The sequence below is a fragment of the Giraffa tippelskirchi genome, chromosome 1 (assembly GCF_054371585.1).
Source record: "Giraffa tippelskirchi isolate mGirTip1 chromosome 1, T2T-mGirTip1v1.2.pri, whole genome shotgun sequence".
Taxonomy (NCBI): Eukaryota; Metazoa; Chordata; class Mammalia; order Artiodactyla; family Giraffidae; genus Giraffa; species Giraffa tippelskirchi.
This window is the reverse complement of record NC_137275.1, coordinates 58021524-58165702: the sequence shown is the minus strand read 5'-3', so window position 1 is coordinate 58165702 and position 144179 is coordinate 58021524.

Here is a 144179-nt window from a genome sequence, read left to right as displayed (position 1 = left end):
ATCCATCCTAAAGGAGATCAATCCTGGGTGTTCATTGTAAGGACTGATGTTGAAGCTGAGACTCCAATACTTTGGCCACCTCATGCGAAGAGTTGACTCATTGGAAAAGACCTTGATTCTGGGTAGGATTGGGGGCAGGAGGAGAAGGAGACAACAGAGGATGAGATGGTTGGATGGCATCACTGACTCAATGGACATGGGTTTGGGTAGACTCGGAGTTGGTGATGGACAGAGAGGCCTGGCGTGCTGCAATTCATGGGGTCGCAAAGAGTCGGACACGACTGAGCGACTGAACTGAACTGACATATATATATATAAATTATGGAATTTTTTTCTAACTAAAAAATACATATTGGGTTCACGAAAAAGTTTGTTCAGATTTTTTTATAGGATGTTATGGAAAAACCCAAATGAACTTTCTGGCCAACCCAATATAACTACTTTTCTATCCTCCATATATCTATTCATCTATATTTGTCTAGACTGCATTTTGAACAAGTCTATATGGACATATTTTTGGTTTGTTTTTTTTTTGTCTCATTTTCTTAGGTAAATAACCAAAAGTAGAATTTGTGGATTTTATGTTAAAAATACATAGATAGATAGATAGATAGATAGATAGATAGCTGTTTTCTAGTTGGGAAACCCTTGTCTACCTCAAGGTCATAAACCTTATATATCTTTAAAAGAATTTTCATAGGTTTAGCACACATATACAGATTTAACATCCATTTTAATTTAATTCTGTGTATGGGGGAGGGGTTCAGGTAAGGGTCCATTTTTGTTTTTCCATATGAATACACAGTTGTTCAAGCACCTTTGCATCACTATTGATGATCAATGGAGCACCCATGTGTAGATCTATTTCTGGATCCTCTACCCTGTTTCATATATCTATTTTTATGTCAATAGCACACTGTTTTGATTAATGTAGCAAATAAATCTTCAAGTCAGATAGTGAGTCAAATGAGTTTTTCAAAACTCATTTGTTTGCATATCTAGTTACTTCTCAGTTTCATATACACTTTGTAATCATCCTATCAATTTCTATCAATATGCCTATATTTTGATTGGAATTACACTGATGTGGGGCTTTCCAGGTGGTGCAGTGGTAAAGGATATGCCTGCCAACACAGTAGAAGCAAGAGATTCAGGTTCCATCCCTGGATTGAGAAGATTCCCCTGGAGTAGGAAATGGCAACCCACTTTAGTATTCTTGGCTGGAAAGTTCCACAGATAGAGGAGTCTGTGAAGCTACAGTCCATGGGGTCTCAAAGAGTTAGATACAGCTGAGCATTCATGCAGGCACACTGATGCAATAAATCAATTTTAGAAGAACTAACGTCTTAAAAATATTGTCCTTAAATATGAACAAAATACATATCTTCAATTATTTTCCTGCTTCAGTATCTGTCAGCAAAATTTTGTAGTTTTTTACATAGAGATCTTGCTGGTGGCTCAGAAGGTAAAGCATCTGCCTACAATGGGGGAGACCCGGGTTTGATACCTGGGTTGGGAAGATTCCCTGGAGAAGGAAATGGCAACCCACTCTAGTACTCTTGCCTGGAAAATCCCACAGACAGAGGAGCCTAGTAGTCTACAGTCCATGGGGTCGCAAAGAGTCGGACATGATTAAGTGATTTCACTTTCTTTTCTTTCACTTTCTTTCTTGCACATATCTTACTAAATATATACCTAGTTTTGGATGGGGACTTCCCTGGTGGTTTAGACAGTAAAGAATCCGCCTGCAATGCAGGAGACTCAGGTTCAATCCCTGAGATGGGAAAACCCCTAGTGAAGGGAATGGGTAGCCACTCTAGCATTCTTGCCTGGAAAATTCCATGGACAGAGGAGCCTGGCAGGCTATAATCCACTGGGTGGCAAAGAGTTGCATACGACTGAGTGACTAACACTTTCACTTTAGTTTTGGATAATATTGTATGATAGTTTTGTCAACTCAGTGAGTCTTTAGTATCCAGTTGTTCAAACATAAAAATACTGATATTTTGTAGATATGATTAATATCTATAACCAGTTGACCTTCTAAAGGAAACTATCCTGTATAATCTGGGTGGATCTGATCCAATCAGTTCAAAGGGCTTAAAAACAGCCAATTGTTTCTTTGTAAGCTGCAACATAAGCTCCTGCCTGAGAGTTTCCAGTGTGCTCCTATAAATTTTGGACTTGTTTAGCCAGCTCTGCAATCAGTAAATCAATTCCCTCTCTGTCTCTGTCTCAGACTCTCGCTCCTAGCTCTGTTTCTCTTATAGAACTGTGATTGATTCATATTATAAATCCTATTTTAAATTTACTCAAGTTACCTATTAATCAATAAATCTATAAGCTTTTCTTATATTTTCTTTGGGATATACTATATATCATATCATACATATGATGATACAGCTTTCAAATACAGATAGTTTTAGTTCTCTTTTTTTTTCTGTTTTGACACATTCTACACTCTTCCTGTCATATTAAATATCTGAGGATCTTGAGTGAGTCTTACCAAAAGATTGGAATGGGAATCCTCATACTTGCTTAAGATTTGATAACTTCCAGGGAAACATTTGGTCAGTCGTTTTAACCTACCCAATTACTCAGTCTGAAACTTTCCTCAATTTCACCTGTTTATCATGCAATCAAGTGGAGTGCCATTTATACCCAGTTGAACATACAATTTTGTCCACATTTTCTACAGTGATTCCTATGATTCCATCAAATCCCATTAATTAGCATGTGAAGCCCTTACCTTTCCTCTTCCAGAAAGCCATGACTCTACCAGTATTCATCTTCATCACCAAAAGTCAGGAATTATGAATTTTTTGAAATCTTACCCCACATCCCTGCTAGCAAGTCAGCCTGCCCTAGTTTCATGGAAGACATCTGAGTCAATGGACTTTACTACTCACAATATTAGCAGTAATAAAGATATCAGATTTCTGCTGGTTCTGTTAAAAGAATAAATGATTCATTCAATGACAGCTGTTAAAGAACAGTAAGGAAGAATTTAGACCACCATGGCAGGTACACTTCACTTCAATGGGGTTTTGCAATGGAGCAAGCTTAGCCTTAAATACAAATACAACAAAGTAAGTGGGAATTTATAGTTGGGAAGCAGTGAGTGGTCAGTGGATAGAAAATTGAGAGGAAACATCAGAGGTAAGGAAGGATTCTGGCTAAATCTATATAACAGGATTATTACTGAGGGCAGACCAGGGTGAGGACAGACATCACCTAAGGGATTATGGAGGATAAGGTACCTGATCAAATATGAGAGTGATCAGATATCAAGGGTGGGGGATTTTAGCTAGACTAAATAAATAAATATGCTAGGATTCTTGCTAAACCGGAGAAGATAGAAATAAACACAGAAGTCCAAAAGTCAGGACTCAGTTGAGGAGAAAGTTTAGAAGAACTTAACTAGAATTTGGTCAAGGAGAAAAAATTTTGTCATTTCCTTATGCACCATACATTACCCACAGGAAAACATGAAAAACACTAGGTGACATCTACATACACAAGAAGTTGCATTACAGAAGAACAAATGTTGAGGTTAGGGCATGTGATCTTTTATAATAGGAGTTAGCATGTCTATCCTTTAGAGGAAGATGCTATTTTTATGATAACTGAAGAGTAAGTAAACCTACTTTTTGCTCCAAAGGGAAGCACTGTCTATTTTCTAAAGCTATTTGTTGTACAAACATTTCAGAAAAGATATAACAAAAGGCAGACAGTATTTTGGTTTGTAAGAGATGCAAACGTGTGAGAGACTCATGAAGAATTCTCAATATAAAATTGCATAAATATTAATAACGTAAAATTTAAAATCTGAAACAGGTATAATAGAGACTATCAATTAAATGTTATACCTAAAATAACATTAATATAATAACATTTATTCAGAAATACATATTGATTAACTACCATGTGCTAAGCATTGCTACAAATGCTTCCGTTGAAATTTATATTTAATAAATAATCAGCACTCCCTTTAGATTCATATAAAAGGACAAGGTACTTTAGACGTCCTCACATATCACAAACACAATTATAAATAAATAAAGAACAAATGTGTGACTTTTTACTTGGAATCTGAAGCTAAACTCTGGTACAGGAAATACTTGTAACCTTACAAAGCCACTCTCATCATTAATATTCATTAGACTTTAGTGAAAAGACTCTTCATAGCTCTTACCTTATCTTGTGTCATCAAGTGAAAGGGTGACTGTTCTAAAATCTATGAAGCTGTCTGTATTATTTTGTTGTTAACCTGGAAGATGTGGTACAGAGGTCAACCAGTGGATCAGGGATTGGATATGTTGAGATGAGGCTTGTTGAGTTTTGATAATGCCTTACATTGCCTTCAGAAAATCATTGCATACAACTTTACTACTGAAATCAATAGCAATAGCCCAATTTGTAAGCTAACTGAATATATGAAAATATGAACTAATGAAAATAAGAACTGATGAAAATATGTGTCCCTATCTAGTTGCCTTCCGAATTTTCGTCTGTACCTTCTCACTCTAACCTCTAAGGAATTTTAGATTTTAAGTGTAATGGCTGTAAATTTAAACGTGAAAACCTAATCTGAGGAGATACTTAGTAGAGGAGTAACAAAACTTCTGTATTATGTGTGTTATGCCTATGTCTGTTTGCTTTCCACATCTTTAAATTCATCAGGACAAACATGGATGGCAGCCTGGGCTTCAGAATATGTTCCATGTAGATAGGATAGCTGATTTCTCCAAGGGTTAGCTCACACCAAAATAACTAAAAGCCAGAAGAAAATGCTCAGAAGAAAGGTAACAAAAGTAATATGCATTCCATCTGAAGCAGAAGTACTGAAACCAATAGACTCAAATTTAAAACAAGTAACATCAGTACACCTAAATAAAAACATTAGCAAAATAAGATAACAATGAAGAATATCAAGGGGAATCAAATAGAGATATTCCATGTAGATTACACAGTGTTAGCGATTAGTATTTTATAGTGGTTTAAATGGACATTTCAACAAATCAACCTTAAGAGAATGAAAACGTGCAATTCAGTACTACTAGTATTCTATATGTCATTCTCATAGTTTGTCATAAACTATCACATAAAAGATGATAGATAGATATAAATAGATGGAGACAGAAATATATGAAACATTGTAGGGTGGGTACAACTGGAAAATAAATGAGTGGTTTAAAAGATTAGATCATAGCACTTTTTGAGAATAATAGCTGAAAAGAATAAAGCAATAGAAAATACAGAAAAAGCATGTTGAGGAGACATGTACTTATGCCCAGATGACCCAATAAAAGAAAATAATCTTTGAAAATGAGATAAAATATTTGAAATAATAATAAAAACAACCTCCTAAGAATAAAAGATGGAAAATTTCAAATAAAAATGACTCAAAATGTAAAAAACATGATAAAATTTATAATATTAAAGTAAAATAAATAGAAGATCGTTTTTAAAAGAACAAAATCAGATTTATCTTAAACTTGTTGATAGCACATCAAGATGTAATAAGATGAGTTAATATTTATAAATCACTCAGAAACTTGAGTATAGAATATTGTATGTAGCAAATATTTAATTTTTATAATGTACAAAATATTACCATGCATAATTATCCTCAAAATAATTTTTAGGAAACAATTGGCCTTGACACAAAACAAATTGAGCTCCTTCTATAAACATGAAAAGCAAGGATTATCAATTATCTTACTAAAACTTACTTTAAAACTAATAATAAACAATAGCTAAATTTAAAAATACAGAAAGATAAATAATAAATGTAATAAATAATAAAACAGAATAATGTAGACAATATATACTAAATGGGGGAGTGAGAAACTGAAGCCACATGAAAGAATTCTAAGTTTTTCTTTTCTCTTTACTATCTGTCTTACGTAAAGACTTTGTTTTATTTTACATATTTCTTAATGGAAAGTATTAAACACATTATTATCTTATTATGTATTAAATGCACAATTGTTTTTTTTTTTCCCTATTTATTTCTACTGGAGGGGAAAACAAAAACAAAAACAAAAACTTAGTGCTTTTTCTACTCTTCTTCCATAAACAAACCAAGACAAAGAACTCCAGGAATACTTTCTCTGTAGCTATTCTCTTTCCTGAAACCATTCTCAAACTGTATGCCATATTCACAGGTACCTGGAGAAATGGTCAACTGACCACAGATTAGTTTAATACTATGGAGGCAGAGAGTGAATATGGATTCAGAAAACATTCTACCAAGTGTCCCTCTGGCCACTTCTCAACTGCCTGACTTAAGGACCATTTTTTAACTCCTTGACCTTAGATATATCTATCTTTAAAACAGCAGTCAAAATAATTTTTCAGCATGTCTTCCAGAGAACCTGTAATAATATGTGATTCTAGTCTGCTGTATGAACTGAAAAGACAGATAAAGATATGTTACTAATCAAAGATATATGTCCTAATAACACTATCAGTTTCACTAGCACAATATTCATTAAAGCAAGTTTCTTTATGTATTGAATGCATCTTACTAAGAGACTAAGCACTTATTATTATTACTATTATTATTATTATTATTATTTTTACTCCAAAAATGTCATTCCTGGAAATATCCATTCTTCTAAAGAATCTGAGGTTAGTTCTAGATTCCTTAGGAAATGGCACTATTTAAATTTAGGTCTATTTTTTAATCACCCCCTGAAAAAATATGCATCACTGGGTAAAATTTAGAAAGACTATATATAGGGAAATATTTAAGAAAGAACAGAAAAACAAAAAAAGAAACAGAAATGAAGAAAATAATTAATTGGATGTTTCACTGTTGTTACTGTACGCAACCAATTAGCTTTCACTGATTTTGTAAAAAGTTCATTTTTGTCCCTTTTGCAAATGAGACATTGCATTTTTCTATTTACTTCACAGGATCTCTGATGTTTGTTCATTCTCAGCTGACCTAGTTTTAAATAAGCAGTGAAACAACTGCAAAATATCCCCATCTTGTTTCACCTTGAGGAAACAAAGTCACATATGAAACAGAATTTACCATTATTGATCTTCCTTAGTTTGAAATTAAGGTATCATATACAAACCTATTACTATTCTTTACCCTACCACTCCTTTGTGAGGAAGATGTATGATTTGATGCCACATAAAGAAAGGGTAAATGTATTTGTGTTTATGTTTCAGAAACATATACAAAACTTCAGATGCAGTAATTATACACCTGTGGAACTCAATGGATGACTTAACACCAATTTCCGAAGTTCAGCTCAGCTGGTAAAGGATCTGCCTGCAATGCAAGAGACTCCAGTTTGATTCCTGGGTCAGGATGATCTCCTGAAGAAGGGACAGAGAAGAGATAGGCTACCCACTCCAGTATTCTTGGGTTTCCCTTATTGCTCAGATGGTAAAGGATTTGCTTGCAATACAGGAGACCTGAGTTCTATCCTTGGGTTGGGAAGATCTCCTGGAGAATGGAATGGCAACCCACTCCAGTATTCTTGCCTGAAGAATTCCATGGACAGAGGAGCCTGGTGGGTAACACTCAACGGGTCCCAAAGAATTGAACACAGAAGGTAACTTGGTTTCACCTTAAAATCTATGGAGACAATTTGTAGAAGAGCAGTATTTGTTAAATTTCGGTTAGTTATTGAGTTGTTTTTGTTTGCTGCTTTTTCTCCCAGATAACATAACTAAAAATGAATGAGGCATAAAAGGCAGCTAAAATCAAATTACATACTTAAGGTTCATGTCATTGCATAAAACAGGCAGAAGTTAATTGAACGCTTAGTAAATATTTACTACTATTATTTTAAAAATTATTCACTGATTTACTCATTCACTTAACATTTACCATGTACATATTTCATGGCAATCATTGTCCTGGGTTCTAAGAGGTCAAACAATAAGACATGGCAAACTTTGCCCTCTTCTCCCCAAATCTACATTTTGAACTCAATAAATTTGATGCATATAATTATATTAAATGTATATATATATGTGTGTGTGTGTATATAATTATATTAAATGTAAATATATATGTGTGTGTGTGTGTGTGTGTAATACAGCAAAATATGTCTATGTGCATGTGTATATATAACATATATGGACATACATATATGTGTTCTGACAAAATATATTAAAAATTTTAAATAATGATTTAATAAATGACTCAATGGAAAATCTGAAAGAATTATGAGTGGTTTAGAAAGATTTTTAGGAAGGAGAATCAGAAAGATATTGAATTGAAATTTAAATAAATAATAGGCATTCCCACCCATGCACTCAAGCAACTAATGGAGTAAGAAATTTCTGATAGAGAAGACAACAAATGCATTGACATGAAGAGTTCAACATAATCATCTAATAAATTGTCACCAATGTGGCAAGGGATAAAAACAAAAGATCCTTTTTATTTTGCAATGGAATTGAGATTTCAGCCTTTAAGCAATTGTAAACTAATGAAGATTATTGACTGGGGATAGTTTTACTATGATTAGCTTTCCCTGTAGAGAGTGATAATTTTGGAAACATTATAAAGGATAAATTGGAAATGGGAAAAGTGATTAAGAAGGATGTAATTTTGAATAGATGAAGTGATAAATGACAAATTCTTAAATAGACAAATAGCATTTAGAAAGAAAAAAAATGAATGGTAGGAACATTATTATAAGATGCTTAAATGAGATCTTTAAGGGAGTTAAGAGAGAGAAATCTAAGATAATACTAGTTTGTTGACATGAGTTCCAAAAGAAAAATGAGTATGCCTCCACTGTTCAAAAGTTATTGAGTGTAAGATGAATGCTTTCACCAGGAAAAGAACTAGGGAATAGTCAATCTTGCACATTTAGAGATGCTATTAAAGTTAAAGTTCATGTGAAATACCCATTTGAACGGATAAATGGATGTATGAATCTGGTACTTATTAGGGATCTTGGCTAGAGATACAAAACTGGAAGTCATCATCATTGCTACACTAATTCTCTTGAGTAGTGAAAGCAAGTTAATAATTCCTAAAATATTACTACAAGAGTTCTGAGAGTAGGAAAAATTTTTATTCAAACAGTATTTCAAAAAGAAAAGGAAATGGTTTTCACCAATCATTTGCTATGGAAATAACAGATTACTGCCGTGAAATACTAAGCTTGCTTCATATAGCTTCTTTGTTTCAGAATAAAACATATAATCTTTCAGTTTTCTTGAGAATTCATAGTGCACATGTCAGTTTTTCTCTTTGTTTCAAACTTCAAATACACTCATATAGATTATTTTCTCTAAAATAATAAAATTTTATCTATTAAATTTCTATATTTTTATATAATACAACAATAATTAGAAGTCATAATACAATACTGTAAATGAAAAATCATATACAAGATATATAAAAATGTAAAGAGGTTACTGGAGATAACGTCACAAGGTCAATTCATTTAGTCTGTTTGTGAGGAACTAACCAGTACTTCATGTTGACATAAGAGAAGACAAAAGTGGGTTTGCCCTATTCACTTCTAGTTAAATTTTACCTTGTCTATGAAAAACCTTTAGACAATCAGTTTAAGATCTTACTAAGACTCAGGAAAAATGAATTTTGCCCTCAATTATGAGATTATGTATGACACTAAAAAAAAAAAAATCAGACAGAACTTCTCTATGAGAATATTAAACTACATGATGCAAAGATCTACTTATGTGTGGAAGATGGTCACTCATCTATGCAAGCTGTAGTAGTAAGTTTAAAGGAATGCATTTAATTAGATATTTGAATCCAACAAAGATAGAAAACTTTATAAAGAAATCACTCTCCTTATGTCAGTTTTCTTGCATCATTAAATTCAAGATCATACACCCCATTACTCAAGCCGGAAATCTGAGTATCATTCTTTCCCCTTCATCTCCTTCATTCCTACATCTAATCACTAAGACTGATAAATTTTTACTTCTTTAAAACAGGATAATCATTCATGTGAATGTCTATCCTTACTGCTGCTACTTTATATTAGGCAAACACTCTTTCTTGTCTGAACTGATACAACAACTTTTTGTATTCTCATCTTCCACCAGTTCATACTCCACCCTATAGCAAGGTTATATTTTTAAATTTGTAGACATAATTATGTCTGTTTTTTTGTCTAAGACCCTCAAATAATTTCCTATCACAGTCACAATAATGTCCAAATTCCTAAAAACTATTTTTAGGTGTTTCCTTATGACTTGACTCTTTTATTTTGCTCAACATTCTGTGCTTTGTGATCCAACTTAATGGGCCTTCACATATGGGTACATCCTTACTTGCCTTGTTACTCACTCAGTCGTGTCCAAGTCTTTGTGAACCCATGCACTGTAGCCTGCCAGGCCCCTCTGTCCATGGGATTTCCCAGGCAAGAATACTGGAGTGGGTTGCCATTTCCTTCTCCAGGGGATCATCCTGACCCAGGGACTGAACCTGAGTCTCCTGCATTGCAGGCATATTCTTTACCATCTGAGCCACGAGGAAAGATTCTTACTTGCCTTATTTCTTCACTTTTCTTCCCCATCACTTTTTCCTTGTTAATCACTGAGATCTCTCCTTCAGTGACCTTCTCTAAATTCCCAAACCTCACCAAGGTGCCCTTCCTAGAAGTCCCATGGTACCCGTGTTTCTGATCAACAAACTTATCACATTGTGCTACCAAGACTGATAACTTGCTTATCTTCATATTAGAATATCAACAACTTTAGAAGAGAAAACATCTCTGCTTTCTACTTCTTAATTACCCCCAGTTGAGGGCCCAATTGCTGCTTAAATGGAGGTAGGAAGTGTTTCAAACTCATTTTTATGTAATCAACCATACAACAATGATAAAAATGAGATTAGTGGAGTCTAACAAGTAATGATTATTCAGTTATCTTTTGCATTGATACTATATGAAATGTTTGTTAGCCTAAAAGTTAGTTCAATTCAGATTAGAACACAGCTACAGAAAATGTGAAAATGATGTTCAGTAGCTTGTTTATACGGAGAAGGAAATGGCAACCCACTCCAGTACTCTTGCCGGGAAACTCCCATGGATGGAGGAGCCTGGTAGGCTGCAGTCCATGGGGTCGCTAAGGGTCGGACATGACTGAGCGACTTCACTTTCACTTGTCACTTTCATGCATTGGAGAAGGAAATGGCAACCCACTCCAGTGTTCTTGCCTGGAGAATCCCAGGGACGGGGGAGCCTGGTGGGCTACCGTCTATGGGGTCGCACAGAGTCGGACACGACTGAAGCGACTTCGCAGCAGCAGCAGCAGCAGCAGCAGCTTGTTTATAAACGCTTTATGTTATATAATTTTAGAAATTTAATATTCAAAATATTAACTAATATGTGAAGTCAGTATAAAATGTATGTTCATAGTATACCTGTAGTAAACATTTGTCTTTTTTTATCTACCTCTCCCTCATTTAGTATTTTGCAAACACATTATAGTATTTATTCTTAGTGCATACAAATTATATTATTATCATCATATGGCATCTCTCTCTAGCAGACTACCCTGGACTCCCTATGGAATGGTAGCTGGGTTCCATGAAAACAGAAGCAGAGGTATTTTTACTCTTAATATCTAAGAGTGGAATTTTCACAACTTTAGTTCTTTTGCAATCTATAGGTCAAAGCAAGTCATGAGGCCAGTCTACATTCAAAGGGAAGAAAATGGACTCCACTTCTTGATGGAAAGAGGAGCATCTAGGTACCAAAAGAGAAAGAATTGTCATTGGCTATCTTCGGACATATTTTCCATGGCACTTAATAAATTATGCATCTACATGCATGTGGTATGTGGGCTTGTATATATTAAACATGATTGAGCAGAGTTATACACTATTCATAGGTATGAGATGTAGATATGAGAAAATTAGGTACTTATGTTATCCTCATGAACTAAAAATCCAGTGGAAGACAGTTTATAATACAAAAAGAAATAAAAAAGAATCAAATAAATGTTAAGGGGATATAATTATGGAAGACAAAATAGAGAACTTGCACTTGAAAAGCTGATCAAGAAAAACCTTTAGGGAGATACAATATTTGAGAAGCAATTTGTTTAAGATAATAAAAGCCTCTATTTTTGCAACATGATGAGTTGAAATGTATTGGGTTTATAGTCAACATAACCTCAGGAAGAAGTGGGAAAACTGATCTGGGCTTGATTATCTGGCTTAGCTGCTGTTGAAGGCAATAAGAAATCAATTAGTAGTAAAAGGTACTGCCATCCCATGGCATATAGTTATGAAACGGCAAAATAAATCATTGCTAATGGACACTAAAATGAAATGTCCATTAACAGCAAAACTCTGAGGAACAAGTGTCTGTTGTCATTGTTTTCATAAAAAACAAAGAATACCAGTAATTCAAAGACTACAGGTCAGAGTGGCTACTTCTAAAAGATAAACACACTTTTAAAAATATTGTGGTCTGAGGCTTTGAGACATTTTGTATCTGTGCTAAAAGAGTCTAGCTCTTGCAGCTATAGAGATGATTAACCAACATCCAAATGCATCATTTTTTCCTACCGATGGATGAATGTCATCAGTTGAACTCACAGTCTTAACCAGATGTTTAATGTAACAAGACATACACTGTTGAAGAATGGGAAATAGTCTTAAAGTCTTAAAATCAGAATCATTATTGGAGCGATTCTGAAGACTGCATAGCCACACTGCAACTCATCCTCTTATCCCTTAAACATAGTCATTTATTATCTAGTTGATCAGACTGTTTCCACCTTTCTAGAAAATCCTTTAAAAAGTATGCTTAAGCATCCATCCAAGAGACTGATTTAATTGGTTTGGGTGCGGCCTTGTCATCAATAATATTTACAAGGTCCCCAGGTAATTATAATGTGAAGCCAAGGTTGGGATTTACTGACTCAGACAGACTTTTCTGTTTGTTGTTGTTTTTGTTTCCATTAATGAGCAAATTGGAACAACTGGGAATGGTTTTAATTTTTTGCTTGGTTGTTGACTGAAACCTAGATTCACTTATGTCACCAAGTAAATCAAATTGAGATGCAAAACATTCCTGGATATTAGTAAAGGAAAGACTCCAAAGAGTATGGGAATGACAATGCAGTAGTGATTTTAACACTTATGACATGACCAAGCACTCCTCAAACAAGTAACAACTTTTTGCAAGTCACTACATTTCCTCTTTGAAAAATGGAATATTAACAGTGCTTTTCTTATAGTATTATTATGAGAAATAAATAATATCATTAAAGAGTTGAGACAATTTCCTGGTACATATTTAGTTATATATAACTGTTAGCAATAATCATGCTAGTACTCATAGTGATAATGATGACAAATTACAAGAGGGAAAGTGAACTATCTTTTGTGAAGATCCCAATAAATATATATGGAGGGATGTAACAGCTTTGAGAAGTATTTTAGGCCAGGGATTTCAATGGATATGAAAGAAAATCCTTAGGTGTTAAAAGGAAAATAATAGCACTTACTTGCTAGAGGTATGGTTTGAACAATTACGTAAGAGGCAGTTGACACAGTAGAGTAAACTAAAATTATGATTCACAACGATTTTTGGTTTGAGGCATTTACTCTTGTAGCCAGTTAGAATAAAATACAAGGACAGTCTAACAAGGTCCTATTTATTTGTTATGAAAACAAACAAAAATCAGGTAGGGAAATTAGACATGGCTTTGAGCCACTGTTGTAGAGAACCAGCCTTCTTACCCTGTGCACAGATCCAATCTCAACCAGTTTACTGGGACCAAATAATTTGAATGATGATAATTTATGGTTATTTAGGGCTTCCCAGGTGGCTCAGTGGTAAAATATTCACTTGCCAAAGCAGGAGACACAGGTACAATCCCTGGGTTGGAAAGATCCCCTGAAGAAGGAAATGGCAATCCACTCCAGTATTCTTGCCGGGGAAATCCCCATGGATAGAGGAGGCTGGCGGGCTACAGTCAATGGGGTTGCAAAAGAGTTGGACACGACTTGGTGACTAAACAATGACAATTATTTACCAGTTCCACTGTAAACTATGGATGGAAAATCCTCCAATCTCTCCTGAAAATTGACATTGATTTCTGGGGATCCAAAGGCTTTTACCTGCTACTTTCCACTGGTTAAACTGAGGAATTATGGCAATTAGGATTAATAGAATGCCAACTAATGTTTTTTTAATGGTCTCTGAGTACATATTTGAAATGGTTATCTCCAGCAAATAGAAGTTTTATCCTAATTTCTGATTCCTTCAAAAGGCCATGTTTGTAAAAAAGGGAACAAGAGGAAGATTGCCAATTAGTTGATTAAAATTGGTGGTGGGGAGAAGTGCATGAAAATTAGTTCTTTTGCATTTCACAAAGGATGAGAATATTTATCTATCTGAATGATTACAAAAGATTTCCAATAAAATGGAACAAAATGACCTTTTTATGGATGTGAGTTAGCCTTCTTCCACAGCTATCTCATTTTTGCTCAATGAAGTTAATAACTATGTGATTATAAAGATACAAGTGGACATTTTGTAAGAGATGGAAGCCATACACTTCCTTACATCAGGTAAAACTGGTTACCATCTTCAAAGGTACCTAATTCTCCGTCAGTGACCAAAGAGGAGCTAGCAATGCAATGATATATTTCTCTACAAGAGGCAGACTGATCACTTTAGACTTTTACATCATAAAGAGACTTTTTCATATCAATTTGTCATGTGTTGAGTAATTTTTATGTTACCATGATATCAGTACCATTGAAAATAAAAGTAACTATAACATAAGAATTAAAGCAATAGCTTATGCCTATGGAATGTACTGTTCTTTTCATTCATCCAGTGAGGTTAACTCATGAAAAAGATGGTATATTCTATTTAAGGTTTCTGGTAAGTTTTTGATACTGTCCTACAGGATGTTCTGGGCAAATTGGTGATATTTTCCCCACATCTCAAATACCTGAGTATGTAATACAAGGGATGGAAATGTATTAAATAGTTAATACATTACATGCGTGCATACTCAGTTGTTCAGTCCTGTCGAACTCTTGGCAACCCCATGGACTGTAACCCTCCAGGTTCATCTGTCCATGGGATTCTCCAGGCAAGAATACTGGAGTGGGCTATCATTACCTTTCTCTGGAGGATCTTCCCAACCCAGGGATTGAACCTGAGATTTCTACACATGTCTTCTGCATTGCATGCAGGAGCCACCAGGGAAGCCTAATATACTACATGATTTTCTCTAAGGATCCTTTTTCAAAATTATTTTTTCCTATGCCAGTACCCAAGCATGCTATTGACTTAAATGTTTTAGCAAGGAAGGAAGGAATGTTTCCAACAAGAGTTGATACTATTCCTACTAATTTGGAAGGGAGGAGGAAATGGCAACCCACTCCATGATTTTTGCCTAGAAAGTTTCATGGACAGAGGAGCCTGATGGGCTACAGTCCATGGGGTCACAAAGAGGTGGGCACAACTAAGTGGTTGAGCACACACAGAACCACCCAGGTCTTTCAGGCTTCTTGTCTCTTATATATACATAAGACAAAAAAAAACAGGTGGGGGTGAGGTGGTTTAGTGTCTCAGAGGACTGAGTCTGATTGAACTCAGGGATAGGGAATGACTAAAACAGCAACAGAAAGCAGCATGAATAGAACAGAAGGAATCTCTTAGGTCTTTCATATTCTGCTAATGAGTAGTGTAAAAGGTTATGGGAAGTCTCTTCATCCACATACTAACACAGGGTCTCAGTATCTCAGGAATGAAAGTTTGTGTCACTACCCTAGGGAAATAACTCTGCCACACAGTTGCTACTTGAAAACAAAAGATTGTAGAAAGGTTTAAGAGGTTCAGCATGACAAAGAAATGCTGTGATCAAAATGAGAAATGATAACTCTTCCACACTCAGCTACAACTTCCATTTAGTTTCATGTACATATTTACATGGAGCTTCCCTGATGGCTCAAACGATAGAGAATTTGCTTGCAGTGCAGGAGACCTGGATTCAATCTCTGGGTTGGGAAGATCCCCTGGACAAAGGAATGGCTACCCACTCCAGTATTCTTGCTTGTGGAATTCCATGGACAGAGGTGATTTCTTCTGGATTGAGTACTTTTATGACTACATATTCTTCATTGGTTTATCAGCTATAACACATCATTGTACTGCTTTATTGCTGCTGCTGCTGCTAAGTCGCTTCAGTCGTGTCCGACTCTGGGCCACCCCATAGACGGCAGCCCACCAGGCTCCCCCGTCCCTGGGATTCTCCAGGCAAGAACACTGGAGTGGGTTGCCATTTCCTTCTCCAATGCATGAAAGTGAAAAGTGAAAGTGAAGTTGCTCAGTTGTGTCCAACTCTTAGCGACCCCATGGACTGCAGCCTACCAGGCTCCTCCGTCCATGGGATTTTCCAGGCAAGAGTACTAGAGTGGGTTGCCAGTGCCTTCTCCAGTACTGCTTTATTACTTGCATTAAAATTTATGTTATTCACCTTTGATTTAGTTATCTTAGTCTTTCATCAATGGTAGTTTAGTACTTCATGTAAAGCATAAGAACCTTTATCTCATGTAAATTTTGATACTTTAACTTGGTTTTTAAGTTTTGTTAGATGAGTTAATAGTGTATTTCCATTGTCTTTCTCTGGGTCTTTGTGCTATTTTTTGCTACTGTTGCTATATATATATATATATATATATATATAAATGATTATATATATATTTATATGTAAATGCATATCATTTATAATGATATGCATTATAAATATATATATTTATATATAAATTCATATCATTTGTAATGATATGCATTATAAATCTCATGTCATCAATTGTATATTTAAAATATATGATATTTGAAAGGAATTGAAATAATAAGAAAAACATCATATTTACTTATATAGTACTATCTCTGGTGCTCTTCATTTCTTTTTGTAGACCCAGACATCATCTTTTATCATTTTCTTTCTGCTTATAGAATTGCATTGAACATTTCTTGTAGTGTGGTATTACAGTTGATAAATTCTTTCAGTTTTTTATGTCTGAATAAGTCTCTGTCTAATTTTTAAAAGATACATTCTTTGATATAGAATTCTGAGTTGGCACACTTTAAAAACCTTGATCCACTGCACTAAAATAATTTAAACTTGCTCAAAGAGAGGTCTGACTTTTGCCCTCATCTCCCAGTAGGTGATAATCTCTAGGCTCCTGGAATATCCTCCCTGATAAAAGTGTCTTTTTTTTAATAACTTGGGGGTTTGGGGCCATGCCAAAAGTCTAACAATGTGATTTATGGTGGAGATTTTGGTTCACATTGTCAGCCTTCACTGCTGGAAGGGCTGAGACTGAAATAAGTTCTTTGGGCAGTTAACACTGTTTACATGACCAAATATCAATGAAGCATCTGAGCACCAAGGTGCTGGAAACTTGTCTACTTGGGAGTAGTCTTCCGATTTTCATATATTCCTCCCAGGAAAATTAATGCTTTCCAAAAATCCACCAGGAAAAGACAATTGAAATTTCCATGTGTAGAACATCCCTGGACTTGGCCCCACACTTTTATTCCTTAGCTGATATTAATCTGTTTCTTCTTGCTGTAATAGTTACTATGAATATAATAGCTTTCAGTGAGTTCTGTGAGTCTTCTAGCAAATTATCAAAATTGAGTGTCTTCAGGGTCCAACACTTACAATTGTTAACAGAAAAGAGGGCTGTATTGTAGAATATTTCCAAATTCCACAACTGTCTGCTGTTTGCATTGTTACTGATAAAAATTTGTTGTCATTCCTATTTTTTATCCTTTGTACGTCATATGACATTTCCCTTTGGTTGCTTTTAAGATCTTCTTTCTTTTGCTAGTTGTAAGCAATCTGATTATGTATATTTAATCTATATTTCTAGTGCTTGGGGTTAATTACCTTCCTTTACATGTGAGTTTATAGTTTCAAAAAATTTGGATTATTTTCAGCCATTTTTGTGAAATACATTTTTTCTTCTCCCACCTTCAAGAATCCTAATCGCATATATTAGACCACTTAGAGTTCTCTCACAAATAACTGATGCTCTGCTGATTTTTTAAACATATTTTCTTCTCTCTGTATTTTGGCTAGTTTATATTGTTATCTATTCAAATTTCTTGCTCTTTTCTCACGAAATGTCTAATCTGTTGTTAATCATATTTTGTATATTTTTTACCTCAGACATGACAGTTTCCACCTCTAAAAATTTCACTTCATTTCACTTTTATATGCTCCTAGTCTCTACTTCATTTGATCATTTTTCCCTTGAGCTTTGAGAACATATAAAATACACTTATGTAACTGTTTCGGTGTCCTTATTAATTAATTCAATCATCTCTTTCACTTCTGGATCAGTTTTGTTTGGGTTTTTTTCCTCCATCCTACAGGTTGTAATTTCTACTTTCTTAGATAACTAATGATTTCAGTGCCAGACATTGTATTTTACCTTTATTTAGGCACAGTATCTTTGTTTTTATATGACAGCCTTGAGTTTTTGCTCTAGGATTTAGCTAGCTACTTGGAAGTAGCTTGATTCTGTCACTTCTTGTTTTTAAGCCTTGTTAGGTGAGATAAGAATCGTGTTTAAGGTAGGATAATTTTATCCAAATCTAGAGGCAAAACAATTTTGAATAGCTTGCTGGATGCCCCATGATTTATAAGGATTTCTGCTATGGTTGGTTATAACAGGAAATAATCCAGCTCCTTTATAATATGAGGAGCAGCACTGCTGATCAGCATCCCCCTGAAGACTCAAACGACACCCTGTGGGAATGTTCAGAGCTTCTCTCTGTGTAGCTTCTCTCTTTCCTTCAGTGATTTACTCTGTAAATCCTAACAGTCACATTCTCCCAAACATTAAGCTTCATCTCCTCAACTCCAGAAGGTTATTCCTAGGCTTCTTGCCCTATGCCACATCCTGGAAATCCTTTCCAAGCAGAAAACTGAAAAAACACAGTGCTCACCTCATTTTATTCCAGTCTCTCAGGGACAAGTGTCTTTTGTTGCTTAATTTCCAATATCTTGATGAAAATGGATTTAATGTATCTTGTGGGTTTTTTTTTAGCTTTTGGAGACGGGAAGGTATCCCCATTATTTCATTTTGAACAGAAACAAATGTCCCTACCATTTAGCATCTACTTTGCATACAACTTGTACATATTTTAATGATGTGTTAGCAATAAGTTGAATAGTTTATCCAAAATTATAGCACTAAAGAGAGGCTATGAGGTTTCAAACCCAAGCTATCTGACTCACATCTAAATTTTCCATGTTTCGTTTTCCAAAGAAAGTGAAAGTCACTCAGTCATGTCTGACTCTTTGTGACCCCATGGACTATAGAGTCCATGGAATTCTCCAAGCCAGAATACTGGAGTGGGCAGCCGTTCCCTTCTCCAGGGGATCTTCTCAACTCAAGGATTGAATGCAAAACGTGGAAAACTTTGTTTTCCAAGACCACATAATAAATTTCAGAAACTCTATTAAAATAAAAATTGTTGACAAATACCATGGTGTACTTTCCTCCAGATAACATCCTATTTGCATTCTAACTTTACCAGCTTTTAAAATGACACTTTAACATAAAGATGTAATTCTGATGAAATGTTCCCCATACTAAAGACACAATGCTCATTCAGCATTAAAGTTATTAGTCCAGTTACTACAATTACCACAGTGTAATAGTCTTTACTGGAAGTCAGTAAAATTATATATGGAGAAGGAAATGGCAACCCACACTGTCGGGAGCCGCGTTAGGCATTACTGACCAAATGGAGGCACGGCCCCAACCCCCTCTCCTCATCCCTCAGGCACGGTCCCGGGATGAAGGAGTTAGGTCTTGTGATTCTGACTTGTCCTTTCCTTCCTTCGGTTGAGTTGGCTGGAAAGAATGTTAAGGTGATTATTGTTCTTGCGAGGAGCATGAAAAAGCACAAAGCCTTCTGCAGTTATGCCCAGGAAATAATCCATAAAGTTAACTATTGACATTTGTTCAAGGATCTTTACAAAGAATGTTCCAGGATGAGCACCTAGGCGGCAGCTTGAGGCCATGGGAAAGATTGTTATCTGAGACCTGCTTGTGAGGGAAATGTTTATGGCAAAAGAAGTTTGCTGAGTTTAGGGTTTAGGAATAATTAAAAATTGTTAGAAGCTAAAAGTTTAAGGAATGTTGTAGTGTTGGCATATTTTATTATAGCTTATAGAGACTAGGAATTTTAGAGATACTAATAGCTAGAAGCCTTTTTAGGAGATAATGAGCTTAGGATACTAGGGGCTAGCAGGATTTAGAAAGATAAAAAATAAACTGAGGAATGTGGTATGCAGCCCAGAGACAAACATGAGTTACAATGTAATCACAAGGACACTTAAGAGGGAACTCTGAAGGACAATGATTTATGGAGACAGTAAATCTGGGTGAGGGGAAACTGAAGATGTTAAACCTCTGACCTAATGCTTTTGTAAAAGTATAAAAGAAAATCTGATGCTTAAAATAAACATGCAGTCCCACACCTTGAGTCAGAGGCTGCATGATTCTCCGCTGACACTGCTCATCCCTTCAGGCCGATTCCCTGGCTGCTGGAGCTGGACTCCGGCACCACACCAGTATTCTTGCCTGGAGAATCCCATGGACAGAGGAGCCTGACAGGCTATAGTCCATGGGGTTGCAAGAGTCGGACACGACTTAGCGACTAAACATAAATTAATAACTGGGCCATTCTATCAAACGCTTACCAGTTTTTCTGTCTGGTAGAAGAAACCTAGTAGCCAGGCTTGCAAACAAATATTTGGTAAGCAGTGCATTTCCACTAATGCAACTGATAATTATACTTCTTTCACATAGCTGTAATTGAATAAATCTAATTGCTTCTTCTGCTTAACTTTAATGCTAGGTTTCAAACTGTAGCATGGACAGGAGAGCAACATCAGAGGAATTACTCTAGTGTTGCTTTCCTTCCTATACAGTGGTTTGAACTTAGGCAATAAAGTTAAATGGAAAAGGCTCTATACTCAATTTTCAATTATAGCAAAGGCAGGGAGCCACAATTATCCTTTTCATTACCGTGATGCTCTTCACTGCTGCCTGAGCAAAACCTCTTTACTGTTGTTGTTTGCTGCTGCTGTGACTCTCAAAGTGAAGAGCACTTGAAATCAAAGGTTAAAAGTAAGGGACCAAATTAAAGTGAGATGACATGTGCAAATTCAAAAATTACATGAAAAAGAAGAAATGGTAAGGAAAAATACATTAAGTGCTGGACTTTCAGAAATTCTATGGATTAGGGCAGAGACGGAGAAGCTTAAAAAGATTTCATTAATCTTTGTTTCAAATTCCAGCTGTAAGAATATTGAAACTTAGCTATTTAATATTTAGAAATCTTCAAATAAGGATTATTTGTCTACATCAATTAGAATATTTTATCATTTTTTTATAAATACTAATATTTGTAACATTATGATGTTTGCAAACATTTCTCGAGGAATTAATTCCAAGATCCTTTAGTTTGTTACTAGGCTTTTTCTTCAGTCAATTGTTTCACTGTCCAGTTCCATATATTTACAATGAATTATTTTCCTTTTTAGTCACATATCACATCAACCTCTTTCTTTTAATTGTTGTCTAAGTATTTCATAACATCACTCTGGCATTTAAAAATTACCAATACTATCTGTGAATCACACTTGTAAGTAACCACAGAGAAACACAAATTTTAATAATAAAATGATAAAACTATTATTATCCCTCCTAGCATCTCTGTCTATGGGGATTCTTTAGGCAGGAATACTGGAGTGGGCTGCCATTCCCTTCTCCAGGGGATCTTCATGACTCAGGGATGGAACCAGGTCTCCATCATTGCAGGCAGATTCTTTACCATCTGAGCCACCAGGGAAGAACTGGATTCTGGGCAGATACCAATTGTTATGCACTTTAATAAGAAGTTCAGGGATAAGTTTGTCTATTTTCATCTCGATTTAAATTAATATTTTACTTTCATTTTTATAAATAATGTAATGAAGGATTTGTTTTACATGAAAATAGCAATATGAGATACTTGGCTAACCTCAATAATTTCTATGAAAAATAACAAATTATTTATATTAATTAATCATTTCAGATTACACAATTTACTGTTTAATATTATTTAAATATAAACATTAGTATCCAGTTGGTATTATTTTATACTACTCATTCAGTTATTTAAATGATAAAAACACACAAATACCACATCTGAAGACCAAAAGTTCATATAATAACATTTTTAGGCAAAAACTTGGGCTATATTATGTGAAAGTTGCTCAGTCATGTCCAATTCTTTGCAACCCCATGGACTGTACAGTCCATGGAATTCTCCAGGCCAGAATCTATGGGGATTCTTTAGGCAGGAATACTGGAGTGGGTTGACATTCCCTTTTCCAGGGGATCTTCTAAACCCAGAGACTGAACTCAGGTCTCCCACACTATAGGCAGATTCTTCACCAGCTGAGTCAAACTTGGGAAATCTGCATTAAGAAAATTTCCTTATTACAAATAGATGGTATATATGCATGCTAAGTCACTTCAGTTGTGTCTGATTATTTGTGACCCCATGGACTATAGCCTGCCAGGTTCCCCTGTCCACGGGATTCTCCAGGCAAGAATAGTGGAGTTGGTTGCCATGATTTCTCCAGGGGATCTTCCTGACCCAGGGATCGAAACTGCATCTCTCATGTCTCCAGCATTGGCAGCATTGGTTCTTTATCACTGGCGCTATGTTGGAAGCCCTAGATGATATGGGCTGTCATCTATTGTTCACTGAACCTAAAAATGATGGTTCTCATATATTTCAAAGTGTTTATAAATATAATGTGGCAAACTGTTTTACTAAAGATAGATGTAAGAATATTTCTTATCCCACATGTTCTTTTGCAATGTCACCCGGCCACTCATTCAACAAGAGATGGAGTCTATATTTCTTTGAATCTAAGTAGGCCCGTTGACTGCCCTGGCCAAATGAATGCAATAGAAACAAATTCATAGAAGTGCCAGGCTCTTTGAATCTAAGTAGGCCCATTGACTGCCCTGGCCAAATGAATACAATGGAAATAAATTCATGGAAGTGCGAGGAGTAGCCCTTCGTAGCCTGAGAAATCCTGCTTCTAACCCTTTATGCCTGGAGCTGCCATATGCAAAGTCCAGGGTCTCCTAACCAGAGAAGCCACACTGGATTACATTCTCTGAATGACTCAATCCCCAGCTGCTATGTTACCTGCAGATGTCTGGGAGTTCCCAAAAGAAAATCACACAGAAGAAATTAGAAAGTACACAGAATCCTGAGAGATAAAAATAAACTATTTTTAAAAAGCTTATTTGAGAGGTGGTTCTGGTGTGCAATGGTAGTTAACAGAAATGGTTCATTTTTTAAATAATATCTAAAATAATGCCTATACATAGTAACAGTATTAAAAATAAACAATAACACATTGCATTTCTTACAGGTTTTTGACATTTCATAGCATGTTTATTCATAGTATGCTATATATATATACATATATATATATAGCATATTTATAAAAACATTATTAAATGTTTCTTCTGCTACTTCTGAATATTCAGAAGTCTACTTTAGAATATGTGAGCCAACTGATTTGCATGAAAGCTGTCTTCTAGTTTTCAAAAGACTAAACTGTTAAAATCCATAGCATTGTGAGAAACAAAGGAAATATAAGACAAAATAGGGCAATTTTCAAGTATGTTTTATATGCATTTTAAAGCAATATTGATTTTCCATTTTTTATTAGGCCTATATAATGATGAAGAATTAATTCATAAAAAAACATGTTATTGTAGTATCAAGGTTAACCCCAAAATATTTGTTTTAGTCACTAAGTTGTGTCCAACTCTTTGTGACCTCATGGACTGTAGCCCACCAGGCTCCTCTGTCCATGAGATTTCCCAGGCAAGAATACTGGAGTGGCTTGTCATTTCCTTCTCCAGGGGATCTTCCCCACCCAGCGATTGAACCTGGGTCTCCTGCATTGCAGGAGGATTCTTCTAGGGATTAAACCTGGGTTTCCTGCATTACAGGTGGATTCTTTACCAACTGATCCACGAGAGATTTGATAATTACTAAACCTTATTTTTTTAAGCAGTTGCACAATGCAAAATTATATGGTTATAAGTCCATAACTATTCAACAATATTTAAAACCAGTTCTCATAAAATGATGGCCAATTTTCTAAAATAATGATTGTTGAGATACCTGCTGACAAATCCCCATAAAAATCCTAAAGAGTTTAGAACAGACATTTATTAATTATCAATAGTTGCTTTAAAATTCAACTTCCTAACTTAAAGGTTTACACATTAAGTATGTAAAATCTCATAGTTTCTGTGATTCAGGAATTCATGGGCAATTTAGCTGAGAAGTTCTGTCTCAGAGTTTCTCATAAAAAGTTAGTCACTTAGTTTTGTCCGACTCTTTGTGACCCCGTGGACTCTAGCCCACCAGACTCCTCTGTCCATGGAATTCTCCAGGCAAAAATACTGGAGTGGGTTGCCATTTCCTTCTCCAGGGATCTTCCCAACTCAGGGATCGAATACAGGTCTTCCGCATTGCAGGTGGACTCTTTACCAACTGAGCCACCGGGAAGCCTAAAGTTGTCGTTAAATTGTCAGCAGGAAGATAAACAAAATGGAGGCTGGAGGATTTGTCTCCAAGATGACTCACCGACATGTCTGGCAAGTTTGTGCTGGTAAGATTTTCAGTTTTGTTCCATATGAGTCTCCTAAGAGTTTTTTGAGTGTCCTCAGGGTGGTGGGCTGACAGAGTAAAGAATCAGGAAAGAGAACAAGAGTAGCATCCTTTTATATCCTGACCTTGAAAACCACTCACTGCCATTTCTGCTATCTTTTTATTTAGAGGGTCACCTTCAAAGATAATTGAAGCAGTATGCTTGACACATATCTGAGAATGAGAAATGGAAGAAGGAACAAATTTAAAATGACTGTAGAATTTTTATGGAATATTTGGCTCTAAAGAGGCAGTTTCAAAATTCAAGTAATGTCCAATGTGATATTAATTAAATAAAATATAAGGATTCATTAAGAAAGCATATTGCGCTTTTTTATATAAACAAGGACTGGCACTACTGATAGTCATGTTTATTTAGCCAGTTGATTTCTCTATATTTTAACTGTTTGTATGCTTAATCACTTAGTCGTGTTTGAAGTGTGGTCATGTAGACCCTCCAAATCTGTTCTTCTTATATAAATTATCTTTTTGGCTCAATTTTCAGACATTTTTTAAATCAGCTTCTCAGTCAGACACACACACACACACACACACACACACCTGTTGTCTTTGGTCAAATTTACATTGAATGTACAAATCAATATGCAGAAAATGCTATCTTTACAATACCAAACAGAGTTTAACCATTTTCTTATGATAGGTGATGTACTGTGCTTAGTCACTCATTCTTGTCCAAGTCTTTGTGACCCCATGGACTGTATCCCTCCAGGCTCCTCTGTCCATGGGGATTCTCCAGGCAAGAATACTGGAGTGGGTAATCATTTCCTTCTCCAGGAATCAAACCCAGGTCTCCCACATTGCAGGTGAATTCTTTACCGGCTGAGCCACCAGGGAAGCCCAATATTTTAACTAAATACAGTTTATTATTGTCTAATTGAAAAGTAAACAGTTTCTTAATTAAGCATAAACCTTAAAATTTTTTTATTTTTTTTATTAATTAGTTTATTTTCTATTTTTTAACTTTACAATATTGTATTTGTTTTGCCATACATTGACATGAATCCATTTTTGATACAAGTTATTTAAACGGGTTGGGCTAAAGCATTTGTAGAGAAGTCAGGCTGTGAAAAACCTAGGCTTGGTAAATTTGCTAACTTTTGATTTCAGGTTTTATCATTTACAAACTGTTTGGCTTTGGAAAGGAGCTTAACTTCTTGAAATCCTAGTTTACTTAGCTGTATACTGGGGATAAACATAGACCTTATTCCATGATGTTGCTGTGAGACTTAAAAAGAGTGTAGATATATAGTAAGAAATCAATCAATAAATGTAGATTATTATAATTATTAAGAAATATAAGTACCCTTGGAGAAGGTTATCTCATTATTTTGATTTAATTACTTTGATTTAAGAGAGTGAAATAACTTCCAATGCAGGCTTATTCTCTTTAAGTGAAGCAACATATTCAGTTAAAGAAAGACAAACAAAGAGAAGAAAATCACACTTTCGCTTCAATTTTCAAGGTTTCTACATTCAATTTTCCAGTGCTTTATCTGATCATCAGAAATCCACTTAACTGACCTACATTGCAGAGATGATTTTGTAATTATGAAGAAAATCACAAGTAATGGATTGGAAAACATACCTCTTATGGATACTTAGTGATTACCTTCACTGTTTTCTTAAATCCTAAGCAGTTGAGCATCCCCATAAGACCTATTAATAAGTACTCATCACACTTTGTAAGTGTCCCCATGGTGAACTCAAGACCAAGTAGCCTTAGGTTTTCAAGTACAAAAGAGGGGCCCCTGGAGGAAACATATTTCACATACCTGAGGGCTGTGATTGTTTCCCACTTTATTTACATCCATTACTTTCCTCCCTCCTGGGGAGAACTAAACAGCAATTTTACTCACTGGAGCAATTAGCTCTTCTTTCACTTCATTTTAAATGAAATGTTGACATTAAATAGGACTCTATAACCATTGCAATAACCATAACTAGTTTTTGTATTGTTCTGGGAAAAAGTTTCCTATTCTCTCTGGAACCAGCATCAAGCTTTCCATCATAAATTCACTGTAAGTCCTATTTTCATCACACATCTCTCCCTTCAATTCAGTTGCCTATAGGTGGAACTGATAGATAAGAATAACTCAAAATGGTAACTTATTTTCAGTCCTGATATTTGTTTATTGATGCAAGATGAATCTTTACTCCCTCCCTCAAGTAATGTAATATCTTGTATCCTAGTAATTTTATTATTTCTACATTGGAAGAATACACACACACATATATATATGAGAAATGGCCATATTGTTGTACCAGAATATCATATGTTCCTTACCATTGTTGTTTAGTCACTAAGTTGTGTCCAACTATTTTGTGACCTTCAGGACTACAGCTTGCCAGACCCCATTGTCCATGGGATTTCTTAGACAAGAATACTGGAGTGGGTTGCCATTTCCTTCTCTAGGTGATTTTCTCCACCCAGGGATCAAATCCACGTCTCCTGAATTGGCAGAAGGATTCTTTACCACTGAGCCATCAAGAAGGCCCTCCTTACTTACTCATTGTGAAAAAGTGATCTTTATATTTGTAATGCTTTACAGAATAGCTGAGCTGTTAAGTGTTTGGAGGGGAACAAGGAAATTAACATCAATTGTATATATTTTCTTTATTGATTAGCACACATTTTCTATTTTGTATCTGCCCTAAGTTTATCACTCTACATTTTCCTTATTACATCAGAATCTATGTATTAGAAAAATCAACTGAAAAATTTAGTCTTTAAATTCACTGCCATTAATTCTAATAATTTTGGCAGATTTCTGACATTTTTGCATACTGTATACTCATCAAATCATTGAAATTGTTCTGTGACAATAATTAAAACCAAAAAAATACAGTCCTATTCTCTTATTCTTCATTGATCTTTCTCATTTGTACTTGAGCAGATTTTTACCTGATATTTTTCAAAATATTTTTAGATAACAATGAAAATAACCATCATTTTGTATTTTTAATATAAATAATGACAACAAAATTTAAAGCACTATCTTTCCACTCTGATATATCAGTTTTGATCACTTCTAATTAGATCATCTTTCCTAGCTATTTCTTCAAAATAGCTTAGAAAGAAGTTTTTACTGTTTTTTCCTCATAGCTAATGAAAGTTTAACCTATCTATAATTACTTGCTGTATCATATGTCCCACTTTCTGAAAACCATGTTATGTTCACTCCAAATTATTCACTAGAGTATTTCTAAAAATAACCAAAGAAAACATATTAATTCCCCTCTCATTTTTTCTAAGTCTTAGGTCTATGAATTGGGTGTACAGTCATTAATTCATAATAAATATAAATTTTTGCTAACTTTGTATAGTTTTCCCTCAAGTCAGAAGTTCTCAAATAAAGAACACATCCTATATGTAAACTAATCTTGATCAAGCTCTCATAGCTTGTTGGTATTAAATTCCAAACAGCAAAAATATTCTGATTAAAGGTTCAGTCACTTACCATGAAAAAGTGCTTCATTTTCAGTTTTCAGACAAAACATAGACTTAAAATACTTCACAGATCTAATTATCTCCTCTAAATTATAAAAGCTATATATTACAAAAAAGTAGTAATTCGTTCAGTTTTCCTTGAAGTTTTCATTGTAGCACTTCATGTTATAAAACCCTAAAGTCTGGGTTCTAAGGTGAGACCACATGGAAAGAAACAAAAAAATTTCATGTAATAAAGTGAGGAATACACATAATGACTGTTGAAATAACTTTCTGTTGAGAAGACTTGCCCAATTTATAACAGAGATTATAATGCAGTGTAATACAGAATCTGTCTCTTTCATCTATATGTTTAACTGGTGACAGCCTTCAAGCCCCACTTCACTCTCTCCCCTCTTGGCACACATCTGGGAAAGCCAAAAGGATGCCCTGTTTGCTTGCTCTTTTGGTCCTGGAGGAAAGTTCAAACCATATAATACCTGGTCTGGAGCAGTAACCTTCACCACAGACACATTAGAATGTGCCCCAACTTGCTCTGTGAAGCCACTTTCAGGCCACTTTCAGTTTGTGTATCTTCCCTGCTCTTTAAGGCATGCCACTGTACATGTTGGACAATTTAAATGTCTACTTTCAAAAGTTACTATTTGGTACTATATTAATCAACAGAGTGGAGTCAATATGGATATATAGGTCAGTGAAACAGAAAAAAAAAAAGAGTCAAATAAATAAACAAAAGCACATATAGTCTCCTGAATTTTGACTGAAGTGGCAGGTAATTTAATGAGAAAATAGCCACTTTAACAAATGGTGCTGAACTAATGGGATATCTATGTGGAGAAACATGAATGTATGCTTTTGTTTTTAGTATGTACAAATTAACTTGCAATGTATCATAAAAATCAATACGAAATTTAAAATTACAGATTCTTAATAGATACAAAGTTGATTTAGTCCAAGTGCTCTTAAATAGGAAATAAAAAGTATAAATTATAAAATAAAAATCAGTAAAATGATTTTTTCCAAATTAAAAATTTCTGCTCCTCAAAAGTTAAGAAAACAGAAAAGCAAACAATAAAATTTTAGGAAACGTTTGCAGAACATATCTTATAAATGACCTCATTGGAAATAAACAACGACTACTTACATATGGCAACCTGCTCCAGTATTCTTGCCTGAAGAATCCCAGAGACAGAAGAGCCTGGCAGGTTACAGTCTATGGGGCTGCAAAGAGTTGGACATGACTGAAGCGATTTAGCACACATGCACTTATATCTCGATACTAAGATAAATCAATAAATGAATCCATAAATAAAAAGGAAAAACAATTCAGAAGGAAAAGCTGTACAATGCCTAATAAGAAAGGACATTCAATGACATTAGTCATCATTACTCAACTTCACGAAAGCCATAATTAAATATTATTAATTATTTAAGAGAATAACTAAAATTTTTAGAATGATGACAATAACAAAAGTTAGCAATTTGTGGAAAAATGAAACTCTAAATCATCACTGCTGGTGAGAATGTAAGTGATACATCTATTTTGGCAGAGCATTTTTCAGCTTAAAATAAAGCTAAACCTACAGGAACCATATGACACAGCTGTTGCACTCCTAGGTATTTAAACAAGAGAAGTGAAAGCATATGTCCATAAAAATTTGTGCATAGTAGCTATATTGTAATATCCTCAAACTGAAAACCATGCAAAAGTCTATCAATAAGTGAAAGTATAAACACACTATGATAAATACACATTTTTATGGATACACAAATGGAATACTGATCAGCAATTAAAAGGAATGAGGTATCAATACCTATACAGTATCTATATATCTCAAAATAATTGTAAAATACATTGAAAGAAGTCAAAGAAAAACAGAGCACATGCCATGGACTCATGCAATTGATGTACAAGACATAATTTGGAACATTGGCTTTCTAAGATTTTTAACTATCATCTATCATGTTTAGTAAGACAAAATTTCATTTGAGTCGACTACCAGGCAATGTTCTATTCAATTTTGATGTAACTATAGAATGACTTAACCATTTTAATCAATATTGGTAGATCCTAAAGTAAGATGTACTATTCTTCCTGTATTAAAGGGAGTTAATGTATTAAAGGGAGTTTCTTTCCACTGCCAAAATATTGATCAACATGAAATATAATATCAATTTCTACCTTTATTAGACCAGCTCTTTAATTCATTGACTATAAGCAACCAATAAAGTTAGCTCATTTGCTTTTATACTTTGCCAACTTTTTGCTGGCTTTGAGAATGTAACTTAGATTCTGAGCATTAAGGAATGTATTGGTCATCCTATCAATAAAAGGATCATTTCTTATTACCCTGTCATACAGTGATAAGTAGAATGGCACTTTTCAGTTGTTACTTTCCTCCTTTTTGCCATCATATGTCTTTACACTTCTTCTCCCTCCTATATCAACCCTTCTAGGAAGACTGAAAAACAATAGAATAAGAAAGACTAGAGATATCTTCAAGAAAATTAGAGATACCAAGGGAACATTTCATGCAAAGATTGGCACAATAAAGGACAGAAATGGTATGGACCTAACAGAAGCAGAAGATATTAAGAAGAGGTGGCAAGAATACACAGTAGAACTATACAAAAAAGATCTTCACAACACAGATAATCACAATGGTGTGATCACTCACCTAGAGACAGACATCCTGGAGTGCAAAGTCAAGTGGGCCTTAGGAAGCATCACTACGAACAAAGCTAGTGGAGGTGATGCAATTCCAGTCGAGCTATTTCAAACCCTAAAGGATGATGCTGCGAAAGTGCTGCACTCAATATGCCAGCAAATTTGGAAAACTCAGCAATGGCCACGGGACTGGAAAGGGTCAGTTTTCATTCCAATCCCAAAGAAAGGCAATGCCAAAGAATGCTCAAACTACCACACAATTGCACTCATCTCACACGTTTGTAAAATAATTCTCCAAGCCAGGCTTCAACAATACGTGAACCGTGAACTTCCAGATGTTTAAGCTGGATTTAGAAAAGGCAGAGGAACCAGAGATCAAATTGTCAACATCCTGAATTGACTGAACTGACTGAGGAAGCCTTCTGTTCCTATTCATAATACAAGCATGCTTCCATGTTCAGTTTAGTTCAGTTGCTCAGTCGTGTTTCACTCTTAGTGACCCAGTGGATTGCAGCATGCCAGGCTTCCCTGTCCATCATCAACTCCCAAAGCTTGCTCAACCTCATGTTCATTGAGTCAGTGATGCCATCCAGCCATCTCATCCTTGTCGCCCCCTTCTCATCTCGCCTTCAATCTTTTCCAGCATCATGGTCTTTTCCAAGGATTCAATTCTTCTCATCATGTGGCCAAAATATTGGAGTTTCAGCTTCAATATCAGTCTTATCAATGAACACTCAGGACTGATCTCCTTTAGGATGGACCAGTTGGATCTCCTTGCAGTCCAAAGGACTTTCAAGAGTCTTCTCGAACACCACAGTTCAAAAGCATCAATTCTTCAGCGCACAGCTTTCTTTATAGTCCAACTCTCACATCCATACATGACTACTGGAAAAACCATAGCTTTGACCGGATGGATCTTTGTCAGCAAAGTAATGTCTATGCTTTTTAATATGCTGTCTAGGTTGGTCATAACTTTTCTTCCAAGGAGCAAGCGCCTTTTAATGTCATGGCTGTGGTCACCATCTGCAGTGATTTTGGAGTCCCCAAAAAACAAAGTCACTCACTGTTTCTATGTTGGTATGTATTATATAAATAAAATGATATTTCACCTTTGTATTACTATTTTGTTGAATTACTCTAATTTGTTCCTAAAGTGGTTAGACTGTGTTTGAAATTATTTGCTCACTTCATGTTTGTTGTCAACACACACAACACACAAACACGAGATCAGTTGAAATTAATTGACTGGTATGCAAAGAATGTTCAATCTAAAAAAGTATTTATGTATGACATTTTTATTGTTTTGAAACAGAAGGTTCAAATTAATTTAGATAAACAAAGTAGGGAAAAATTGTGAAAACAGGATTAAAGCGTTTTACCTTGCAGAGACAAAATTCTCTGAAGTTATTCCATTATCTCTGATATATCTATAAATCCAATGAAATAACATCTTACCCTAATTCATATTTAATTATAAATTCCATGTGAATACACTCTTCTAAGTTGTTTTATGTAATAAAATTATGGTTTTATTATGTTTTAGACATATTTTATGTATATTTCCTTTATAGAGAAGGCAGTTCACTAAAAATTGTATCTTTTCCTAAGAAGATGTTGTTTTTCAAAATTTGCTATCGTACTTAATCAATTCCATGTCATGATTAGAGAATAATGAAAAGCTGCTTGCCTAATTTAAAATCAGAATGACAAAATAAACAGTTGTCAATAACAACTTTGATATTCATCCTGAGTAGATCTTCGTGTGTTTCAATTTAAAGAAAAGAATTACATACTTAGTCATGGGAACAGGGATTAGGAGATCTCTGTATATTGAGCAAATCCACACCTGTTATTCTAAAAAGAAACTTAAATAAAGAGGTTAGAGCAAGCTAAGCACAGATGGGCTCCTACTGAAAATTCCTTTTAGCTCAGTTCTACTGTCAATGTCCATCATCAGTCGTTAATACAACAATCTCTTTTCATCTCCAACAAAACAAAACAAACAGACAAAAAAATCTTTCCCTGGGGTTGCCTGTTGCACACTCCAAAGAATGCACAGTGCTTATGTGACCAGGTGTGCACAACAGGAAGAAGTTAAAATGAAGCCATCAGAATGATAACAATTGTGCCTTGATGAGTTCTTGTTATTTTAAGACACACCTGCTCCAAGTCAGCAGGATTTCTGAGGAAAATCTGAAATGTGTTGGATGTATCCCAAGGCACATAAAAGATTGGATTCAATTCTGTCTAGCTGATGTTTAGAAATTTACAGCAGTGCTGACTGGGCTAAATGCCTTTCTTGCAAAATTCTAGAAGACTCAGTGTTGCATTTGTCAGAATAAATTACATAGCAGATCCCTTGTTAAAAATGCATAACTTCTTCCTTGCCCTCATCTTTCCTTCTTCCTTCCTAGTAGGTGGGCTTGTCTTGACCAAACTAGAAATGTGATAAGAAGATATATTATTATGTATAGGGAAAGACTGGTGTCTCTTTGCAACCTTAGGGTTAATTGATGATTCAGAAAGTGACGCCATTTGTACTGTAAACCATAGATATTTTAAAAAGGTGTCAGTACAGATATAAGAATGTATGCATATGTTCATGTGTGAGAAAATCAGAGAGATTTTCACTGAGTGAGCATAATAGATATATATAAATTAAATATACAATAATTATTGTCTTTCTTTGGGATTGGAATGAAAACTGACCTTTTCCAGTCCTGTGGCCACTGCTGAGTTTTCCAAATTTGCTGGCATATTGAGTGCAGCACTTTCACAGCATCATCTTTTAAGATTTGAAATAGTTCAGTTGGAATCCCACCACTTCCATTAGCTTTGTTAGTAATGATGCCTCCTAAGGGCCACTTGACTTCACATTCCAGGATGTCTGACTCTAGGTGAGTGATCACACCATTGTGATTATCTGGGTCATTAAAATATTTTTTGTATAGTTCTTTTGTGTTCTTGCCACCTCTTCTTAATGTCTTCTGCTTCTGTTAGGTCAACACAGGTTCTGTCCTTTATTGTGTCCAACTTTGCATGAAATGTTCCTTTGCTAACTCTAATTTTTACGAAGAGATCTCTAGTCTTTCCTAACCTATTGTTTTCCTCTATTTCTTTGCAATGATCGCTGAAGAAGGCTTTCTTATCTCTCCTTACTGTTCTTTGGAACTCTGCATTCCTCCATTGCCTTTCACTTTTCTTCTTTTCATAGCTATTTGTAAGGCCTCCTCAGACAACTATTTTGCCTTTTTGCATTTCTTTTTCATGGGGATGGTTTTGATCACCACCTTCTTCCTGTACAATATCACAAACCTCCATCCATAGTTCTTCAGGCACTCTGTCTTATCCCTTGAATCTATCTGTCAGTTCTACTGCATAATCATAAGGGATTTGATTTAGGTCATACCTGAATGGTCTAGTGGTTTTCCCTAATTTTTTCAATTGAAGTCTGAATTTGGCAATAAGGAGTTCATGATCTGCACCACAGTCAGCTCCTGGTCTTGTTTTTGCTGACTGTATAGAGCTTCTGCATCTTCGGCTTCCAAGAATATAATCAGATTTTGGTATTGACCGTCTGGTGACGTTCATATGTAGCATCTTCTCCTGTGTTGTTGGAAGCAGGTGTATGCTATGATCAGTGCATTCTCTTGGCAAAACTCTGTTAGCCTTTGACCTGCTTCATTTTGTACTCCAAGGTCAAAATTGCCTCTTACTCCAGATGTTTCTTGACTTCCTACTTTTGCATTCCAATCCCCTATGATGAAAAAGACGTTGTTTTTTGGTGTTAGTTCTAGAAGGTCTAGTAAGTCATCATTGAACCATTCAACTTTAGCTTCTCTGGCATTCGTGGTGGGGCATAGACTTGGATCACTGTGATATTGAACGGTTTGCATTGGAAATGAACCAAGATCATTCTGTCGTTTTTGAGACTGCACCCAAGTACTGCATTCAAACTCTTCTTTTGACTATGAGGGCTACTCCATTTCTTCTAAGGGATTCCTGCCCACAGTAGTAGATGTAATGGAAATTTGAATTAAAATTGCCCATTCTGGTCCATTTTAGTTCACTGATTCCTAAAATATCAATGTTCACTCTTGCCATCTCCTGTTTGACCACTTCCAATTTACCTTGATTCATGGACATAACATTCCAGGTTCCTATGCAGTATTGTTCTTTACAGTATTGAACTTTACTTCAATCTTCAGTCTCATCCGCAAATGGGTATTCTTTTCACTTAGGCTCTGTATCTTCATTCTTTCTGGAGTTATTTCTCCAGTAGCATATTGGGCATCTACCAACCTGGGGAGTTCATCTTTCAGTGTCATATCTTTTTGCTTTTTCATACTGTTTATGGGGTTCTCAAGGCAAGAATCCTGAAGTGGGTTGCTATTACCTTCTCCAGTGGACCATGTTTTGTCAGAACTCTCCACCATGACCATTCTATCTTGAGTGGCCCTACATGGCATGGCTTATAGCTTCATTGAGTTAGACAAGGCTGTGATCCATGTGATCAGTTTGGTTAGTTTTATGTGATTGTGGTTTTCATTCTATCTGCCCTGATAGATAAGGATAAGAGGCTTGTGGAAGCTTCCTTGTGAGAGGGACTGGCTGTGGGGGAATCTGGGTCTTGTTCTGGTGGGCATGGCCTCGCTCAGTAAATCTTTCATCCAATTTTCTGTTGATGGGTGGGGTTGTGTTTCCTGTTGTTGGCCTGAGGTCAAGTTATGATAGGAGTAAGTCCTCCTTCAAAAGGACTTATGCCAGCACGAGATCATAGCATCTGGTCCCATCACTTCATGGCAAATAGATGGGGAAAAAATGGAAACAGTGACAGGCTTTATTTTCTTGGGCTTTAACATCACTGCAGATGATGACTGCAGCCAAATAAAAGATCCTTGCTCCTTGGGAAAAAAGCTATTACAAGCCTAGAAAACATATTAAAAAGCAGAGACATTATTTTGCCAACAAAGGTCCATTTAGTCAAAGCTATGTTTTTTCTAATAGTCATGTATGGATGTGAAAGTTGGACCATGAAGAAAGCAGAGCACTGAAGAGTTAATGCTTTTGAACTGTGCTGTTGGAGAAGACTCTTGAGAGTCCCTTGGACTGCAAGGAGATCCAACCAGTCTATCCTAAAGGAAATCAATCCTGAATATTCATTGAAAGGGCTGATGCTGGAGCTGAAGTTCTACTACTTTGGCCACATGATGCGAAGAACTGACTCATTGGAAAAGACCATGATGCTGGGAAAGATTGAAGGCAGGAGGAGAAGGGTACGACAGAGCATGAGATGGTTGGATGGGATCACCGACTCGATGGACATGAGTTTGAACAAGCTCTGGGAGTTGGTGATGAACAGGGAAGCCTGGCGTGCTCCAGTTCATGGGGTTGAAAAGAGTCAGACACGACTGAGCAACTGAACTGACTCTTCTGTATCAACTCTATTGCTGCATTTGTCAAGTTGCTACTCATGCTGTGTCAAAGGATTCTTCCAGGTGTCCACCAAGTTCCAGTGACCTGAGATATGAGGACTCCACAGCATACACAACTGAGTGACTGAACTGACCTGAACTGAATTATTGTCACTTTGTTCTTTATAATTTTCACTCTTTACCTAATTTTCTCCAAAGAAGTTCTGGTAGTTTTATAATCAGAATAAAAGGTAATAAAGGTTTATTTGTATTTGTTGGGAAAATGCAGTGTAGAAAAATATAGAAATTACAGACTTCAACATTTAAGAAATGTTCAAAGACTTCAACATTTATTCAACATACTTAAGAAATTCACAATAACATAACCCATTGCTTATTATGTTAACTCCTTAAAAAATTAAATATGTGCTATCATGTCATATTATGCAATTACAATTTTCATGTGGAAATGCTGAAAACATAGTCATCATATGTCAAAGGCAACTGTCTAATGGGATTTTATTGAATATTTTGACAAATATGTATGCATACCATGTGCTATTCCAAACAATGTTATAATGCTTTTTTAGGTAATATATTTAACTTAAGATGAAGCAAAAAATTAAAAGATGAGATCAAAAGAATAAAAGATAAAGAGGACATAAAGATTAACTAAGAAACTAAAAGACCTCAAGTAGAACAAAGAGAAAAAGAAGTTGAAAATCAAGAAGGAAGTTTGAACAATAAAGTGCATGCACTTTATTGACTGTCTATTTTCTTGATATGAGATGAAAATTAACACTGACATTTCTAGCAGAGATCACAAAGAGAAGGAAACACAACCAAAGTGGGTTGCGGCCTAAAAGAAGCTCAACTGTTCCCCTTCCAAGTCTTTAAAGGAATTCTCATTTCCCCATCACTCCATATGCTTTGGATCAAATATTTAGTGTGATGTTTATCACTCATTATCTAGACATACACTCATAACAGATACAGAACTAAGTAGATTTAAGTGGCGGGTGGAGGAACTCAGCATATACTTTCAGCAATGTTTCCTTTAGAAAACCATCCAAAATATTATTTCTTTCAATGACTAAAGATGTCTTGACTGGCACTGTGTTCACAGCAATACTCATGTACGGAGCAGATTAAGTGCACCAATACTGTATGATCACTAACTACACAGCCATAGACTTTAACAAATGGGTAGCTATGTGGTGATAAGACTTAAATCTGTTTATGAAAAATGAGACGCTCACTAGACCATGAGTGTAGCTAGAAAACCATCTTTTGTCTATAGCTCAATTATGAGTTTAATCTATACAAAAAAAATCTAAAGCAATGTGCATATTGGTAAAATGTAGTAAAGAGAGGGATGCAAAGTAGGGTCCTCAGACTTCAGGGAACAAAAAACAATGTGTTGTGACCGAGAGAATGTTGTAATCCACATGTGTTTGCTAACAAAGAAATTAAACTTTAATAATATTCTGAGTTTTACATGACATCTGTCATATGCAGGTTAATCTAAGGGCAGAGTAGAGAGTGTGTAGTTTGCTCTCACTTTTCCTTTTCCTCAGCACATTGAGATTCCTGGACACTTACAAATTAAAATAAGACAAAACAAAACTAACAAGCAGACAAACAAAACCACTTATAGTACAGACAAGAGACATAAAAAAATAACTTCCAAGGACGTTTTGGATTAAGGATAATTGTAGTTTTTACACACAAGTGAAAGAATAGGAAAAAGCAGAGTTGACACTTTTTATACATCTGATAAAAGCCTGTGTTGTGTGTTCGGTTGCTTCAGACGTGTCCAACTCTTTGTGACCCTATGGACTGCAGCATGCCATGCTCCTCTATCCATGGAATTTTCCAGGTAAGAACACTGGAGTGGGTTGCCATGCCCTCCTCCAGGATAAAAGCCTATTACATATGAAATCACAGAGTAAGTCATAATCTAGTCAGATCCAACTAGGAAATGGGTTAAAATTTTCAGGATATTAAGAAGTCTTTTGGAACTATAGCTTCTAATTTTTTTTTTATTGTGCTAATACATAAGGTAAAAATAATTATATATAAATATATATTTATTGGAATGAAAATAATATTTTACCTGTTTGGATGTGTAATCACATAATTGTGAGAATATCATGTACATGCTAAAGTGAATAGTGAGTTCTGCACACAGAGGTCAATGCTATGAAGGAGGATAGTTTACAAACTGGGACCTGAAGAATGGGGAAGGATGGACGGGTTCAAGGTGAGCTGATTGAAGACATGATGTACAGAGGCAAAAAACCACACTGTGTAGATAGGGATAGAAAATGTTTAGACAAGCTAGGCATAACAGACTTCATGAATATTTATTCTTTCATCCAAAAATCATATATCTTTCTATTGTTAATCATAAGTTCATTTATAACCCTCTCCTCAAAAGTTGCTATAACCAAATGACTGAGATAGAATAAAAAAACTTAGAGGTAGACGAGATAAAAATTTTTCACCACTGATACTAGTTTTCAAATAATTTTCTTTTTTTAAAGGGGCTTTATTAATATATAATTCACATAACATGTGTTTGTGTGTGTGTGTGTGTGTTAGTTGCTCAGTTGTGTCTGACTCTTTGTGACCCTGTGGACTGCAGCTTGCTTGGCTCCTCTGTCCATGGAATTCTCCAGGCAAGAATACCGGAGCAGTTGCCATTCCCTTCTCCAGTGGATCTTCACAACACAGGGATTGAACCTAGGTCTTCCACACTGCAGACAGATTTTTTAATCATCTGAACCATGGGGGAAGCCCTCAGATAACATACAATTCACATATTTGAAGTGTACAATTTAATGGTTTTTAGTATTTTACCAGACATGTGCAGCCATCACCACACTCAGTTTGAGATTATTTTCATCCCTGACTATTTTTAGAAATATTTCTTTGGAAATGATGAAGCTCACCTTGCCAAGTGGAGAAAAGGGGCTTCCGGCTCCTGTTCCCACATAAGGAACATGGAAGTCTTCAGTTCAGTTCAGTTCAGTTCAGTCGCTCAGTTGTGTCCGACTCTCTGCGACCCCATGAATTGCAGCACGCCAAGCCTCTCTGTCCATCACTAACTCCCGGAGTCTACCCAAACCCATGTTCATTGAGTCGGTGATGCCATCCAACCATCTAATCCTCTGTCGTCCCCTTCTCCTCCCACCACCAATCCTACCCAGCATTAGGGTCTTTTCCAATGAGTCAACTCTTCGCATGAGGTGGCCAAAGTATTGGAGTTTCAGCTTCAACATCAGACCTTCCAGTGAACACCCAGGATTGATCTCTTTTAGGATGGATTGATTGGATCTCCTTGCAGTCCAAGGGACTCTCAAGAGTCTTCTCCAACACCACAGTTCAAAAGCATCAATTCTGCGGCACTCAGCTTTCTTCACCGTCCAACTCTCACATCCATACATGACCACTGGAAAAACCATAGCCTTGACTAGACGGACTTTCGTTGGCAAAGTAATGTCTCTGCTTTTAAACATGCTATCTAGGTTGGCCATAACCTTCCTTCCAAGGAGTAAGCGTCTTTTAATTTCATGGCTGCAATCACCATCAGCAGTGATTCTGGAGCCCAAAAAAGTAAAGTCTGACACTGTTTCCACTGTTTCCCCATCTATTTCCCATAGAGTGATGTGACCAGATGCCATGATCTTAGTTTTCTGAACGTTGAGCTTTAAGCCAACTTTTTCACTCTCCTCCTTCACCTTCATCAAGAGGCTCTTTAGTTCTTCTTCACTTTCTGCCATAAGGGTGGTGTCATCCGCATATCTGAGGTTATTGATATTTCTCCCAGCAATCTTGATTCCAGCTTGTGTTTCTTCCAGCCCAGCGTTTCTCATGATGTACTCTGCATATAAGTTAAATAAGCAGGGTGACAATATACAGCCTTGACGTACTCCTTTTCCTATTTGGAACCAGTCTGTTGTTCCATGTCCAGTTCTAACTGTTGCTTCCTGACCTGCATACAGGTTTCTCAAGAGACAGGTCAGATGGTCTGGTATTCCCATCTCTTTCAGAATTTTCCACAGTTTATTGTGATCCACACAGTCAAAGGCTTTGGCATAGTCAGTAAAGCAGAAATAGATGTTTTTCTGGAACTCTCTTGCTTTTTCGATGATCCAGCAGATATTGGCAATTTGATCTCTGGTTCCTCTGCCTTTTCTAAAACCAGCTTGAACATCTGGAAGTTCACGGTTCACGTATTGCTGAAGCCTGGCTTGGAGAATTTTGAGCATTACTTTACTAGCATGTGAGATGAGTGCAATTGTGTGGTAATTTGAGCATTCTTTGGCATTGCCTTTCTTTGGGATTGGAACGAAAACTGACATTTCCAGTCCTGTGGCCACTGCTGAGTTTTCCAAATATGCTGGCATATCGAGTGCAGCACTTTCACAGCATCACCTTTGAGGATTTGAAATTGCTCAACTGGAATTCCATCACCTCCACTAGCATTGTTCGTAGTGATGCTTTCTAAGGCCCACTTGACTTCACATTCCAGGATGTCTGGCTCTAGGTGAGTGATCACACCATCGTGATTATCTGGGTCATGAAGATCTTTTTTGTACAGTTCTTCTGTGTATTCTTGCCACCTCTTCTTAATATCTTCTGCTTCTGTTTGGTCCATACCATTTCTGTCCTTTATCGAGCCTATCTTTGCATGAAATGTTCCTTTGGTATCTCTAATTTTCTTGAAGAGATCTCTAGTCTTTCCCAATCTGTTGTTTTCCTCTGTTTGTTTGCACTGATCGCTGAGGAAGGCTTTCTTATCTCTCCTTGCTATTCTTTGGAACTCTGCATTCAGATGAGATTATCTTTCCTTTTCTCCTTTGCTTTTTGCTGTTCTAATAAGGAAAAGGCTTAACAGAATGAAAAATCAACAACTCTTCCTGGATTTGTAAGAGAGGGGAGGACACAGGGCAAATCACTGGGTTCAAGACTGGAAAGACAAGCTAACACAGAAAAACAATTGACCTGAGCTGGAGACTCAAGAGCAGAAACAGCTAAGGAACCAGGGCCAAGGTAAAAAAACCTGAACTATAATTGCCTTATTGCTGGAGGCACCACATGAGCCTTTTGAGAGTTAAAAACTCCGGGGGCACCCAGTAATAAGGGAATCTCCCAATATTACAAGATTTATCTTCAGAAACTCCACTAGGTTCCCACAGTAAATACTGGAGAAAAATTCTCTCATCCTTTCAGCAGAGGGAAGGTAAAGAACTCTTTTAAAATAAGTTATAGCATTCTGTTCTTAGCAGGGCCTGACCTTTGTTGTTGTTGTTCTTTAGTCGCTGAGTTGTGTCCGATTCTTTTGTAACCCCATGGACGTAGCCCACCAGGCTCTTCTGTACATGAGATTTCCCAGGCAACAATGCTGGAGTGTATTGCATTTCCTCCTCCAGGGGAAATGGACCCGGGGATTGAACTTGCAATTCTTTCATTGGCAGGTGGTTTCTATATACCGCTAAACCACCAGGGAAGCCCCACATATGCAATAGGTACATTCCTGGAGAATGTACTGGGCAACCCACTCCAGTATTCTTGCTTGGAAAACCCCATGGACAGAAGAGCCTCGTAGGCTATAGTCCATGGGGTCACAAAGAGTCAGACACGACTGAGAGACTTCACTTTCCTTTTCCACATCCATAAGGATGGCAAAAAGACCATATCTCTTTGTACCTCATCGAAAAGATAGTCCATTTTTATTTTGGGAGAGAGGTTAATGGTTACTTTAGCAAAGGTGGTAAGTGTGGAGGTTTTGATAATAAGAATAAGGATGTACTTTGAATGTAAAGTTGATGGAGATATTAAAATTAGTACATTAGAGGCCAAAAATTAGACTTTCTACTTCCATTCTTGTCTATTTAGAGTTTGTCACACAAGCCAGATAATGTTCTTTAGAGTCATAATTAAAATCATCTCAACTTCCTGATCAAAATCATTCAATGGTTTCCTTTCTCACACAAGTAAAATCCCAAGTCCTTATGTCTTGCCATGCCTGACATGAAATAACCCCATGACCACATCACCAGCATGGTATCCCTCTAGACACATCAGCATGATGTCCCCTTAGACACATTGGCCTTCTCTGCTTCATTCTGGCTGATGAGGCACACTCCTGCCTCCAAGCGTTTGCACATAAACCTCTGTCTGGAAAGGTCTTACCTCAGACACTCCCATGACTTATACCCTCACTGCATACAGGTCTTGCCCAAGCACTGCCTCAGCAAACAGGCTTTATCTGTTCTTAAAACTGTCAAAACCACCTCCCACCCAATCAACAATATCCTTATATTACTTTTTAAAAACTATTTATCATTCTTATTAGCACCAGCTATATTTTAGGCATTTATGTGTCTGTGTGCTTGCTAGTTTTTCACTGAAATATAAATGTATGACTACAGAGATTTACGCTTTCATTGCTGAATTCTCAAGATTTAGGATAGTCCCTAGTACAAAGTAGGCTTTCTAATGAATGAATAAAAATGCATGAGTGGAGTTACTGAATTAGATTAAAGAAAAGATAAAATGAGGATATATCTAGGATGTATTAATCAGTTGGGTGTGTGTAACACCCTTTACAGTATTATGGCAGAGAAGGGCAGGAAAAGCTTTAAGGAATCTTACTTTGTTTAACTCATATCATTTAATAAAGACTGCTATCTTAATATAGTAATAATTAAAATGTTAAGATGCAAATTCAGAAAAAAAATGTAGAGTATTGGAAAGGACACTGATCTCGGAACACAAATATCTGAACTTTGAGTTTCACTAATATTCATGGAAATTCTCCAATGTACCTCTCCTGGTTTTTATGGTTTCTATACTTTTGATTCACATTGTCTTTTCTAGCTTAGACTCACTGGATAAGGATTATTGAGATCATTGCCCCAGCCATTCTCTTTTTTCCCTTCTGAGAAACAGTCTTCCAAGCTGAAACCTTTTACTTTCTCCAGGAACAAACACCCAGGACATCACACCCACCCTCATCAAATGCCTCTGTTATCTTTGGAAGCACATCATTATACTTTTATTCTTTAGTAAATGAGAGCAGCTATTAACTAAGTTACTTTAAAGATGCATAATGGTATTTAAAATAAGAAGCAAAATATTATACTGTAAGATGAACCAGTACACAGAAACACAGCTTAATTGGAATTAATTTAGACAATCAGTCACAACATTGATGCTGCCAACAGGGCTCAAATTAGTGCCAACAGCGGTTGAGGTTCTTTTCTGACAATTGTTTTATGAGTATTAAATAAAAAGCATAATAGTATTAAGCTCAAAGGAATCCTGTTGTTTCTCGCCTCCAGACAAAACTTATCACCACTTACTATAAATCTGTATCCACTCATCTTCTTTTCTGGCTTGTTATAGCATTGATTCAAAACCCTTGATTTTTCCTTAGTTGCATCTTACACAATTTATCAAATGTCTTGCTGAGATCTAGGGAAAAGACTCCCACTGCCTTTGCCTCATCTACTTTCTTATTCACTGCAAACACTTTATCAGATCTCTCAGGTCCTATCCTTTGTTCTTATAAAATGTTGGCAATACGATATGCTCAATGCTCTTCTCTTGAAATCTTGCATGCTTGTTTACTGTAATTGAAATTGTTACTTGTTATAAAAACATCAGTTTCCAGGAGGATTTCTTTTTAAATCAATTTAACAAATCATTTTTCTATTCTTGTTCTCAGAGAGAAGACTGTAATAGTATGCTTTTTGGAATTTTGTACCCCTTTTTTTCTTTTCCCTTCATATCACTGCAAAGACTGTTGACCACTATCTCTTTTTGAAACTATTAGGTTGACCTTTTTCATACCTTTTCTTACTGATCCTCCTCTTATTTCTCTGATCATTTCCTCCTTGTCAATCTTTTCCCCCAACAGTTATCTGAAAACTGATGTTCATAAGGGTTTCCATACTCAACCTATTATTATTCTCCTACTATATGCTTTCTCTGGGTGATCTCATTCATTCTTGTCACAAACCCTGTTCTCTCTCTCGAAACTCTGTTGTCCATATGCCTACTGAACATCATTAACTTGTCTTTGCATAGGAACGTTTAAGTCAACATTTCTATAACTGGCCTCATTTTTCATTTCATAATAACCTTGCTCCCTTTTTTCCCTTTCCACTGAATATAAATATCTTCTACCTCATTGATCAATTCAGAAAATTGAGTCATATTAAACCTCTCCTTTCTCTCTTTCCAGATACAATTGATCACATTTTACTGATTCGCATCTTGTAAAACTTTCTAAATTCTGTTTCTTTTTCTTCAAGGCTCTCCTATTACTGTGTCAGTATCATGACAAGAAACCCCTATTTATTCTTGCTATGATGGCTCTTCTGAAAGCCATCTGTATACTGCAGCTAGACTAATCCATTTCACATCAACTGTTCAAATCTATCAATCATTCTCCATCATGGAGGTTGAACTTTAAGCTCCTTATTTTTGAGAATAAAGTCCTACTTATTGTGACCTAAGTATGCAAAACCCTACCTTTGTCTATCTGGAAATCTTATTTCTGGCAATTTTAATCAGTTATATTTCTCTTATATATTTAGCAATGCTGATCTTTTTTAGAAAGAAATTTTTAGAAACTATTTTTTTCTTAACCTGAACTACATTGGAGAAGATTCTTGAGAGTCCCTTGGACTGCAAGGAGATCCAACCAGTCCATCCTAAAGGAAATCAGTCCTGAGTATTCATTGGGATGACTGATGCTGAAGCTGAAACTCCCAATACTTTGGCCACCTGATGTGAAGAACTGACTTATTTGAAAAGACCCTGATGCTGGGAAAGATTGAAGTCGGGAGGAGAAGGGGATGACAGAGGATGAGATGGTATGGATGGCATCACTGACTCAATGGACATGAGTTTGAGTAGGCTCTGGGAGTTGGTGATGGATAGGGAAGCCTGGAATGCTGCAGTCCATGGAGTCACAAAGAGCAGGACATGACTGAGCAACTGAACTGAAATATATTTTATTGGATTTCAGAAATTTCAGCAATATGTCTTCTATTCTGCACTCTTATGACATTTTCTATCATATCCTCATCTCAGTTGTTACTTTATGTTGAAACTAATCATTTCAATAAACTCCTCCCACTAGTCTGTGAATTAATAAGATAAAAATTCTCTGCATCCTTAATAAGATGGTGAGTCCTGGGACGGCAGATTTCACTTTACCTTAAACTTTTAAAAAAATTTCAAAAGCCAGAATGTACTTTGGACTTAAGTAGACATTTAAGGGATATTTGTTAATAAGTAAATTAGTGATTGAACAGATGCATTTATTAACTGCTTTTTCTCGATTTCTAAAAACTTCTCAGTAGGGTAACTATTACATCTATTTTACAGGGAAAAAACACTGGAAGTTGGAGTAGCCAGAGATATTTCTTTTTTTTGTAATATTTTAAAATAAATTTATTTATTTTAATTGGAGGCTAATTACTTTACAATATTGCAGTGGTTTTTGACATACATTAACATGAATTAGCCATGGGTGTACATGTGTTCTCCATCCTGAAAGCCCTTCCCACCTCCCTCCCCATCCCATCCCTCAGGGTCATCCCAGTGCTCCAGTGCTGAGTGCTCTGTCTCATGCATCGAACCTGGATGGGTGATCTATTTTACATATGGTAATATACACGTTTCAAAGCTATTCTCTCAAATCATCCCACCCTCATCTTCTCCCACATAGTCCAAAAGTCTGTTCTTTACATCTGTGTCTCTTTTGCTGTCTCATATATAGGAAAACTCAGCAGTGGCCACAGGACTGGAAGAGGTCAGTCTTCGTTCCAATCCCAAAGAAAGGCAATGCCAAAGAATGCTCAAACTACCGCACAATTGCACTCATCTCACATGCTAGTAAAGTAATGCTCAAAATTCTCCAAGCCAGGCTTCAGCAATACGTGAACCGTGAACTTCCAGAGGTTCAAGCTGGTTTTAGAAAAGGCAGAGGAACCAGAGATCAAATTGCCGATATCCGCTGGATCATCGAAAAAGCAAGAGAGTTCCAGAAAAACATCTATTTCTGCTTTATTGACTATGCCAAAGCCTTTGACTGTGTGGATCCCCATAAACTGTGGAAAATTCTGAAAGAGATGGGAATACCAGACCATCTGACCTGTCTCTTGAGAAACCTGTATGCAGGTCAGGAAGCAACAGTTAGAACTGGACATGGAACAACAGACTGGTTCCAAATAGGAAAAGGAGTACGTCAAGGCTGTATATTGTCACCCTGCTTATTTAACTTATATGCAGAGTACATCATGAGAAACACTGGGCTGGAAGAAACACGAGCTGGAATCAAGATTGCCGGGAGAAATATCAATAACCTCAGATATGCGGATGACACCACCCTTATGGCAGAAAGTGAAGAAGAACTAAAGAGCCTCTTGATGAAGGTGAAAGAGGAGAGTCAAAAAGTTGGCTTAAAGCTCAACATTCAGAAAACTAAGATCATGGCATCTGGTCCCATCACTCCATGGGAAATAGATGGGGAAACAGTGGAAACAGTGTCAGACTTCACTTTTTTGGGCTCCAGAATCACTGCTGATGGTGATTGCAGCCATGAAATTAAAAGACGCTTACTCCTTGGAAGGAAGGTTATGGCCAACCCAGATAGCATATTAAAAAGCAGAGACATTACTTTGCCAACAAAAGTCCATCTAGTCAAGACTATGGTTTTTCCAGTGGTCATGTATGGATGTGAGAGTTGGACGGTGAAGAAAGCTGAGCGCTGCAGAATTGATGCTTTTGAACTGTGGTGTTGGAGAAGACTCTTGAGAGTTTCTTGGACTGCAAGGAGATCCAATCAATCCATCCTAAAAGAGATCAATCCTGGGTGTTCATTGGAAGGTCTGATGTTGAAGCTGAAACTCCAATACTTTGGCCACCTCATGCGAAGGGTTGACTCATTGGAAAAGACCCTAATGCTGGGTAGGATTGGGGGTGGGAGGAGAAGGGGACAACAGAGGATTAGATGGTTGGATGGCATCACCGACTCGATGAACATGGGTTTGGGTAGACTCCGGGAGTTAGTGATGGACAGAGAGGCCTGGCGTGCTGCAATTCATGGGGTCGCAGAGAGTCGGACACGACTGAGCGACTCAACTGAACTGATCTAGGGTCATCGTTACTATCTTTCTAAATTCCATATATATGTGTTAATATACTGTATTGATGTTTTTCTTTGTGACTTATTTCACTCTGTATAATAGGCTCCAGTTTCATCCACCTCATTAGAACTGATTCAAATGCATTCTTTTTAATAGCTGAGTAATATTCCATTGTGTATATGTACCAGAGCTTTCTTATCCATTCATCTGCCGATGGACATCTAGGTTGCTTCCATGTCCTGGCTATTGTAAACAGTGCTGTGATGAATATGGGGGTACATGTGTCTCTTTCAATTCTGGTTTCCTTGGTATGTATTCCCAGCAGTGGGATTGCTGGGTTGTATGGCAGTTCTATTTCCAGTTTTTTAAGGAATCTCCACACTGTTCTCCATAGTGGTGGTACTAGTTTGATTTCCAACCAAAAGTGTAAGGTGGTTCCCTTTTCTCTGCACCCTCTCCAGCATTTATTGTTTGTAGACATTTTGATAGCAGCCATTCTGACTGACATGAGATGGTACCTCACTGTGGTTTTGATTTCCATTTCTCTGATAATGAGTGATGTTGAGCATCTTCTCATGTGTTTGTTAGCCATCCTCCTGAGAAACCTGTATTCAGTTCAGGAAGCAACAGTTAGAACTGGACATGGAATGACAGACTGGTTCCAAATAGGAAAAGGAGTACGTCAAGGCTGCATATTGTCACCGTGCTTACTTAACTTATATGCAGAATACATCATGAGAAATGCTGGGCTGGAAGAAACACAAGCTGGAATCAAGATTGCCAGGAGAAATATCAATAACCTCAGATATGCGGATGACACCACCCTTATGGCAGAAAGTGAAGAAGAACTAAAATGCCTCTTGATGAAAGTGAAAAAGGAGAGTGAAAAAGTTGGCTTAAAGCTTGACATTCAGAAAATAAAGATCATGGCATCCAGTCCCATCACTTCATGGCAAATAGATGGGGAAACAGTGGAAACAGTGGCTGACTTGATTTTTCTGGGCTCCAAAATCACTGCAGATGGTGATTGCAGCCATGAAATTAAAAGACGCTTACTCCTCGGAACGAAAGTTATGACCAACCTAGACGGCATATTTAAAAGCAGAGACATTACTTTGCCAACAAAGGTCCATGTAGTCAAGGCTATGTTTTTTCCAGTGGTCATATATGGATGTGAGTGTTGGACTATAAAGAAAGCTGAGAGCCGAAGTATTGATGCTTTTGAACTGTGGTGTTGGAGAAGACCTTTGAGAGTCCCTTGGACTTGCAAGGAGATCGAACCAGTCCATCCTAAAGGAGATCAGTCCTGGGTGTTCACTGGAAGGACTGATGTTGAAGCTGAAACTCCAATACTTTGGCTAATTCATGCGAAGAGCTGACTCATTTGAAAAGACCCTGATGTTGGGAAGTATTGGGGGCAGGAGAAGGGAATAACAGAGGATGAGATGCCTGGATGACATCACCGACTCTACTCGATGGACATGAGTTTCGGTAAACTCCGGGAGTTGGTGATGGACAGGGAGGCCTGGTGTGCTGTGGTTCGTGGGGTCACAGAGTCGGACATGACTGAGCAACTGAACTGAACTGAACTGAACCGATGTCTTCTTTGGATAAATGTCTGTTTAGTTCTTTGGCCCATGTTTTTATTGGGTCACTTGTTTTTCTGGAATTGAGCTACTTGAAATGCTTGTATATTTTTCTCGAATTGAGCTACATGAGATGCTTGTATATTTTTGAGACTAATTCTTTGTCAGTTGCTTTGTTTGCTATTATTTTCTCCCGTTATGAAGGCTGTCTTTTGACCTTGCTTGTAGTTTCCTTCATTGTGCAAAAGAATTTAAGTTTAATTAGGTCCCATTTGTTTATTTTTGCTTTTATTTCCATTAAGCTAGAGATATTTCTATAGGCTGTATGGTTAGTAATGGTATAGCCATAAGACAAGACCAAATCTTTCAGTATTAACTATGTATTTTCTTTAACTACAAGCCATTGTTTTCTGAGATATGCTACCATGACCATCAACAAACATCAAGTCAACAATCTTGCTTGAGTTCTTCTAGCAACTGAAAGCATCTAAAGATACTAAAAGAGCCTCAGATAAAAGTCTTTCTCTGTCATTTTATATCCAGCACATAGTATAATGCAGAGATTAAGTAACCTCTTAAATAACACAATTTGAATTTTAAAAAAGCAGGAATGAAATAATCGATGAATGAGTAAAGAAATATTCTAGGTGACTACCTGATTTTCATTGGAGTGGAAAGAATGCATGGACAGAAAAATCTTGGAATAAATGAAAATATTAGCAGATAAATTATTTAGCTATAGTTTTTTCTGAAGCTGGTTCTGATACCTTCTCTCTTCCTCCCTAATATCTTTAGTATTGGGGATAGGTAGAGAAAATAGGATCCATCAATGTGAGGATACTACATTTCTGCAATCATCCTGGACAGTAAGAGAAGTGATTTTTAAGTGAACAGAATCTGCCTAAATTAATGTGTCTCCACCATGTGTTAAACTTTATGGAAAGAAAAAAAAATGGAAAAAAGAGAGATACTTAGCATAGGTAGTAATGGTAAGAAAAAGAGAAATGACTGACAACTAGAAAGAGAATGGAAAACAACAATGTACGTGATCAGTCTAAAAAAATAAAATTAACATTAGATTATGAGGTTCTTATTTAACTTATATTCAGAGTACATCATGAGAAATACTGGGCTGGAGTAAGCACAAGCTGGAATCAATACTGTTGGGAGAAATATCAATAACCTCATATATGCAGATGACACCACCCTTATGGCAGAAAGTGATGAAGAACTAAAAAGCCTCTTGATGAAAGTGAAAGAGGAGAGTGAAAAAATTGGCTTAAAGCTCAACGTTCAGAAAACAAAGATCATGGCATCTGGTCCCATCACTTCATGGAAGATAGATGGAGAAACAGTGGAAACAGTGGCTGACTTGATTTTTCTGGGCTCCAAAATCACTGCAGATGGTGATTGCAGCCAGGAAATTAAAAGACGCTTACTCCTTGGAAGGAAAGTTATGACCAACCTAGACAGCATATTAAAAAGCAGAGACATTACTTTGTCAACAAAGGTCCATCTAGTCAAGGCTATGGTTTTTTCCAGTGGTCATGTATGAATTTAAGAGTTGGCCTATAAAGAAAGCTGAGAGCCGAAGAATTGATGGTTTTGAACTGTGGTGTTAGAGAAGACTCTTGAGAGTCCCTTGGACTGCAAGGAGATCCAACCAGTCCATACTAAAGGAGATCAGTCCTGGGTGTTCATTGGAACGACTGATGTTGAAGCTGAAACTCCAATACTTTGGCCACCTGATGCAAAGAGCTGACTCATTTAAAAAGACCCTGATGCTGGGAAAGATTGAGGGAAGTAGGAGAAGGGGACGACAGAGGATGAGATGGTTGGATGGCATCACCGACACAATGGACATGGGTTTGGGTGGACTCATGGAGTTGGTGATGGACAGGGAGGCCTGGCGTGCTGGGGTTCATGGGGTTGCAAAGAGTTGGACATGACTGGGTGTCTGAACTGAACTGAACTGATGAGGTTCTTTTTTTTTTTAATTCCTGGGAAATATAATATATGTTGTCATTACCATGACCTGTTGCTCTAGAATTTTTATGTTTGTAGCAACATGACAAAGTTCATCTTGATTTTCTGATTCAGTTGAACCTCTCTGTAATATCAATATAGCTTGAAGCCATTTAATTGCTATAATGATTTAGAGACAATACTAATTTTCATTAAGATATTTCAAGAGTTAATAAAAATGTAATTTTACTAGTTTAGGTATAACTGGCATGTTTTTTATGTGAATTTCCTGTTACTTCTTAAGAAAAAAATGTCAAAGTAATAGTACATAGAGTTTTAATATATGGGCTTACAGTTAGAAAGAATTTAAATTCCCTTCAAAAACTTGCTAGCTTAGTTTCCTCATCTGTTGTACATGGATAATAAAAGAAACTCTTGTGTAGAATTTTTGGGGGGTAATGATGAGGTGAGGTATGTGAAGTGCTGTGTACAATGTCTGGTATATCTTCAGAACCAAATATATTTAATATGAACTCTCATTACTACATCATAATTTTCATCATAATATTCTGATTACTAAATATGGGACATCTGAAAAATCTCATTAAAAAAATGAAATAATGGTTTACATGCTGGTCAAACCCTGTAACTCCTTTGTAGACCTTTCATATGTACTGTCTTGGACAGAGACTATCATCTTTTTATAGATTCTCACTGATAGACTGGACACAGAGCTGTGACCTCTTTCAGAAATATATTATCAGTATCCCTTCAAATATCCATTTTATGTTTCTTATTTATGATGTGAAGGTTTACTATCCCATATCCTGCTGAGTGACACCATGTTTTATCTCCCTTATCTGAGAATCCTGAGGTGCTTCTTCAACTTCTGATAAAAAAATAAATCTTGGAAGATTTGAGGTTTACTCAAGTATTAAAAAACAAACAAATAAACAAAAAGAAACTGTCATTTGGATGTGTTAAGAAACTGGGGTGTAATGGTTCATAGCTCGTGAGTACCCTTGTCCTTTCCTGTAAAGTAGTGCTTACAAATATGAAAGTCTTTATTATTTTAAAAATTTTGAGTATGTTCTGCTTCATCTTTTAAAACTTAATCTTCCTTTTTTTAAAAATGACTATGCATCCTAAAGTAAGGTGATGCAAAATACTGGTTAATCTTCTTTTTTTAAAAAATAAATTTATTTATTTTAATTGGGGGCTAATTACTTTACAATATTGTAATAGTTTCTGCCACACACTGACACGAATCAGCCATGGGTCCACATGTTAATCTTCTTGAAGAGAATCCAGCAAAAGAGATTGATAGTTCAATGATCCATCTCAATTTTAGAGCCATTCCATCCAGTCTGTTTGGTAGTTTATTCATTTATTCACGAATATTTACTGAGGACTTTCTATGCCAGACACTTTTATGTTTGCTGGAATAAAACTATTAAAGTAGACAGAATACCTGCGAATTGGTTCTTGACTTCTGATTATTTTTAAATCAAACAACCTTCTTTTTTCTCAAACAACAAAGACAACTATATTCATGTATTCAAACAGAAGTTTAAGATAAAATACAGAGTAAAAACTCTCGTGGTAATATTAAGTATGGTGGTTCAAGTAATCATTTTTTAGTGCCCATTTAATATTGTCTATATATGTTTCAATATATTCTCAAGATGTCTTCATAAAATCCACCCCCATTTAAAAACAATCCCAATCTGAATACACATATTTGTTATTTGCCACATTCTATTTGTCATCAGCTAAGTGTTATAAGAAACTTCAATTTTATTTGATTTATTACAAAGTCAATGTTTAATATCTTAAAAATATATTTAACAATTTTCAGAAAGTTGGATATTTGTTTCTGATATGTGAAGAAGGAGAATATTTAAAATTGGCTTGGACCACAAAAGCCTATTTCCAGTACTTTGTTTCGTTTCCATAAATCATTGTTCAGAACAGTGAGCCAATTTACTATTAGTTTCATTGATCCTGTCCACTGATCTTACAGTTCTGTAAAGAATTTTGTCAAAGGCTTTCCAAACATCTAAGTTTAAAATCCTCTTTAACTCGCTTTCCACATTTGTCTACCTGGAGTGAAGTCCCTGAAGAATTTCACAAAAGTAGTGAGCGATTCCTTTTATTCCCTAAATGTGTGTTGTCTGTTCTTAATCAAGCTGAGCTTTTCAAAGTGGTTTCCATTTGATCTCTAAAAATAGTTTCTGAAAGTTTTCCACATAGCAGAAGTTAAAGGAAACTCTGAAATATTGAAGTGTGTTTTCAAGACTGGCCAGTTAGTATTTTGTTTCATCATAAATTTAAAGGAATTTTTCTTAATAGAAAAAAAAATACTATCAGGGCAAAAGCTACATGTCTTTTTATTAAAACTTAAATTTGTTGGTTAAGGAAAAATTTTAGTTTCTATTAATTGGTTATCATATTGTATTATTTTTTCATTGACATCAGGAAATACATATTTTTTTCTCTTCTTTCAGAATGTTGGGTCTATTAGAGCAGTTCTGAACTCTGATAGTCATCACAGGAGAGAGAGAGAACATTAGTGTTTGTCAAACATTTGTCTTGAATCTATTAAACTGTTATCATTGTTTCATAGCAATTCACTGTAAATCTCTATTCAGTATTGAGATTCATATATAACCACAGAAATCCTGTGTTGATTTTGTTTTTAAATTTCTGATAAAAATGTAAGGCTCTAATTACCTCTTTGCTCAAGGTAAATGTGACCTTGAATGAATAACTTAAATTTTCCAAACCTCAGTTTCCTCCGTAAAAGCAAGTGGCCAGGAAACTTTAGAAAATGGTAGAAGATAGAAATAAGATCATAATGAAAGTTTGCTTGAAACTGTTGTGTTTTCCCATGTCCCATGTGTTATAATATACTTAGTACTTTGCAAACATGCTCAGAGTTTTCAGTTGGGAAGGATTAAGCTGATCCCATAAAGGTGTCCTCACTTCTAATTCTACCCAAAACTATTACACATATTCTCCAACGTTTTGTAAAAATGAACATAGAGTTGTAACTGCATTGGTGGATGACTTTATTTCTTTTAAGGTAAACCTCTGTGTCCCCCCAATATCAAGGTGACTTTTTGTGTATCAGATGATTCATATTTAAAATGACCAAGAATGCTTGTCCCCCTTATTGGCATCTGACCCATTCATTCTCTTTCAATGAAAAGTTTGGTCACTGAATCATAAGTAGATACCTTGAGAGAAGAGTCAACTATTAAATCACCCTCCTTGACACACAAACCTTGCTTATTTTCAGCCAATAAAATACAAAAATAGATTTTTCTACTCTACCCACACAGAACAATGGCTCAAAAAGAGGATAAATGAAAAAGATTTCCTGATGTACAAACTATGGCTTTTGTGGGACTTCTTAATTAAGGCTTATGGGTCCACAGAAATTTCAAAATAGGTTTCATATAACCCACATTCTTGCTAAAATCATATGTACAAGGGCCTCTTAAATTCTCTGGGAAAAATAATTTATGGTTCAAATAAAGTTTACCATGAATTTATCAGTGTACATATGTCATGTATTAATTATCAACTTATTTCACCTATTATTCAGTTCAGTTCAGTTGCTCAGTTGTGTCTGACTCTTTGCAACCCCATGGACTGCAGCATGCCAGTTTTCTCTGTCCATTACCAACTCCCAGAGGCTGCTCAAACTCAAGTCCATCAAGTCAGTGATGCCAGCCAACAATCTCATCCTCTGTCGCCCCTTCTGCTGCCCTCAATCTTTCTCAGCATCAGGGTCTCTTCCAATGAGTCAGTTTTTCACATCAGGTGTCAGTTCTTTGTATCTTACCTATGATTAAGATGCCTAAATGTCTTTAATTATCATGACACCACCCTTACAGCAGAAAGGAAAGAAGAACTAAAGAGCCTCTTGATGAAGGTGAAAGAGGAGAGTGAAAAAGTTGGCTTAAAGCTCAACATTCAGAAAACTAAGATCATGGCATCTGGCCCCATCACTTCGTGGCAAATAGATGGGGAAACAGTGGAAACAGTGGCAGACTTTATATTTCTGGGCTCCAAAATATCTGCAGATGGTGACTGCAGCGATGAAATTAAAAGACACTTACTCCTTGGAAGGAAAGTTATGACCAACCTGGATAGCATATTAAAAACCAGAGACATTGCTTTGTCAACAAAGGTCCGTGTAGTTAAGGCTATGGTTTTTCCAGTGGTCATGTATGGATGTGAGAGTTGGACTATAAAGAAAGCTGAGCACTGAAGAATTGATGCTTTTGAACTGTGGTGTTGGAGAAGACTCTTGAGAGTCCCTTGGACTGCAAGGAGATCCAACCAGTCCATGCTAAAGGAGATCAGTCCTGGGTGTTCATTGGAAGGACTGATGTTGAAGCTGAAACTCCAATACTTTGGCCACCCTATGCGAAGAGCTGACTCATTGGAAAAGACCCTGATGCTGGGAAAGATTGAGGGCAGGAAGAGCAGAGGACAACTGAGGATGAGATGGTTGGATGGCCTCACCAATTCAATGGACATGGGTTTGGGTGGACTCTGGAAGTTGGTGATGGACACAGAGGCCTGATGTGCTGCGGTTCATGGGGTCGTAAAGAGTCGGAGGCAACTGAACTGCACTGATCACCAAAACCTGACAGAAAAGTAAAGAAGGTATAATTCTACATGTTCATGGATAAGGAAAGTATTACTGATAGTCTTAATTAACATATCTCAAAGCAAACACACAGATAAGTGGGAAGGTCAGATTGTGAATAAGATTTATGATCTCAGAATTGTTACCAGATAGGGAGAGTGGAAAAGAACCCTTCCTCCTGGGCCTCCATTCTTGGTAAGGACACAAAGAAGAATCTGAGGGCTTACCCCTGGGAAAAACATGTTTTTGATGAAAGAACAAAAATAACACCTCAAGGGAGATGTGAGCCAAGCCAAGAGAGACACTGGCACCAGAATGGTAGGTACGAGGTTTTCAACACAGGGCTTTTATATATTCATCTACGAGGGTGTGGACTGACAGTTCTCATTGACAGTTGCAAGTTACATAACAAGATTCTATTGAGCATATCTTTCCCATAATTCAGTCTGTTATAATCAGATATATGTATGTATAGAATATGTATGAACCCTTCATGTCTCCCCAGCTGCCTAAGGTCACGTGAGGACACAGCTATGCATGAAGGGTGCATGTGTCAGAGTTGGAGAAGACCTTGTAGTTAATGTGTATGCACTGTGCATGTTGGGTGCATGTGTCGGAGTTGGAAAAGTCTCTGTGATTACTCTGCGGCATGTCTGTGAGCTCTCCTGGGCCTTATCAGGGCATGTCTGGGGTGGATCTTTTTTCTACTAGGCCACCTCACTGCTCATGCCTAACTTCCTAACAGAACCACCACCTTAAATTTCCAACTGTTTAAATTACCAATTTACATTTTAAACATCTAGCAAAAATAGTGAAAATTTTAATTTATCCAAATTTTCTGACTCTCCCCAACCAGGTACATTATCTCCTTAGGAATGTTGATTGTCCTATTGACCATTATTTTCCTAATGTATCTTATCAAATTCTATAATTTCCCTTCTATTGACTTTTATCAAACTGATCTTAATATTGTGGTTGCCCATAAAGTTTTCCCTAGTTGTCAACTTTAAAATTTCTACCACACATTTGAGTAATTGTACTGTAGTTTCCTATCTATTGACTAAGAATTGTAAGCTGTGCAGAATCAGTAAAAACAAGGCTAGCTATGAAATCTTGTTCTCTCACATATTAGATAGTAAGATTGTCTCCTGAACTGTAAGACCACTTACTTAATATTTTCTTCTCATTTTTAACTGCTGATATGTCACTGGTTAAAAATTACAGGCAGACACATTTGCCATATCAATGAATAGAATGAAATATATTCTTTGTTGATTAAAATGCTAGCTATTACATTCAGAATAAGCAAGTCTGTTGGGACGGATGTTGGCAAAGTAGATTGAAAATTGCAAAAGTATTCTGTGCTGTCTATTAAGGCTAGAAAGGAGGAATTCATATTCATAAGAGTGATAACATGAATTCTAATTCTAAAACTGAAGGCAGAAAGTTCAATAAGTTGAGCATTCATTTGCCTAATAACTGACTGTTCCTTTTCATTATGGGTGCTGCAAGGAACTACCGCTACACATTTGAGAAACATGTTTACCTTTGTTTTATTATTATCAGATTCTTGCATAAACATGAAATCAGCTAGCAGAGAGCTGCCTAACAATTGATTGAAAAGCAAGTGACTAGGAGGTCAATGAAGAAGAAGCTGAAGTTGAACAGTTCTATGAAAACCTACAAGACCTTCTAGAACTAACACCCAAAAAAGGTGTCCCTTTTATTATAGGCGACAGGAATACAAAAGTAGGAAGTCAAGAAACACCTGTAGTAACAGACAAATTTGGCCTTCGAGTACAGAATGAAGAAGGGCAAAGGCTAATAGAATTCTGCCAAGAGAACGCACTGGTCATAGCAAATACTCTCTTCCAACAACACAAGAGAAGACGTTACAGATGGACATCATCAGATGGTCGACACCAAAATCAGATTGATTATCTTCTTTACAGCCAAAGATGGAGAAGCTCTATACAGTAAGGAAAAACAAGACTGGGAGCCGACTGTAGCTAGGATCATGAACTCCTTATTGCCAAATTCAGACTGAAATTGAAGAAAGTGGAGAAAACCACTAGACCATTCAGGTATGACCTAAATCAAATCCCTTATGACTATACAGTAGAAGTGAGAAATAGATTTAAAGGAATAGATCTGATAGACAGAATGCCTGATGAGCTATGGATGGAGGTTTGTGACATTGTACAGGAGACAGGAATCAAGACCACCCCCAAGAAAAAGAAATGCAAAAAAGCAAAATGGCTGTCTGGGGAGGCCTTACAAATAGCTGGGAAAAGACGGGAAGCAAAAAGCAAAGGAGAAAAGGAAAGATATACCCATTTAAATGCAGAGTTCCAAAGAATAGCAAGGAGAGATAAGAAAGCCTTCCTCAATGATCAATGCAAAGAAATACAGGAAAACAATAGAATGGGAAAGACTAGAGATGTTTTCAAGAAAATTAGAGATACCAAGGGAACATTTCATGCAAAGATGGGCTCAATAAAGGACAGAAATGGTAGGGACCTAACAGAAGCAGAAGATATTAAGAAGAGGTGGCAAGAATGCACAGAATTGTACAAAATTTCTTCATGATCCAGACAATCACGATGGTGTGATCACTCACCTTGAGCCAGACATCCTGGAATGTGAAGTCAAGTGGGCCTTAGGAAGCATCACTATGAACAAAGCTAGTGGAGGTGATGGAATTCCAGTTGAGCTATTTCAAATCTTGAAAGATGACGCTGTGAAAGTGCTGCACTCAAAATGCCAGCAAATCTGGAAAACTTAGCAGTGGCCACAGGACTGGAAAAGGTCAGTTTTCATTCCAATCCCAAAGAAGGCAATGCCAAAGAAAGCTCAAACTACCATACAATTGCACTCATCTCACACACTAGTAAAGTAATGCTTAAAATTCTCCAAGCCAGGCTTCAGCAATACGTGAACCATGAACTTCCAGATGTTCAAGCCAGTTTTAGAAAAGGCAGAGGAACCAGAGATCAAATTGCCAACATCTGATGGATCATCGGAAAAGCAAGAGAGTACCAGAAAAACAAATATTTCTGCTTTATTGACTATGCCAAAGCCTTTGACTGTGTGGATCACAATAAACTGTGGAAAATTCTTCAAGAGATGGGAACATCAGACCACCTGACGTTCCTCTTGAGAAACCTGTATGCAGATCTGGAAGCAACAGTTGGAACTGGACATGGAACAACAGACTGGTTCCAAATAAGAAAAGGAGTACATCAAGGCTGTATATTATCACTCTGCTTATCTAACTTATATGCAGAGTACATCATGAGAAATGCTGGGCTGGAAGAAACACAAGCTGAAATCAAGATTGCTGGGAGAAATATCAATAACCTCAGATATGCAGATGACACCACCCTTATGGCAGAAAGTGAATAAGAACTAAAGAGCCTCTTGATGAAAGTGAAAGAAGGAAGTGAAAAATTTGGCTTAAAGCTCAACATTCAGAAAACTAAGATCATGGCATCTGGTCCCATCACTTCATGGGAAATAGATGGGGAAACAGTGGAAACAGCGGCTGACTTTATTTTTGTGGGCTCCAAAATCACTGCAGATGGTGATTGCAGCCATGAAATGAAAAGACGCTTACTCCTTGGAAGGAAAGTTCTGTATAACCTAGACAGTATATTAAAAAGCAGAGACATTACTTTGCCAACAAAGGTCCGTGTAGTCAAGGCTATGGTTTTTCCAGTGGTCATGTATGGATGTGAGAGTTGGACTATATAAAGAAAGCTGAGTGCCGAAGAATTGATGGTTTTGAACTGTGGTGTTAGAGAAGACTCTTGAGAGTCCCTTGGACTGCAAGGAGATGCAACCAGTCCATCCTAAAGGAGATCAGTCCTGGGTGTTCATTGGAAGGACTGATGTTGAACCTGAATCTCCAGTACTTTGGCCACCTCATGCGAAGGGCTGACCATTTGAAAAGACCCTGATGCTGGGAAAGATTGAGGGCAGGAGGAGAAGGGGATGACAGGGGATGAGATGGCTAGATGGCATCACCGACTCGACGGACATGTGTTTGGGTGGACTCAGGGAGTTGGTGATGGACATGGAGGCGTGGCGTGCTGTTGTTCATGGGGTCGCAGAGTTGGACACGACTGAGCGGCTGTATTGAACTGAACTCAGGAGTTCAATATGGACCAGCACAGTTATCTCTAGTAATACAAATTGTGAGAAAGTTTTGTTTCACTTTGAGTCTAAGCCTAAAGTCTTTGCAATTTCTACTCATTGATTCTCTAGTATAAAACATTTATGTTAACTTGCATGAGCTTAAACAGGTTCAATCCTTTAAAATTATTATTAGTTGATATGATTTCCTGATAATTCTGGTCACCTTCCTCTTAGGCACCCTGGTTTGCATACAACTTTAAAACATATTGCAATGCTCAGAGCTGAACACACTACATTATATATACTCTTTGCACATTTAGAAAAATTTATACATAATATCACTGTATTCCCTGAGTTGACATTATGTTAAAAGATTTCAGTTTATCAAATACATAAATACCCTCAATATATTTTCAGCAGTCAAGAAGAATATTAGCTTTTTTCACAAATCTAAATAAAAATTATTTTATTTCTTACAATTATTTTCTTGCACATTTTTATCTATAACCTGTGTATTTGAATTATTTTGATTTTTCAATTTTAATTTATAGCTCAAGCTAATTAAGTGTTCCCCAACAAGCAGCAAATGGGAAACTATTATTAGAAAATAACTTATTAGGCAGTAAGAATAACATGTAACATTTACTATAGACCATGTTTTTATGTGAATTGTTTTAATGTTCACAACAACCTTGTAAAATATATACTACCATTATTCCTACTTAAAAGACAGGGATGTGAGTTTAAAGCATTTTGATAACTTGACCAAAGTTACAGATGCACATCTGTGGCTGCCTTATTGTCATGAAACCAAATTCAATTTTTTTCTGCATATGATAATTTTACGTTTAATTCAAGACTCAGTCTTTCAGTGAAAAATGCCAGTAATGGAGCTTCCTTAACAACCCTCAGACATTCTTCTGAAGATTTTAATTCAATCTTTTGTTTTTCAGGCCAGCTATCAGCATGCCTTCTTACCCACTGGGTTCTCATAAGGAATTCCTTGAACATTACTTGCATATAGATAACATAGGAATCCACTATTCTAAGTCACAATGGGTCAAACTGAAGGTATTCCCTAGAGGTATCCTTCCCCCAAGTTTGGTCAGTCTATAATCTTGGTGCTCAAAAGTATATGAGCCCTTTGGGACAACACTCTTCCAATGATATCATGGAGACTCTCTGCTACAAGTAAATATTTTAAACCTAAAATTAAGGTATAGAGGCTCAGGCAAGTGTAACAGAGACTAAAATAAAATTACATGATTGTTTTATTATGTAAAAACTAGCTGTGTGTTTTTCTCTTATGATTGCAAATTTTATTTCAAATGTGAGTTTTAAAAGAATATGAATGATGTTTTGATAAGAAATCTAAATGCTGAACACTTTCGACTTTTAACAATATGCCTTTTGAGCACAATTTCTATCAAATATTTAAATGGTATGAGTAAGTAACTAATTTCAGTTGAAATAATCAAGTTGTTTTTCAATCCAGAAAAATCAATCATTTGTTGTATTGGTAGTAACTTTTTTTTCACAGTATTAAAAGGCTTTCTAGGCTTCTCTGATTTAGGTTAAATCTCTGTAAGTGCTCCAGATTCTTCATCATTAAACTCAACTACCCCTTGTTTTATCACAGATTCAAAAGAGTCATCTTTTAAAAGTTGTGTGGAATATTTGACATATTTTATCTCTTTTCTATTTCAAATGTCCAGATTTTAAATATATGTATATATATATTTGAGCACGTGTCTATGTTCAGTATAACTGAAAATTAACAAAAATATTCAAAATTTTTGCTATATAAATGACCAATGTTGTTAAATGTATGTTCATGTGACTCTAAAGAGCCTATAAAATATAATATATCAAAACATATAGCCTCAACTGTATCCAAGAAGATTTCTCAATAATATAATTTTAGGATAAGACTAACCAATATAATAAGGAAATATATATTATTTATTATTTAATCAGATAATTGAAAAGGAAGAGGAAACTTTTAACACATTTCAAGACCACTTGTTCTACAACTATTTATGCTTTGCTTCAGAAGCTATGATGGATTTCTGCATAACCTTAGTGTCTTCAAGTTTTACCTTTCTCCCTTATAAACTTTATTTTCCAATTAATAGCCTTATAGCAAATACAGAGGCACTGAGATCTAAATTATAAATTAGACATTATTAATGTAATAATGAGAAGAAACTACACAGCAAAGAAACAAAGGTAAAGCAGACTAATTGTAAATCCATTAACACCAAACTGTTGCAATAACTATTTCTATTTTTGAAAATCCCTGGTTCCTCTTCATATTCAAGGAGATTATCATGGATCCATATCAGTTAACAAAAGCACACACCAGGGAGGATTACATCATTTATGCATATGAGTGAGATGATTTAATTTCACAATTTTATAAGTAACTGGTTTATGGAGGCCAATTTTCAAGATTTTTATTATTACCTATTTTATAGTTCATAATTCTCAGAGAAAATTAATTAAAATGATTTTTTAAAGATATAGGTTCCTTCTGGGGCAATACATTAGTCATTTTTATATTTCAACATTCACATATAATGCATAAAATTGTCTTTTAAAAATTGCTGCCACTAGAAAATCACCAGAAATACAGAAAAAAAAAAAAAATCTTCTATGGCAAAAACATCTATACAGACACTTAAACGTAAAGTTAATGAAGAATTCAGAGTAAAGCAAAGATACCAATAAAGCAAACATTCAGTCATTCTAAATATTCTTTTATGTCCTGGATATGATTTTCCATGCGTCTGCTGCTCATCCTTTCCAAGTCCCATGTAGTCATGCTCAGTCACTTAGTTGTGTCCGACTCTTTGTGACCCTATGGACTGTAGCCTGCCAGCTCCTCTGTCCATGGGATTCTCCAGGCAAGAATGCTGAAATGGGTTGCCATTTCCTCCTCTAGAAGATCTTCCTGACTCAGGGATACAACTGGTGTCTGCTATGTCTTCTGCATTGACAGGCAGATTCTTTCACCACTGAGTCATCTGGGAATCCCTCCCAAGCTCCAACATTACTCCAAATAACTTCAAATCAGTGGACAAATCATAACTTTTCTCACATGGTATTTCTAATATATGCCTGTGGAATTTCCATCTTTTATGCATACAACTAAATGTTTATATATAATCCATATATAATAAATCATAAATTTACTAGTAACATTTTCTTACTCAAGCTTTTTACCATTCCATCTGCTCTTCACTCTGACAATTTGAGTTTTCTCACATGAAAGCAATATAAATAATATCTATATTTTGTCACATTTACTCATATAGGTGTATCATATTTTTTTTAACTGATGAAGTCTATCTACTGACTGTAAAATAATAATTAATTTGGTAAAATCTAGTTTACTGATATCTTCATTTTGACTTAGAAGATGATGAATTTAAATGATTAACTGGTACATTTGATCCCTTAAAAATAAAGAAATTTCTAGATGACTTTAAATAAATGTAAAACTTTAATTTGGTAAGTTTTCAAAAGGAAAGATTTACTGGTAAAATCAAGGATTTTTTAAAAATGGTTAAAGATCCAATTTTAAAATGTGTGAATGTTGTCTGAGAAAGATTTGCTGATTTAACCATTTTAATTCTCACTGAGTACTTGTGAGACATATGGCGGGCAACTATTAATATCCATTTTTTCTCTCACTCACATATTTGTGCTACACTATAATAGAACAAAGGATGGAATAGTAGGACTATTTAAAAGTTAGTCATTTCATTGTTGTTTACAACTAAAGAAAAACATATATCTATGTATAAACATAATACACTTGTATGTTCAGGTACTGTGTACATATTATACAGTTGAGTGAAGGGAATTTTTGTTTTGTATATGTATTTTGGGGGTGCTAGTACTAGTTTTTTGCTAGTTCTTAGCATAGAATCAAAACAGTACCACTTCAGATGTATTGGCTATAGAGAATTTTAAAGAATAAATGTTTTTAGAGATTCTAGAAGAGATGCTTCTAGAGATTCAACTTTAGCAAATCAAATTACTCTGGAAGAAACATCTTTACAATGTGTCAAAAGAGAAATACTATAAAAGAATACTTTGCATTTTATTCTGTATTTATGATCATAATGTTTAGTGGTAGATATTAAATTGGATCACTTATAATAACGCAAAGACTGAATTTCATGGTAAAGCAGGCTCATAATAAGCCAGGATGGAGAGCATTTAGAATATATTATCTTTTTCTTAGCAAACAATTTTTATTTAGAAAAAACAATTCACAGTTATTCTTAAAATTTAGAAATAAAGTTAAACTTGGATAAACAAAAATCATCAGCATCATCCTGAAATAACCACTGAGATCGTTGTAAGAAATTACCTAAATATATACAGCATTCTCTGTTAGTGCTCTGGCTGTATCTCCCTTTACAGTTTTAGTGCACACTAGTGCCTATGCTTTCACTCCCATTAGCCAGCATCTGTTTCTTTGTTGGAGGTCCGCCTGAGGCTGCCAAAACACCATTAGCCATTCATAGAGAGCCAGAATATCCTGGGAATTTATGACCACACTGTTCCCACCATACAGGTCTTAATGATTGCCCTGTTGAGGTGGGATAAACACTCCTCTTGATTCTGGGTGTCATCTACCAAGCTTTCCCTCTGGGATCAGGACAAAATTACCCTCTGAGGGACTTTGCTTGCATTGCCCATTTTTTGTTCTCCTTTTATTGCTGTCCTTTTTCCCAATTCCCTGTTGGATTTTTTGTTTCGGGGGATTACATTCTAAGAAGTTACGTTCAGATAAAATGACTTCTCAGAATCTATTTTTTTCCAGTAGCATATAATAAATATCATGTTTCACACATTTAATGACTAAATCCTGTACTGAGGAATAGGGGCATATGGAAAATGTTACTGTGGTATTGAGTATAATGCTATGGTCAAGTCCATGTTCATTTCCTTACTTTGTGTCACTTCTGATAACTAAAGATATGCTTACTAACTAACTAATTAGCTAGGCCACTGTCATAAGTAAATCTGGATTTATGAAAAGTATAAAGGACTTATTTATTTTGAATAAAATAGTATAGAATAGACATAACTTCTTAAAGCCATTATTAATATTTAGAAAAATATATCTCTCAAGGAAAATGGATACACTGAATAATAAAGACCAAGAATTTAATCAGTTAAAATGTTGTAAATAAAGAAAATATGAGTAAACTTTACAGCTGGCTTTGGCCAACACTACTAGTTGTTTAGTTATTTTAGCTGTGTATATTCTGTATATGTGCTACTTGCAATAGTGCTTTTATTTCCTGGCTTGCATAACAAGAAGACTGGCTATATGACTAGGTTCTGGACATCAGGATAAGGTAAACTATGTGCAGAGTCTCGAGGGCTTCCCAGGTAATGCAGTGATAAAGAATCTGCTTGTCAATGCAGGAGATGCAGGAGACATGGGTTCCATCCCTGGGTCAGGAAGATCCCCTGGAGTAGGAAATGGCAAACCACTCCAGTATTCTTGCCTGGGAAATGCCATGGACAGAGGAGCCTGGCAGGCTACAGTACATGGTTCACAGAGTTGGAGATGACTGAGCCATTGAACATGTGCAGTTTCTAGGAAATGCCTTTAACAGGGAGATGAAAAACTTTCTGCTGTTGTTTGGAAAGTGGATACAAAGTCTAAGACTTAGGGGGTTATTCTTGCCCAAGATGTAGAGAATGACAGTGTAATTATATACATCATAAAATCAGTCTTTTGTGATGATGCAGTTGCCATTAAAACCTTGAGGTTCTCACTGTCCAATCCTGACAGAGACAGAAGTTAGTTGCTCTTTCCCTTTAGTTACTGCTACTTTCTCAATTCAAAACAAACAAATCAAAACAGTTAAACAAAAGAAAATGACAAGTAGGCCAAATTATAAATTAGATATGGAAATGAAGTGAAAGTCTCTCAGTCATGTCTGACTCTTTGCGACCCCATGGACTATACAGTCCAAGGAACTCTCCAGGCCAGAAAATTGAAGTGAATAGCCATTCCCTTCTCCAGGGGATCTTCCCAACCCAGAGATCTAACCCAGGTCTCCTGCATTACAGGCAGATTCTTTACCAACTGAGCCACAAGGGGAAGCCCAGAGATGCAAATGACATACTATTAACATATATAAAGAAAATATTTAAAGTATTATCAGAAAATGTTTGTAAGTTCTTTACTAGTAAATTTGCATATTTCCAAAAAATTATTTCCTAAAATAGACAAAGTTGATAACATATATGGAAATCTAAATTAACCAGTAATGATGATGATGTAATATTATACTAATACTAATTCTAATAATAATAGAATTAAAGGTATATTAAAAGTATATTGAAGGTATATTATTGTCAAATATGAATTGTTTTTAAAACTTCTGTGACACTAATTGATGAAAACTACCCAAAACATATTATGAAGTAAAGCTATATTATTTAAGGACATTGATCAGTTAGCATCATCGTTGTCAATAATAACTACATTGTGTTGGGTTTCCTAGAGTGTCACTAAATGGCATTGCATTACTTGGTCCTTTATAATGACTATAAGGCATTTATTGTTGACCTTATTTGATAAACAGGAATTTAAAAAAAAATTTATTTTGTATTAGAGTATAGTTAATTTAGTCATGTGCTGGTTTCAGGTTTGATTTAGAAATATTAAAAGATTTTTCCAAAATCATAAAAGTAGGAACTGACATGGTCGTGATTTGAATCCTGTTTATCTGACCTTGAATCATATATTCTTATCAACTGCATACATTGTTCTTCTCAAGGTTTTTCAAAATAGTCTAACCTTTGGAATGTTCATGGAAGCTACTTGAGGGAAAAAAGTCCAGAAGCAGAAATTTAGTAAGTAATGATTAATCAAAGTTAGTTAATTTTCTCTAGGCAAACTTTCTTAGAAGTATTAATATGCTAATATAATTTTGGATTTTTCAAGAAGTAGGGTTCTCAAACATTTTATTCAAAAATAATTTTGAGAATATATTTGGTAAACCTGTGTTCTACATAACTGAGTTTGGAATATTGCTATGGAAGACTCGTAGGCTATCACCATACAGGTAAAATTTGTACAAAGCATTAACTTCCACACGTTAAATCAATCACCATGTTTGAAAAAGATTCTACATGGATTTTCATTTCAAGGCATCAGTCTTCAATACTGATATCAGTTTATCCCTCTATGCTTATGTTTCTGGAATCAATTTTCTAGACTTCAAAATTAGCTTTCTCCTATGTGTATTGCCTTTTGCCGTTTAATCACTCAGATTATCATTCCACTTACAACACTGGTTCCTCTCAACAAATGTTAGAATTCTAAAATGGTCTAGTAAACTAACACTATTGAATTCTCTTTGTTTTTTCTTCTTAGTTTTGAGTGCATCTGCCTCTACTCGATCATATATGATAGTGACAGTTTTATATATTTTTTATAATATATTTAGTTTATTATTTTCCTTGTAATGTTGCATGATTGGCCACTTAATGTTCAATTGAAGTTTTGTCCTTTATTGAAGTTTTGTCCTTTATTATTTTCCTTGTAATGTTGCGTGATTGGCCACTTAATGTTCAATTGAAGTTTTGTCCTTTATGTTGTCCTTTAAGTGTATCTGCCTCTACTCGATCATATATGATAGTGACAGTTTTATATATTTTTTATAATATATTTAGTTTATTATTTTCCTTGTAATGTTGCGTGATTGGCCACTTAATGTTCAATTGAAGTTTTGTCCTTTATTATTATTAAAATAATTATTCCTATTATTAGGAGATACATTAGATATATGAAAGGATATAAAATATGTAATGCCTATCGATAAAACACTTTAAGAAATAATATATTATAAATATAGTTGAAATTACTAAGGGACTAGTTTATAGAGGCTGATAGAATAGCATAACATCACAGGAAGTTACTATATAAAATCCTGGGAAAAATGTAGATATACTTTTTAATCTGTAGGATGAAGGACTGGCATAATGACTTGCAGCAGGGGAATATACCTTCTAAATATCTTTTTCACCTTTGTGCATCAACTGCTTTTAAAAGAAGCTGTTCTGGGAGAACTGGTGCATATCTTCATCATCAACATTATATTCAAATACTTACTATCTGCTAAGGATTTTGCTAAGCATGTGCCATAAACTGTCACAGCTCATTTTCCAAATAGTTTTATGAATCAAATACTAATAATTTGGCAATCTCACATGTAAGAGAAACAGGCTGTGATGTTTATTTTTATATGTTGATGTGGCTAGGCCACAATGCCCAGATTATTTGGTCATACACTATTCTGGGCATTTCTGTGAAGGTTTTTTGTTATTTTGTTTTGAGATGAGCATTTAATTGGTGGACCCTGATTAAAGTAGATTGTCTTCCATAACATGGATGAGCTGCATCCAATCAGTTGGCAAACTGCCTTCAGTCTAACTGCAGATCTTCCCAGCTATACAGCCTAATAGTCTATAGTGTAGATTCTGAATTTACCAAACGTCCATAATCCATAATACCTTAAAATCTCTCTCTCAGGAAAAAGAAAGATGATATAGATATAGATATATGCTTTCCTACTGATTCAGCGGTAAAGAAACCACCTGCCAATGCAGGAGACACAGGTTTGATCCCTAGGTCAGGAAGATCCCCCAGAGAAAGAAATGACAACCCACTTTGGTATTCTTGCCTGGAGAATCCCATGGACAGAGGAACCTGGCGGGTGTCTGTCCATGGGGCTGCAAAAAGTCCAACACGACTGAAGTGACTTAGTATAGCACAGCACAGGGCTTCCCTGGTGGCTCAGAGGTAAAGAATCTGTCTGCAATGCAGGAGTCCGAGGTTCCATCTCTGGGTCAGGAAGATCCCCTAGAGGAAAAAATGCCAACTCACTCCAGTATTCTCACCTGGGAAATCCCGTGGACAGAGGTGCTTGGGGGGCTATAGCCCATGGGGTCGCAAAGAGTCAGACACGACTGAGCTACTAACGCACACTACTGTCAATGGCACATGGATTTTTCTGGTTATGAATCCTATTCATTTAGAAAATTAAACTGGTTATATAGAAGACTTTAAGTCTTAAACCTCTAGGAAAATGTGAGTGTATTTGAAATAGTAAACTGGAAATGGGGAGTCAGACAACACAAGGCACAGAAAGGCCAAAGTTAAATTAAAAATGACCAGCATATATACAAGACTCTCTGTTTCCCCAATCATCCAGTAATTTCCACCCAGCAGATTCTTTCAGCAAAATAATCGTTGAATAGGATTAGCTTTTACATGGTTTACTCACTAACAAGGATTTGACCTCCAAATGAGGTTCATTACCAGTTTCAAAGCTGGTCAAGATGACTTCATTTCTGAGAGATGTCTTTCTGGCTTATGCACACAATGGCTTTCTTCTCTCTGCCCGTGCTCATTTCCATCTCCTCTTGATGCCCTATTACCTCATGATTATCATGAACTGGTTTCTAGACACGTCACCCACACCTTAGTTCAATGATTTTTCTCTTTGTGTTTTATTTATGGGCTTCTTATTCCAGGAGATAACAGAAATTGGTGTCTAGGTGTTCATTTCAGCTCCTGGGAATTCTGGTTGATTTGTCATTTTCCAAACATACTACTGAGATGTCTTTTTACTTCAATATTGTATGTAAACATCTTATAACAATACATTATCTTCTTGCTGTACTTCAGATTTTCCCTGAAATTGGTAGTTTTTTAAGTAGTTTGAAAGTCAGTGTGATATGTTCAGTTATTTTTGAGCAAATATTTACACTGCCACTGTTTTACTCTGCATAAAAAGTATAATTTCCTTCCCTGTTAATAATGGACACATTGTTTACTTTAGTTTAAGGACTGTGACATCTCATGCCCAAGCAGAGTATTTACATGGCTAGGGGAGTTGTCTTGGACCTTCTCAGTCCTGATATCAACCAGGAAATCATCCTGTGTAACTGCATGACCTGCTGAAAACACTGCTCCTAGACCTACAGATCTAGGAGCAAGAAATGAAGGTTTGTTGTTGGAAGTGACTGAGACACTAATGTTGTTTTGAATATAATACACTCAGTATGTAAAGAATCTGCCTACAATGCAGGAGACTGCCTGCAATACAGGAGACCAGGGTTCAATCCCTGCGTTGGAAAGATCCCCTGGAGAAGGAAATGGCAACCTACTCTAGTATTCTTGGCTGGGGAATCCCATGGACACAGAAGCCTGCCAGGAACAGTACATGGGGTTGCAAAAAGTTGGACATGATTGAGTGACTAAACCACCATTACTGCAAAATATAAACAGCAGATCATACAGTATAAGAGGTCCAGTTATTCTGGATTGAATTCAGAGCAACTCATTATTGCCATGTGAACATCAGGTGAATTAATTAAAATTTCTGTGAAGAAGAAACTTTTGGTGAAAAGAACTTACAGAGCAATTCATGTCAATTAGTGTGTGGCAGAGGATATCAACTTCAGCAGGTAGAGCTTTTTATTATTGAATGTCATCTTTGTTTTATTCCAATTTAATACTAATCTTTACCTTCTATATAGGCAGACAATTCACTATTTAAATATTTTAATCTCTTTGGATACTGCCTTTCCTTCAAACACTACTCGTGGTCCAAGCATTCTGAAATACTTCTGGTTTACCATTTCTTTCCCATGATTCTTTACTTTGGAAATCCCAATCTTAACATCATCTTCATCAAGATACTTCTTACTGACATTCACAAGGCAGCTGAAACAGCAACTCCTGAGGGAGGACTTTCACAGCCTATTCTTAAATAGGTATGCTATGCCAACAAATTTATTTTTAATTCATTTTTCTTTCTCCCTCATTTTACCAATAACTCAGAGAAGTAAGGAATAATACCATAGTACACTGTGCACCTGCCACATTGTATGTGCTCAATAAATACAGATATATGACTATGTTTCACTGTTCTCTAATAATCTCTAATTTTTGTTTCTTTTGATTCTAGCCAGATTATCTTATATATGAAGATGATATAGATGCTTATGTGTCTGACTGAGCTATCATGTAATTTTTTTAAATTTAATTCTATGAAAAAAATCTAACAGTCTAAAATATGAGCAGGGGAATTCAAGAAATATAATGACACATTAACATGGAGAAATATGCAGATTCATTTACAGATTGAATATTGTAATTACTTTTTTAATCCCTTGAAATCACAGAATAAATGGAAACAAGATATAGGTTTAATTATAAACAAAAGAAAAAAGTAATAAAATTAGAAAAAGGACAATTTTCTTGATAATAGGTACAAATTTTCATACAGTATATAGAGCTAAAACATTTATAAAATTCACAATAGAGATTTTCAGAAAATCATAAATAGCTTTCATTTGGTCATTTCTTACTTAAGTCCTTAATAAAAGCCAAAAATATGATACAAAGATTAACTACAGTTCTCATTCTTACTGTCTATGAATTCTTAGAGACTAGAGGTTATGCTTTATTCAATTTAGTTTCTTCAAGTCATGTGCTGTCTTATATCATGGAAGAAATAAATGTAACTGGAATCCTTTAACCCTTTTGTTCAGAGTTAAGTGAAGAGCAATTTAGCTATAAAACTTCATGATTTATATGTGTTCCTAAAATTTATATATGTTATACATGTAATACATACACTTTAACATATATTTAAAAAATTCTCAAGTATATAGTTACATTTTCCTTTGTATTTTACTATTATATTTTAAAATAAATTCTCCCATTATAATTTTTCAGTAATTTTTCCACTATATTTTTAATATATTTTTTCGTGTTCTGGTGTACAGATATTTGGGCTTTCCTGATGCTTCAGATGGTAGAGAATCTGCCTGCAATGCAGGAGACCCAAGTTTGATCTCAGGGTCGGGAAGATCCCCTGGAGAAGGGAATGGCAACCCACTGCAGTATTCTTGCCTGGAGAATCCCATCGATAGAGGAGCCTGGTGGGCTATAGTCCATTGGGTCACAAATGTCAGACGTGACTGATTGACTAACAACATATACAACATGACAGTATAGATATTTAAAGTCAATATTTTTTGTTAAAGAGTACCCTCTAACAATTGTTTTAAACAATAGATATGCAGACAAGCTTGAGATTATACAATTAAAATAATAATGTATTTTACGTATAAGAAAGTGATTTTTCAAAACCACACTTCCTATAAGCTTTGACAGAAATTATTGTTAGCTCCAAATTTCAAAATTCTTGTATAATTAGTTAAATAAAATGATACTCAGGTATTTAAAGAAAAATTTTAATTCTACCATTTGGACTTTTTTAAGTTGATGACACAAACACACAGTAATAAGCTGATAAAAATAAATTTCCATGTTAAGAATAGGAAAATTTAAATTTTGACTCATCTGCCAGTGGCTATAGAACACTTTTTCTGTGATTAACCATGATCAGTGTGCTCAACACATCCTTACTTCTCTCAAGATTTTGTTGTCAAATAACTCGATAAGTAAATTATCCTAGCTTTTGCTAAAGAACACTAACCATCAAAAAAATTAAATCGAAATGAGATCCAACCAGTCCATCCTAAAGGAAATCAGTCCTGAATATTCATTGGAAGGACTGATGTTGAAGCTGAAACTCCAATAATTTGGCCACCTGATGTGAAGAGCTGACTCATTTGAAAAGACCTTGATGCTGGGAAAGATTGAAGGCATGAGGAGAAGGGGACGACAGAGGATTAGATGGTTTGATGGCATCACCGACTCGATGGACATGAGTTTGAATAAACTCTGGGAGTTGGTGATGGACAGGAAGGCCTGGCGTGCTACAGTCCATGGGGTTGCAAAGAGTTGGACATGCCTGAGCGACTGAACTGAACTGAACTGAGACAGAGTAACAGGAGAAAAATCAACATTAACTTTATATTTACAAGATCGTCAAATATATGAGCAGGCCAGAGACCTTACATACCTGAGAGGTTCAAAGACAAAGAGGTAAAATGAAGTATATATACCATCCTGAGCTAAGGAATTGAATAAGGGTCCGGGGTTTCCAAGGACAGGAAAGTCATTCACAGGAAGACTCTAACTCCAGGAGATGGTGTATCCTACCATGCAGATGAAGCCACTTAGGTAAAATTTGTCTAAGATAGTAACTCTTTTTCTAGGAAAGATACCCAATTTAAATTTTTCTAGGTAATTAAAGAAGAGGCAGTTGTTTCTCTTGAGCCCACAGTGGTCAAAAAAATCCATTAGTTGTTGCTCAGTCGCTAAGTTGTGTCCTACTCTTTGCAGCTCCATGGACCGCACCACACCAGGCTTTCCTGTCTTTCACTATCTCACAGAATTTGCTCAAATTCATGTCCATTGAGTCAGTGATGCTATCTAAATATCTCATATTTGCCTTGATCTGAAAATAATCCACATGCCCAAGTAGCACATCTTGGGGAGATCTGTTTTGAGTCTCCTTATCTTTCAAGGTTGTGTAGGTCTGGTCATCGAAAATGTGGAGAATAGCAAGCATATCCTCAGGGTCTGGTTAGTTTCTACTGCTCCAGTATCATGTCGATGGGGGCATGTAACTGCTGAGAAAGGCACAACTGATGAGAAAGCCAGCTATCAAGACTTAATCTGAGGGTGGGCAAATCAAGTATCTATGACTCAAGGAGAAGTAGATTTTGTTAGGGAGTTAGCTGAGGAATAAGAAACTCATGAGGAGTTGTTAACTAGTTCAATTACTTCAATTGTATCTACCTATAAATTGCAATAAAACAGTAGGACTGCCTAATTTGAAAGGCTGAAATTAAAATTATCAGACTAGAGAACAGAGGTCTTTGTTTAAAATCAATTATCACCTAAAACATCAATGATTCTAATATAAGGGAAATGAGTTAGCAGAATCTACATGCTAATGTCATTATTCTGAAACTCTACATTTATATTAGATAAATGTATTTGATCACTAAACTGATCAATCATTTATTCACTGAGTGCTCAAGTTTTGTTCCTGATAAAAGTAGATGTCAACTATAAATCAAACATAGATTTGCCTGCATAAAGTCCACTGCTAGGACTGAAAAGATTTTCTAGCAATGAAACCAACTATGTTGTTGTTGTTTAGTCCCCCAGTCATGTCCACATTTGTGATGCCACAGACTGCAGCATGCCAAGCCTCTCTGCCCCTCACCATCTCCTAGAGTTGCCCAAGTTCATGTCCATTACATCAGTGATGCTATCAAGCCATCTCATCATCTGACATCCTCTTCTCCTTCTGCCCTCAATCTTTCCCAGCATCAGGGATTTTTCCAGTGAGTTGGCTACTCGCATCAGGTAACCAAAATGCTAGAGCTTTAGCTTCAGCGTCAGTCATTCCAATGAGTATTCAGGGTTGGTTTCCCTTAAGATTGATTCCTTTGATCTCCTTGCTATCCAACGGACTCTATATATTGCAATGTTACATTGGATAAATCAAATAAATTCATTAAAACATACTTTGGGAGTTTAGGAAGAGTAGAATATATTTACTTCCATGGAAGTCAGTTACAACAAATAGACTGTTGCCTGTCCAGCTCCTCTGCCTATGGAATTCTCCAGTCAAGAATACTGGAATGCGTAAATGTTCCCTTCTCCAGGGGATCTTCCTGACCCAAGGATCGAACTGGGACTTCTGCATTGCAGGCAGATTCTTTACCAGCTGAGCTGCAAGGCAAGATCTGAGGCTTATTCAAAACTGAGAACTGATGAAACAGACATGTAAGATATCCAAATGCAAGGTCTCCATTTTGTGAAGTTACAATTAAGAGCTAATGTAATAGAACTAGTTAATTTGCGCCTCTGGGCACTTTTTAACTTGTAGAGAATAAGCAACAGTCTGTTTCTAGGCATGCACATCTGTTTACTCCTGTGAAGGACAAAGCGTTTCTATCAAACAAAGTGCTACTTCAACTTCATTTTTTTCAAGGCATAAATATAATAAGTGCTCTAGAGTCATTAATACTGGATTAATCGATTTAGTATATATTAGTATTGATTTGCTGATCAATTATATCACATTGTCTACAATAATTCCATGTCTACTAATTTATTGAGTGCAATAATCTTACTGCATGTGAAAGTCAAAGTATTAGTGAAAGTGTTAGCCAATCAGTTGTGTGCAACCCCATGGTCTGTCCATGGAATTCTCCGGGCAAAACTACTGGAGTGGGCTGCCATTCCCTTCAACAGGGAATCTTCTTGACCCAGGGATTGTACCCAGGTCTCCTGTATTGAAGGCAGATTTTTTACCATCTGTGCTACCATTAAATGCAATAATCTTATGGCATAGGATGAGGTAAAGAAGCAGCAAGTCATTCAAAGAGGAAACTGTGCCCTTATACACACTTTTATGGACCTTGATACTTCAACAAGATTGTGTGACTGATACAGATATATTAACATGTAAATATATTAAGATATGTTGGGAGGATTGGAGACTCAACTATTTCTATAACTGTAAGAAAAAAGTAATGGAATATGGATTATTCCACTCTTTGTAGACAAAATTACATCCATAAAATTAATATTACATTCCAATTTTATTGAAAGTCTTGATTTCACTCTGAATGAGAGGGAGAGAGAGAGAGAAATGGCTAGATATGCATATTAATTTCTTTTATGGATACTAAGCCAAAACCCAAGTGGATGGAATTCTTTTAACCTGAAAATTATTTTGATGGACCTTTTTTCCGGTAACTCAACATCTAAAATACTAGCAGCGGTAATGCTAATTTAAGAAAAAACATGCTTTATACATCACTGGGCATTAAAAATCCCTTTTTTAATGGGATTTTCCTTTTTCCAAAGAAAAGAAATCTGGCGATGTTAAAGGTTAATATTACTTTTTGCTATTGTTGTATTCTTTCATATTCATATCTGTAAATCTTTGAATTTAATATGCTCTATATTAAACTTACCAATGAGCATGTTTTGCATTTCTTCTCTTATTTAGAGTTTACCTGACTCTTCTAATGTCAATATATTGTCTCAAAAAGTGTTCTGCTTCCCTCAACCATCAAAATTCAGCATCCCCCATAAGTAGAAAATCTAGTTTACTGAAAGTCTCCCTGATTTGACGGGCCAGAATCTAAAAGCCTCATTGCACCTTATAAGAAGTTAATAAGAAAAGAGAATAATTGTGCTAAGTTTGAATATTGCCATGACATGATTTCACATAATTTTTCATAAATACATTTTCTTTGCTCTATGTGATCATTAATTGGTTGCTAAAATTAGAGTTGCTTTAGCAAAAGTTATTTTATCTTTACCATAATTATATTTCAGAAATAAAAAAAAAAACCCTACAAAATTGATTAAACAGCTAGAACACAGATTAAGTGCAAAAGGTTAAAATGAATTAAAATTAAACAATTTGACTTTAAAGCAAAAATGACTTTAGGGAAAACTAAAGAAAATTGATAAAAAACTAAAAGACCTAAGATATGGATTATTTTGAGGTTTAAAAGTTGATGTTATTCACTACTAATCTCTAATTAGTACTTAAAATTTAACTTTAGCTGTCATAAAGGTTAAATGAAATAATATAAGATTATGAAGCTTTTACCCCAAATAGGTAGAGACTAGGGTGAATCATAGGAGAAGGCAATGGCACCCCACTCCAGTACTCTTGCCTAGAAAATCCCATGGATGGAGGAGCCTGGTAGGCTACAGTCCATGGAGTCGCTACGAGTCGGAAACAACTGAGCAACTTCACTTTCACTTTTCCCTTTCATGCACTGGAGAAGGAAATGGCAACCCACTCCAGTACTCTTGCCTGGAGAATCCTAGGGATGGCGGAGCCTGGTGAGCTGCCGTCCATGGGGTCGCACAGAGTCGGACACGACTGAAGCGACTTAGCAGCAGCAGCAGCAGCAGGGTGAATCATTCATCCTTGTATTTGACTCTTTTTGTGTTAGCAGTCCTCAGCCTAACTATGTAAATTAAAATCTGGACATTTTCAGGCTTTACTGAGGTTGTTCATGCAGAATACAATTGTGAGATTCCTATGCAAAATACTTCTTTGGTAGTTAGCAAAGAATAATGATTTTTTTTTATGTTGGCTTTAAAATGTCCTTTAACCAGAAATATATGTACATTGCATTATTTAGGAATGTGCAAATGACCAAATAAGCCTAACTGGTCAAGTGGGCCTTAGGAAGCATCATTACAAACAAAGCTAGTGGAGGTGATAGAATTCCAGCTGAGCTATTTCAAATCCTAATAGATGATGCTGTGAAAGTGCTGCCACTCAATATGCCAGCAAATTTGGAAAACTCAGCGGTGGCCACAGGACTGGAAAATGTCAGTTTTCATTCCAATTCCAAAAGGCAATGACAGAGAAAGTTCAAGCTACCACGCAATTGCACTTACCTCAAATTTTGCACTCATCTCAAAGTAATGCTCAAAAACCTCCAAGCTAGGCTTCATCAGTACATGAACCAAGAACTTCCAGATGTTCAAGCTGGATTTAGAAAAGGCAGAGAAATAAGAGATCAAATTGCCAACATCTGTTGGATCATAGAAAAAGCAAGAGACTTCCGGAAAAAACATCTACTTCTGTTTCATTGATTACACTAAAGCCTTGAGTGTGTGGATCACAACAAACTGTGGAAAATTCTGAAAGAGATGGGAATATCAGTCCACCTGACCTGCTACTTGAGAAATCTGTATGCAGGTCAAGAAGCAATAGTTAGAACCAGACATGGAACAACAGACTGGTTCCAAATTGGGAAAGAAGTACGTCAAGGCTGTATACTGTTGCTCTGCTTATTTAACTTATATGCAGAGTACATCATGTGAAATGATAGGCTGGATAAAGCAAGCAACAGCTGGAATCAAGATTGCCGGGAGAAATAGCAATAACCTCAGATATGCAGATGACACCACCCTTATGGCAGAAAGTGAAGAAGAACTAAAGAGCCTGTTGATGAAAGTAAACGAGGAGAGTGAAAAAGCTGGCTTAAAACTCAACACTCAAAAAATTAAGATCATGGCATCTAGTCCCATCACTTCATGGCAAATAGATGGGGAAACAAAGGAAACAGTGACAGATTTTATTTTCTTTGGCTCCAAAATCACTGCAGATGGTAACTGCAGCCATGAAATTAAAAGATACTTGGTCCTTGGAAGAAAAGCTATGACCAAACTAGATAGCATATTAAAAAGTGGAGACATTACTTTGCCAACAATGGTCCATCTAGTCAAAGCTATGGTTTTTTCAGTAGTCATGTATGGATGTGAGAGTTGGACTATAAAGAAAGTTGAGCACCGAGGAATTGATGCTTTTGAACTGTGGTGTTGGAGAAGACTCTTGAGAGTCCCTTGGACTGCAAGGAGATCCAACCAGTCAATCCAAAAGAAAATCACTCCTGAATATTCATTGGAAGGACTGATGCTGAAGCTGAAGCTCCAATAATTTGGCCACCTAATGCAAAGAACTGACTCACTGGAAAAGACCCTGGTGCTGGGAAAGATTGAAAACAGCAAGAGAAAGGGATGACAGAGGATGAGGTGGTTGGATGGCATCATTTACTTGGGGGACACGAGTTTAAGCGATGCCCAAGTGTTGGTGATGGAGAGGGAAGCCTTGCATGCTGCAGTCCATGGAGTTGCAAAGAGTCAGACATGACTGAGCAACTGAACTGAACAATAAGCCTAATATTTGTGAATGAGATCATGTGTTTTCTAAACTTTTTTCACATTATATCCGTCAATAATCAATCAGTAATTGCTCTTCTTTAAGTTCACATTGTATCTGAGTTCTAACTCCTTGGTCCACCCAGCTCCTGCGTTTGTTGTAAAAATGAGACAACAGCATAGTATACGTTACTAAAGTGGGGACAGGTTTCACCAAAGTCCCATCTTGGGATTCCTCTGATTATATTTACATATTTCTGGTTGGTTTTCTTTTTTGCTTTATTCTACTTTATCTTATGTTATAAAGTTTTGCACTTGTATTTTGCCTTCTCATTTCAGTACTTCTATTATTCTTTGAAGATGATCCTGAAACTATATGCCGTTAAATTCTAACATTCTATTATAAATGTGATATCATTTAAAGTTTTACTATCTTACTACCTTGCATACACTGTGAAATATTATGTATGCTTGCTTCACTTGTTTAAAGGAATATTTATATGCTACTTCAGCTCTCTAACTCCAAATTGAATATGAATCCTCTCTCCAAAAATTAAAAAAAATCCAATAGCTCCTACATTCGACAGGGCATGGATTAGTTTCTTAGCAGAGCAAAAGAATCCATAATTAGGGGTAAAAAGCACTACAAGAACATAGAAGGCTCAAGAAGTTAGATCAAAGAGCAGATATAATAAGAGCTAACACTAATTTAGTGATTAATATGTGGTAAGTGCAACATCAGGCACTTCACTGGTATCACTGCATTAATTCTTATACTAAACCAATGAGGCCACTACCAATAATATCCTTATGTACACATAAAGAAACAAAAAATAAACAGCTTTACAAACATCACACAGTTAAGTTATTCAATTTGGGATTTTAATTTAGTAATGCTTCATGGTAAATAGATGGGGAAACAGTGACAGATTTTATTTTCTTGGGCTTCAAAATCACTGCAGATGGTAACTGCAGCCATGAAATTAAAAGACACTTGGCCCTTGGAAGAAAAGCTATGATCAACCTAGATAGCATATTAAAAAGTAGAGACATTACTTTGCCAACAAAGGTCCATCTAGTCAAACCTATAGTTTTTCCAGTAGTCATGTATGGATGTGAGAGTTGGACTACAAAGAAAGTTAAGCACCAAAGAATTGATGCTTTTGAACTATGGTGTTGGAGAAGACTCCTGAGAGTCCCTTGGACTGCAAGGAGATCCAACCAGTCCATCCTAAAGGAGATCAGTCCTAGATGTTCATTGGAAGGACTGATGCTGAAGCTGAAACTCCAATATTTTGGCCACCTGATACGAAGAACTGACTCACTGGAAAAGCCCCTGATGCTGGGAAAGATTGAAGGCAGGAGGAGAAGGGGATGACAGAGGATGAGATGGTTGGATGGCATCACTGATTCAATGGACATGAGTTTGAGTAAACTCCAGGAGTTGGCAATGGACCCTGAGGCCTGGGATACTGCAGTCCATGGGGTCACCAACAGTTGGACATGACTGAATGAATGAACTGAACTGAACTGAGCTGAATGCATCATAAGCTGTCACCAACGTCCTAATATATCATATTTATTCCTCAACATTTTTCAACATTGTGTTTCTGAATAAAATAATAAAAATAAAAGTAGCTAACACCAAAATCAGATTGATTATATTATTTGCAGCCAAAGATGGAGAAGCTCTATACAGTCAGCAAAAACAAGACCGGAAGCAGACTGCGGCTCAGATCATGAGCCAAATAAGTCTGCTTATTGCCAAATTCAGACTTAAATTGAAGAAAGTAGGGAAAACCACTAGTCCATTCAGGTATGACCTAGATCAAATCCCTTATGAGTATACAGTGGAAGTGACAAATAGATTTAAGGGACTAGATCTGATAGACAGAGTGCCTGATGAACTATGGACAGAGGTTCGTGACATTGTACAGGAGACAGGGATCAAGAATATCCCCATGGAAAAGAAATGCAAAAAAGCAAAATGGCTGTCTGAGGAGGCCTTACAGAGAGCTGGGAAGAGAAGAGAAGCGAAAAGCAAAGGAGGAAAGGAAAGATATTCCCATCTCAATGCAGAGTTCCAAAGAAGAGCAAGGAGAGATAAGAAAGCCTTCCTCAGCGATCAGTGCAAAGAAAGAGAGGAAAACAACAGATTGGGAAAGACTAGAGATCTTTTCAAGAAAATTAGACATACCAAAGGAACATTTCATGCAAAGATGGGCTCGATAAAAGACAGAAATGGTATGGACCTAACAGAAGCAGAAAAGATTAAGAAGAGGTGGCAAGAATACACAGAAGAACTGTACAAAAAAGATCTTCACGACCCAGATAATCACGATGGTGTGATCACTCACCTAGAGCCAGACATCCTGGAATGTGAAGTCAAGTGGGCCTTAGAAAGCATCACTACGAACAAAGCTAGTGGAGGTGATGGAATTCCAGTTGAGCTATTTCAAATCCTCAAAGGTGATGCTGTGAAAGTGCTGCACTCGATATGCCAGCAAATTTGGAAAACTCAGCAGTGGCCACAGGACTGGAAAAGGTCAGTTTTCGTTCCAATCCCAAAGAAAGACAATGCCAAAGAATGCTCAAATTACCACACAATTGCACTCATCTCATATGCTAGTAAAGTAATGCTCAAAATTCTCCAAGCCAGGCTTCAGCAATACGTGAACCGTGAACTTCCAGATGTTCAAGCTGGTTTTAGAAAAGGCAGAGGAAACAGAGATCAAATTGCCAATATCCGCTGGATCATCGAAAAAGCAAGAGAGTTCCAGAAAAACATCTATTTCTGCTTTACTGACTATGCCAAAGCCTTTGACTGTGTGGATCACAATAAACTGTGGAAAATTCTGAAAGAGATGGGAATACCAGACCATCTGACCTGTCTCTTGAGAAACCTGTATGCAGGTCAGGAAGCAACAGTTAGAACAGGACATGGAACAACAGACTGATTCCAAATAGGAAAAGGAGTACGTTAAGGCTGTATATTGTCACTCTGCTTATTTAACTTATATGCAGAGTACATCATGAGAAATGCTGGGCTGGAAGAAACACAAGCTGGAATCAAGATTGCCGGGAGAAATATCAATAACCTCAGATATGCGGATGACACCACCCTTATGGCAGAAAGTGAAGAAGAACTAAAGAGCCTCTTGATGAAGGTGAAAGAGGAGAGTGAAAATGTTGGCTTAAAGCTCAACGTTCAGAAAACTAAGATCATGGCATCTGGTCCCATCACTTCATGGGAAATAGATCTGGAAACAGTGGAAACAGTGTCAGACTTTATCTTTTTGGGCTCCAGAATCACTGCTGATGGTGATTGCAGCCATGAAATTAAAAGACTCTTACTCCTTGGAAGGAAGGTTATGGTCAACCTAGATAGCATATTTAAAAGCAGAGACATTACTTTGCCAACAAAAGTCCGTCTAGTCAAGGCTATGGTTTTTCCAGTGGTCATGTATGGATGTGAGAGTTGGACGGTGAAGAAAGCTGAGTGCCGCAGAATTGATGCTTTTGAACTGTGGTGTTGGAGAAGACTCTTGAGAGTCCCTTGGACTGCAAGGAGATCCAATCAATCCATCCTAAAAGAGATCAATCCTGGGTGTTCATTTGAAGTTCTGATGTTGAAGCTGAAACTCCAATACTTTGGCCACCTCATGCGAAGAGTTGACTCATTGGAAAAGACCCTAATGCTGGGTAGGATTGGGGGCTGGAGGAGAAGGGGATGACAGAGGATGAGATGGTTGGATGGCATCACCAACTCGATGGACATAGGTTTGGGTAGACTCCGGGAGTTGGTGATGGACAGAGAGGCCTGGCGTGCTGCAATTCATGGGGTCGCAAAGAGTCGGACACTACTGAGTGACCGAACTGAACTGAACTGAACGTCAACTAATCTTTTAACGTGCACTGGAACCTTTATACAATGGGAGCTACGTGACCAAGGTTAAAAGCAGATATGTACCACCTAGAGAAGAGAGAAGAGAACACATGTGCCCCTCTCTCCCCTAGGTGGTACCGAGCGTAAGTTGTATAACATTCACTTAGACCAAGAAGCGATACAGAAAGGCCCAAATACAGCTTCTTGCAATGAGACAATCCCTCAAGTCCATCATATTCATTCCTCGGCAGACAATGTGGCTGGACACACCACACGTTGCACTACCGTAGAAGGACCTCCATCCTGAAACTCAGAAAGTTAGCGGCATGCCTGAAGGTTATTAACATACGTACCTAAGAAGGACAAGCCCAGAACTGGGAAAGAGATGCTGAGCATGACTAACTTTCCCAGCAAATACAATAGTATATGATACCACTCTGTAAGTTATATTATAGTAATGTAGATTACATTTATTATATGATACAATGATACTATTTACCTACTTTCTTGAAGAAAAGGTAGGCCATGTACTAACATATCTTTGTGGGTGTGTGTGTGTGTGTGTGTGAATCCTTTTCTTTGAAAAAATGTATACATGGTAAGTTTTGATCTTTTAGAAGTTCCTCATTTCTGTCTCATATGGAGATCACTGTTTTCATTATCTGTGGATCTTTAAAGAAAGGTGGAATCTGGGTACATAGAATCACATTCTTTTGACACCAGTCATTTTATGGGTTCTCAACTGAAATTCATAAAAATCAATCAAGATTAAATATCTAGAATGGCAGACAGAATAAAAACCTCTGAAATCTGATCCTTCAAAACAGCAAACAGAGCACTGGCAAAAATGGTTAAATTCAAATTTTTTAGGATTCGAGGAATTAACTGTAGGTTTACAATGATAGAGGACTGTTTATTCAAGAAAAATGACTGAATCTTGGTATCCTCCACTAGACTTAGCTACTTGATGATAACCACCAGTCTTGTTTCTTTGTCTCCATCATTTAACACAGTGTCTGTCACTTGTAGTGCAAATGACTCCGCAATGATGAAGGCCCATCTAAACCTTTTAATGAAAAAGTTCTCCCAGCCCTGTGAGTCAGAGATGATTGCCACCAAACTCTGAAGCAGTTAATCAACTCTTGTGAACATCCACACAAAGCACAGCTCTGGGTAGCCATGCCTGTGGTTCTTCTCCTGTGACTATCATTTTGTCCCGCAATTGATCCTTCTCCCTTTCTTCAATACCAGTAGCAATCTACCTATAAAATAAATCCAGCCATACTATTACCTTTCCTAAAAGTGAAACAAGACAAAAACATGCTCTTAGTTAATTTTCTGGCACTAATATCCAAAGATGGAAAGATAGGTGAAATGGGAACTCCCTCATATTCAATCCTTTATACCATGCTTGGAAAGCAATTTTTCAATATCATATTGACTCAGTCATTATCACTCATGGGAATCTATTTTGAAGAATAAATATCTGTGGAAAATAACAACAACACAACTAAATGAGCAACAGGTGAAACATGTAACAAGAATTTCATTCTCATATTTAGCAGTTTCTTTTGGAGTTTGGGAATTCGTATATTACATATGACTAAGGTAAAGAATGAAAAATATCTATTCACTAACTCTCTTATTATGTTGGTAGTTTATATTAATGTCTTTATGAAAGGCTTGATAAGAGCATCTAAGGATTTTTAAGGGAAACTATGACAGCTGGAATAAACAGAATTATCTGTTTTGTATTGGAAAAAAAGAGCTAATAACATTTTCTATTACTGACAACTTAAAGATATTGTAGAAATTTCCTCCAGAAATATTACATATTTGCTGATGGGGAAAGTTCCCTTGCCTCCTTCACCTGGCTGGTTTATGGTAATGGCTACTATAAATTGAATTTCACATCATGGTGAGATGTAAATCATCTCTAAGTTCTTTGAGTTTTTCTTGTAACTACTTTTAGAGTCTCAATAACTGCATTTAGAGTATATTTTCCTCTGTCAAGACAGATTTCATCTTTCATGTGCCTCTTCCAATTTCCTTAAGATATCATATATATCATAATATTTAATAATATATTAAGACTATCTTACTTTGTAAAAAAGCCCTATCAGGGTGTTATTTTAATATAAACTTCTATATACTCTATCTGATGAAAAGACTATGTGCCAGACAAAATAATACACATACATTTACATGTGACTGGGTTAAGTAAAGACATGCTACAACTTGGATGACCTTATCTTGTGAGTACCATATTACCACACGTAATGCCCCACTGATGTCCAGTGTTTTAAGCAAAAGTTTTAAATTTCTATACACACTGTCACATTAAAAAATTTAAAAATCAATACTCAAAAACACCTGAGAGTGTTTTAAGTTTGTTTATCCTTAAAATATAAACACACTATGATTTTTCACCTCGAGTCCTCTCCACAGGATCTTCTGTCTATTGGAATGCTCCTAATTTTCTGTTTACCTCACAAAAATCCTTTTATGTTTTAGACCAGATCAGAAGCTTCCTGTACAGAATTCTTTCCCTAATCCACAGAACAAATTAATTACTTCTCTCTCTCTAACTTTCTCATGATTACTACATGGTACTGAGATTTTTTTGTTTGTTTTTTACAAATTTGTCATTCACTTCATTGTCCCACTCATCCAGTCATTATACAGTAATTGTTTTAGGGACTTTCTGTGACCAAGGCTGGTCTGAAGACAGTACCTTATTCCCCAGTGGCTATGATTAATTCAAAAATTTGGCTCATAACCAAGGTTAATTACAATTTTTTTCTCTCTCCCTCCTCTCTTTGTTTAACTTAGAGTGAAAGAAGATACCCCATATTCTCTAATATTACCAAGAGAATTCACCATCTCCTCTTTTCTATGTGCTGACAAGTAGAAAACTCTAGTCAGCAATAGAAGAAAAATGAATTTTCATGCACAAAGAAACTAATGTGAGGAGAAAGGAAAAGATGTCTTAGAGACATCAAGGCCTTGGTTGAAGTATTTCCAATATGTACCCTTGCTCTTCATAATTATGCAAGCCCACTCATGCCTATTAATGCTGAAGTTAGTTTAAGATGAGTTAATGTCACTTGCAACTGAAAGATTCCTGACTAACGTACATACCTAGGTGATGATGAAGATTTAGCTTTAGTTTCTGCAGAATTTAGTTCAGACAATTAACAGCTGATTAAAAACATTTAAGCCACATTTTCTGCATGATTACATTATAAGGCACTAAAGCTGAGGGTGTTCTGTTTTGGGTTGTTTTGAATATTGAGTAGAAGAAAGAACTATTCGACTATTCATGAAAGAAAAATGTTACAAGGAGAAACATAGAGTTCAATATTAGCAATTAGGAGTTCAAGTTCATTGAAGCTAAACGTCTCAAAGTAAAACATCATAATGAGGGAAAAGAGAAACGTCTTCCTGTTCCTTCTGGATACTCGCCTTCCCTCTGTAATTATGCACAGAATAGAGAAGTTCCATTTCAAAAACCAAGATGCCAACAAAGAATATATTAAAGTTGTTGGTGTTTTTTAAATTTTTAATTAAAATGTCCTTGTTGCTGTTGTAGGAAGAAGGACATTTTCAATTTCTTGTACAATAATAATGAACAGGGAGTCACAAAATGGTGAGATCAATTACACTTGGCTTTGCCATATGGCGAGCTAAGCATTTTAGAATCCATTGTTTTTTTGTTTTTTTCTGGCAAGTGCACCTTTGTACTTTACAAGACATCAGGAGCCTATGCATTACATAGAAATTAAAAAGAGAGATTTTAATGTATCATCTTCTAGTGTGTAGACAATATGAATTCTTCTCCAGTGGGTTGGCATTTTCTTCTAGATCAGTTCACCAACATCATATTGTCACTGAATAGGAATTCATCTCTAAAGAGTTAATTTCAGCATAATTTTGAGACTGAATGTTTGGCTCTTTAAAGCCTAATTTGCAATCCCACTGTAATCAGACCACAAGAGTGAGCACTGACACCCCAAGTAGTCAGCAAAATAGAAAGACATTGTATATTCATGTTTAAAAAGAAGAAACCAGGGAGACATGAACCCATAGAAATATATCCACTCAGTTGCACACACAAGCTGACTAAGACATTCTGTTTGTACTTTGTAATGGATTTTGCATACTGTGGTTGTCTGGGCGACATTCAGAGGACAAGGGAACTTCACCAAGTGAAGGATAGCAATAAATGTACTGAGAATTAAAATTCACTGAGTAAAACTGCAATGGCGTAACTTTGGCATCTATATAAAACTGTCTTTCTTTTTAAGTTGACTCCTCTTCTAGTCAGTCAGTCAGATTTGAAACATATTGCTGATGTGATCTGCCTTTCAATCGCCCTGAGAGTGTCTTCATTTGTAAGAGGCAGAGGGTGAGAATGGAGGTTCATGAACAAAACCATCTGGGACGACTGTCCTTAAGCTTTATGCATGCCACACATTAAGAAAAAGTTTCTGATAATTCCCTACTACCTTTTAACTCTATCATCTATTTGACCTCTATTCAGGCTTTAATAAGTAAGAGAAAAGGCATATAAGTAATTTACCTGGCTTGTATTTTTCCAAGTAATGCTCTTTAGAGTGACTAATACTGCAGAGTCCCTCAATATATCCGTAAAATTTTGATCAGTGTACCAAAGCCTTGGGATTAGGGTATGTGTGACACTTGATCATGCGACGCAGCAGTCAGATGAGGCTTAAAAAATGAAAATAAATAGAAAAACAATACAGTGGGCCCTGAATAGTTTGAAACTCTACATGTTCATTCAGAGGCATTTTCTAGCTTTTTTTCTTTTTCTAGAGGTGAAAAGATGGTTCTTTTCAAAGGTATACTCTATTAGTCAATCAAACATGTTAAGACATATGTGCTAAAGAGCCAGAGTTTGTAAATAGTTAAAGATTTGACAGGTCAGGTTCTGTGACTGAGATGATATTATTATAACTCTCAATCAACTGTAAAATTTTCAAGAGGTTTAAATTTAAGGCACTGGTATCATTCAGTGTTGACAGAATTTTGTAAAACAACCTGAACCTGCATATGTCAAAATGAAATATATATGCAGGATTCTGTAGTTGGCTTTGTGTATATTTGCCGAGGTTGTTAGGGTCTTGAACAACAGCAACGTTTCCTCTCATATTCTATTTTTTACCAAATTTAATACAGATACCCCAATTCCACACTGATTGCTCTAAACCTCTATATTAAAAGTTATTCCTACAAATAATAATTTGTCAGATGTTCTTTCTGTAAAATATAAAAATCAAAACAAAACAAATCTGGCTCTGAGAATTTTTATACAGACAATCTGTATCACATTGAGCATATTTTGAGAAGGAAAACTTCCTCCAGGGAAATGGAAATTCTAGTTCAAACAATCTCTTATAAAGATAGTTTTGGCAGGAAAAATTTTGTGCTACTCATGATGCAACTGAATCCACATGAGTAGCTTATTAATTGGATACTGGATTAATTGACATGACAAACATATAATCAACTTGAAACCGCTTATCTTTTTCTGACACGGTTTGGTGGTTTGCTGGGTTTTTTCCATCCTTTGTTCTACTTTGGCTGTAAATCAATTGGATTGTGTGGCACCAGGGGTTTTGCATTTAGTGGGCTGGTAGTGGTAATCATAAAAGGTACTGTATTTCAAATCTTGTCCTCCTCAAATTATATGAAATAAACAAGTCTAAGTATTAAAACATTCCAAAGCAACCAGTATACAGAATATAAACCTCTCATTTTATCTAGTTCCTTGAGAAGCTGGTATTTCTTATATAACATTGATAGTGTATGTTTAAAATATGAGAATTAAGAAATATTACCATTATTAATAAAAATGAATATAGGCAAAATTGGCCACCTGTTACAAAGAGCTGACTCTTTGGAAAAGCCCCTGATGCTGGGAAAGATTGAGGGCAAGAGGAGAAGAGGGTGACAGAGGATGAGATGGTTGGATGGCATCACTAACTCAATGGACATGAGTTTGAGCTTACTCCAGGAGATAGTGAAGGACAGGGAAAGCTGACATGCTGCAATCCATGCAGTCACAGAGTCAGACACAACAAAAGGACTGAATAAGCAACAACAGGATTGAATGAGCCACAATGTTATAATATTTAGGTAAGTTTACTTGTAAAGAACAGTTCTGAAATAAGTGCTGCAAGGTCATGGGAAGGTGACTACCTATAGTTACAGAGAGAGTGGAGCAACAGGGAGGGAAGGAAAAAGAACTGCAAATTAATACTTCAGTATCAATGAGAATGAGAGCCAATGAGTTTTAACTGGAGTGGAATGGCATGTTCATTCATATATTTATTAAACAAAGAAAAAATTGCTGAGTGCCTGTTTTGTTTTAGGCACTTTACTAGCAAAGGTTGTTATGTAAGATAAAAAAAAAAAATCCAGTTACATGTAAGTTTTAGATAAACAGTGAATATGCTTTTAGAATATGTATAACCTTTGCAGTATTTACAAGACGCTTACAATAATAACATATTTGTTGTGAAAATTACATTTGAATGGATGTCTTTTTAATCTGCTAAATCTGGTGACCTTAACTATATATGGAGCTAGAGTGGTCAAAAATACATATTTGACATGGCAGAATTTAGAAACAGAGAGATGTAATAATATAGAGATTTTTAAATCACCCAAATTTATACACCTAAAATATTAATGGAATGGATAAACAATTTTTAAGGAACTAAATAGCTTCATGTAATATTTTGAATTTTATGTAACCCTTCAAAACAAACCTATTTCTGATTATTTTTGCAATCATGAACTGCCTTCATCATCCAGAGGGAAATGTCTTACATAAAATCCATGCAGCAAATCCACAGAAACAGCTCTTTAATGAACATCTGGGTTACTTAAAATGAGAAGCATATTATCAATGTATATTTTAACAGTCTTCCTTGAAATCTGCATTCACAATTCTGAGTTTTTATGCTCATTTTAATACAAATAATGAGCTATATTTGTAGTCAATAAATTATTTCCCCCAATAATTTAAGAACATTTTCCATGGAAACATATATCACCATATTTAAAGTCGTGTATGGATGTGACAGTTGGACTATTAAGTGCCAAAAAATTAATGCTTTTGATTAGTGGTGTTGGAGAAGACTCTTGAGAGTCCCTTCGACAGCAAGGAGATCCAACCAGTCCATCCTAAAGGAAATCAATCCTAAATATTCATTGGAAGGACTGGTGCTGAAGCTGAAATTCCAATATTTTGGCCACCTGATGCAAAGAACTGACTCATTTGAAAAGACCCTGATTCTGAGAATGATTGAAAGCAGGAGGAAAAGGTGATGACAGAGGATGAGATGGTTGGATGGCATCACTGACTCAATGGACATGAGTTTGAGTAAACTACTGGAGTTGGTAATGGACTAGGAGGCCTGGCATGCTGCAGTCCATGGGGTTGCAAAGAGTCAGGGCATGACTGAGCAATTGAACTGAACTGAAAATAGAGAACCAATGAGAATTTGTCATATGACTCAGGGAACTCAAACCTGGGCTCTGTAACAACCTAGAGGGGTGGGTTGGGGAGGGAGGTGGGAGGAAGTTTCAAGAGGGAAGGAGCATATGTATACCTTTGACTGATTCATGTTGATGTTTGGCAGAAACCAACATAATACTGTAAAGCAATTCTCCTTCAATTAAAAATAAATAAATTTTAAAAAATAATATTTTCCATGATTTTTTCTATATAAACTTGTAATGCCTTTACTGTTAAATTATTATATAAAATTGCATTTGGTTGTAACAGGAACACCTCTCTAATGTCATTAAATCAGTGTCATAGGTGGCACTAGAGGTAAAGAATCCACCTGCCAAAGCAGGAGACATAAGAGACTGGGGTTTGATCCCTGGGTCAGGAAGATCCCCTGGAGAAGGGAATGACAACCCACTCCAGTATTCTGGCCTGAAGAATCCCATAGACAGAGGAGTCTGGCAGGCTATGGTTCATAGGGTCCAAAGAGTCAGACATGACTGAAGTGACTTGGCAGCACGCAATGTTATTAAATAGTATGTGTGAGATGAAAATATATCCTGCCATATTAATAAACAAGAAATGTCACAGCCTCCAAATGTGATTCTTGGCCTCCAAATGTGAATGAGGGCCTCCAACACTGGGATCCAGGGGATGCTGTAACCCCCTACAGTGACTGCTGTGGAGCTGGGGGAATGCAAGAAGCAAGGTGAACAAGGAAAAAGGATTAGCTCAATAGTTGAGGTGCAGATGAAAGGAATGAGTTCAGTGAGACCAGAGGCTCCCATCTTCAGGTACATAGAATGCTAAATTCCTTAATTTGATACCTGATCTTTGATGTTCAGACTGCCTGATCCCTTTGTTGCAAACTTGCATATAGCCTGACTTCCCCTCCTGCCTCCTTGGAGCAGTTTTCTCAGAGCTACTGAGATGCTGTCTCCTGGGCTCAGAGTCCTAAACATTCCCATCAAATAAAATAACTCTACTTTCAGGTTGTGACAATATTTTTTAGTCGACATATGTTTCATTGTATTTTGTTTTGCTTTCTTTCTATCATATAAACTCAACTGAGGTAGGCATTCTCTTTCTTACATTTTTGCCTCTAATATTCAAGGTCACAAAATGAGGGCTTCAGCTTCAGGCATTTCACCTGCATTTCTATCAGGAATAAAAAGGAACTCAAAACACATGTCTAAAGGCATATTAGTACTTTTTATGTAGCTTATTATTTTTTAAATTGAGGTAAAATCAGCATAATTTAATCACTTTAAAGTGTACAATCTGGTGGCATTTAGTATACACACAATTGCACAACCCTCGTCACTAGGCCCATACATATTCCCATCACCACAAAAGGAAACCCCACATGTATTAAGCAATCTCTTCCTAGCACTTGGAGAACACTAATCTGCTTTCTGCCTTTATGGGTTTACCTAATCATTCCTTTCATAGATAGGGAAACATATGCTTTGTGACATTTTTTATCTGGCCTTTTAAATTTAGCATCATGTTTTTGAGGTTGATCCCCATTGTAGCATGTGTGTGCTAGTTGTTCAGTCATGTCTGACTCTTTGTGACTAATAGGGCCTACTTGGGGGCTCATGATTGAAATGGCTCATTATGTTGACCTCACAAATAAAGAATAAAATCACAGTGACCCTTGAGACTGACCAAATTGCCCAAACGACAAATTCTATTTTCCCTCTGGCACCTACCTTCTCAAGGCTACAAGAACACCAGATTCTAGATCTCTGGCTACATGACTGCAGGACTCAGCTACAGGCTAAAAATTAACCATCCCTTTAGAAAACTTTTCATTGGTGGGGTATAAGAAAGACCCCGTGAAAAAAGGAGGATGCTGGTTTTCCTTAAGGGCCAGTCACCCTCTTGTTTCCCTCTAATAAATTTCCCTTTTCTTTGCATGACTGCCTGGCTCGCTCTCTTTTCTCTGCACTTGTCTTACAGTGACCCCATGGACTGTAGCCCACTAGGCCCCTCTGTCCATGGAATTTTCCAGGCAAGAATACTGGAGTGAGTAGTCATTCCATTCTCCAGGGGATCTTCCCAATCCAGGGACTGAACTGGGGTCTCCTGCATCGCAGACAGATTCTTTACCATCTGAGCCACCACAGAACCCCATTGTAGCATGTATCAGTAGTTAATCCCTTTTTATGACTAAGTTAAGTTCAAGCACAGATAGACCGATTTGTTCCTGCCTTGTAGTTGATGGAAATTTGCGTTATTTCCACTTTTTGACTATTGAGACTAGTGCTGCTATGAACATTTTCGTACAAGTATTTGTTGGGATGTCTGTTTTCAACACTGACTGCTGCATATTTGTTAGAATTTCTGGCTTACAGGAGAACTCAATGTTTAACTTCTTGAGGACCTGCCAACTATTTACCACTGAGTGCATATTTTACATACTCACAATGAATGTAATTTTTAATGTTTCTACATCCTAGCCAATACCTGTTTCTTTCTTTCTTTTTTTTTTTTTAGCCATTAAATTGGTGCAAAATGGTATTTTATTTTGGTTTTGATTTCCATTATCCTACTGATTTATGACACTGAACCTCTTTTCATGCATTTATTACCCATTTGTATATTTTCTTTAGAAAAATGTTGAGTCAAGTCCTTTGCCTTCTTTCAACTGGGTTATCTTTTTGTTGTCGAGTTATGTGTTTTTTACATATTCTGGACACTAGACACTCACCAGGTTTATGATATGCATTTTTTCCCATTCTATAGGTTGTATTTTCACTTCCTTGATATTATCTTTTGATGCACAAAAGTTTTTAATTTTTTGAAGTTAAATTTACTATTTTTTTTCTTTTATTGCTTCTGCTTTTGATGCCATATCTAAAAATCCATTGTCAAATCTAAGATCATAAGGATTTATTTCAGTATTTTCTTCCAAGAGTTGTATAGCTGTAGACCTTACAGTCAGGTCCTTAGTCTATCTTTAGTTTATTTCTCTGTATATCCCAAAATAGAAGTCCAATTTTATTACTTTACATGTGGCTATCTAGTTGTTCAAACACTATTTGTTGAAGAGACTATTATTTTTCCATTGACTGATCCTGGCATCCATGTTGAAAATCAACTGATCATCCATGGGTTTACCAATGAATTCTCAACTGTATTCTATTGATCTACATGTCTATAATTAAGCACAACTTCTGTGTTTATTACTGTAGCTGTGTAGTAAATTTTGAAATTTATACTCCAATTTTGTTTTTGTTTTAAAGTTTGCTTTGTCTATTCTGTGCTTTTTAAATTCCATATGAATTCATTTTCTGTCAGTTTTTCTGTTCCCCCAAAAACACTTTGGGAATTTTTGAAGGGATTACATTGAGTTTTTAGATCACTTTGGGTCATAATGCCATCCTAACAATATTCATAAACAATATTCTCCCAATTCACAAACACAGAATGTCTTTCTATGATACACTAACTTTTTATTTCCTGCCCAACCATTAATGTCTACATACCATAGGCCACAGATTTTTCATATCCCTATAATTAAAAGGAAACCTTGAGGACTAAGTTCAATCCTGTCCTGCCCTCAAAACTAGGGTTAATATGTAAAGACAGACTGTGAAATGGATACTGGGGGAAGGGCAATTAGCAGTGTCGACTACACCTCATTATAACCAAATTCATGTATAATTCATAATTTCTAGTTATATAATCACAGTTTTGAAAGCATTAAAATTGTCAGGACCTTTAAGAATCAGATGAACTAAAATCATAGAAAATTGAGAATCACTCTGCCAAGAGCCATGACTGTTACTGGAGCATATACACGTGGATTTCTCATGTCATGAGAGCTAGAATCACAAAGGCAACAATTTCAAGGGACAAGAAGCAGGCCTGGCTCTGAAAATTGACACAGCATGGATTCTGCCACATTCTTTTCCTCAAAGCCTCATGAATCCTGTACAGAATAAAGACAAAGGGAAAAACAGACCACCTATCTTTCTAGATGGAAAGAATATTAAAAAAAATCCAGAGGTATAGGAAGGCCATAAAGAAGGCTGAGCACTGAAGAACTGCTGCTTTAAAACTGTGGTGCTGGAGAAGACTCTTGAGACTTCCTTTGACGACAAGATCAAACCAGTCAATCCTAAAGGAAATCAACACTGAACATTCATTGGAAGGACTGATGCTGAAGCTGCAGCTCCAATACTTTGGCCACCTGATGTGAAGAGCTAACTCATTTGAAAAGACCCTGATGCTGGGAAAGATTGTATGCAAAAGGAGAAATGGGCGGCAGAGGATGAGATGTTTGGATAGCATCACCGACTCGATGGACATGAATCTGAGCAAACTCCAGGAGATAGTGAAGGACAGGGGAGGCTGGCATGCTGCAGTCCATAGCGTTGCAAAGAGTTGGACACAACTTAGAGGCTGAACAACAATAGGGAGGCCACTAAAATCTGTACTCCACACACAAATTATTCATAATCCTTACACATACAAATTATCATCCTTAAAAGACTGTAGAATGTGTAACCCACTACAGGAATAATAGCAAGCACAAGAACAAGATCATGGTCTAAGATCTCATCATTTAAATCAGGCACAGAAAAGAAAAAGAAGTTTCTCAGGTGCAGTTACTTAAAGCCCTGTGAACTAAAAAGATAGGCTATCTGCCTAAGATTTTTTTAAGACTTAACATAAACTCTTCCAGTCTTATAATGAATTTGACCTTACCCGAAAGTTATTCCTTATTTTAAGAATTACTTTCTGGAAGAGCCTAGACATGAGAAGAATTTATTTTCAAATCCAGAATTTCCTGCTTTTTATATTTCCCTTAAATGCTATTCAAAATCTTAATAGTTCTTTCTTGAAGCCATCTCCATTCTCCCTGTATTTTATAGTAGGTAGTTATTTGAGGTCACATGTCATTCCCTATATTGCTCTTGAAATTCTCTCCACTTAAACTGTTAAACTAGATGCCTTTCTATATTTTCTATATTCCTGTAGGTGATATTCTTGCCAAATTGGCCACCATTTTCTAACAGTTAGGCTTCCAGGTGGCTCAAGTGGTAAAGAATCCACCTGCCAATCGAAGAGCCACAAGAGACGTGGATTTGATCCCAGGGTCAGGAAGATTCCCTGGAGGAGAAAATGGTGATTTCTCCAGTATCCCTGCCTGGAAACTTCCAGGGACAGAGGAGCCTGGTGGGCTATAGTCCATGGGGTCTCAAAAAAAGTCCGAGGGGACTGAATACGCATGCACGATTATAACATTTATTCCTCTCCTCCAGTCTTCAACAATATTTTCTCACTATCTTTCAATCCTTCAAGCCTTGACATCTCGGCTTTCAGGCACAGTCTCCTCACATCCCTTCGCACCTTTGCTCCCTGTCTAGTCAGAAGGCCAGTGTCACATGACTTAGGCTTTTGGTATATAGTATTCCACCTTCCAATACCAAATTTCCTTCAAGTTTTATATTGGTATATAATAACTTTGTAGCTCATGGCTTAAAACACCACTTTATTTTGTGAGTCAGAAATTTGGGAAGTGTTTGGCTCTATTTCTTCTTTCCTCTAAACTACATATTGTTAAGTGGGGTGGCTGGGACTGGAGAATCTACTTTCTATGCTGCTTTCTTACCACTTGTTTGCCACGTGAGTTGAGATGCTAGGAGTCAATACTGGGAGCTCAACTAGGATTGTGGAAGAGTGCTTACATGTGGTTTCTCCACATGTTTTGAGTTCCTCACAGCATTTATGGCTGGATTCCAACAGGGATGAAACTATAAGCAAGCATTTCTAAAGTAGATGGAGAAGCAGCCAGTCTCTCAAGGCCTTACCACAGAAACAGGTACAACACCATTCTGCCATAGTCACTTGTTAAAGAAAACACACAGCTTGCCTAGATTCAGGAATGGAACATAATAGACCCCCACCTCTGATGGAAGGCTTGTCAAAGAATTTGCGGCTATCTCCCATCTTTAATCTGTCACTATTAAAAGTGACTAAAGCTGAACATATACATATATTTTACCTCTATGAGTTTTCACTTCTAGTAAATTCCTTCAGGTATATACTCAACACACTTAAGTGCTTATGTACCCAAAGATATGTAGTGGAAAGTTCGTAATTGCAGTGCTTACACTTGAACAAAAAAAGGGAAAATATTTAAAATCTCATTAATAGTAGAACCATTTCAGCATATTAATATGATATATAGAATTGAGTACTTAATAATATACAACTACCCATATAAATATGGATAAAAGCCATAGACATAGTGTGAAGTTGAAAACAAACAAACAAAAAGATTATGTACTATCTCATTCCATTTATATAAAGAAGCAAACTGAATGTATTAGGTTTAGCTTCTGAGTCATTGGAAGTCATCTGGGGTTCCCTGATAGCTCAGTTGGTAAAGAATCCACCTGCAAAGCAGGAGATCCTGGTTCGATTCCTGGGTCAAGAAGATCCGCTGGAGAAGGGATAGGCTACCACTCCAGTATTCTTGGGCTTCCCTTGTGGCTCACCTGGTAAAGAATACGTCTGCAACGTGGGAGACCTGGGTTCGATCCCTAGGTTGGGAGATCCCTTGGAGAAGCGAAAGGCTACCCACTCCAGTATTCTGGCTTGGAGAATTCTACAGAACTCTACAGTCCATGGAGTCTCAAAGAGTTAGACATGACTGAGTGACTTTCACTTTCACCTTCTGAGTCATTGAGAATGTTCGGTTTCTTGGCCTTCTTTATGGTTCAGTTATGTTCAGTTTGTGATAATATGCACATATTTTGTTTTGTGCATTTTATACAATAATAAGTTAAAAAAAACAATAAAAAATATTATCAAACACTATATCAGTTTCTTGTTGCTGTTATAACAAATTACCACAAATTTGGGGGATTAAAACAACATACATTTATTATCTGAGAGTTCTGGAGGCCAGGAATATGAAACAAGTCTTACTGAGCTAAACTCAAAATGTTGGCAGGGCTACATTCCTTCTGGAAGTTCTAGGAGAAAATGTGAATCTGCCTTATTTAGCTTCTAGAGGCCACCTGTATTCCCTGGCTCAGGGCTCCTTCCCCCATCTTCAAAGACAGCAACATAACATCTTCAAATCTCTCCCTAACTGTGAGTTTCCTGCCTTGTGATTAAGTTAGGACCACCATAAAATCCAAGATAATATTCCCATTTCAAGTTACTTAGCTTAATCACATCTGCAAACCCCTACTGCTGTGTGAGGCAACATATTCACAGGTTCCAGAATTAAACATCTTTGGGGAACAATTATTCTGCTTATCCCACTTATTGCTATCTCTAATTTACATTCATATTTTCTGACTTCCCACCATTTCCTATTTTTATCTCTCTTTCTCTTTGTTCACCAAAGTGAACACTTAGGTTTCATTTATCAAATGGGCCCATAAGAACCTTTATCTTAAATCATTCTTTATTTGAATTAGAACATTTCCAGATAAACTGTGATAATTTATGACTGAATTGAATGGTGAGTGCTCAATAAATATCATTTTGTTTTGAAGGCATTGTAAAATCATATGCTGTGACAAAATGGGCCCTTTATTACCCAACATTCAGTACAAGGAATAAATAAAGTTTAGCTATTTTAAATAGGAAATGATATAAAGCCTGAAATCAGGTGCTTAAATAATTATTTCAAGGGAAGTATGGGCAGGTCCCTGACTGAATAATGGATTTATCCCATATAATGAGACCATGGATCCAAGAGAGTTATTACTATTTCTAAGTAAAACAGAACTGAGTCACATAATGGAACTGTACTGCTATTTCATCCTTCTCATCACATTTTGCCAGTTGTTAACTGACAAGAGACACAATAATAGAGTATTCCTGTCACTTCTAACTTCCACATCTTACACGCGAGCATGGAATTATCAAGGTAGCTGAAAGTGAGCCTAGGAAATGTGCTTTCATTTTCATGTTCCAAAAAAGGGGGAGGAGAATGGATTCTGACTGCCAGATATGCTTCACAGGCACCATACTCTAAAAGACTCTGAACAAAGTTATTTCCTAGATTTTCTACAATCTAGTATTATCTCTAAATTTCTGCCACCATTCTTAGGATATAATTCAAACATGTGCCACTTTGGATTAGCTTTACTGGATTGTGTGCTTATTATGACAACCCACCATTTCGGTGGCTTACCCAAAATGAAGTTCCTGTTCCCCTGCGTGCCAGCAGCACCTCTACTCTGGGACTACTCTATCCACAGCAGTCAGCTATGACTCTGTTCTGTTCTGCTTAGCTCTGCCCAATGAATATTCTTCAGTCATAGATCCAGGCTGAAGCAGCCACAACTCTGGAACATGATATCCTCTTTAGAGTGCTACCCAAAACTGGATTTGAAGTTTCCACTTAGAATTTGCATACTTCATTTCTGCTCACATTCAATCAGTTATGTAAGTCAAAAGGACTTGTCACAACTCAATGAGGTAAGGAAATAAACCTCTTCAAGAGAACTCTAGCTTCTGCAACAAACGCTGGCCTCAGTGAAGTCCTATTGTTCTGCATTTCGTGGTTTTGAAATATTAAAAATTCTCTTCCTTCCTTCTTAATTTCCATCAACTTAAATTTAGCTTATAAATGACTCTAATTCTTTCAAAGACATATAGGCATATTAAACAATTAATCATATATTTTATGATTTATTATTTATACCCTCTGAATAGTATATGCTCAGAAATTAGTAAATGCTCAGTAATAACTATATAACCCTACATGCCAAAGAGAAATCATACTATTTTCGTGTGACAAAAATACACCGATAGCTGCTGCTGCGGCTAAGTCGCTTCAGTCGTGTCCGACTCCGTGTGACCCCATAGACGGCAGCCCACCAGGTTCTTAAGAAGGCCAGGTTCTGCCAGGTTCTTTCCCAGGTTCTGCCATCCCTGGGATTCTCCAGACAAGAACACTGGAGTGGGTAGCCATTTCCTTCTCCAATGCATGAAAGTGAAAAGTGAAAGTGAAGTGGCTCAGTCGTTTCCTACTCATCACGACCCCATGGACTGCAGCCTGCCAGGCTCCTCTATCCATGGGATTTTCCAGGCAAGAATACCGGAGTGGGGTGCCATTGCCTTCTCCATACACTGATAGAGATCTTAATATTATGACAGTTTCAAATAAATGCAAATTGACACTTAAAGCACTTTGTAATATGCTTAATATCATGGTTAGCTAATGGCAGATTAGATGGAGAAGCTCTATAGAGTCAGCAAAAACAAGACCAGGAGCTGACTGTGGCTCAGAACATGAGCTCCTTATTGCCAAATATAGACTTAAACTGAAGAAAGTAGGGAAAACCATTAGACCATTCAGGTATGACCTAAATCAAATCCCTTATGATTATACAGTGGAAGTAACAAATAGATTCAAGGTATTAGATCTGATAGACAGGGTGCCTGAAGAACTATGGACAGAGGTTCCTCATATTGTACAGGAGGCAGGGATCAAGACCATCCTCAAGAAAAAGAAATGAAAAAAGGCAAAATGGTTGTCTGACGAGGTCTTACAAATAGCTGAGAAAAGAAGTGAAAGGCAAAGGAGAAAAGGAAAGATATATGCATCTGAATGCAGGGTCCCAAAGAATAGCAATGAGAGATAAGAAAGCTTTCCTCAGTGATCAATGCAAAGAAATAGTGGAAAATAATAGAATGGGAAAGACTAGAGATCTCATCAAGAAAATTAGAGATACCAAGGGAACATTTCATGCAAAGATGGGCACAATAAAGGACAGAAATGGTATGCACCTAACAGAAGCAGAAGATATTAAGAAGAGGTGGCAAGAACGCACAGAAGAACTATCCAGAAACATCTTCATGACTCAGATAACCAAGACGGTGTGATCACTCATCTGAAGCCAGATATCCTGGAATGTGGGCCTTAGGAAGCATCATTACAAACAAAGTTAGTGGAGATGATAGAATTCCAGCTGAGCTATTTCAGATCCTAAAAGATGATGCTGTGAAAGTGCTTCACTCAATATGCCAGCAAATTTGGAAAACTCAGCAGTGGCCACAGGGCTGGAAAAGGTCAGTTTTCATTCCAATCCCAAAGAAAGGCAATGCCAAAGAATGTTCAAACTACTGCACAATTGCACTCATCTCACCTGCTAGCAAAGTAATGCTCAAAATTCTCCAACCCAGGCTTCAACAGTACGTGAACCATGAACTTCCAGATGTTCAAGCTGGATTTAGAAAAGGCAAAGGAACCAGAGATCAAATTGCCAACATTTGTTGGATCATCAAAAAAGCAGGAAAGTTCCAGAAGAACATCTCCTTCTGCTTTATTGACTATGCCAATAGTCAATTGGCATAGTCTTTGGCTGTGTGGATCACAACAAACTTTGGAAAATTCTGAAAGAGATGGGACTATCAAACCACCTGACCTGTCTCCTGAGAAATCTGTATGCAGGTCAGGAAGCAACAGTTAGAACTGGACATGGAACAACAGACTGGTTACAAATAGGGAAAGGAGTACGTCAAGGCTGTGTATTGTCACCCTGCTTATTTAACTTATATGCAGAGTACATCATGAGAAAACCTGGGCTGCATGAAGCACAAGCTGGAATCAAGACTGCAAGGAGAAATATCAATAAGCTCAGATGACACCACCCTTATGGCAGAAAGTGAAGAAGAACTAAAGAGCCTCTTGATGAAAGTAAAAGAGGAGAGTGAAAAAGTTGACCTAAAATTCAACATTCAGAAAACTAAGATCATGGCATTGGTCCCATCACTTTATGGCAAATAGATGGGGAAACAATGGCAACAGTGAGAGATTATATTCTTGGGCTCCAAAATCACTGCAGATGGTGATTGCAGCCATGAAATTAAAAGATGCTTGCTCCTTGGAAGAAAAGCTATGTCCAACTATACAGCATGTTAAAAAGCAGAGACATTACTTTGCCAATAAAGGTCTGTCTAGTCAAGGCTATGGTTTCTTCAGTAGTCATATATGGATGTGAGAATTGGACTATAAAGAAAGCTGAGCGCTGAGGAATTGATGCTTTTGAACTGTGATGTTGGAGAAGACTCTTGAGAGTCCTTTGGACTGCAAGGAGATCAAACCAGTCAATCCTAAAGGAAGTCACTCCTGAATATTCATTGGAAGGACTGATGCTGATGCTGAAATTCCAATACTTTGGCCACCTGATGTGAAGAACTGACTCACTGGAAAAGACCCTGATGCTGGGAAAGATTGAAGGTGGGAGGAGAAGGGGATGACAGCGGATGAGATGGTTTCATGGCATCATCAACTCGATGGACATGAGTTTGAGTAAGCTGTGGGATTTTGCGATGGACTGGGAAGCCTGGCGGGCTGCAGTCCATGGGCTTGCAAAGAGTCGGACATGGGACACAACTGAGTGACTGAACTGAAATGAATGGCAGAGTAAGGATTTGAACTCAATCAGTCTGATTCAGAAACTGTTTACATAACTAAATACTATGCATTTAATTGAAATAAAGAAACACTGTGCTCAATTAGGATGTGTTGAACTTCAATGATATAAATTAGTTTTATTTATAGGTTATATACATTATGCAAAGAAATAACTAATTAAATGTTCAAGGAATTGCTAATTTACATGTTACCCTTCAAAAATGCACGTTTTTCTTGTAGTTTCTTTTTGTTATTAGATATTGGGGAATAACTGTTTAAAATATTGTGGTGGTCTCTGCTGTATATATATATATATATATATCTCATTTCCTTCATGAGCGCCCCCATCCCACCCCTTTAGGTCACAACAGAGCCCCAGGATGGGCTCCCTGTGTTATACAATAGCTTTCTGCTAGTTATCTATTTTACATATGATAGTGTATATATGTCAAGACTACTTTCTCAATTTGTCCCAGCCTCTCCTGTGACAGTTAAAAGCAGGACTGTAGGTAGATTTTTTGCAGAGATGGCTACATTCTCTTCTACCAATGTTCATGCCACTTTGTAATTAACTTTCTCTTCCCACCAAGAGGTGGTATATGTTTTCCACCTGGAATTTGGGCTTGGGAAATTGTAAATCAATAGGAGTGCCATATCAACATTTTTTAAAAGCAACATCATTAGTTCTGTATACAAGCAAAAGCTTATAATTAACAGAAAGAAAGGCATGCTTATATATTTCTATTTTTGAGGTGCAGATAATTATAGGTGCAACACAGAAAACTGAGCATATTTTCAAAGAAAGAAGACAGGAGTTAAATAACAGCACAGGGTGTTTATGTATATTGTTCTAAACTAAATGTAAATGTCATCCCAACTATCTTGAACCTATCCAAAGTGTTTATGTTTATATCTCCTTTTAAATGTAGTATAAATATTTATAGATTTAGAGTTCCCTTACAGATAAGAGTTAGGTTTGTTTAATTTTTTCCACTTAAGGAAATAATAATAAACTGTAATAATAATTATAATAACCATAATAAATCAAGGCTAATAATTCTGTTTCAACTTAAATACTGAAAACTGTAACTTTATAAAAGAGTAGTCATAGTGCAAAGCCACACAGTGCACAGTGCAAAGATCCCTATCAATGAATCTGTTAAAAATGACTTTATAATCAGATATTTCTGTGATTACAAAAAAACAAAACAAAATAAAAAACATAAATAGTACAAAGGGAATTCAAATAGTTGATGTTTTTAAAACAACATTTGCTTACTAAAGCTTATAAAATTTATTTTAGTTGTATGTTCAAAGTGTTAAAGTTAGTAAAACATATGGCCTGTATATTTAATATAAAAATATGAAATAAAAAATAATTTTTTCAATATCCAAGTACTATACATAAATTCATCCTTTTATCTAATAATTCCATTTATAGGCTCTAACCCTAAGGTGCACTCACAGAACACGAAAAGATGTGTGCACAAATGTATTTGTTGCAGGTCTATGTATTATAGCAGAAGGTTGGTGAAATTAGGCAACTGATTTAATTAAGAAAAGCTATACAATACACTACTATGTACCTGCAAAAAGAAATGCTGAAGCTGAAAAAAAAAAGAAATGCTGAAGTTATCTATCATCTATAAGAAAAGAATTACAGCATTTATAGTTAACAAGGTAAAAAGAAAATGAAATAGATATATTTTGACCTCCAAAAAAAAAGAAAAGTTAAAAACTTCTACAAATCTAGGTAAACAAGCTGCTATATGTGCAAGTATCTGTGTTTTCTCTTTAAGAATTATGGAAGGGTAACCATAACATGTAAAAAATATTGGCTTATAGGTAAGGAAGGGGATAGATTGGAGAGGATAATTATAGAATGAAGCCATCTATGAATGTGCATTATAATGTAAATATGGTTTTGGAAACATCTAAACATTCTGCATAATTATGGAACAAAATTAAATCCAAGATAAGCAATTCCTAAAAATTGAAACTGAAACTGAAAATGTGTGTAGAGGTACCTGTGATTCAATCACACAAAATGGCAGTCTTCCCAGTGACATTCAACCAGAGTAATTTGATTACAAATCCTGGTGTGATATTCCCTAAGGATAAAAACATAAAAATACAATTTTATATTAATATAATTGTTATTTTTCACTAAATATATTGCTTATGATGTCATCAATTTTGAGACTATTAAGCGTGTAGTGATGTAGTATGAAGTGAAGTGAAAGCCACTCAGTTGTATCAGATTCTATGTTACCGCATGGACTGTAGCCTGCCAGGCTCCTCAGTCATGTCTGACTCTTTGCAACCCCATGGACTCTACAGTCCGTGGAATTCTCCAGGCCAGAATACTGGAGTGGGTGGCCATTCCCTTCTCCAGGTATAAGATAAAACAAATAAGAAAATTTGTGTAATATTAAAAATTTAAGTGTGAGAGAATAGGGATGAATTGAAGGATGAGACAAATCATATAATTTTGAAGGTTAATTTGGAACTGTTTTGAACTTATGTTTCATTTTTAAAAATAAATTTTTTCTAGTTTTCTTAGCTAAAAACGCTAAGAAACAACTAGTACATCCATAGCCATGGACCCTCATCATGTACAGGTTTTGGTCTCTATTTCCATTGTAGGAATAAGGTTTTTTAGAGCAATAGCTGCTTCATATTAGGGATTGTTGCTGTTCAGTCTCTAAGTCAGATCTGACTCTTTTGCAACCCCATGGACTGTAGTCTACTGGTCTCCTTTGTCCATGGGATTTTCCAGGCAAGAATACTGGAGTGGGTTGCCATTTCCATCTCCAGGGGATCTTCTTGATCCGGGGATCAAACCCACATCACCTGCATTGGCACGTGGATTCTTTACCACTGAGTCACCAGGGAAGCCCTGAGTCAGGGACAGAAAATGTTTGATGTAAATTAAAACCACAATGAGGTACCATCTCACGCTGGTCAAAATGGCTACTATCAAAAAGTTTACAAACAATTAATGTTGGAGAAGGTGCAGAGAAAAAGGAACCCTCTTACACTGTTGGTTGGAAATCAAACTACTACTGCCACTAAGGAGAACAGTGTGGAGACTCATTAAAAAACTGGAAATAGCTTGGCTGAGGAGCCAATGGGGCGAAGCTACCATCTGTGGGATTATGGCTGAACGCCTCTAAGTCAGAATCCCGCCCAGGCGGAACCATACGGCAGCGCTGCGGAAGCCTCGGTCGGCCTCGGTCGGCCTCGGTCGGCCTCGGATGCCTCGGTCGGCCTCGGATAGCCGGTCCCCCGCCGTCCCCACCGGCGGGCCATCGCCCGCGTCCCTCCGGGCGCGGCGCAGCGCGCCCCGCCGCGCGTCGGGACCGGGGTCCGGTGCGGAGAGCCCTTCGTCCCGGGACACGGGGCGCGGCCAGAAAAAAAAATAAAAAAAAATAAAAATAAAAAAAATAAAAAATAAAAAACTGGAAATAGAACTGCCATACGACCCAGCAATCCCACTGCTGGGCATACACACTGAGGAAACCAGAATTGAAAAAGACGTGTGTACCCCAATGTTCATCACAGCACTGTTTACAATAGCTAGGACACAGAAGCATCCTAGATGTCCATCGGCAGAAAAATGGATAAGAAAGCTATGGTACGTATACACCATGGAATATTACTCAGCTATTAAAAAGAATGTATTTGAATCAGTTCCAATGAGGGGGATGACACTGGAGCCTATTATACAGAGTGAAATAAGTCAGAAAGAAAAACACCAATACAATATATTAACGCATATACATGGAATTTAGAAAGATGTTAACAATGACCCTATATGTGAGACAGCAAAAGAGACACAGATATAAAGAACAGACTGTTGGACTCTGGGAGAAAGTGATGGTGGGATGATTTGAGAGAATAGCATGGAAACATGTATATTACCATATGTTCAATAGATCACTAGTCCACCAGGTTCGATGCATGAGACAGAGTGCTCAGGGCTGGTACACTGAGATGACCCTGAGGGACGGAATGGGGAGGGATGTGGGAGGGGGGTTCAGAATGGGGAACACATGTACACTCATGGCTGATTCATGTCAATGTATGGCAAAAACCACTAAATATTGTAAAGTAATTAGCTTCCAATTTATTTATTAAATTTATTTATTTAAAATTTATTAATTTATTAAAATAAATTAATTTAAATTAAAAAAAAAGAAAATGCATCAAGGGCACCAACAAGGACATATGAAGAACTCAAGTTCAGTTCAGTTCAGTCATTCAGTTGTGTCTGACTCTTTGCGACCCCATGAATTGCAGCACTCCAGGCCTCCCTGTCCATCACCAACTCCCGGAGTTTACCCAAACCCATGTCCATCGAGTCAGTGATGCCATCCAACCATCTCATCCTCTGTTGTCCCATTCTCCTCCTGCCCCCAATCCTACCCAGTTGACTCTTTTCCAATGAGTCAACTCTTTGCATGAGGTGGCCAAAGTATTGGAGCCTCAGTTTCAACGTCAGTCCTTCCAGTGAACACCCAGGATTGATCTCCTTTAAGATGGATTGATTGAATCTCCTTGCAGTCCAAGGGACTCTCAAGAGTCTTCTCCAACACCACAGTTCAAAAGCATCAATCCTGCGACGCTCAGCTTTCTTCACCATCCAACTCTCACATCCATACATGACCACTGGAACAACCATAGCCTTGACTAGATGGCTCTTTGTTGGCAAAGTAATGTCTCTGCTTTTAAATATGCTATCTAGGTTGGCCATAACCTTCCTTCCAAGGAGTAAGCGTATTTTAATTTCATAGCTGCAATCACCATCTGCAGTGATTTTGGAGCCCAGAAAAATAAAGTCTGACACTGTTTCCACTGTTTCCCCATCTATTTCCCATGGAGTGATGGGACCAGATGCCATGATCTTAGTTTTCTGAACGTTGAGCTTTAAGTCAACTTTTTGACTCTCCTCTTTCACCTTCATCAAGAGGCTCTTTAGTTCTTCTTCACTTTCTGCCATAAGGGTGGTGTCATCCGCATATCTGAGGTTATTGATATTTCTCCCGGCAATCTTGATTCCAGCTTGTGTTTCTTCCAGCCCAGCGTTTCTCATGATGTACTCTGCATATAAGATAAATAAGCAGGGTGACAATATACAGCCTTGACGTACTCCTTTTCCTATTTGGAACCAGTCTGTTGTTCCATGTCCAGTTCTAACTGTCGCTTCCTGACCTGCATACAGGTTTCTCAAGAGACAGGTCAGATGGTCTGGTATTCCCATCTCTTTCAGAATTTTCCACAGTTTATGGGGATCCACACTGTCAAAGGCTTTGGCATAGTCAATAAAGCAGAAATAGATGTTTTTCTGGAACTCTCTTGCTTTTTTGATGATCCAGCAGATATTGGCAATTTGATCTCTGGTTCGTCTGCCTTTTCTAAAACCAGCTTGAACCTCTGGAAGTTCGTGGTTCACGTATTGCTGAAGCCTGGCTTGGAGAATTTTGAGCATTACTTTACTAGCATGTGAGATGAGTGCAATTGTGCAGTAGTTTGAGCATTCTTTGGCATTGCCTTTCTTTGGGATTGGAATGAAAACTGACTTTTTCCAGTCCTGTGGCCACTGCTGAGTTTTCCAAATTTGCTGGCATATCGAGTGCAGCACTTTCACAGCATCATCTTTCAGGATTTGAAAGAGCTCTACTGGAATTCCATCATCTCCACTAACTTTGTTCATAGTGATTCTTTCTAAGGTTCACTTGACTTCACATTCCAGGATTTCTGGCTCTAGTTGAGTGATCACACCATCATGATTATCTGGGTTGTGAAGATCTTTTTTGTGCAGTTCTTCTGTGTATTCCTGCCACTTCCTCTTAATATCTCCTGCTTCTGTTAGGTCCATACCACTTTTGTCCTTTATCGAGCCTATCTTTGCATGAAATATTCCTTTGGTATCTCTAATTTTCTTGAAGAACTCAAGAGCCAACTTGAATAACTTCCTCTTTACAAACCATGGAAATTTGAATATAAATTGATATGTTGAAATATGTAAAAATAATCAAATGCATGATTTCATAATATTAAAAATGCATTTTTGGTCATTGTTCTTGAAGCTGAGAAATCAGTAACTAATTTAGAAAATGGCAAATGAAGGGAAGAAAAATACAGATTTTATCTGTCTTTTCTAAGCAAACCCAAACTGAGAAACTTAATAATAAACAGCTAATTAGGAGAAATATATCTCTGTAGGAATACTTCCTGGTAGCTCGATGGTAAAGAATCTGCCGGCAATGCATTAAACCACGGTTCAATCCCTGGGTCAGGAAGATTCCTTGGAGAAGCGAATGGCAATCCACTCCAGTAGTCATGCCTGGATAATTTCATGGACAGAGGAGCCTGGCAGGTTACAGTCCATGAGGTCTCAAAGAGTTGGACATAACTGAGTGACTAACACACATATCTATGTGGAAATACTCCAGCTAATAAACAAAGAAGGAAAAAAATAATTAAAATGTTAAGTTTTGCAATCTTCAATAAAAGAGTCCCAATTGTTACTAGCATTACAAAAAGTTAGGCAAGAAGACATCATGTTGTTCCCAGAATAAGTACACAATACTGTTTATGAAGTTCTCTCTATGTAGACTGATTCTGATTTAATCAACCATTTAGATCTCATTACCAATTTCCAGGAGCCACAGTGAACCAAGACACATACTTATAACACCATGGGGAAACAACCAGCAAAGTTCAGCAAAAATAACAAGTTCTTTAATAATAATAGAAATTCAAATGATGGAGAAAAGTACTATAAATTCAAATAGATGTAAGAAACAGATTTTTAAAACTACAATTATCTTTTATCATTCTGATTCATGATAATCAAGCTCCTCAGGAGATGGTGAAGGACAGGGAAGCCTGGCTGCTGCAGTCCATGGGGTTGCAAAGAGTCAGACACAACCGAGGGACTGGACAACAACATTCTGATTCAAAGATACATGGAAAAGTGAATGCCAGCTAGATATTTGATATTAAAAGTGATTATTAATACTTTAAAGTTTTAATAGCATTTGATTATATGTGCAAAAGAAGCTTTTATCTTTTAGAGACTTTTACAAAAATATTTACTAAAAATAACCAAAGAAAAAACCACAACACTTTAATCCAGCAGTGTTACTCCAGTAGATTTATTTAGCAAAAGATAGATGTCAACATGTCAGATTTGAAGTTTCTACAGAATGCCCAAGCATGTTGATTATAGTATTATCCACAGTGGTTAAAAAAGAACAGAAAGAGAAATCACATCAACATTGCTATGGATATATTATGGATTTCCAGAAAATACTGTTGAATGAGAGTCACAGAAAAGAGGGCATGGTAGGATTCTGTTCTCTTTAGAATAAATACTAACAAATAAAACTAATTAGTGTGGCTAATGGATGGGTGTACTTATGTGCATTCATATATACATATTACAGTACTATCATATGGATACCAGTAAAAGATGAAATAATTTGTCCTAATGTGATGCCCAAAAATATTTGGGTAGTGGAGCTGATTCAAACTGATAAGGGAAAGACAGAGAGAAGGGCATCAACACAAAAAGGAAAAGATAGACAAAATTTACAAGAATATATACAATCACACTTAAACATATAAGTAATCTTTAAAATATGTCTATACAGGAATTAAACATCAAACAATATAAATTAAGTTAAAAAGAAGAATGGCTGTAGTGTGACAATTTTTTCCTGCTTCCAAAAAACCCCAGAGGTAACCACTAATAGAAAGTAGAGAAAAATGTTCTTCTCTTAAATATGCATTTTAAAATAAGATATTCTTAACAATAATCAGATGAAGTCTTGATAGTGAATCTTGTATTTCCTCTACTTTTGGAATCACACAAAATAACAGTCTCTTTTTGGTAAAATAAAATTTTCTTTTTAAAATGTATTGTTATTATGAATATTACAAAACTATTAAGGTATGTAAATTATATACACTTCCCTTATTTGAAAATTCTGGTTCATATTTTTATGTTCTTTTAATAGTCTTCAGATAAATTTGAAACAAGATTGAAGGTTATTTTAAATAGTTTTAATTGAAACATTTATCATGCAAACGTTCTGTCTGCCAAGAATGTGTTGGCACTAGGCAAGGTGTAGCTTCCCCACAGGGATTTTATTATCAGATATCAAGGAAAACCTGCAACATAGCCGTTATTGTCACCAAGAGCCTCCTCTAAGCAACAGAATAACAAGTTCGATTAGAGAATAGAGAGAAACTTAATTTTAAAATATAATCTTTTTACACTGTACCTGTTTTCCACTATCCCTTTATAGTAGACTGTCATATATAAATATTAATATACTAAGTAACCACAGCTTTCAAATCACTGTTATTAAAGTAAAAATCTAAAAACAGCATCATCAAATTAATAACAAAGGTGATTTTTTTAAGACTTCACTACTTATTCCAGTTTATGGGTACTTAAATAGGTTGCATTACACCTAAGTTCACTCCTAGAACATTTTCCCTGCATTATAAACTAGTAAACAAAAGATGAAGATACAGTTTATTTTAACCAAGTGATTAAAAGGAAAATAAAAGCCCTTCATAAAATCTGCCTAAAATATAGAACACAGCAGTTATCATCGTTGTGTTATGCTAATTATGAGTGTGATAATGTAAATAGAGTGTGAGTAAATGTTTGTTACTGATGATAATGATTTAAAAAAAAAATTCTGGAGCATTGAAATGAATTGAATTACCTTTGAAAGAAAAATAGTTTATATTAAAAGATATACATGAATGTAACAACATAAAAAGGAATATCCCTTTTTACTTTAATAGCAATATACATTTTTAGTGTTGTGGGATGTATTAGTCATGTGAATCTCAACCAAAGAAAACAAAAAAGAAATGTATTGCACAGTCAGCTTATAGTACCAACTATAAGATTGGACAGTAAATCCAGTTACCCTAACTGATTTTTTCTATGTAAAGAGCTAGCATTGTGTGTGTGTGTGTGTGTGTGCGTGTGTGTAGAGGTTGAGGAGTTAATGAGGTAGAAAGAGAAACAAAACACGCCAGCACTGGTACTGAAAAATTGTGTCAGTAGTACATAGTACATATAAGCTACATACTAGAAGATATGGTAAAATATAGTTTATGTGTAATATCCTTATTTACATACTGGTGTATGATCCCAGGATTTGTCAGAACATTCTAGAAGCCACAAAAGAAACATGATACATCTTTGGGGAATATAAAAATTTTGAAGCACTGCTGGTGTTTGCCGAGCGAAAACCAAATTCCAATTCCTTTCCATTTTCTGGTATATGATAGATCTGAGGGGTAGCCATGTGAAATATTTCTGCCAAGGAAAATGAGAGTTTTGGTGGTTTCTAGGGGAAAAAAAATGTGGTTATGGTCAATACCTTACCTCCTTTCTTGCCTTGGGTAAAGATATAATAGAGTTTAAAAAGCTGTTTTGTAAGCATAGGTCGAGAAAACTACACAACAAGAGTGAGAAATCATAAATTTAGATTTTTTTCTTTTGAAAAATTATTAAGATCCTCTACTATTACTACATTCTCTGTCTCCAAATATATTGCTGTGAAATATTTAAAAAGTTAGTATATTTTATTCGGTTAATTCACTGTAAATATTATTACTCGTAGCTGAAATACTTCCGGTTAGTACACAGAGGAAGTTAGTTGATTTAACTTTTAATTTAAACTGCTTAATATTACATAAAATGTTGATGCTATAGAGTGGGAAGAAACACTTAGTTTATTTTTTTAGTTAAATCAGGGGATTTAAAAGAAATCCCAAAATTGTTGAGCACTACTCCATAGCAGACTTGAGATTCTTGGGAATTTTCATTTTCCTTACACATATAAGGTTTAGATGTAACAATAAAATTGTTTGCAAACATAGACAGTATCTCTTCCCAACATAGGTATACTTCTCACATTCTGAGATAAATTATTGTCTATCATTATTAACATTATCATATTATTACTGAATTAGTATAATTTGATAATAATGCATACTTGGTGTTAATCATAATGATGAAGTATTTTGGATGAGGTCAAAGTTAAGTGGAAATCACAGAGGGAAAGAGAGAGAGAGAAAGGGCTATAATCAAATGCAAAAAAAACATCAGAGAGAAACTGAAGTCAGTAATGAATTTGCATAGCCAGAAGTCAGGAAGGAAGAATAGGAGCTCGCTGGCCTATACATTATGGGGCAACAAACATTAAGGAAATATCAAAGGCTTTTTTCCTTTTGAAGCTGTATCTTAGGGCTGGAGTTGAGCCTTGTGTTGGTTTCAGACAGCACTGTTACTAAGGGGCTGAGGAACAGCATGTGGCCTGGGATCCGAGGTCACCTCGGAACCTGCAGAGCTGGAAGAGTACATGAGCTAATGATTACTGACAGGTGTGCTATTTTTAATTTATGTCAAAGCCTGATATTGTCCCCTTGCCAATCACTAAATTTAAAATGTGTGCTGTCTAGATTCTTCCACTCGAGCCATGAGAGAGTAACTGATACTGAATGGAATCTCCTGCCTGCTGCTGTGTTAAAACTGGGCAGAATATGGGAGACAATTATTTTCAGGCATTAGACATCATACCTCACAAAACTACAACCCTTCAGAGAAAGGAAGCACACATTTTTACTTTTACATCAGGTTTCTTCTGGAATAACTTTTTGGCCTCTGTAAAAGGGGGTGGAGAACAAGCAGGGCGCAGAGTTCTCTGATGTCCTAAGGAAGCAGTTAGCAGATTTTAAGGCTCCTAAGTTATCTGGAATTTATGCGACAAGTTATCAGAAGCTATCATGGAGCTATGTGGAGGGCAATCCCTAGAGTCTACACGGGGATTCCTGAAGGTGCTTGGCAGAGGATGAAGGTACATACATGGGGGCAAGATTCAATGGGACATGTATGTCAGAGAGATGTTGGACCAGTTCTATTGGACTACAAATGCCTCATTGTGCATTTCCAGTATTCAGTTAAGCAAGACTCCATAAAAGACATTTTTAGGAGTTAAGGAGTTAAGTTTCCAAGAGCAACATTCTGGGCTAAGGATAAATGACCTACCACAGGGACATTTTTTTTTTCTCTGAAATTAAGATGCATTGTTACATCTTAGAATTATTCTCAGCCAGACAGTGGTATTGAAATAGTGGCCATTGTTAGTGCATGCAGTGAACTTACTCTAAAAGCCATCTGTTGATATTTGCTTATAAGGTAACAAGGTAAAGGATCAAAATTTACCTAATAAATAATAGTGGCTTTGTATCATCATCATTAGCTTGATGTCACAGAGAACAATGTTGTATAGGATAGCAAGAGCATTGATTCTTCTGAGCCAAAAATAATTCAGAAGAATTGCACCCCAAATGTGAAGAAATTTTAGAAATGCAACTCTAAGTCAGGATCTGGCAGATTATGCTAGATAAACAGCCTCTAAATTGATATAGCCTATCACATCAAATGCTTATTTTTCCATCATACATATTTATAAAGATTATTCTGCAAAGCAGCAGTTTAATGTGTTTTTATCTTCTAATTCAACCATCTTACTGAGGGTACCTCCATAGTCACTAAAGAAGTAGAGAAGAGAGAGACTGAAAAATCTCACATACATGGATTTTTCATTGTAAGAATACTAGCTTTGGCTAGAAATAATCACACAGGCCCACTTACTTGCAAACACCCTAGAATGTGATGTCTTCATCTAGGGAAACAAAAGTAAAACCTAATAATAGTGAATACAAATAATGCCTATCAGAATTCACTCTCTGATTGTCAAATACATGTTTGATGGCAAACAGACAGATAGAACCCTCCTGAAAGAACACAAACCTCAAACGCCATTCAGATTCAAAAGTAAAACCTAATAATAGTGAATACAAATAATGCCTATCAGAATTCACTCTCTGATTGTCAAATACATGTTTGATGGCAAACAGACAGATAGAACCCTCCTGAAAGAACACAAACCTCAAACGCCATTCAGATTCAAGAATGAGCTCAAAGGCTAACCTGTAATGCCCTTGGTTTAGAGATAACAACACCTATGCAGGACAAAGCCATGATTCTCTAATGGGTATTGCAGGTGGATTCTTTACTATCTGAGCTACAAGGGAAGCCCTCCAGAACCTATGGACCAAACAAATGAATAAGTAAATAAGTATAAGTAAAAAAACAAATAAATAGCATGTGCAATATAGACCACTGGTGTACTCTGTTCCATTGTAGCCATACCATGTTTTGCTGTGCTACACTGTTGAAGAAAAAGGAATGCAAGAAGGCAAAGTGGTTGTCTGAAGAGGTCTTACAAATAGCTGGGAAAAAAAGAGAAGTGAAAGGCAAAGGAGAAAGGGAAAGATATACCCAACTGAATGCAGAGTTCCAGAGAATAGCAAGGAGAGATAAGAAAGTCTTCTTAAGTGAACAGTGCAAAGAAATAGAGGAAAACAATAGAATTGAAAAACTAGAGATCTTGTCAAGAAAATTAGAGATAGCAAGGGAAGGTTTCATTCAAAGATGGGCACAATGAAGGACAGAAATAGTAAGACTCTAACAGAAGCAGAAGAGAATAAGAAGAGGTGACAAGAATACAGAAGAACTACGCAAAAATGATCTTAATGATCCAAATTACCATTATGGTGTCATCACTCATCTAGAGCCAGACATATTGGAGAGTGTAAAGTCAAGATGAGCTTAGCAAGCATTACTGCAAACAAAGCTAGTGGAGGTGATGGAATTCCAGCTAACTTATTTCACATCCTAAAAGATGATACTGTTAAAGTACTGGACTCAATATGCCAGCAAATTTGGAAAACTCAGCAGTGGCCAAGGGACTGGAAAGGTCAGTTTTCATTCCAATCCTAAAGAAGGGCAATGACAAAGAATGTGCAAACTACCATACAATCATGCTCATTTCACATGCTACCAGGGTAATGCTCAAAATCCTTTAAGTGAAACTTCAAGAGTACATGAACCAAGAACTTCCAGAAGAACAAGTTGGATTTAGAGAAGGCAAAGGAACCAGAGATCAAATTGCCAACATCCATTAGATGACAAAAAAAAGCAAAGGAATTCCAAAAAAATCTACTTCTTCTTCAGTGACTATTTGAAAGTTAAAAGTCATTGACTCTGTGAATGACAACAAAATAGAAAATTAATAAAGAGATGGGAATACCAGACCACCTTACCTGTCTCCTGAGAAAACTGTATGCTGGTCAAGAAGCAACAGTTAGAACTAGACACAGAACAAACTGGTTCAAATTTGGGAAAGAAGTATGTAAAGGCTATTTACTGTCACCCCGCTTATTTAATTTACATGCAGAGAAATACAGCATGCAAAATACTGGGTTGGATGATTTACCAGCTAGAATCAAGATTGTCAGGAGAAACATCAACAATCTCAGATATGAAGATGACTCTGTAGCGGCAGAAAACAAAGAGAACTAAAGAGCCTCTCAATGAAGGTAAAAGAGGAGAGAGAAAATGCTTGTTTAAAACTAAGCATTCAAAAACTAAGATCATGGCATCCAGGTCCATCACTTCACGGAAAATAGATGGGGAGAAAGTGGAAACAGTGACAGATTTTATTTTCTTGGGCTCAAAAATTACTATGGATGGTGGCTTTGGCACAAAATTCAAAGATACTTGATCCTTGGAAGGAAAGTTATGACAAACTTAGCATTTTAAAAAGGAAAGACATCACTTTGCCAACAAAGGTCCGTATCGTCAAAGTTATGGTTTTTCCAGTAGTCATGCATGGATGTGAAGTTGACCCATAAAGTAGGCTGAATGCCAAAGAATTGATGTTTTTGAACTGTGGTGCTGGAGAAGACTCTTGAGAGTCCCTTGGACAGCAAGGAGATCAAATCAGTCAGTCCTAAAGAAAGTCAACTCTGAATATGCATTGGAAGGAATGATGCTGAAGCTGAAACTCTGACTCTGGCCACCTGATAAGAAGAACTGACTCATTGGAAGAGACCCTGATACTGCGACGGATTGAGGGAAAGAGTAGAAGGGGGCAACAGAGGATGAGATGGGTGGATGGCATCATTGACTCAATGGACATGTGTTTGAGCAAACTCCTGGAGATAGTAAAGGACAGGGAAGTGTGATTTGCTGCATTTTATGTGGTTGCAAAGAGTCAAACATGATTTAAAAATTGAAAAACAGCAACAACAACAAATGTTGTCAGAGAGAGACAAACTAAATAATCTCTATTTCTTCAATATTTACCCTGGTATGGAGTTCTTATCAATAATGAGTTCTTACCAATTTTTCTTATCAAAAAAATCCACATAATGTTTGCTCCATTGACTAACTGTAATACAAAAGCTTCCACCAGATACATGTTTAATACTTACAAGGAAAATTAATCTGTAATCAAACTAAGCATGTACCATGAAGCTTGGAAGAAAAATAGCTATAATTTTAATAAGAGTTAATGAAGTTCCTTGTATTTCATATTGCTTATTAATTAGTGAAAAACATAATATTCTAACTTGGTCAAAGCTTCATCTAGTTGTATCTTTAGAATAGTGTTTGTGTCCTATACTGCTGCTGCTGCTAAGTCTCTTCAGTCGTGTCTGACTCTGTGCGACCCCATAGATGGCGGCCCACCAGGCTCTGCTGTCCCTGGGATTCTCCAGGCAAGAACACTGGAGTGGGTTGCTATTTCCTTCTCCAGTGCATGAAAGGGAAAAGTCAAAGTGAAGTCACTCAGTCGTGTCAGACTCTTAGCGACCCCATGGACTGTAGCCTACCAGGCTCCTCCGTCCATGGGATTCTCCAGGCAAGAGTACTGGAGTGGGGTGCCATTGCCTTCTCTGGTCCTGTACTAAAGTAAAAGAAAGAAAATATCTTTATATTGTGTTACAAAGCAATGATATCAGAATGCAGACAACTCTTAAATATCGAAATCGGTTATATTTTTCTGCCTTAAATTTACTGTATTCTTTTGACATTCTATGTTAATTTCATATTTTATCATTAAAAGGCTGGGAGCAAAGTAGATAATGACAAAAGCTCAACTTTTAGAAAGATAATAGCATTTGAGTGTCAATAGACGGACCTTCAGGGTTTCATGCTAAAGGAAATAAGCTAAACAGATAGACAAATACTATAAGATCTCTCTGATATGTGGAATCTAAAAATACAAAAAAAAGAAGAAAGAAAAACAAACAAGATAAAATCCCTGGGACCTGACCCCACCTAGCACTGGGCCAACCCCAGTCCTGGCACACCCTTCCATTCCCACAGCCAATCACACTGTGACCTGGCCCCAGCACCAGCAGGCTGGCAGCTGCCCCAGAGAGGACTGGGGCCAGCTCTGCCAACAAGTTCTCCTACTCTAATTGGCCCCAATAAAGCAGAAGGGTCCATGCAGCCCAGGAAGCAGCCACCTGTCAAACAGTTAGTTCATGACCAGAGGGGACTGTCTTACTGGGTCCCAGAGGACACCTCCTACATAAAGTCATTTATCCAGATTTGGGAAACATAAATGACCACTGTAATAGATAAAAATAAACAAAGAAAATTTGGCAAAAGTGAGGAGACAGAGAAATATGTTTCTAGTGAAGGAACAAAAAATAACAAAAAAGAACTAAATGAAGTGGAGATAAACAATTTAGCTGACAAATAGTTCAGGATAATGATCATAAAGTTGCTCAATGAAATCAGAAGAAAAATGGATGAACACAGTGAGAAGAGAGTTATATGTTATGTAACTAAAGAACCAAACAGACTTGAAGAATATGAAAAGTGAAACAACAACAAAACAACAAAACCTACAAGGAAACCAAAATAGGTTAGATAATACAGAGGAACAGATGAGCAAATTGGAAGACAGAGTTGTGGGGATCACCCTTGCTGAACAGAAAAAAATAATTTAAAAAAATGATGATAGGTTAAGAAGTCTCTAGGACCATGTCAAGCATTATAGGGGTCCCAGAAGGAGAAAAGAGAAAAGGGCAGATAATTTATTTAAAGGAATAACAGTTGAAAAACTCCCCTAAGCTGCTAAAGAAAGCAGATATCCAGGTCTAAGAATCATACAGAGTCCCAAGCAAGATGAACCCAAAGATGCTCACACCAAGACATAATACAATTAAAATGACAAAAATTAATGATAGATAATCATTAAATTAGCAAGAGAAAACTAGTTTCATACAATGGAGCTCATAAGATTCAATTGACTTTTCAGCAGAAACTCTAGTCCAGAAGGGTGTGGCATGATATATTCAAAGTGATGAAAGGAAAAAACTATAAGCAAGAATACTCTAACCAGTAAGGGTATCGTTCAGATTGGAAAGAGAAATAAAGATTTTACAGATAAGCAAAAGCTAAACAAGTTCAGCAGCACTAAACCAGCTTTATAAGAAACATTAAAGGGATTCTCTAAGTAGAAAAGACAATAGCTAGAAATATTAAATTATGAAAGGAAAAATATCATTGGCAAACATGCAGTAAAAGAAGATGAATCATGTATAAAACTAGAAAAAAGGTTAAAAGACACAAGTAGTAAAATCATCTATATTCATAATAAGTAGTAAAGGGATACACAAGATATCACTTTTGTCCTAATTGTTACCATCTAAAATTAAAAAAAAAAAATACTCTTTGTAGCGAATTTTAAAAAACTTCTCTAAAAAGTATATTTAAATCTTGACTGGGAGAATAAGTAGTAGTTAGCACCATTATTAGTTTCAAAGTCAGCTTTAGAAAAGATTCACATATGGGAAGATATTTACTCATCAATGTTTTAGAATTATTTTTATGGTTTCACCATGGAGAATAGTTTGGAAGGGGATAAGAAGACAGACATGATTTCTAATATGTACACCTGTTACAGTAATATAGGTGAAAAGTGATGGTGTCTTAAACAACACAGTGTATAAAGAAAAGAGTAAGTGAATTACAGAGACATATTAGTGGTGTAGGGGTTATAAGACTGGGTTGGGGATTGACAGAATATGGAAAGTGATGGAAAAGAGTCACAGATACTCTCTAACACAGAGATAAGTATGGGAAAAACAGACAGAGGGAGAGGAGGAAAGCAAAATAGTTTTAAAGTGACAAGGAATAAGATGTGAATGCACTGAGTTTAAGATGCACTGAACTACTGAACATTTATTTGAGAACTGGAAATTAGAGCTCAGATGGAGGACAGAGACACAGGAAAATTCAGAACTTAGTATCAGGGAAATCAAGGGATAAAATTGTTTTATAAAAGAGTTGTTAAGAGTGACAAAGGCCCTGAATTTTATCTTAACTAAAGGTTTTGTAAACACAGGCTTAGCCAATCCCACTTGCAGGAGAGACAAGCGATACTTCTTGAAATGCTCCCGCCTTGGACCTTCTTGTTATCCAAACTAAGTCAACTCACTTTACTGGCTTTAGTTTTCACTATATGATGTGATCACTTCAACCAAAAGACGTTGAAGTTGTTATGAGTGATAAAGGCCTATTAAGATCATAAAAAAGGAAGAGCTAAATTATGTATAGCTAATATAAACAAGGTACAATGGGAAATATATAATTTTCAATATTTTAGAACTTTGTTAAAATGTTGATGAAAAGGGCCTAATTGAGATTGATTAATATGAATCTATCAGATTGTCTGGTTTTGTGATTTTTTAGCAGCTCTCAGAAGTCTGCATGAAGGCAAAGAGGAAACCAAAATTTAAATGAAAGTGTTGTGTATATATGTATTTTCCTAGAAAGTTGTGGCAGAAGCAGAAAGGCAAAGAAATAGAGAAAATTATCCAGAGAGTCACAGAAAAGTTGAATCATGATAATGATGGAACTTCTATCAGACAGAGTTCTTAGTTACAACAATCAGAATTAAATCAGACAATACATTTATTAAATGATATTTCATACCTCATGGTGGGCTGCCATCTATGGGGTCGCACAGAGTCGGACACGACTGAAGTGACTTAGCAGCAGTAGCAGCAGCAGCATGTTGGAGAAGGCAATGGCAACCCACTCCAGTACTCTTGCCTGGAGAATCCCAGGGATAGGGAAGCCTGGTGGGCTGCCATCTATGGGGTCGCACAGAGTCAGACACGACTGAAGCGACTTAGCAGCAGCAGCAGTATACCTCATGGACTCTCCAGTAGTGCCAGAGAGTTTGTCAGGGGAAGGTACTTAAGCAGGAAAAGTACACAGAATAATATGGGAATCACTTTAGGGAAGAAATTACTGCTACCATCATTCTGCAATGGGCAGTTCTTCAAAGATATCTTGATTTTTACAGGTAAATCAAGAGTGGACAGCAAAATCCCTGACCTTGATCCCTCCTAAAGCTAAATTATCTCCAATACCTCCTCAAGAAAAATAGCATTCTGTGCACCTGTGGTTTCTCCCTTTTGAATCTCAAACCTGTGCATCTCTGGTCCTATGAATAGAAAGGCAAGGTTTGGCTTTTACGCTGGTAGGTATGAGTCATAGCTGGAGGAATTTCCCAAGCTGAATAAAGCAGTTCCAAAGATGTTTGGTGATCATCACATAAAAAGAGTTCTATTCTACATGTCTATTCCTGTGTAACTCTCTGAATTTCCCTTAGCTCCACCCCAAAGATCAACAAGAAGCTTTGCTTTCAGAGAGATGAATTCATACTTTTCACACCAGTCTTTGCTAGCATCAATGTCTAGAAAACATATTTTGGGTCACTTGCTAGTAGAAAGATGCACAGATGTCTCTATGTTAACTCAGCTGTTTAAATACACATTTTCAAACAAAATATTTGCAGCACTGATGCCAAATTCCTCCTGACATTCACAATAATATTGGATTTGACTCAACCAAACAAGTGCAACAATATCTGGAACAAAAAATTTCACCTCAGCTTTATCTGTTTAGAGAATTTAATAGTCTTCTTTAGTTTTTAGTTTGAAAGAGAATTTGCAAAAGTATTGGTGATTGAAGTTGTACAGTCATTAAATTCAAATGGCATGCTCCTACTATTTAAAGCATCTTCTAGCTTAATGTTAAATTGTCCTTAAAATACTTCTGGTTTAAATCTGTGAAAAGCTTTACAATGTGCTCAGTCTGTGTAGAACACTTTTCTCAAAGGTTGAAACTAAATTACTATGACAGTATCTTCAATGTTATTTAAATTAAAAAATGTGAAATCCCAGAGAATGTGTGGCATGTAATTCCTGTATCTCTTTGTTACATAATTACACCTAAAAACAGAAGTAGAATATTTTTTTAATGACAAAGATTCAGTTAAAAGTAATTCTTTTAGGTAAGCACATACAGAAACATAGACTTTAAAAAAGGAATGAGATACTAACAAAACCTAACTTCTCCCTATTTGTATATATCCCCATTACAGTATTTAGAGAAGAATGTATCCCAGTCTGATGTATGCAGGTATCTCTCCAATCTGTACTCTGAATGCCTGGATTATGCCTATTTTTATATTTATACTCTTAGTGCCTAGCAATGTATTTCATATTTATCAAGGCTTTTTTTTTTAAAGGTAAAAAAAGAGAGACATTAATACAGATGAGAAGCACAAAGGTAGAATAAAAATAAGCATCTGGGAACAAATGCATGTATTAATATTTCCTCCTGGACACCACAGAGAGAGCTGAATATGCTAGTCATACCATGGAAACACCAGTATCACCGTTATTATGTTACTGGAATGAATAAGCATTGCTTCAAAAGAAATAATCTGGTGACACATATTACCATATGTATACACCCAAATCAAGACTGAGGCTTGATACAGAAATATTCTGATTTTAGTGGACAGACTGTACTCACTGACAACTTTTATAGCCTAAAAAGTGTGATTAGAGTGATAAGAAAGTAGAAAATACATGAAGAAACATGGCATTTAGAATAGATATAGGAAATAAAAAGTAGAACATAATGATGGTTCTCCATGTGAAATGGGCAGAAAAAAATGGAAAATTTTTCTACTCAAACAGTAGTTGTGCCATTTTCTGAGTGTATGACTTTGGGCACAATACTTAATTTTTCTGAGTGTCTTATTACTCCTATACAAAATGTGGGTATTAACACAACCTCAATGGTTCAAAGGACTGAATTAAAAAACAAACTATTAGCCACTAAATTAACACTTGATATATTGGTATTTTTCTTAAACCCTTGGCTTTTATCTTATTCCATTAGTTAGACCTACTGATCTCTATGATCTCAGGGTGAGATGATGCAGGAAAAAAAATAATTAAAGAAAAGTGGAAGTTTATACTTCAAACAGCAATTCCCTTTGGAAAATTAGGGCAAAAGTAACAGACCTCATGCATACATTCTTTGATTTAATAAATATTTGTTTATCACCTACTAGAATTGATGCTTTTGAACTGTGGTGTTGGAGAAGACTCTTGAGAGTCCCTTGGACTGCAAGGAGATCGAATCAATCCATCCTAAAAGAGATCAATCCTGGGTGTTCATTGGAAAGACTGATGTTGAAGCTGAAACTCCAATACTTTGGGCACCTCATGCGAAGAGTTGACTCATTGGAAAAGACCCTAATGCTGGGTAGGATTCGGGGCAGGAGGAGAAGGGGACGACAGAGGATGAGATGGTTGGATGGCATCACCGACTCGATGGACATGGGTTTGGGTAGACTCCGGGTGTTAGTGATGGACAGAGAGGCCTGGTGTGCTGCCATTCATGGGGTCTCAAAGAGTTGGACACGACCGAGTGACTGAACTGAACTGATGCTCCAGATTTTTACTCTTGTTATTTAGGATATGTTGGTGAAAAGGTAGCATAGACATTTGCCCTATTAAGCTTTTAATATAGAGATAAGATAAAAAAATATCAGTAAGTTATGTTTGCAAAATGGAGACAAGAGCAAATTAAAGGAAATTTAAAGACATCCATGTTGGTGGGAAACTCTATTTAATAGAGTAGTCAAGGGTAGACTTAATTGGGAAGATTAAAGTTAAGCTTTGAAGGAACTGATGGAATTAGCCAAGGGAATAACTGATCCAGTCTGATCCATTCAGAGGAAATATCTAGGGGAGAAAATACAACATTAGGATGAGAATGTTCCTAGCATATTTTAATTTCAGAAAAGAAACTGGTATAGCTGGAGATGAATAGACAATGAATAAGAAGTAGATGATGAATTCAAAGATAATGGGAAATTAGCATCTTAGAAATAATGGGGGAAGTATAGATAGAGACTGTAGACAATTTCAATGACTCTGGGATCACATTTGTGGAATAAGGAGCAATTATAAGATATCAGATGACAGAAGTGTGACACGATTCACTTACTCTGGATGAAGAATAACAGATAGAGTGTAGGTGTCCAAGTATGGGAATCTATTAGAAGGCTATCTGCATTAATCTAAATGGAGAAATAACACTGGGCCAGAGTGGGAGTAATATAAGATGACAGTTGATAGTAATTTAGATGTATTTTGAATGTTGAATAAGTAAGACTTGTAAAACACAGGATATAAGAGAGAGGGAAAAACCAAGAATGACATAAAATGTTTGTTCCAAATAAGTGGAAAGATTGGGTTGTTGTCAACTAACTGAATAAAGGTTATTGTGTGAACCAGGTTTGAGGAGAAAGGCACAATTCTATCCTGGTCATATTAAGTTTGAGATATATTAAGTATCCAGGTAGAAATGTCAAGAGTAGTGGAATATCAAGACATAGAACTGTACTGGGGAAAATTTTGGGAATTATCAATATACATATGGTTTTTAAGGCCATGAAATTTGACTATATCACCAAAAGATTGCTGCTCTAGGTTCTTGGAGTTAAGGTAAGGTAAATTATATTATTTTAACAAGGTATTAGATTTAGTATCCAAATAAAGAGGTGTGTTTGAGAGAGAATTATGGATAAACACAAAGAAAGCATTTGCAGATATTTGTGCAGGTAGATATATAGATATAACAGCAGAAATCTATAAGGTTGCTTCTAATTACCCTAGTGAAGCACACAGTAGGGGCATCAGCTGAGGAATAAGTGTGAAAGGAGATACTGAGTGACTGACCAGAGAGGAAAATGTGTGAAATAGTGATTCTTGTTAGTGGGAGAATAAGTGACTTAGGGAGTATTGTTTGAGAGCCATGAAGCACTGAAAAGCACTGCATATATTAACTGAGACCCAGCCCATGTGGTTGTATTATTTTCTTCCAGCCACGTGAAGCTGCACGAGAGCAAATACAGAATACAAAGAGTTTAGGATTTAAACAGGTTTTGTATTTGATTTCTTCTAATTCATAGGTCTCATCTAATCAATGACTTTTCATTGCTTTCTTCTTTATGCCTTTTAATAATTCTAATTCTCTCTAATCTCTCTCACTTCTAAGTAAAAGTGAAAGTGTTTGTTGCTCAGTCATGTCTGACTCTTCATGACTCCATGGACCGCAGTCCCTCCAGGCTCTTCTGCCCATGGAATTCTCCAGGCAAGAATACTAGAGTGGGTAGCTATTCCCTTCTCCATGGGGTCTTTCTGACCTAGGGATCAAAACCAGGTCTCCCACTTTGTGAGCAGATTCTTTACCTTCTCAGCCACCAGGGAAGTCCATCTATAAATAGCTCAGGAATTATCCTTTTCAAAGATAATAGCAACGACATTTGAACTGCTTGCTTTCCTTTCAATTTCATGCAATAAAATTAACAATATTTTCTCAATACAATGGAAAGATTGTTATAAAATGAAAATATGATCATGTCTCTTCTTTCAAAAAGTCAATGAAATTCCATCACTCTTAGGGTAAACAGCCAAATTACAGTGCTTTCATGACATAGGTTTTCCTTATTAACACTCTGGCTCTATATTCTGTGGTATTTCCATTACCACTTAACATTTTATCAAGATACAATTATTTGCTGGTCCCTATTATGACATGCTTTCTCTTCCCTCTAGGCTTTTGCATAGAGTATTTATTTCTAATGTTCAAACCACCTACCAATAGCTCCCTCCTTTCTGGCCCACTTTGTTTTTGCCTAGAAAACTCTGATCAGGTAAGCCTCAAGAAGGTGCTAAAAGCTCAGGTGCATTTTAACTTACTAGCTGATATGGTTTTTGCATTTCCCTCAACCACATCTATTTATCATTTGTTCAGTAACAGGAAAATGGCATATGATTTGCCGAAAGTCTCACTGAATTTAGGGGAAAATTATCCAGTGATATCAATGATATTAATCAGAAGTACCTGTGACAATGTTTAGTTGAAGATAATGCTCCCCTCTATTTTTTAAATATATCCTCTTAAGGAATAAAAATGAACTGAAACTAAATCCCCATCAAGAAATCACTGGTTTAATATACTGGAGTTATTTTGACTTAGTTTATGTCATTACATATAAAAATTATTAAGAAAAAACACCAAAAATAAAGTATTCCGTTTGGATAGTAGAACATCATTTCAATGGCAAAACTTCTAGTGCATTTGAATTTAATGAAAGCACAATCATTAATTTTGATTGCTATTACTTAAATTGTCCAACATCATTTTCCTGTAGCAGAGTCAAATGAGTAATCTCAAACTAAAAATGGCATACAAAAATGATCTGGGCTAGAAATATTGCCTAATCAGTTTCTTCCTATGCTTTCAAAAGTCACTGAGCTCTGTCATCTCGATACTATTCTTTCTAAATCAGATAAGAATGGATTTTTTTCCTAATGTGTGAACCAAATGAAGGAATAAACATTTAGTCATAGATTTTTCTGTACCAATATAAATTCATGATTAAATGGACAACTCTTCCAAATGAGTCCAAGCATTCACAGTTTCAGCCAAGTCGTTCCATAATAATACAATTGTAAATGTTTTGTCATCACCTTACATTATTTAGTAAGATATGCTTGAGAGAGTTATCTTTGAATACCTATTATCTAAGAATGCATGTCACTAATTGATCTATTTCTGCTTAGATGCATTCCAAACAGTTACTCTTCTTACTATAAAATTGCATATGTGCATATTCAGTGTTCTCTTGATTTCTTAGATGTCAAGGAGGCAATTCAAACTTAAAATGGTCCCAAGATGTTTCTTATTTCCCTAAATCTGCACCTCTCCCAGACTGAAAATATTCTTATCCTTAGAAAACTCCACCATGAACAATAAAATTTCTCAAGCCAGAAATGTGTATTTAGTTTTGGGTAAATCTTTCTTCAACCTCATATCAATCTATTACCAATTAATTTTGTCTATAACTTCAAATGCATCTGGAATTCATCCAATTAAATCTATTTTCTCTGTGACCACTGTCGAGCAAACCATAATCAACTCTTACCTGGCCTACATGCTTCAAACTTCTAGTTTTTATCTTCTACGATTTATTTGTCTAAATGAAGCTAGAATGATCTTTTACAATTATGATCACAGGACTTTAATAATTAAACAACACATACCTAACAACTTAGCTATAATTTCTTTATCTGGATTACTTTTCATCTCATTATAGGCCAGGAATACACACAACTTCTTCAGGGAAGTGCTAGGGAAACTTTTTTAAACTCCTCAAATTAGCTTAGATCTAACTGGTAAATGTGGTCAGCATTCTGCATTTCTCATCATAACTTTTATCACAGTTGTCATCATGGACATATATGTATTAGTCATCTCGGGGTGCAATAACAAAATTCCATAGACTGGTATCTTAAGCAATGAAAATTTATTTCTCACAATTCTGAAGGTTTGAAGTCCAAGATCAAGGAGTGAACCTATCCAGTCCCCAGAAATAGCTCTCTTCCTGATATGCAGACTGCCTCCTCTCTATGTGCTTATATGACGTCTTCTTTGCATGTGTATGTGGGAGACTGAGACAGAAAAGGAGCAGGAAAGAGAAAGGGAGTTAGTTCCAGACAGAGCTGGGAGCTAGTTAACTCTCTGGGATTTCTTCTTAGGAGAGCACCTCTCTCATCATGGAATCTCCACCCTCATGATTTCATCTAACCTTAATTATGTCCCACAGGCAACATCTCCAAGCACAATCACACTGAGGGTTAGGAATTCAACATATGAATTTTGAGGGGGACACATTTTCAGTTTATAACAACATTTTATGCAAGATGTTACATAAACATTTAATGAATTAATATACCCTTACATTATTATTTTTTTACATTTTCTTTTATAAGGTAAATGAGAGCACTTAACATTTCTATGTCATATGCATAAATATTTGGAGCTGAATAAATGTCTGTAGAGTGAGTGAATAACTTAATGAGCAATTGAAATAAAGTTTGGGTCCCACAATACAGACTGAAGCTACAGGTGACTTATGATGCTGTTATAATAGTGATAAAATAGTTATAAAAGTGATATTGCCAACATCTATTGGATCATAGAATATGAAAGAGAATTCCAGGAAAAAAAAACATCTACTTCTACTTCGTGGACTACACTAAAGTGTTTGACTGTGTGGATCACAACAAACCATGGAAAATTCTTCAAGAGATGGGAATACCAGAACACCTTTCCCTTCTTCTCAGAAACCTGTACATGGGTTGAGAACCACCAGTTAGAAACTTACATAAAACAACTGACTGAATAGAAATTGGAAAAGGAGTACGTCAATGCTGTGTATTGACATCCTGTTTATTTAACCTCTCTGTAGACTATATCATGCAAAATGCCAGGCTGAATGTCTCACAAGCTGAAATCAAGATTGCTGGAAAAAATAACAGTCTCAGATATGCAGATGATACACTTTAATGGCAGAAAGTGAAGCAGAACTAAAGAGTCTCTTGATGAAGGTAAAAGAGGAGAGTGAAAAAGCTGGCTTAAAACTCAACATTCAAAAAACTAAGATCATGCCATCAGGTCCCATCACTCCATGGAAACAGAAGGGAAAAAAATGGAAACAATGACAGACATTATTTCCTTGGGCTCCAAAATCACTGTGGATACTGACTGCAGCCGTGAAATTAACGGATGTTTGTTCCTTGGAAGAAAACCTATGACAAACCTAGACATCATATTAAAAAGCAAAGACATCATTTTGCAGACAAATGTCTGTCTAGTCAAAGCTTTTGTTTTTCCAGTAGTCATGTATGGATGTGAGAGCTGGACTTTAAAGAAGGCTGAGCACTGAAGATTTGATGCTTTCAAACTGTGGTGCTGGAGAAGACTCTTGAGAGTCCCTTGGACAGCAAGGAGATCAAACCAGTCAATTCTAAAGAAAATCAATTCTGAGTATTCACTGGAAAGACTGATGCTGAAGTTGAAGCTTCAATACTTTGGCTACATGATGCAAAGAGCTGACTCATTGGAAAAGACCCTGATGCTGGGAAAGATTGATGGCAGGAGTAGAAGAGGATGACAGAGGATAGTATGGTTGGATGGCATCACCAACTCAATGGACATGAGTTTGAGCAAACTCCAGGAAATGGTGAATGACAAGGGAAGCCTGGCGTGTTGCAGTCCATGGGGTTTCAAAGAGTCAGACATGACTTAGCGACTTAACAACAATAACAGGTGACCTTTGATGCTATTATAATAGAAATGTGATGTTGCTAAGAAAATAAAATCTAAAAGAACAGAGAATTTGTAAATACATCATATGACTTTGCAGTGGTGGTTCTGAAAAAAAGAACCATGAGTTTGAAGGTGTAATGATATGGTGTAGTTGGTTATGGTTACAGAGTCAAAGACTATCTTAATTTTATTTTTCTATTTTTAAGCATTTTGTCCCATTGAATTAATAACTAAGAACTATTAATACCTACTCAATAGGGAGAAAACCCAAGACTTTTTGATTTAATTCAAAAGATCTGGTATAAATTAAACAATAATATTTAATATCATCTTAAGATGTGATGCAGAGAGAGACAGTAAAATGGAAGGCAGAACAAATTCAATAATGTCAGTGAGATTCTGATTTCACACTTAGAGTTCAGGCATTTCAATAGATTTTCCAATACAAAATATAAATATACACTATTTTCAACTCAGGCTGGGAGTACAACTTTGAGTTTGTTCCTGATGTTGTCTATTAGTTGCTTCTGGAATCTAAGACCTAGAAAATAGAAATATGCCCTTAGGACCTTTCTTGGCCTTTCAAAGGATCTACTCATCTCTAATGCTACCAGCTGCAGCTGTAAACTGCTTCAGCAAGGAAAAGCACACATATACACCATATGAAAATGCAACTTTTTCCACAAAAGTAAGTGTTTTAATGTTAGCTATCTGAATTTTACAAACATCTGCCAGTAAGATATTTAGCAAGCAGTTAGAAGAAGTGACAGTCACAAAACTTGATGCTAAGTTTTACTTCCTCACTTACCATTATTGCATCTAATAACCAATGAGAACCTGTGAGTTTACTGATTTGGAGAAGGTCTGGGGTTGGAAGAGGGGGGCATTATCAGTCATTGTGACTTTTTAAAATGAGAAATGTAGCTTTATTCTGGTCTCAGAATCTTCTTATAAAATTTACTCTGCAGATGTTACGTTCTCCTGCCCCTCAATAAAAACATTATCATGTTTTGCATTATCATGTCCTGCCCCTATGCATTTCTGGCTTATTTTTAGCATAGATTCTTGCAGACATTTTAAGAACCCATATAGTCAACATCAAGTAAATACATTTCCAGTACAAGAAATGTACTATATGGAAAAAATCACAATTATATACTTGACATATTTCTCTTCTCCCCAGATCAGGTCTCTATGTGAAAGAAAATTTCTTCCTGTTCCCACTGCTATTTTCTCTTTATTTTTTTAAATAAACTTTATTTTTGTAGAATATTTTTAGATTCACAGAAAAAATGAAAGTAAAGTACAGAGCTTACCCACCTCCCTGCCTCCACACAAGTGTAGCCTCATCAATTATCAATATCCTCCTCCAGCGGGGCACACTTGTTACAACTGATGAACCTACACTGACACATTCAAATCACCCAAAGTTCACAGTTTACATGACAGTTAGTCCTTAGTGTTACATTTCTATGGGCTTAGACAACTGTATAATGGCATGTGGAGGTTCTCAGCTGGCTCAGTGGTAAAGAATCTGCTTGCCAATCTAGGAGACACAAGATTTGTGGCTTTGATCCCTGGGTTGGGAAGTTTCCCTGGAGTAGGAAATGGCAACCCACTCCAGTATTCTTGCCTGGAAAATTCTATGGACAGAGGATTCTGGCAGGTTATAGTTTATGGGTTTGCAGAAGGTTGGACACACCTGAGTGGGCACACACACACACACACACACACACACACACACACACACACACATAATGATGTGTACTCATCATCATAGTATTATACAGAATATTTCACTGCCCTAAAAATCCTCTATGTTCAATCTAGTCATCCCTCTACCTCCAACCTCTAATAATCACTGATCCTTTTGTTATTTATTGTCATAGTTTTGCATTTTACAGAAAGTCATATAGTTGAATTCATATAGTGTGTAGCCTTTCCAAATTGGCTTCTTTCACTTAGTAATATGCATTTAAATTTTCTTCATTTTTTATAGCTTGACAGATCATTTCTTTTTAGCAATGAATAATATTCCATTATCTGGATGTCCCACAGTTTATTTATCCATTCGCCTACTGAAGGACATCTTAGTTGCTTCCAAGTTTTGGTAAGTATGAATAAAAGGCTAATGTTTTTTCCGTTACATTAGCACAAAGACTATTAATAATCTTCTAGTAATGTATTCTACTTAAAAAAGGCTGTAATTCTTTCTGAAAGAAATGAGTTTCACAGTAAAATTATATCTACATTAACATTAAAATGTTTTTGCCAATTAGAATTGATTAATATATTACTGTTGATCATTCTGTTGATCATACTGTTGATTATACTGTTTTTCATTAAAAATAAATGTTTATTAATAAGTCATTATGTATCAGAAAAATGGAGAAACAAGATTAATAAGATAAAATTTCCCTTTTTTGAGTTTACAGTGGAGATGTGAGTAAAGTCTTTCTTTACCATGGAGACTACTAGCAGCCTAAATCAGTATTATTTGATGCAGATTAAAAATGTCATTCTTTATCTTGATTCCATGAATTTCTGATTTAGGAAATTCTTCTGAATCTCTAAAATATGTATTTTAATAAGCATTTCAGGTGACTCACATATTTGAGAACCACAGAGAGGCACAAACAATAAAATACAATGAAATGGGGGTTAGCATTTCAGCAAGATAGTGAAACAAGCCATTTTTCACATGTCTCCCCTCCACAACAATAACTTGGTATTTACATACTGAAAGAAATGCCTTTGTGGGTGATTCGGGGTTGTGAAACCCTAGCAAAGTCTGAGACTGAGGAGAGCTCTTTTGAGAAAATAAGTCCACACCTAGGTGGTTGACTTGTAACCATGACCTTCCATACAGACCCAGATATAGCTCCATATACCTCCTTGACTACAACCTAGTCTGGCTGTGGTTCACCAGCAACATACACCAAGGCAATAACCCAAAGGAAATATGCCCATCCATGTATCAGGCAATAGGCATACAAACTTCAGTCCTGCCTATAGAGCCTGAAGTCTATAGCCCATGAACACCCTTCAGCCCTTCTTACTAAAACTCAGGAGCTCTTGAGTAACACTGATGCTTTCAATAACCTATATTCAGCAGAGCCTCTCTGGAAATCCAGGAATCCAGTGGAGAAGTTGCAGCATACTTCTGCAGGGAAGAAAAAATCCAAGGTTATATGAATTGAATAAGGTAAGATGAGTGACTTCACATCACTCCCTGCCTAAGAGGGGACAGCTGAATGCCGAGAAAAACCTTCTTGACTTGTGATTTCTCTCATGGGGGAAAGTAAGAGCATGCAAGTAACCATCTGATTTGTTGAGCTTTCTTGGATGCTGCTAAAGAGACTCACTTTTATCTTGTCCCATCCAGAATACTGAGGTGTGCTAAATAACCAGAGGGTGAGACTATCTGGGAGAGCAGCAGATAAGACCCTTGTAGGGCAGTAAGGGGATACGAATTCAACTAACCGCGCTGCAGACTCTGTCAAGAAGTCTGGCTATGAGCTGTTGGGAATGTCTCATCTTTGGATACTCACAATAGTCCCTTGGGTATCACTGGTGCTCCTGTCACCTCACTCACACACATACCCTGTACCTGGCTCCTTGTGCATGCTTTTGATCGTGGTAAGAGTAAGACACTGCAGATAGCTAGTGAGTACCTACAGAAAGTCAGCCAAATTATATGGGCCTGGGTAAAACTATATATTTATACATCCACTACGGCCCTCAGGAAAGCAAAAAGGGAGGCTGCCAATTTTCAGCCTGGCTTGGCAAAATCAAGACAAAGCACGCAAACTTAAGAATTCTGCTACAAGAGGAAGCAAGAAGTGTGAAGTAGGTATGTCCTTCTCTTTTCAGGGAAAATCTGATAAAGTCTTGGAGTCTTTAGGGAGTTGACAGAAAATATTTCTCTCCCAAAGCCAGTCAGTAATGGCTGGAGGAGATGACTCCACTTCACATGCAAAGACAGCCATTCAAGACTTCAAGGAATATAAAAAATCAAGAAAACATTCTATCACTAAAAGAACAAAATAATTTTACAGTGACTGACTCAAAAGAAATGGAAATCTATTACTTGTCCAGGAAAATTTCAAAATAGCTATTTTATGAAAGTTCAGTGAGCTACAAGAAGACTCAGAAAAACAGTTCAGTGAAATGAGGAAAATAGTACGTGAATAGAACAGAAAGTATAACAAAATAGAAGCCATTTAAGAATTCTACTGCTGAATAATACAATCACAGTGAAGAATTCAGTAGAGATCTTCAACAGCAGACTTGACCAGACAGAAAAAAGAATCTGTGAACTTGAAGCAAGATCATTTGAAATTCTCCAGTCAGAGCAAAAAAAAAAGAAAAAGAAAAAAAAATGAATGAAAGAGGGAGAAAAAAAGCTTATGTGAACTGTGGGATACCTTTAAAGGAAACAATTTACTCATTATTGTAGTTTTATAAGAAGGGGAAGACAGGTGCAATGCTTTTTAAAGAATAATGGTTGAAAACTTCTACAACTTAACATGTCACATAGGCATCCAAGCTCATAATATTCATGGTTCCCAAAAAGTTTAAACCCAAAATAATCTTCTCTAAGATACATGATAAAAAACTGTCTAAAATCAAAGAGCAAAAATTTTAAAAGCTGCAAGAAAAAAAAAAAGTCCTTACGAATAGGAGAACCCCCACAAAGCTGTAAGATTTCTTAGCAGAAACCTTGAAGGCAAAGGGAAGAGTGGTATCATACATTCAAAGGGCTGAAAGAAAAAAGAAAGTCTACGAAGAATACTTTACCTGGAAAAACTGTCCTTCAGAAATGAAGGAAATATAAAGACTTTCCCAGTTAAACAAAAACTGAGGTAGTTCACCAGTAGCTCTAATAGCCTTGCATCATTTAAAAGATGTAAAATAAGTTCTTTAGACTGAAATGAAAGGATGCTGACAAGTAACATGAAAGCATATGAATGTATAAAACACAATGGCAAAGGTATGGGTATAGTCAAATTTTGAATAATCCAATACTGTCATATGGTAGTAGGTTAATCATTTAACTCTAGCATAAATAATAAGGAACAAAAGTATTAAAAATAACTACAATATGTGTTAATAAATACACAATATGAAAAGATGTAAATTGTGAGATCAAAAACATAAAATAGGGGAAAAAAGTAGATTTTTGAATGCAACTGATATTGTTGTTATCAGTTTAAAACAGATGGTTATATGTGCTTAACGCAGGCTTTATGGTAACCACAAGGGTAAAACCTATAGAAGATTCACAAACAGTAAAGAGAAGGGAATCAAACCACATCACTGTGGAAAATAATCAATTTATAAAAGAATATTGTGAAAGAAGAAGACAATAACAAGGAGACTACAAAATAGACAATTAGTAAGATGGAAATAATAAGTCCTTGTATGTGTGTGCGCTAAGTTGCTTCAGTCGTGTCCAACTCCTTGTGATCTGGACTGTACTGTAACCCACAATGCTTCTCTGTCCATGAGATTCTCCATGCAAGAATACTGGAGTAGATTGCCACTTCCTACTCCAGGGGATCTTCCTAACCCAGGGAACGAACCCACATCTCTTAAGTCTCCTGTATTGGCATTGGCAGGCAGTTTCTTTACCACTAGCACCACCTTATGAGGCTAGCATTAACCTAATACCACAGCCAGATAAGGACACTGTAAGAAAAGAAAGCTACAGGTCAATATACATGATACATACATATGCAAAAATTCTCAACAAAATATTAGCCAACTGAATTCAACATCACATTATTCAGCATAATTAACTGGGATTTATCTTTGGGATGTAGGGATTGTTCAAAATATGCAGATGAGTTAATGTGATATACTGTAGTACTCATTGAGACTGCAATATAAAAATTATGTAATCCTTTTAAGGCATAAAAAGGTTTTGACAAAATTCGGCATTCTTGTATGATAAAAACCCTCAAAAAATTGGATATAAAAGAAATATATATTAACATGATAAAGACCATGTATGACAAACGCACAGCTAATGTTATATTCAACAGTGAAAGACTAAAAACTTTTCCTCTAAAATCATGACTGAGAGAAGGGTACCTCTGAAAGGTAAAAAGAAGGAATATTGGTTGGGGGCCACATGATCAGAAAAGTAACACAATGCTAGAGAATTAAATCTTTCAAATCAGCAGAAGAAAAGGGATCCTGATCCAGTGTTTCCCAGTTCCCAAGCAATTGATCGATTCAGTGCACCCAGCTAGACTTATTCCTCCCCTAACCACAAACAGTGCTCTGCTATAGGCCCCAATAGAGTTATTCCATCATAAAAAGTGAGCAATTTGGGAAGGGTTCTCCATCACCCAGAGGCAGGCAGAGATCTTGTAAAAAATACTCTGGTCCTATGAGTCTCTTGGTCTTCAGAAGCCTGCTATATCCCTTTTACTGCCAATAGAGGGTTATTGGGGAGCAGCGGTGGTAGATGTGGTGGAGAGATATTCTTGATTGTCCGTAGGTAGTGAGGAATTTTTACCACAGCAAGCAAATATCATCACTGGAGGAAAAACTGAACAAACTATAGAAGGGATATCTATGTTATTTGCTAGACTTGCATGGGAATCTATAATTAAATCAATAAAAGTGTCAGTATAGAGAAAATAGAAAATCAACAGAAAAATAATCAATAAAACAAAAAACTGGTTCTTTCTGGAGTTCTAATAATGTGATAAGCCTATAGCCACAGTGATCATGAAAAAAAATACTATTGCCAAGAATGAGACATGACATAATTACAGTTTATGAAGACATTAAAAGAATATTAGGGAAGGAGTAAAAAAAAAAAGCATAGAAAGAAGATTTTAGTAGAGAGAAAGAATCTTTAAGAACTTTTTTTTTTTTTGGAAGGGGCATTGGTGTAGTTGACAGAAGAAATGCTTGAAAACAGACATAAATTAAGTGCTATTTAAGTTTCATCCTTGCATTAACAATGATAATTGTCCTGTCTGAACTCAAAGTTTAGTTAGGAAGGCTAATATGCAAACATATATGCAAAACCATTACTGATATGCAAGCCAAAAATGAAATTAACTCTTGAGTCATAGAATTCATTGAAAAATACCTTACAGAAAATGGTGAAGTATATCCTTAACAGTGTTCTTATATGAAAGATCAACAGTGTATTTAATTTAGGATGTTTTCAAATTTCACAATGTATGATAATTCAGATATGATTGACACTGAATGAGATCTCAGAATCTTTGAAGGATTTTTTATTGTAGGAGAATCAATTTGAACTTTAGGGGGGGGGGATCAACTTTTGAGTTCAATGTAGACTGGAATAGATGAGAGAAGGAGATCAAAAGGTAGCCTATTATAGCAATTCAGCCAAAACATTATGGGTGCTTATGTGACAAAAGTATAGACTATTATATTTCATAGATAAATTCTAAAAGATTTAGTGATGGATTAGATGTGAGGATTTACATTAGAAGAAAGCAGAAAAGGCATGATATCTAATTTTCTTGTTTATACAGCTGGATGCATGGCAGTACCACAGTCTGAAAAAGAGATGAGGAATATTTTTTCATTAATGTAAAATTTATATCATGTTATTATGACAACTTTAAAGGGAAGTGTCAGAAAATAACATTATTCCTCTTTAATGGATAATTTTGTCTATTCCCAATAAAATGGACCTCTGTTAAAATGTCAGTGGGCATTGATTTTTTTCAATAGTAGCAATTGTTACCATTGAAAAAGTAGCAAGATATTCTTGACAAATCTGGACTTGGAAAAATGGCACAGAGTTATATCCCCAAAGGAAACCTAAGAATGGCTGAGGGGTATTATTAGTAAATGATCAAAGAGATAATAATAATATTAGACTCTTTCTGAATGTGCAGTTAAATCCATTGTTCCCATAAAAAGCTTTTTAAAAAAGGGCAAAGTAGAAAAGTGTAACAGTATTGCAAAGAAAATTAATAAACATTAACTTATGTTTGAGTTGATATAATTCTTACTAAAATATTTGTTTTCATAAACATGTAGTTAAAACATTAAATAGAAAATATCAGAGTTAGAATAGTAGTATTCTTCATTTGCCATACATATTTTGATTGTATTCTGTGTATAGTAAAGGTTAAACATAATGCAAAAATTAATACAATAATATCTTCCCTAACTCATTTGGCTGTCAATTAAGAGAAATGAGAAAATACACAGATTGATAGAACACTGTATTATAAGTGCCAGATAATAGTCTGGAAGGCTCCCTGGGGGACATATTAGCAACAGGAGAGCAGAGATCAATTCTTATCAGAAATTCATTGTTCTTCACTTAGAGTCCTCCAAGGATGCTCTTAAGGTAGTCTTTCCTGTTTCTATGCAGTCCCATGCTTCTAAGGTACTAGATGAATTTGAAGCTACCAAAAGCCACATACTGGAGTATAATAACTGCTGTTTTGTTCTGTTAGCTACTTCACACTGTGAAATAAAATTCATATTTTATGGCAAAACCAGAAAAAAAAGTCAACATATGTTTTTTTTTTTTCCTCTGCATTTTGGCCTCATCTCTGCCCTCTTCTGTGCTTTGTATCACTTCATTATGCATCCACCAAACTTCCCCCACTGGCAGAAATATCTGCTCAACCTTAAAGAACAATATTACCCTAGTACAACAGACCACTCCTTAAAAAGTAACATTCCTTCTTAGTCTTGTAAGGGACCACAGTGACCCATGACCTTCTTGATTGCATAAATTGTCTATGATAGCTCATTTAACATATAGCTTTCTATCTCAAAAAGTGTTATAACTGTGCTTTGACCTTTAACTGGTGGAACAATTCTCAGAGCTTTCTGAGAGGCTGGCTTATAATCCTTATTTTGGTGTGAATACAATTTTCCATTTCTTTCTTAGATCGACTGATAAATTTTGTCCCTGATACATCAATCACCTTTTAATTCCACATGCTCACCTCAATTCTTATACATGTAACTAACTAAGCACAAGCAACCAAAGTTCTGGCTTGCATCTTTCAATTTATCAATATCTAGGTCAATGTAAGTGCATGATAAGTTCTCAATAGCAGTGAAAAAAATGAGATAACTGAATTCACTGAAAGAAATAGTAGTTGCATTATTTTCTGTTAGCTAGTGAGAATATCTACTGTTCTTTGCAATTCCAAGGCCCTCATCCATCCGCATGATAATAATAGGAGTAGTCTCTTTTCCACCACCTTGACGCCATGAAAATGAGAGGATAATTTCTTAATGGATTCTCCCTGTGGTCTCCAAGGCTAGAAATACCAGTGTGCAGCTGAGTCAAAAGAATAGGTAAATCAGTACCTTAAGTGACTGTTATAAGACTGAATAGACAATAGAGAAAACCCTGAAATTGTTTTCATCACCACAACTATCTAGCCATGCATAGACTTCATCTTTAAAAGGAAAACCAAGGTAATTTCTGGTGTTAAAAGATTCTGCTTCTAGAATGTCAAATAGAGAGACATACATATCTATATCTATCTATTTCTCTATCTATCTAAATGCTGTGCTGTGCTGAGTCGTGTCTAACTCTTTGCAACCTATGAAATGTAGCCTGCCAGGCTCCTCTGTCCATGGGATTCTCCAGGCAAGAATACTGGAATGGGTTGCCATGCCCTCTTCCATGGGATCTTCCCAACCCAGGAATTGAACCCATATCTCCAGCATCTCGTGCATTGCAGACAGGTTCTTTACCCACTGAGCTACCTGGGAAGCCTATCTATCTATCTGTCTAAATTTATATAACAATTCTCTTAATGTCTAGAGGGGAAAGTACAAAGACATTATACTTTTTCCACTCATCTCTTTGTCTTGCCATAATTACTCTGCCTCAGGAGCACTGTTAAATATAATTCAGACAGAGCACAGCCATAAGTATGTAGAATGTAGTTTGACTTTGGTATATCATTTCAATTTTCTCTCTTATTCTTCTCTTTGTCTCTATACATACGAGATCAACAGGTTTATTTTTGTCTCACCTCTAGTTTTCAAAGCATGTAATGGCAGTGATATAAATTTTAAGGAAGAGTACATTTCTTCTATTGGTGTTAACGATTCAAATACTTCTACTTCAATACAGAAAAGCTCATTCGCTTCTCTCCTATGATGAAATGAAAAGAAAAATTTAACATTACATCCCTCTCCTTTGCTGCCTTTTATATTGTCAGAAATTCATTTTTAATCATCCAGGCACATTTACCCTAAACCAAATCTCCAGAAATACTAGTAATCAATTTTCTATCACCATCTGACTTAAGTGTGATAGTTAAGAATGATTCTGACAGTTCCATTGTACAGATTAACTCTTAAGTATGAAGATGCAGGTATTGACCTGGGTTGCAAAGGCATCTAAGAGGAAGAATAAGACGAAAACTGATGAGCCTTGCAATGCTAGCTTATTTTTAAGCTACAAACCATGCCTATTTTCCCAAATTGCTGATGATTCTGCCAATAGCAAAGCAGCTAATGACTAGGAGTGCTAGAGTATGAGCTGAGGCCAAAAGGAGAAAGTGGTTTTACATACAGCTAAAAATGTCTTAGAAATACTGATAGTATTTGCATATTAAAAATGATACATTTCTCAAAAAACATATTAGTTAATGCAGTTTAAACCTAAACACTTTTTAAGGAAGAAACATTGAAGATATTTAATTAAAAGAAGAACTATGGAAAAAAATATTTGGAAACCTAGTGCTAGAAACATAATTGCAAGAGGTTAACAAATGCAATTACCGCACCATAAAAAGATTCTTCAACCAGCAAAGTTAAATTCTTTATGAATATTAACTTCATTAATTCTACTTTTATTTGAAATTTTTTTAAACATAAGAATTAAGCTACTATTAACATAGAAAAGGTAAGCAACTCTCAAGATCATACCACTTGTCAGAGGCAATATCAAGATTTGAATTCAGATCTAGTTTGATTTTAGAAACTGGAGAATATGAACTGTAATATAGCCTAACATTAAATAGCTTCATGAATAAACAAAAGTATAGTGGACACAAGTAAAAGTATCATAAGTATACTATGTACATAACAATATAACAAGAAAGGACTATTAAAAATGTAAAACCATACCATAGACACAAAAATTGACATACAAATAATTGAAACAGAGACATTAAATATTATGCCAAATAATCATAAAGCTGAAGAAAATTAATCTGAGTCAATGAGACACAAAGAACAGGTGATTTGATAAATTAATTTTAGGAAGAAACTTAGGTATTACAAAAGAATTGGATGTACTGAGGATAAATTGAGGATACTGATAAACACAGTATGTCCTAACATCACTGTATGATCTTGGACAAGTAATAAAATGGTAAAAGGATTAATTTAAATAAAATTTAAAATTTAACCCAAGTATTTCCTCGTATGGGTGGAAAAACTGAGGTCCATAAAAGTTAATGACTTCTCTGTTTCCTGAAATCCTCACTAACTATGAACAGAACTACTAACTTCGGTTTCAGTTCAGTCGCTCAGTCGTGTCCAACTCTTTATGACCCCATGAATTGCAGCACACCAGGCCTCCCTGTCCATCACCAACTCCCGGAGTTTACCCAAACCCATGTCCATCGAGTCAGTGATGCCATCCAACCATCTCATCCTCTGTCGTCCCCTTCTCTTCCTGCCCCCAATCCTACCCAGTGTTAGGATCTTTTCCAGTGAGTCAACTCTTCGCATGAGGTGGCCAAAGTATTGGAGTTTCAGCTTCAACATCAGTCCTTCCAATGAACACCCAGGACTGATCTCCTTTAGGATGGACTGGTTGGATCTCCTTGCAGTCCAAGGGACTCTCAAGAGTCTTCAATACCACATTTCAAAAGCATCAATTCTGCGGCGCTCAGCTTTCTTCACTGTCCAACTCTCATATCCATACACGACCACTGGAAAAACCATAGCCTTGACTACATGGATCTTTGTTGGCAAAGTAATGTCTCTGCTTTTTAATATGCTATCTAGGTTGGTCATAGCTTTCCTTCCAAGGAGTAAGTGTCTTTTAATTTCATGGCTGAAATCACCATCAGCAGTGATTTTGGAGCCCAAAAAAATAAAGTCTGACACTGTTTGCACTGTTTCCGCATCTATTTCCCATGAAGTGATGGGACCAGACGCCATGATCTTAGTTTTCTGAATGTTGAGCTTTAAGCCAACTTTTTCACTCTCCTCTTTCGCATTCATCAAGAGATTCTTTAGTTCCTCTTTATTTTCTGCCATAAGGGTGGTGTCATCTGCATATCTGAGGTTATTGATATTTCTCCCAGCAATCTTGATTCCAGCTCGTGTTTCTTCCAGCCCAGCGTTTCTCGTGATGTCCTCTGCATATAAGTTAAATAAGCAGGGTGACACTATACAGCCTTGACGTACTCCTTGTCCTATTTGGAACCAGTCTGTTGTTCCATGTCCAGTTCTAACTATTGCTTCCTGACCTGCATACAGGTTTCTCAAGAGACAGGTCAGATGGTCTGGTATTCCCATCTCTTTAAGAATTGTCCACAGTTTATGGGGATCCACACAGTCAAAGGCTTTGTCATAGTCAATAAAGCAGAAATAGATGTTTTTCTGGAACTCTCTTGCTTTTTCAATGATCCAGCGGATGTTGGCAATTTGATCTCTGGTTCGTCTGCCTTTTCTAAAACCAGCTTGAACCTCTGGAAGTTCATGGTTCACATATTGCTGAAGCCTGGCTTGGAGAATTTTGAGCATTACTTTACTAGCGTGTGAGATGAGTACAATTGTTCGGTAGTTTGAGCATTCTTTGGCATTGCCTTTCTTTCTACCTAGTTTCCATGTTGAGCCTTAAAACTTCTTAAAAGTAGATTATGGGTCTTATAAAATAGTTATCATACTCTATAATTATTGTTCCTTCTGTAGGTGAGAACTTGCTATCTCCTTTATAGTTCAGTATATCCTTAAGGAGAGAGAGATCGTCTGAATCTATTCTTTCCCCTTTAATTAAAAAACTACTTAAATGTCTGAATGAATGAATGAAGTTGATGTAATTGAGATAAATGACCTTAAAAAGTAAGGCTATATCAGTTTTTTGAAAAATATATTTTCAACATAACGGGGTGCCACTTGTCATCCTGTAGCTAACTAGCAGAGAAAGCTTGATATTTAGAAAAGTTTTTTTAGTAATACCAAATCTGTTTTTTTATGATGTCAGCTTTTTGACAATTAGCATTATGATTCATATGAAATTGGTTTTGCTTTTAAACCTATATCATGTTTGAGGTATTTTTCACATACGTAGTTCTATACAACTAGGTATAAATTGGTAACCAAACTTAAAAACTTCTTGAAGTTTATTGAAAGAAATAGCTTGGACTTTAGACAAAAGAATCTGACTCTCACAGAGGTATATACACTCAGATGCAAACACTGACATAAACAAAATGTATTCCATCCCTACACAGTATTTGATTCATCAAGTTTGAATCCAGTATTTAATTAACCAATTATTTCACAACTTCTTTTCTATCACTCTATTTAGAATTTTAATGACATTCTATTTAACATGCTGTAGGGTAACTGTGTCTATAAACTACAGTGTCATTTAGTGATTCAGACTAGTTCTTTCCTATTAATAAGTTACTGTTTTCTTTTAATCCCAGAATTTAGAATCAAGTCTTGAACCCTAGTCTCCTTAAAGGAAAAAGAAGTAAGGTACTTAACTCTGATTGAATCAGACCATTTGCACGAAATCATGGGAAATATGCATTCTAAAGAGGCAGATAATTATACAAGCATATTGCATAGAATATGTAAGTGGAGCCCTGGAGGTCAAAAAGTAGAAGCAAACCAATTAAGCTAAGTATCCACTAAACTGTTTTTCATTGTCTAATTGAAAAGTGATCACAGAAATCAGAAAGGTTTAAATTGAAAGGGCTTTTAGTTTAAATCTGACCTTAAGCCAATGTTATTTAAACATGGTAAGTAATATATTCTGGAAGGAACTTTTCTAGAAATTCAAAATCCCACTTGAGTATGTATTTGAATCATTTCTGGGTTTCTTTGATTGCCGTTTTCCAGCCTTTAGTTACTAAAAAGAACATACTTATTTACATCAAATGTGAATATTACAAATTTATTCGGAAATCTTAACTGAATCACTATATGTTTCTCGTGAAATAAATTCATCCATTCATTCACTGCTTTTGCTGAATAGTTTAGATCATTTAAGCAAAACATGAAGCATTGGCCTAAATAAATTAATCTATTCATGCATTGCTTTTGTTGAATAATTTAGAACATTTAAAGAACACTGAGTATCAGTGTAAATCACTCAGGACTAATCGTCCCCGCAGCTGAAAGATATCACTAGCAATCAATGCCACTTGTGACTTCATAGTCTTGATGAAACTTGATTCTTATGTTGATCCTGTACAAAAATTTTAGAGTTTACACACTGCTAAAATAAAATAGGGGGAGAAATTGCTCTTTCAAGCACCTATTCACGGGACCAAACCCATGTTTGCCCTTCCACCAACCATTATTTCGGGTACCAAAAGAGCCCTAAAAATACAGACAGAGAAGATCAAGCGGCACCATGCATGGCTTCATCAAAAGCAGCATGTGTTCAAACTCAGCTTCTCCCCAGGTCTTAATGCATTCCCTTTATGAGGCTACAACTTTCCAATCGGCTTTACAGGAGTATTCTTTCTTTGGATAAATGCAGTAGGGCAGAGAAGAGTAGTTTCTGCTGCTCCAGTTCTTTCAGGCCTTAATTCTTTACAAGCTCAAGACTGGGCCAGAAGGATGTTGGATTGTGAAGTGTCTGGCTGCAGAAAGAAGAGAAGCCTCCTAGGCCCTAAGCAATGAACCTTCCATCACATATATACACTCTACACAGATTGTGCTCTCTCAGTGTTTCTGGAATAATTCCACGAGGCCCTATTAAGAGTTTGCTTAATCAGAGAAAATATCAAAGCGTTTAATTGTTTGCAATTCTTCTGAAGTTGCAGAAACCAACAGCCAATTAGTACTCAAACTCCTCTTTTCAGATGGAAAACTAATCTCTTTTTAATAGAAACTTTTCCTACTCATTTTTTTTTTCTTGGAAACGCATTTTATCCAAAATCACACTTAGAATACAATTTAAACCCAAATCACACTTAGAATACAATGAAACAGAACATGAAATGATATTTTTCTGCAAGCTATCATCCTTTCTGGTTCATTTTCAAGATCCTTGATATTTACATATGACCTTTCCATTTGTATTAACAGTTTATTGGATTTTTGCATTCCAGCCAGCAGAAGAGAAAGGTAATTTACAGAAAGATTTGACAGTTATATACACAGCTATAAACTCCAGTCCATTAACTTATTTCTCATGTAACCTTTAGACAATTCTACCAAAACATCCATATAAGCATATGCCTTTCCCCTTTATGTTAAAAAGCTCTCATTATAGAGCCCTATTTATAGAATGTCAAATGGAAGGAAAACCATTCTATCATGTCTCTTTATGGTTTACAGATGTTTACAGCTCAACTTTTTAAGGCTCATAAATAAAAGTCAAAGATATTTTTGCATTGTTTAGGGTCTGTTAGATGAAAATGGTTATATATGTGACATCTTCTATTACTTGACTATAGTTATGGATTTGATAAGCAGTAATACTGTTTCAGTGTGTCTACTTTAAGCAGTGGCTTGGAATATTTTCATGTAATTCATTGCATTGTCTAAAGCGATACATAATGTTATCTCTATACAAAGTATGTGAAAGTTGTTCAGTCCTGTCTGACTCTTTGTGACCCCATGGACTCTACAGTCCATGGAATTCTCCAGGCCAGAATACTGGAGTGGGTACCCTTTCCCTTCTCCAGGGGATCTTCCCAATCCAAGGATTGAACCTAGGTCTCTCGCATTGCAGGCAGACTCTTTACCAGTGAGCCACAAGAGAAGCCTAAGAATAATGGAGTGGGTAGCCTATCCCTTCCCCAGTGGATCTTCCTGACCCAGGAATTGAACCAGGGTCTCCTGTACTGCAGGCAGATTCTTTACCAACTGAACTACCAGGGAAGCCGAAAGTATAAGAAAACAAAGTATATATACAAAGTATAGGAAAAAGATTTATGTTAAGAATAATATTTGAGCTTTAATTTTGCTAAGATTATATTTTTAACGCAATCATATTGGTAGTTTCCTGAAAACTTGAAATTGAGAGATTTCTGTATAAATATAAAGATAGAACTGAATTATAGAAAAGTGAAAATATTGAATGTTATTTGGTTTTTGCACAGAACAGATATGTTTCTAATTAAATATTAATATTTAAATACATGGCATAGCAATCTAAATGGATTTTTATACCATTATGCCCAGAGTCATTCCTTTGTGA